At 37.1% G+C, this 113991-nt stretch overlaps 1 protein-coding gene across 8 annotated transcripts; it reads right to left on the bottom strand.

Annotated features, from left to right (window-relative positions):
- Window positions 1–9424: 9424 nt before the first annotated feature.
- Window positions 9425–109331, bottom strand: PUM2 (pumilio RNA binding family member 2). 8 transcript variants are annotated; one of them, XM_042982439.1, is made up of 22 exons: window positions 108952–109040; window positions 102553–102841; window positions 86309–86377; window positions 78552–78660; window positions 73194–73381; window positions 72465–72634; window positions 69102–69372; window positions 68769–68862; window positions 62010–62135; window positions 59072–59214; window positions 57742–57871; window positions 46884–47027; window positions 46477–46767; window positions 42070–42306; window positions 25583–25850; window positions 24389–24518; window positions 22108–22242; window positions 16367–16504; window positions 15447–15572; window positions 15086–15207; window positions 14358–14550; window positions 9425–12674 (listed from the first exon to the last, which is right to left on the bottom strand). In XM_042982439.1, exons 3-22 carry the CDS (start codon window positions 86357–86359, stop codon window positions 12543–12545), a joined length of 3198 nt encoding a protein of 1065 aa, XP_042838373.1. In that variant the 5' UTR covers window positions 86360–86377; window positions 102553–102841; window positions 108952–109040; the 3' UTR covers window positions 9425–12542. The 8 variants fall into 8 exon arrangements, with proteins under 8 accessions (XP_042838373.1, XP_042838374.1, XP_042838372.1 ...); XM_042982440.1 differs by lacking the exons at window positions 102553–102841; window positions 108952–109040 and adding an exon at window positions 109260–109331; XM_042982438.1 differs by lacking the exon at window positions 102553–102841 and having other exon boundaries at window positions 108952–109034.
- Between the last annotated feature and the right edge of the window lie 4660 nt (window positions 109332–113991).

The raw sequence follows: 113991 nt of genomic DNA, 5'->3' as shown, positions 1-113991 counted from the left end.
ACATATAATAAAGAATAATGTTCCTCAAAAAATTAAAAACAATTACCATATGATCTAGCAATTTCACTTCTGGGTCTATACTAAAAGAATTAAAACCAGGGACTCAGACAAATATTTGCACACCTGTATTCACAGCAGCATTATTCACAACAGCTAAAAGGTGGAAGCCACCCTTGTAGCCACTGACAGATGAGTGGATAAACAAAATGTGGTGTAAATATAAAGTGGGAATATCATTCTGCCATAAAAAGGAAGGAAATTCCGATTCATGCTATAACATTGATGAACCTTGAAGACTTTACGCTAAGTGAAATAAACCAGTCAGTCACAAAAGGACAAATACTGTCTGATTCCATTTATGTGAGGTTTCTGAAGTAGTCAAATTTATAGAGACAGAAAATAGAACAGTGGTCTTTGCTTGGGTTTGAAGGGAGGAGGGAATGGGACATTATTGCTTACCAGGTATGGAGTCTTAGTTTGGGAAGATGAAAAAAGGTCTAGAGAGGGAAGGTGGTGATGGTTGCACAACATGAATGCACTTAATGCTACTGAGTTGTACACTTAAAAATTGTTGAAATCATAAATTTTGCATTGTGTATATTTTACGATAAAAAAGAATGCAAAAGAACCCCACCTCAGTTGCAATCCCCCCAAAATAATAATATAATGAAGACCTATGTGACTACCACTCAGTTTAATCTGAACAGGATCTTCTTTCTTCTCTTTTTATTATTTTTGTATGAAATGAAACATTACAGTGGAGTCTTCTCCTTTAGCCATGTTGATACATGTGGCTGCTCTGGGTCACTTATCTTAACTGCTGCATTATCATTTATTGTATGTATATACCACGGTTTATTTATCCATGGACATTTGGTTGTTTCCAGTTTTTCAATATTATACACAACGTTGCAATCAATTCTTGTGCTTTTCTCCTTGAGTGCGTGCAGAGACTTTCTCTAAGAGTAGATAGAGCTGGGTTTAAGGTACAAATATATTGAGCTTTGTTAGGAATTGCTCTAATTTCTCTAAGCAAATTGCTCTCCAAAAGGGTCCATAGCAATTTATACTCTCAGCAGCAGTTATGAGAGTGCCCATTTTTCTACATCCTCTGTATGACCTGGCATTTATTGGGCCTTTTATATTTTGCCACTCTGATTGCAAGTAAAATATCTCGTTGTCATTTGATTTTGAATGGCCCTACCATTATGAAACATGGAGCCTTTTATTGCTGACTGCCTGAGCAGATACCACTCGTTGCTTCCTATATTTGTTTTCTTCTCCTTTTTCAGTAAAAGAACACCTAAATTTCAACTGGCCCTTTGGCCATCCAAAATGAAGATTCTCTTTCCCAGCATCACCACAGCTCTATGTAGCTGCCTGATGATGGGACATGAGCAGAGATGGTCGTATGTACATTCAGGGAACGAGCAGAGACGGTTGTACATACGTTCAGGGAGCGTCAAAGGGAAGAACAGTTCCTTCTTTCCTTTTTTCTTTCCTCCTGGTTGGGATGCAGATATGGCTACAGCTGGAGCAGTCATCTTGGACAGGAAGTGAACTTGAGAACAGAGACCATGCCTGGCAGAGGACCAGGTTAGGAGCGTCGGGTGCCCAGCCAGTGAGGCGGCACACCAGCCTTGCCCTGCCCATGCACACGTGTGGATGATGGACCTCTGCGTTGCTTCAAAAACTGTTATCCTGGATTTTCCACCCCTTGCCAGAGAATCTAACTCTGACAATACTCTGGTCAATTTGGCCTCCTGCATGTAACCCAAGAGAGTGTGGGGAGGACAGTTGTGTGGGGGGAGGAGGGAGTGGGGGATAGTTCCAAAGATGCTGCCCATGATACGACCCCACCAGCTCCCCAGTGCTGGACTGTCTTAAATTTTGGATTTGACTCAAGTCACCTAACAACCTCGGTCCCCAAAAGAAGTCTTGATGAGAAATAGGCTGTTCACGCGATGGGGTGTTTTCAGAATCTGAAGCCCATACAGTCTGTTCTGCTCACACTGCTGGGGACCATGCTCAGCAGGTGGCAGGCATGCAGAGGGGGCTCCACAGGAAGCCCTCACCCCCGTCCTCAGTGGGGCTGTGCTGGAGTCCAAAGTGACACACGAAGAATGAGAGGCCCATGGGAAATTTTTGTTTCTTCCATGAAACTTACATGTTGTTTTCATGGATATTGGGAACTGTGTAACTACATGTACCGTTGGCACCTTTGTGCTCAGGCGGCTCTAAAACACTGGGTGCCTGGGGGATTGTGACCATCTTGGACTCTACGTCCTGCTTCTCTGTCACCATCCCCACGCCCTGCCTCACCATTATGCTACCTGCCCATTTCTGATGTATAGTTTTGCTTGCCGTTGAAGTTGAGTCTGATATTTGCTAGGATGTCAGCAGGAGAAAAAAAGAGAATAAACACATCCTCTGTAAATAGCACTGGAATTTCCACGTCCAAACCAGAGTTCCTTCCCCAAAGCCGTCCCCTTGGGGGACCGTGTTTATCATCTGATGCTACCCACGCCACCACCCTAGGGAGACCTGAGGACTCTTTGTCTATAAAGATAGCTTTTTTTTTGAGGAAGGTGGACGGTAGTTCATTCATTTGATAAACGTGTCCAGAGCTGCAGTGCTGCCCGGCTCCACCTCTGCAGCAGCCTTCATTGGAGGCTTGGACAGGAAGCTCTCAGGCAGGCAGGTATGCCAACCAGTCTCACCCTCCCAGGTGCCGCCAGACTGATTCATCCCGAGCCACTTCCTGGGGCGGGGCTGCTCGGCCCACAGCAGCCTGTCCCCGCCTCCCAACGACCTGGCTTCAGAGAAGCCAAAGGGCTTTCCCTGACTCAGCTCCGTGTCGGCAAGGGGCGCTTGTGCCGAGGTTGTTAGGGGCCGGGAAGCTGAGGGCCACGTCTGTCTCGCTCACCCCCACCATCTCAGGTGGCCACCAGTTGCAATTCCTCCTCCACATTCTTAGACCACCTTAGCTGTGTGGCCTCGAGTAAGTAACTTAGCCTCTCTGTGCTTTGATTTGCTCCCCTATGAATTGGGGACATACTAGTACCTACTCAGAGAGGTGTCAGGAGGGTAAAAGGAGAGAAGCACCGTGAAAGGTTCAGCACGGTGCCCGGCACACGTTAGCGGCACTGGGGCTGTGATGGTGCACCTGGGAAAGGTGTGTAGAAACTCATCTTCACAGCCCCCTCCCCTGCGACCTGGGCCCGGGGCGCGCCTAAGCCTTCTGAACTCAGCTCGTTGTGACAGCACTTAGCACTCCCCCTGGCACCAGGCCTGGTAAATAGCACTGTTGGAGAAGTTAGGCATTCCAAGGCCCCAGGGGAGACGCTGGGGTGGGCTCTGAAGGGGAAGGAGCTCACAGCAGCCGGGCCGTAGAAGGCAGGGTGTGATGTGGGTGCAGGGATGTGCGTGTAGTGCCTGCGTGTGGCAAGTTCTCTCCTCAGATAGAAGGTAAACCCTGTACTCATCACAGGTTGCACACCAAACAGCCCCCAGGGCTGCAAATGGCCTGTAGAAATGTTTTGCCCTTACAGTGTTTTTCTAAAAGAGACATTTCCATAAGGAAATCACACGTACGAATCCAGATTTCGGATTTTGTAAAAGAATCAGAAGAGCTAGTAACACTGGACCCCCCTCCCGTTGTGGCAAGGACCAGCTAAAGCCGCGACTCATGACATGTATGCATTTCTAGGACATTCACCACCTCCTGGGCCCTGCGGGAGTCGACTTCCAAGAGGCTCTGGCATGAGACTGCAGTTGACCTCTGGCCCTGCCTCCCTGGGCAAGTCACACAAGCCCTCTAAGCCTTAGCTTTGTCATCTGTAAAAGGCATCTAAGACTAGTCCCTTCCTCACACCGTCGTGAGGGGGGATGGGATAATATATGTAGAGCACCTGGCGCCTGGCACATAGCAAGTATTTTATACTTTCCAGCTATTGCTGCTGTTGCCTCTGGTACCAGCTCATGATTTCAGGATCAAAACTGACCTCCGTGGAGACTGGAAAGGACCTTCCTTAACTTGGACAGCTTGTTTTCTCCCCAGGTGAAACCGCTGCCAGCTGGAAATGACTACACTGGGGGGAAATTTTAAAAAATCCCCTCTGTTCCATCTACTGATCCCTTCCTCCCCACCCGCCCCATCCCCACAACTCTTGGCAACCTTTTACCTTCTTACGGTCTCCATAGTTTTGCCTTTTCCAGAACATCATATGGTTGGAATCTGGTATGCAGCCTTTTCCGATGGGCTTCTTTTCACTGAGCGATATGCATTTCAGTTTCCTCCATGTCCTTTCACGGTTTGATAGCTCATTTCTTTCTATTGCTGACTAATATTCCATTGTCTGAATGTATCCATTTGTTTATCCACTCACCTACTGAGGGACATCTTGTTTGCTTCAAAATTTGGGCAGTTATGAATAAAGCTGCTGTAAACATGTGTGTCCCATCTTTCGTGTGGGCCTAAGTTTTCAACTCATTTTTGGGTAAATAGCTAGGAGCATAGGTCATATGGTAAGACTTCCTTACACATGACTTAGGAATTCTGCATAAATGAATATAGCTCATGGTTATAGCTTGTGTGCACTATAGTTCTGTTTTGTCTCCAAGGTTGTTTTAGTTTTGTAGAATAACCTGGGAAATTTTCACTGTTGTCCACACTCTGTAAAATTTTATATAAACTAGGAATTATATGTTCCTTAAAGATTTACAGAACTTGCCCTTTAAACAGTCTGGGCTTATGCCTTTATTTTAAGAGTGTATCTTTTTTTTTTTTTTTTAATCTTTATTTTTATTTTTGAGAGAGACGGAGTGTGAGCAGGGAAGGGGCAGAAAGAGGGAGCCACAGAATCCGAAGCAGGCCCCCGATGTGGGGCTCGAACTCAGGAACTGTGAGATCATGACCCGAGCTGAAGTTGGACACCCAACTGACTGAGCCACCCAGGTGCCCCTAAGGTTATATCTTTGACTCTCCTCTTTTTCCTTTGATCCCCCCAACCTTTTTTTTTTTTTCTTTTTTGCCATCTTGATCATCTTTAGGTGTACATTTCAGTAGTAAGTATACTCACTCATTGTTATGCAGCAGATCTCCAGAACTTTTTCATCATGCAAAGCTGAAATTCTACACCCATTAAACAGTAACTCTTTGTTTACTTCTCCCCCAGTCCCTGGAAACCACTGTTCTGTTTTTATAAACTACTTTAAATAACTTCATATGAGGGGAATCAGACAGTATGTCTTTTTGTGGTGTCACATACTATAATGTCAAGTTCAATCATGTTGCAGCCTGTGTCAAAACCTCCTTCCTGGGGCGCCTGGGTGGCTTAGTCAGTTGAGCGTGGGCTCTTGATTTTGGCTCAGGTCATGATCCCAGGGTTGTGGGATCCATGCCCTACATGGGCATGGAGCCTGCTTGAGATTCTCCTTCCCTCTGCTCCTCTCCCTTGCGTGCGCTCCCTCTCTCTCTTTCCTTCTTAAGGCTGAACAATATTCCATTGTATGTATACCACATTTTGTTTATTCATCCGTCCATTGATAGATTGTTTCTACCTTTTGGTCGTTGTGAATAATGCTACTATGAACACAGGCATACAAATATCTCTTCAAAATCCTACTTCAATTTTCTTTTAATGTTTATTTTTGAGAGGGGAGAGGCAGAGAGGGGGCGAGAGGATCTGAAGCGGGTTCTGTGCTGACAGCAGCAACCCCAATGTGGGGCTTGAACTCATGAACTGTGAGATCATGACCTGAGCCAAAGTTGGACGCTTTGAGCCACCCAGGCACCCCCTACTTTCAATTCTTTTAAACATATAGACCCAGAAGAAGGATTGCTGAGTCATATGGTAATTTTTAATATTTTGAGTAATTGCCAAACTGTTTACAATAGCAGCTGCACCCTTTGACATTCCCAACAGGGCACAAGGCTTCCAGTTTATGCACATCCTAAGACTTGCTATTTTCTGTTTGACAGTAGCCATGATCAGTGATATCCCATTGTGGCTTTGATTTGTGGTTACCTAATGATTAGTGATATTCAGCATCTTTTTTCATAAGCTTGTTGGACATTTGTACATCATCTTTGGAGAAATTCACTTCCCTTGCTGAGTTTTTAATCCGGTTGGGTTTTTTTTTCTTCTTGGCTTGTAGTTCTTTGTATGTTCTGGATATTGACCCCTTATCAGATACATGATTTGCAAATGTTTTCCCCCATTCACTGCCTTTCCACTTGGATTATTCCCTTTGCTGCACAGATGATTTTAAGTTTGATGCAGCCTCACTTATCTATTTTTGCTTTGTTGTTTGAACTTTTAGTGTCATATGCAAAAAATGATTGCCAACCCCAAAGCCATGAAGCTTTTCTCATGTTTTCTTCTAGGAGTTTTATAGTTTTAGGTCTTTCATTTGGGGCTTTAATCCATTTTGAGCTTTAATCCAATTTTTGTGTTTGGTGTAAGTAAGGGTCCAACTTCATTCTTTTGCAAGAGGATATCCTATTTTCCCAACACCATTTCCTTTCCCTATTGCATGTTCTTGGCATTCAATGTTGAAGATCATTTGGCCATATATGCAAGGGTTTACTTCTGGGCTCTTTATTCTTTCCTATAGATCTGTATGTTTGTCTTTATCTAGTACCACAAATTTCTGTGAAAAATTGAGGTATAATTGACATATAACAGTATATTAGTTTCAGGTGTATAACATGCAGTTATTTGTATATACTGCAAAATGATCAATCACAATGTGTGGTTAACATCCAAACACTGTTTTGATTACAGTAGGTTTTGATATCAGGCCATGTGAGACCTTCCTTCAACTTTGTGGGTTTTTTTTTTTTTAAAGAGTTTTTCTTTTTAATGTTGATTTTGAGAGAGCGAGCGAGTGAACACACAAGCAGGGGAGGGTCAGAGAGAGAGAATCCCAAGCAGGCTCCGTGTCATCAGTGCAGAGCCCCTTGGCAGGGCTTGAACTCAAACCTTGAGATCACAACCTGAGCTGAGATCAAGAGTCTGACGCTTAACCGACTGTGCCACCCAGACGTCCCAAGCATGTCTCATTTTTAACCAATCAAATCTATTCCTTTTTTGTGAAGTTTATTATTAATCCCTTCTACCATTTTTGGTAATTTTGTTATTTTACTAGCTTCTTAAATTATCTTCAGACTTTCTTAGCTAAATATTTTTTCTCTGGTCTTTGGCCCAAATCTCCCAAGTTTTGATATATAGCACTATTACTCATTTTGAAGTTGGCCCAAATGGTTTATTCCAAATTAGTTTAGTTCTTTAACCTAGGAGTTAAGAAGTGTATTTTAAACGTGTCTAAGATATATGTCTAAATAGATGTATTTCTAAGATACATTTTTGGCCTTTCCGAATTCTCTTCAGTGAAACCTCGTACATTCTATTCAACTGAACGTGTCTTGTAGGTCACAATGGGACTTTCAAAGTCGGGGCAGGGAAGGCTCCCAAACATCCCCCTTCTCCTCCAGGGCGGTCCACATGCTTTCCTCCTAGCCCCTGCTGTACAAGGGACCCACCAGGTGTTGAGACCCATCTTTTCAGGGCTTCTTCCCATAAAAGGCCTCGGGTGAGACTTAGGTGCAGTGGGAGCTGGCCATGTGATGGAACTCTTAACTGGAATTCCTACTGCCGACTTTGGCCTCTCTCCAGTTTCCCACTACTTCCACAGCTTTGCCCAACTTGTGGGCAAGTCCTCTATAGCACTGCACCTGTCACTCCACTGCTCAAGGATGTGACAACTCCTTATTATCATCCTGGAAGCTGGACATGTCAGGGCAAAGCTACTTTTAAATCAATTAGGGCACATGGGTGGCTCAGTTGGTTAAGCGATCAACTCTTGATCTCTGTTGAGGTCGTGATTTCACAGTTCCTGGGATCAAGCCCCGCGACGGGCTCAGCACTGACAGTGCAGACCCTGTTTGGGATTCTATCCCTCTACCTCGTACCTGCTTGCACTCTGAAAATAAACTTAAAAAAATTTTTTTAAATATTCCCCCAGCCCCCAACAGTTTTGTTAACTCACTAGGAGTCACTCACTGCCTCTGCACAGAACCTAGCTCATCCAATTCTCACAATTTTAGGAGGGAGGTCTCACTTCCGTTACCTACACATCAGGAAACTGAGGTTTAAAAGATGGAAGTCATTTGCCTAACTACGTAAAGCTAAAGATTTGGAATCTGGGAAACCTAATTCCAGAGTCCAGACCCTGAACCATTACACTTGGATGCCCAAGAAAACTTGAATTAATCTCAACCTAGCCAATTTCTTCCTTCAACTACCAAATGGAATACAGGGTTTAAGTTCCTGGTAAATATTTAGAGAAAAACAAGTTCTGTGATTGAAACCTAGAAGAAATGAGAAATTGTCTACAGGATATGGAGGAAATGACATTCAATAAAACTTCCACCTAGTTCTGAGCTTCCTGTAGGATCTGTCCTACAGTTCTCGTAGGTTCTTACCATCAAGTACTCCTCAGATTCAAGGTTCTGTGGGCAATCAGGACAGTATTCCTACTTTACAGATGGTAACACAGAAGCCTAAAGGGTTAAGTTTGCCCAAGATTACACAACCTACACTCACCCTAGGGACCGGAAAATGGAGACCCCCTCGTGCCCTGCAGCCTCCTAGAAGTGAGCCTTGGTGACACCATGCTCCCGGCCTTCTCACTTGTGTTCACAGAGGAATTTACCGTCTGGAGCATCCAAATCACATCAGCTAGGCCCTTTAAAGTTAGCTAGATAAGACAGACTGTGAACACTGCTCCTCTGGAGTTCCTCTGCCCTTCTCCCCCGAACCCCAACCTTCCTGAAAAAATCACTGTCAGGAGGGCAAATGGAACGACTACTGCCAAGGTCACTTTAGGACTTTTCTTTGGTCAGTAAGCTAGTGTGGGAGGATGTAATATTTATTTCTTCAAGGGTCTTTTAATTTCAACACTACGATGTGGGATAGGTCAACAATTCCAGAAGGATTGCTTTCAGCTCAGAACAGAACCAGACGAAGATACAATTAAAACTGGCACAATGTATATGATGAAAATTCCTTTTCCCATGTATTTTTATGTAGACCTCCGCTCTGGATTCTATCAAATTATCTGTATGGCTTAAAATAAACAGCTATAGAAGGGAGAGGTGAATGGAAATAGTATTAGCATTAGTTGAGAATTGGGATCTATGTATCTATTTAAGATATTCTCAATTCTTAAAATCAGTGACCTAAGTAGTACTACCCATGGTACAGATGTGGCCTTGAGCCTTAGATCAGTTAACACACACAAGTTCACAAAGTTTATGAATCACCAGGTAAATTCCAAATCCATGCCTGAACGCAAACTGCACTTCTCCTTTAAACAACACTGTTTCTAAAAGTTCATGTGGAAAGGAAACAAACACCTATAGGTAAAGATAAGTGATTTAATTTAATCCTGAAAACAACCTCGAAGAAGTATCATTTTATCAAGTAAACAGCCTAAAAGTTTCATCCTATGAAGTGTGTAATCACTCTATGTAATTAGAGATCCTGAATACTAATCAAAGACACGAATATCATCAGAGTAATCAGTAGCCCCAGATTAGCATCCATGGGATAAAAATATTTTCTTTTCCTTAAATCAGAGTAAACTTGAATGGGCAATCTGAATTATAATTGAGGTACAGAAGGGTATTTTATCTAGAGAAAAACACAAGACCAGGTTTATTTCATACAATGTTATTCACACATTTTTCATTTTCTAATTTATACATAATATACAAAGTGAAGATAACATTATTTCATATGAACCAAGAAGAGCCAGGACTTAGACAAACTGGTCCAGAAACAATCCATTATCAAAAGGAGACACTCAAGAGTAAAGTCTAAGTGGTTCTGCCCAATTAAAGTTTCTTTATTCTGAAATGTCAGAGTTTAGCAAAACTCCATGCCAACTTATTAAATGGTGGAATCAGAGAGGTGGGCACCAAAATGGCAGACTGTAAAATTTCTAGAACAACAGATATTTTTCTAGAATAGGCCCCAAAGTATTGGGAAGATTGGGGTGTCGACACTGGGATACATGGGAACATCAAAACCCCAAGAAGAAGGTTCAGTTTCCCAGCTATCCCCAAGACTTTCTAAGTTTGCAGGACAAAGGAAAGCCAGGAATTCAACTGTGCAAATCCAGGAAAGTCACTATCAATCTCCAACAAGGACGATTTGGATCATGATCAGCTCACGACTGTGAGTGGATACTGGGAGCAAAAGTTCGACACAGGGCCAAGACACTCTGAGGCTGGCAAAACAAAGTAGGACGGGAAAAGAGCAGCTTTGTATGGGTGGGGGGAGCACTGCCACTGTTGACTGGGACATGCTGATGAACCAGTAGGACTATGAGAGGGGACAGTGACAAGTGGTTGGATGTAATGGACTCAACATGGAATGTTGGGTTAGAAAACTAGAATAACTCAAAGTCAAACATGAAAAAGTATGCCTGGCACCCCAAACTTTATGCCATTATTTTTAGGTTCATGATAAGAACAGCTAAGTGATAAAACCTTTATATTCAATATTGTGCTCAGAAGAATGCTTTTCTTCTGCAGACTTCTAATAAAAAAATCCTTTACATGTTCAATCGAAAGAGATAGCATGGTTCATTAGTTGTCAGCACTAAACAGAAGTGGGTCAACATAAATGGTTTTATACAAAATACTGACTTCAACAAAATACAAAGCACTTTCTTTATCTTTCAGAAACTGAATATACAAAGCAAGTTTTTTTTTCCAAAATATTTTCATAGGCAAAGGATTAAAAACGATTTTAATTATACACATATGGTCACAATTTTGCCTTAAAAAGATTGTTGGGAAATGTACATAAGGCCGCTTGTAAATGTACATCATGTTACTGTTATGTCCTATGTCCAGAGAAAAAAATGTTATCATACAGATTTGCTCTTACTTGGGAATAGGCTATTCAAAAATACAGTACTCTTCTGTACAAAGAAAAAAGTCACATCACATTTAATAAGATGGAAAAAGCATTGGCCTCCATGGTAACCAAAAATCTCAGTCCAATACTTTCTATTATGCACAATACCCTGACTTCTTGAAAGTGATCCAAATCCTAGTATGTCCATATTAACAGAGTCAACAAATATGTTATAAAAGAAAATGTTTCCCACAATAATAAAAAGAAAGCTGGTTCATACTTCTGAAACCATATAAAGATAAAAAATTTTTAAAAAATCACTCTCGATTTGGAGAAATAAATTTACATTATACAACACTATATGCCAGGTCAAATAGGGCAGGGACATAAATGTACACTAAAATGCAAATGTTTCCCAAAGAGATAAAACAAATTCCATTTACAGCATGAAGGTTTACAAATGTACACCTGTACAACCAAGGAAAGCATCACTACTAAATTAGCAAGGCTTTTATAATAAACATTGAAACAAGATTTGCTTTTAAAGTGTAAACTTACATCTATTACTACACACACAATGCATATATTTATAGGAAGCAAAAAAAGCTATCTGAATATGTAGTCATGCTTAAATGTTGAGCTATCAAATTCACTTTTCAGTGGCCCCTTTTCACCTCTATCTGGTTCCTACTTTTGCAAAGTCTACTATGAAAAAGCAAAATAAAGCTCAACACTTCCTCAACATGTCCTTGTAATCCTATAAGCAAAACAATATACAAATTTCTACTCTTTCTCAGATTGCAAACCAAACTGAAAAGTTAAAATGGGACTTAACTTTTCATTTAGTGCACTTAACTGAATGGAAGTGTCACCATGATTTTTTTCTTACCTCTTACAACAATTACATATGTAAGTATATACAATACTTCTGTACATTGCCAGAGACATTTTAGGGCAGTATTTGTATTAAAACCATATCCATTGTAAATAATGTAAGTTCTTTCATCTCAGATCATTTAATTCTTATCTTACTTGCGGAGATTTTATTTGCATGATAGTTTGTGAATTACCAAAATACAACTTAACCTTCTTTTTAAAATATTAATAATATTTATGCAGTTGATTGTTAATTGGTTATAAAAGGCTTCACACAAAGGACAAAAAAAAAAATAAGGACTATATTTCTATATACATCTCTATAAACCTGTTGTGCTATGGGGTCCGTAGACCTACCAGACTGCAAGCCAGTTTATTAAAAGAATACTGTACTTTTTCCTTTAAAAACTATTTTTTGTGACTTTACAAGGTAAAAATTTACAAAATATGTGACAGCTTTTTTTTTGATAGTTACATCATATACAGGCATTCTGTGCTTTGCCAGCAATCCAATCTGATAGGTCTCCACTCAGGGCTGAATATAATTTATAATTCACCACCCCCACCCCCCCAAATATACACAAGAACCTTAAAAAATTTACAAATGGATGAATAAAGTCAATAAATAGTTTTGCTTTAAAAAAAAATTTGAAGATTCATAGTTGAGTTGTGTTTTGATAATTCACAAAAGAAACATTCTTTTCACATGGTTACATCATCTTCTTTCTCTTTCCTTTACAGCATTCCATTTGGTGGTCCTCCAATAGGCCCCAGATCTGGGCTATTTTTCAAATAATATTTTTCCAACTTGGCCAGTATATGCTTCCCATATGTGTATTTGCGCAAAGTAGTAATGTGAGGTCGAATCTGAAAAATAAATAATCTGCTTAGTAAATCTAAGTGACTTTGGTTTCTGGTTTCTTAAAAAAGCACTCCTAAATCTGGGTGACTTAGGAAGAATAACTGGAATTTTAATAACAAATCCTTTAAAGAAAAGTTGTTTTCGAAAGTAGTTCATCCTACTCAATCTCTCCAATTATACTCTCAAAACTGTCCAATGAATAAACAAACCACTACTTCTAAACTGTTACATATGCAAATAGTAGACGGGGCTCCAAACATAGCAGGGAAGCATCACGAGTGAATTATTAAGTTCTTTAAAAGTTGATGAAGGCAGAATTTTCTAGCTTAAGTTGGAGACAAAAATTCAATAGGGAAAATAGAGCAAAAGACATAAATGAGCAATCAGATGTGTGATGTGTGATTTTAAATTGTTCAAAATCTCACTAATAGTTTTTAAAATGTAAATGAAACTACTCATTAGAATCATATCATTATCTTCCACACAGACTGGCAAAAAGTTTATAAATAACAACTGGCATTGATGAGATGATGGCAAAACAGGCATTCTTATTATATCTTGGATAGATGTGCAAACATGTACAGATTTTTTTAAAGCAAAACCTGGCTGTGTCTATCAACATGTAAAATGTTTACATACTTGCCCCACAATTCCACATCTAGGAATTTATCCTACAAAACAGTTAATCACGCAAAGACATTCACATATAGCACTGCTTATGACAGTTAAAAACCTGGAAACAATCCAAATGTCATAAAGATGATAGTGGTTAATGTAATTGTTAAAAAGAAGACTGACAATTTTTCTATGTATATACTTTTAAGCAGAAATATTAAATTTTAAAAAGGTAAAAAAAAATTATGATCTACTTCTCTCTATACGACAAGAGGTCCAAAGAAGTTATGTATCTGTCCCTGGTTTCTTAATGAATAAATTTACAAAAACATGGAGTATATAGTATTTCTTCCAGTGGGTTTTCTTTTTCTTTTTCTTTTTTTAAGTTTTTCTTTGGAGTGAGTGAGCGAGCGAGCACATGGACGACCAGGAAAGGGGCAGAGGGAGAGGGATAATCCCAAGCAGGCTCTGTGCTGTTAGCACAGAGCCCAATGCAGGGCTGGATCCCAGGAACTGTGACATCATGACCACAGCCAGAATCAAGTTTCTGAATGAGCCACACAGAACCCCCACATCTAGTGTTCATTTTAACAGTAAGTTTTCCTATGGAAATTTATGAGCTAGATTCTAGAGAGAAGACAGAGATTTAAAAAACAAAACAAACAAAAAAAAAAAAAAACCCAAATTCTCTTTAGAAAAATGCTTAAAAAAAAAACAAACCCAAATTCTCTTTAGAAAAATGCATTACATTAGTGAGAAAACCTAATTAGATTTTAAAATCAATGTTCAACCCATGTATCATGGCAAATCAAATATATCTCAATAAGATGGGGATGGGCAATGCTAAAGGCAGGTTAAATAGATGAAAAATAAATTTGATTTTATTGAGATTACTTTAAGAATTTTAATAAAAGGGTACACCATACCTACATTTGTCAAAGGTTAACCATTGATTTTAGATTTTTTTTCTCCAGTTACATCACATGAGGAAATTAAAACCTAGGAAGTTAAAATTGTATTCTGAAAGTCACACAAATTGAATCATCTATTTTAAGTGCTATAAGCTGTATTACCTTATGCATGATTATCTTTCTCTGGGCAGGTTCAGCCATATCAATCATCTTCTGAACCACGTAATTGGCATACTGGTCCTTCATCATGGTGTATAAGGCACTGTGAGCACCATCATTCTGGCAGCAAACTTCATCAATCAGTAAAGCTCTTTCGGCACGGGAGGCATGGGTAACACACTTTTCTACTACATTGCTAAAAATTCAAGTATATACACAAAAAATTATTTTGTTACTTTTTCCTTTATAGTAAATTTCCCTTGGTTTTAAAAGAACTTGCTTAACACATTGGAAGACAAAAGAGTGAAGATGGTATTCTCTTACCCTTTACTTTCAAAAACAAACAAAAAAAAAGAATTAGTATTATAGAGTAACCCATACTGGATATTCACAAGTGTAATTACATGCCTCTTAAAATTAAAATTACAAAGAGGAAACTAGAGACTAAGTCATTAGTAAGGTCTGAGACTTTCATTAATAAGCACTAAACTAATTTGCATTTATAGGTTTGGGGAGACCAATCATTTTCTGAATACAGACTTCAAAAATGGAATATACATAAGCAGATGGATTTGTCATGAGGAGTCTTCAAGAATAAAAGGAATAGTCTGTATGTGCTTTTTCCCTCTACTAAAAGAAACATATATTTGAATGTCATATTCTACACGCATTTGTTTACTAATAAAAGAGTTGAAAGAACTGACCCTTGGAATTAGAAAATAGTGCAATACCTGGCAAATTTGTGTTGACTCAGGGCTAAGACTTTTCCTCGGATTTCAGAAACAATTTTGCTTTTGTCTTCAGGTCGACCGTGTTCCAAGACATGCTGAATAACGTAATTGCCATACTGATCCTAAGTACAGATGTTTAAAAATTACTTTCCTTAAGTCACCCCTTAAAAATAATGACTATTCTTTAGAAAGATACTATTTTTCTGAAGATCCAGTAGTATACAGTCAGGAGAATACACGAAGCTTTTTTGTCTTACTGTGTGTTTTTACAGTGTGTTAATTTAGGAAAAATTACATTTCCCTATATTCTGAACCACTGTCAGAAACACATAAACATTGACAACTATTACGGAGTTCATACCTGTACCAACTGCTCTGTATGTTGGTGGAGTTCCTCTAAGATAGGTAAAGTCTGCTCTGCAGTGCAATGCTCGAGGATGCGCTGGATCACTCTGCAGCCGTAAGGATGAGTTGAAAGTACAAACACCTTAAGACAAGTGCAAGAAATACATTTACTTTATCTGGCATTTCTGGAAAGTTCTATGAGGCAGACAGGTTTTTGATGACATGCTGAATTAATCTAATATAGAAGGGTGGGGAGTCACCTCTAATATGACTACCATCCTATTGGTAAAGACTGGAAAGTGAGGTGCTCAATTCAGGAGCTAACAGATATTTTGATCAAAAGGAACCTAACCAGATATGTATTAGTTACTAATTGATATTTATTTTCTGTGTTTTACTGTACAGTCTTAAGTCTTCTTCCCTTCTTTACTTCTCCCCGAAAATCTGGAGAACACTGTTGGGTTTCTAATAGCTGTGATCCCAAAGTAATACAATTGATGGGGTGCCTGGGTGGCTCAGTCGGTTAAGGCTCTGACTTCAGTTCAGGTCATGATTTCACGGATAATGAGTTCAAGCCCTGCATTGGCCTCTGTGATGACAGCTCCAAGCCTGAAGCCTGCTTTGAATTCTGTGTCTCCCTCTCTCTGCCCCTCCCTTGCTAACACTCTCTCTCTTGCTCACAAATAAAGATTAAAAAAAAATTAAAAACAAAGTAATACAACTGAACTTTTATTTCCACATTTTTCAGCTTCAAAAAAATGAAGCTATCTATTGACGCACTCTATTAAAGAGGCAGAAATCACTGTACATTCAGTTTTGTCTCCTATTTTTGTCTGTCATTACTGGGTATTATAATCTTGTGACTTAGGAAAAATGTGTTAACACTCCAATGCTAAAAGAATGCCCTGCTAATTAGAAGACAAAAATAAACCTTACTTGTCCTTTGAAAGCATCAATGATGAACTGTAGTGACTGTGGCTGAACACATTCAATACATTTTTGTACAACATGGTTTCCATTCTGATCTTTCACACATTTGAGTACATGCCCATCTAGCTCCTTTACCATTTCACTCTGCAAAGAGAAGATGACATTTAAAAAATTACCTCATCAAGAAACGTTAACAGGATTAGAAAGAGTACAAAAGTATACTCAAAAATGTGTTGGCAATACTGTAGATATCAAAGTTTAAAATCCATACTCCCTGCCCCTCCAAACGGAAATTGAGATGGTTACCAAAACATTTCGTAGGACTGCAATGTAAATGACACTTGTTAAAAAATAACCTAGGGGGGGCGCCTGGGTGGCTCAGTCGGTTAAGCGTCCCGACTTCAGCTCAGGTCATGATCTTGCAGTCCGTGAGTTCGAGCCCCGCGTCGGGCTCTGGGCTGATGGCTCAGAGCCTGGAGCCTGCTTCCCATTCTGTGTCTCCCTCTCTCTCTGCCCCTGCCCCGTTCATGCTCTGTCTCTGTCTCAAAAATAAATAAAAACGTTTAAAAAAAAAAATTAAAAAAAAAAAAAAAAAAAAAAAAAGCCTAGGGATGGATCCTGAACCTGCCATATTTAAATGACTTTCTTCACTTTGTATACCTTCCACACAACTTTCTCAGCTGACTATAATATACATATACAAATAATTCCAAATTCTATACTTTTTCTCTGCTTAGCACTCCCTTTCCTTCAAATTATTTTTAATACCTACATGAGTCTATTAAGTGCATGGGAAAGGGTAAGGAATTGAGCACTTAAGGGCTATGTGACTTTCACATATTATCTCAATGATAGGAAGAAAACAGACATTTTAATTCTTTTTTTAATGAGCTTATATTAAAGAACTCATTTAATATAACTTTTCTTTATTATGTGATACTTTCTTCAGGGACAAATCTTTGGGAAATTTTAGATTTTTGTTCATTTAACCAGGAAAAATGACCCTTTCATGTGTATTTCTTTGCTTACTAGTAAGGTTTTCACATTTACAATCTCTCTCACCCAAAGAACTCCCAGCTACCCACTACTCCCAGTTACCTACTACCTACTGAATAACTGTAGAGAAATTCTGTTAAGCCAAAATACAACACAGATGTTTAACTATAAACTAAATAACAAAATAAAATGTTACTTAGTTTACAATCCAAACAATACCATTATTAACAGGTTTCTCTAAGGCTTATTCCCTGTGCTTTATATTTTCAAGTATTAAAGACATTTAAAGTCTTTATTATTTACTTATTAAGTGTAACCAACAATGTTATATTAGTTTCAGATGTACAACAGTGATTAAACAATCATACACATTACACAATGTGCACCACAATAAGGTATAGTCACCATACAACGTTATTACATTATTGACTATAATCTCTATCGTGCACTTTTCATCTCTGTGACTTAAATTTTATAACCAGAAGTTTATACTTCTTAATCCCTTTCACCTATTGCCTCCCCATCCTGCTATCCACACAAGAACTTGTTCTCTGTAGTTGAGAGTCTGTTGTTTTGTTTATCAGATTCCACATATAACTGGAATCACAGGTACAGTATTTGTCCTTTCTCTGATTTCACTTAGTATAATACCCTCTAGGTTGATCCATGTTACTGCAATTGACAAGATCTCATTCTTTAAAATATCTTCATTAAAAAAAAAATTTTTTTTAACGTTTATTCATTTTTGAGACAGAGAAAGAAAGAGAGACAGAGCATGAGCAAGGGAGGGGGAGAGAAAGGGAGAGGGAGGCACAGAATCCGAAGCAGGCTCCAGGCTCTCACCTGCCATAATAGAGCCCATCACAGGGCAGAGTGAGATCATGACCTGAGCAGAAATTGAAAGCTCAACCAACTGAGCCACCCTGGCATGCCCAAAATATCTTTATCTATACCAGTTTGAGACTTAGGATCAAGCATTTGTGTAAGCATCTACAATAATCAAAATCTGTTCATCTTGTTCCATTGTGACATATCTTCAATTATTCTAAAACTCAGGATTTCCTCCAGAGTAATGCTATTTTCTCACAAATTTTCAATGGTGTGATTAATGCACACATACAAACATATTCATCCATACATGTTATGACTGTTTTTAATTCTGAGATTTATTATACAATAATATATATGGGTGGAGAATCAAAGCTGATCTCTTTCCAAATTTACTAATTACTGATACCTTTAAAGAAATAATTATTTCCTTTACTCTATGTTTCATGGTAATACATAAGCTAGTTATATAGAAAATAGTTATCTATTTAGGGTTATAAATTTCATTCCTAAGGTCTGCTTAATTTCACGTGAAACCCACACTAATTAGTGATGCTTCACAATTTATTTTCAAAAATCTAGCAGATCAGCATTTACTCTCAAACTCTTAATATTCTTGCCTATTTCAAATAATTTTAAAAATTATTTTGATGAATTACCAAAAAATTCCCAGAGTATGATTGGAATTACATCAGTCCTTTTTTGATTTAAAATAAGCCTTCTTCCATCCAAAAATTTGATATATTCCCATTTACAGGTGTTCTCTTTTCTCTTTAAAGAATCGTGAATTGGGGCGCCTGGGTGGCTCAGTTGGTTAAGCGGCCGACTTCAGCTCGGGTCATGATCTCGCGGTCCGTGAGTTCCAGCCCTGCGTCAGGCACTGTGCTGACAGCTCAGAGCCCGGAGCCTGTTTCAGATTCTGTGTCTCCCTCTCTCTGACCCTCCCCCGTTCATGCTCTGTCTCTGTCTCAAAAATAAATAAGCGTTAAAAAAAAAAAAAAAAAAAAAAGAATCGTGAATCTTGTTAACTAACAGAATTTATAGGTTAATTTCCTATTGAATGAAAGTTTTAAGAACTTTATGTGTATAATTTCTAATTGGCATATAGAATGCAACTGGCTTTAAATTTTTTATCCTTTGAAGAAACTGATGTCTGGTTACAGGAAACAGATAAGAAGGAAAAGATTGTTTTGAGGTCACAGAAATAAATTTTTAAATAAAACTGGTTTTGTTTCTGTATTTTCATATTTGCTGCTACAGTAGCTCAATATTTTACAGAGCTAACATATAAATCTGGCTCCATTTAAAAACTGGAGTACTTTCTAGTACAACCAGAATGGAAGGAAACGGTGCACCACAGTTTTCCAGATGGGTGGGTTGACTGCTTTGTTTAGCCGACGCATGCTTAATATTCTCCTATAGGCCAACATCAAAGAAGTCTGGGGAAACTCTTACCTTGCAGCATTATGATTCCTGCTGGGCACTGGCATTTTGTGAAACCTTATGGGGGAGGGTAATGCTGGGGCAGAAATGTGAATTATGTAGATGGGTGGTTTCACGTCTTCAGACCTCTCCTAGAATCAGTACAGTTCTCTTAACTGTGCCAGTCCCAGTTGACAAGCTTTGTATCCACTTGTCCGCTCAATTTAAATATAGCTGTACATGGTTGACAGTGGCCATAGCTAAGTTACTTATTAGCATATGTGACTTTCAACAGTAATGAAAATGGTTTTGGATTTTCTTTTATTTCCTAAAAATGAATACAATGTCAGAACTTCACATTTTATTTTATTTTTTTTTTAATTTTTTTTAATGTTTATTTATTTTTGAGACAGAGAGAGACAGAGCATGGATGGGGGAGGGGCAGAGAGAGACGGAGACACAGAATCTGAAGCGGGCTTCAGGCTCCAAGCTGTCAGCACAGAGCCCGACGCGGGGCTTGAACTCACGGACTATGAGATCATGACCTGAGCTGAAGTTGGATGCTTAACCGACTGAGCCACCCAGGCACCCCAGAACTTCACATTTTATACACTAGTACCTGGCTATTAGTATTTTACAGGAACCATAGATCTTGGGGACTTTATATAGATACATATGTACATATACATATATATTTTGTGTGTGTGTGTGACTTTTTTGTAAACTAAGTCCGATTCAACATTACAATCATTTTACAGTTACTATAACCAATGAGAATAGCATGTTTTTTCAAATCTGTTCTGAGCCTATAGTGTTTCCTTTGTGAACATATCTCTATTTTATACATTTTGTATAGTTACACTGTACTAAAATATTAGCTTGTTTGATATAAGGAAAGTATGTATTGAGTACCTTTTTGCTAGCCTGGTTGTTCAACCTTTAAAAAAAAAAAAAAAGGTTTAAGCTTTAAAAAAAAAAAATCTTTAAACTGGTCTTTCTTGCATGTTATAAATAAAGTTGCAGCTAAAAGGGATGGGCAGAGAGGTGCCTGGGTGGCTCAGTTGGTTAAACGTTCAACTTCGGCTCAGGTCATGATCTCACTGTTCGTGAGTTCAAGCCCCGGGTTGGGCTCTGTGCTGACAGCTCAGAGACTGAAGCCTGCTTTGGATTCTGTGACTCCCTCTCTCCCTGCCCCTCCCCCGCTCATGCTCTGTCCCTCTCTGTCTCTCAAAAAATAAATAAACGTTAAAAAAAAAACGTAAAAAAAAGGATAGGAAGGAAGAGAAAACTAGTTTTGAGTGTCTTAGAATAGAAACATAAGATTAAGATTTTTTTTCTCATTAATATGTCTTATTCATGATTTATGGAAAAAATAAAACAAAATTTTTTTACTTGTGCTTGCTTCAGCAGCATATACAGTAAAAGTGGAATGGTGGGGCACCTGGGTGGCTCAGTCAGTTAAGCATTCAACTTCGGCTCAGGTCATGATCTCACAGCTTCTGAATTTGAGCCCCGTGTCGGGCTCTATGCTCAGAGCCTGGAGCCCAGTTTAGATTCTGTGTCTGCCTCTACCCTGTGCTCACTTTCACACTCTCTCTCTCTCAAATATGAATACACATTAAGAAAAAAAAAAAAAAAGTGGAATGGTACAGGGGCACCTGAGTGGCTCAGTTGGTTAAGCATCCAACTTCAGCTCAGGTCATGATCTCATGATTCATGAGTTCGAACCCCACATCAGGCTCTATGCTGACAGCTCAGAGTTTGGAGCTGGCTTCAGATTCTGTGTCTCCCTTTCTCTCTGCTCCTGCCCCACTCACGCTCTCTCTCAAACATAAACATTAAAAAAAAAAAAAAAAAAAAGTGGAATGGTACAACGACTAGTATAGCCCCTGTGCAAGGATGACACACAAATTGTGAAGCGTTATGTTTTTATGTGAACTGGAATTAAAAAAAAAAAAAAAAAGCACTGTATTGAAAAAAGAAAATTTTATTCTTGTGGTTATAAATGTAGTACAATCTGGGGCGCCTGGGTGGCACAGTTGGTTAAGTGTCCGACTTCAGCTCAGGTCATCATCTCTCAGTTCATAGGTTTGACCCCTGCGACGGGCTCTGACAGCTCAGAGACTGGAGCCTGCTTTGGATTCTGTGTCTGTCTCTGTCTCTCTCTCAAAAATAAACATTTAAAAAAAGTTAAAAAAAAAAAAAAAAAGTGGTACAATCCAAATACATTTTGGAAACAAAGGTATTCCTGATACTACAGGAAATCAAATAAGCAAGTGTAGCATTTTGCTTCCCACACAGCAGGCCCTCAAATTATCTTCATTTAAAGATGAAGAGATGTTGAAGAGAATGAAGAGGACAGATCAAAGATCTATAGTATAATATGTAATTAAAATGTACTGTTTGAGACAGATTTATTTAAAGTATTTTATTCTAATTGGGGAAATATAAAGTAATAATTTAAAAACTGAATAAAATACAAAAAGTTTGTCTTAACTTACAATTACCTGCTGGTCAGATGAAATAGACTCCAGAGCTTTCTGGATAACACGACAGCCATACATCTGCAAGGCTAAAGGCAGAACATGCCCACGAATACGAGTGGCGAGAGCTAATTTTTGATCCAAACTCCCAAACTGATAGAAAAGAAATCAGTATTAATAAAAATAACCATTATATTAATTTTGTTAAACCTGAATAACCCACTGTTTGCGGCCTATTCATTCTATTTTTAAAATATCACAATTTGTAATCATGTAGGGAAGAGGACTTAGGTAAAAGCTAATTAAGATAAATCCAGAACTGCCTGAAATAACTGCATTACTTTTATGGGGGGGTTAAGTCTCATTATCTAAAATTTCCTTTTTACTAATATATTAATCACCTGTAATTCTTTTAAAGTACACAGTATTACATTTCATTTTAAACAAATAAAATCCCCTCATCTTTAACGTAATGAACTTCTGACCATGCATTCAGACCAAATTACATTCAGACAAACTATATTCTGATGTAACTGTGGAGGAAACTTAAGTAAAACTAAAACAGAGATACTTAGTTGTAAACTGAAAATTAGCTAAAATACAAAATACATGACACATCTAACAAATGTAAATAAAGACTATACTATTATCACTAATTTCTTCATCTAAGATTTACTCTCAATGCTTTATATTTTCAAATATTAATCAGATTACTACTAAACTTCTCATTTAAAGTAGGCCCATATTTTAAAAATATTTTTGTGATAAAATATATAGCATAAAATGTCATTTTAACCATTTTAAGTGCATAATTCAATGGCATTAATTCACAATGTTGTGCAATTATCACTACAAACTGTTTCCAAATCATTCCCGTTGCCTCAAACAGAAACACTGCATACATTAAGCAGTAACCCCCCCCACCCCCCCACCCTCCCTCAGCACCTGGTAAACCCTAATCTACTTTATGCCCCTATCAATTTGGCTGTTCTAGCTATCTCATATAAGAAAAACACTATGATGTTTGTCCTTTTACATCTGGCTTATTTTACTTAGCTTCATCCATGATGTAGTATGTAACAGAACTTTATTCCTCGTGGCTGAATAACATTCTTATTGTATGCATATACCACATTTATCCATTCATCTGTTGTACATATAGGTTGTTTCCACCTTTTGGCTACTGTGAATAATGCGGAAACAAACGGTGTTTGAGTCCTTGTTTTCAATTCTTTTGGGTATACAGGAGTGGAATTGCTGGGTTGTAAGATAATTTTTATGTTTAGGTTTTTTTTTTAAGGAACTGCCGAGGTGCCTGGGTGGCTCAGGTGGTTAAGTGTCCAGCTCTTCATTTGGGCTCAAGTCATGATCTCAAGGTCATGAGACTGAGCCTCATGCCACCTCCACTGGGCATGGAGCCTGCATGGGATTCTCTCTCTCCCTCTGTCCCTTTCCCTGCTCACACGTGCTCTCTCTCAAAAAAAGAAAAGTTTGAAGGAACTGCCAAACTTTTTCACAACAGCTGCACCATTTTACATTACTACTGACAACGTATGAGGTTCCAATTTCTCCAAATCTCCACCAACATTTGTTATTCCCCCCGGCCCTCTAAAGCCATCCTAGTAGATGTAGCGTAGAATCTCACTGTGGTTTTGATCTGCATTTCCCTAATGACTAAGGATGTTGAGCTTCTTTTCATGTGCTTCTTGGCTACATGTATATTTTCTGAGGAGAAAGGTCTATTCAGGTCATCTGTCCATTTTTCTTTTTTCTTTTCTTTTTTGTTTTTTTTTTTAAAGTAATCTCTATACATGGGGCTCAAACCCACAACCTTGAGATCAAGAGTCACATGCTCCACCAACTGAGCCAGCCAGGTGCTCCTCGTGTCTGTTACATTATTTTAATGTTTATCTTTGATAGAGTACAAGCTCTCTCTGTACGGGCAGAGGAAGGGGGACAGAGGATCCAAAGCGGGAACGAAGTTAACAGCATGGAGCCCAATGTGGGGCTCACACTCACAAACCGTGAGATCATGACCTGAGCCCAAGTCAGATGCTCAACCAACTGGGCAACCCAGGTACCCCTCTCCTGTCCATTTTTTAATAGGGTTGTCGTTCTCTTGTTGAGTTTTAGTTCTTTATATAGTCTGGATATGAAATCTTTATCAGATACATACTTTGCAAAATATTTTTTCCCAAGTGCATATATTTTTATATGAAAATGACTCTTACCCAACTTTCTGAACTTTTCTACGCATTCAGCAATATAGTTGGATGTACAAATATGTATATGTGCTTACCTCAAAAAATTTCTGTATAACATAGTTTCCAAAAACATCTGTCATTAATTGATAGGCTGCTTGTAGAATTTCATTAAATACCATCTGTCGCTCAGCTGGAGTAGCTCTCTCTAGTTTTTGTTGTATGAATCTATATAGGAAACATTTTATATGTCATCACAGCACATTGAAAATAAGCTCCTGCAAAATCTGTATCTGACTTGAGTATCACACACCCCCACATATATACACATAAAATTACTTCCAGGAATAGTACTAACACATTTAATACTGTGAACAGCAAATTTAAAGCAAAAAAGGCAAAAGCTATGAAGCATTTCTTTATAATGCCTTAATTTAAAGTAACTATTAGGCAGACATTTGGATATATTATAATCTGCATTATAATCAATGAAGAAAACTAGATTTTACTGGTTATTCATACATTTTTCATAATAATATTAAATATTTAAGTTTAGAGCCTAATGAAAGAAACCCTTAGAAGTAAATTTATCAAACACAAATGAATTCCTAGCCATTGTGAATGACACAAGGTTCATGTGCTACTCTTAAGGAATTTTCAACTTTAGGGAGATAAAACTATAAAAGGAAAAAATAATTAAATTTAATAAATGTGTTACAATTCTATTTTCCTTTTTGTGTTCTATCTTGAGAAGAATACTAATTTACATGTACCTTAAGTACTATAAGAGAACATTATGTTTAATGTTCAAAGTCACCAAATTCTTCTAAAAGAAAAGTGAAATGTTTCAACTTAAGACATATCACATCAAATACAAATCTATACAAATACAAACACAAAAGCATTTAACCTTCTTTTAAAAAAATTTTTTTAGACAAGGTCTACATCAGGGACATTTACATCCACAAATATAATTCAGAGCATTCTTTTCAAAGGAAAATTAAAGTTGAGTGTATTCAGAATCAATGTAATAAAAATAACCCAAAAAAAGGGCACTCCTATATTTTCATTATAAAAGTATTCTCATTATAGAAAACTGGGAAACCATAAATAATTTAAAAACCTTTATTTTTATCATATGTCCTAATAGCGAAGAAGAAATCCATTATTGGGCCTTTATTCTGTAAAAAGTTCCTTAAATGATCCCAGTCAAGAAAATTTTAGACTCCTACAAGGCAGTAATTTTCAAAGCAAAAATACAGTGCTGAGTATCCTAAACCACAATCACTTACCTAGAACCGTGCTGGTCTTGAGAAAACTCAACTATGTGCCCAATCAAGTCTCTAAGTTGAAGGTTTGGGAAGCGGTTGTTTCTGAAATCTTCCAATAATCTACTTCGGCCGGAAGGCATAATATCAGACCTATTATACCGAAGCCGGGAAGGAGGAAAGAGCTGGCTGCTGGAGCTGAACAGACTGGAAGTGCTTGAAGCACTCCGGTATTTTGCTTCTGCTCCAGGCGCTGCAGAGATATATCGACCACTACCATTTGTCAGGCCTCCTACAACAAAGCAGCTGTGGTCAGCAAATATTTTTGACAAGGCCATTCCTCAAATAAGAGTTACTTACACTAAAATTCAATCAATAAAGAAATAACCACTCCACTGACCACTAATTCCTGTATGTTTTAACAGGAAATTGAAACTGGAGGGAAAATCTCACACATTTACTTATTGTGTGTGACTACAGGATCTGGGGGATAAAAAAGACTAGAAAAGATGAGAAAAATAAACCTGTATTTGTTCTTGGCAGTTTAGTTTCAATCATAATCATAACACCTAATATCATATATAAAAGTTGTATTTGTTCTTGGAAGCTTAGTTTAAAACATAATTATAGCAAGTAATGTCATACATACTAATATCAATACCAGAATACTAAAACTACCAACAAAATTTCCAGTTTATTAACAAGGTTACAGATAGCTAAGCAAACTCAGATTTGAAGCCACTGAAATACAGTTGGGCTGAAATTTACTTGCAGTGTTTATGGAACACTGAGGGCTAAATTTGTACTTTTTTGGACTGTATTTTTAAAAATGCATTAGGTAATACATATACCTCTATGTAAAGAAAAACGGATTTTTAAAAAAGTAAACTCTACACACAACATGGGGCTCAAACTCATGACCCTGAGATCAAGAGTTGCATGCTCTACTGACTGAGCCCGCCAGAAGCCACAAAAAACCATTTCTTAAAGAAAATAAATCCATTACATCTTAAAGTATTTTAAAAATTTTAAAGGAATACTCTCCATAAAATACTATTATTTTACTGACAAGAACTAGAAATAAACAAAATGTATTTTTCCTAGAGCTTTAATGTTGATCATTTGAGACGCATAAAAAGCCTCTTTAACTTATTATATCCCATTCCAAACAAGAAAATTAAAGGGCAGTCAATAGAAACAAACAAAAAATACAAGCAGGAAATTGTTATTACAAAAGTTATTTAAAAGTACTTGACAGTGTCCTTTTAAAAAAGAAAAATGTATAGAAAACCGTAACGTGCAAATATAGTTGCTCAGATAAACAGAATCTACCATCAGCTTTAAGCTATTATATACCATCTCTAAGTAGAGGAGTGCTATATATACAATCCAGACCACAGGGCAGAGATGATGCCAAGGACACACTGTCAGTGCAAAGTTGTGAAGTTATACAGAGGCACTGAATGGCAAAAAGAGTTACAGGCACAAGGAAAAAAGTAAGACAACTGTAATCCTGGAGAGTGAACTGCTTTAAAACGTTCCTCTTTTACTTTCAGTCCCCAATGCCCGAGCTTTTGTTGTGATTCCCACCACCCAGAGTATTATACATATAATTCATAGGACTCTCCAGTCCCCTTTCCAGTGTAAGTGCCACAACATTATGTTCACCTACAAGCTAGATCCCTGGTACCTAAAAGAATGTCTGACAGATAGTGGGTACACATTAATATTCATGAATATTTTATATAACATTAACTGCCTAAGGTTCAATTCTAGACTATCTTTCTTAAAAGTGTGTAACTTAACAGAACATTTTATACACTAAAACCACTAACATCAAATTCGCATACCAGTGTTCCTGTACAAAGAATCCAAAATGTGAAAGAATTCAGTGTTTTAATACTGTCTTGATTTCCTTGATACTCTTAACCCTCTAGCCCCTATTATTTCTAATTATACAATTCTATCAACTGTTCACTAGCCCATTCAAATCTCTAACAATTCTTTAACCTTTATGTAGGGTAGGGATACTCTGCATATCATTCCAGTCTGTTTTTACAAACAATTATAAAGTCTCATTCAAAGGCCACTTGGAGGTCACTTTACACTAAAGCATCCTGCTAGAGTACATCCTCTCAATTCTTCAGCCTAATATTATATTGAGTCCTTATTCTGAATCTATTACTCACACAAATTTCCTAGAAGAACCCTAATTTAATTGTTCACTTCTCCTCCTCTTGTTCATTATTGTCTCTGCACCACTGCTTACCTTACCTCAAACATAAGGCCCAATCCTACACCTCTTTACCCTTAATGCACTAAAGATTTTCAACACCAAATTCAAAATATATACTTACCCCCAGAAATGACTATGCCAATTTTATTTCATACCTTCTAATACCTAACAGGAATCTCTCCATGTCTAGATATTCTTTGATTATATTCTATCAGCTCCCTAATACCAAACTCCTGATGCACTCATTGCCGACTTAAAATGTCTCATGATGTGTAACTGCCTTTAGTTTTAAAGAAACCTCAAAATTGCAGTTCTGGAAGTCTACTTAGTATTTTCATTTACAAAACAAAAAAATTCACTCAGGGCAGGGTACCTTTCTTTCTTTACAAATTAAATAAGCATTTAAAACCCAATTGTAATATACACTGAACATTTTAAACCTGGTTATCTAAATATTGAAAGCATGCCACCCAAACCTATTTTGGAATTGAGGGACATTTTACAAAACTGGCTTATGCTCTTCACAAATGTTTAAGTCATAAAAGACAAAAACAGTGCAAGATTAAAGAAAATTAAAGAGTCATGACAAATGAGCGTCATGTGAGTCCCCATATCAATCTCTTTCCTAATCCTTTACTCTCTCCAGTCTCTCTCTGGCAAAGTTTGAATAAGTTGGCTAATTTATTTTTTATTGTGGTACGATATCATTGTTTCCTGACTTTGATCATTGTAGTTATATAAAAGAGTATTTCCTTATTTTCAGAAAACATACATGGATATATTTAATGGGTAACGGACAGACAGTATGTCTGCAACTTCCTTTCAAAAGTATCAAGGAAAAAAAAACTGGATGTGAAGGGGAATGAATATGCAGAGAGGGGGAGAGGAAGAGAGGAAATGAACGATAAAGCAAACATGGTAAAATAACATTTTGAAAATGTGGATAAAGGGTGTGCTGTAATTTTTTTTCCTGTATCAGTGTTACAACTTCCCCATTAAGTCTCAAATTATTCCAAAATTAATGAAAAACAACACACATATAGGCTATCTAGGTCATACCATTGCTAATGGTAGTCCATAAGCAGAGGTGTTTCTGCACCAAATGTGTTAAAGGGATAACCGTCTTCAATTCATCATTGACATCCACCCTTAGCATTTACACTTCTTAATCACTACTTGGCTAGGAATGTATTTTGGACAGGGAGATCTGTGCTATAATGTCACAGACGACTGGTCCAAATGCAGTATGCAGCTAGTCAGCCAGGACTCTTGGACAGAGCTCTTCACACAATAGTGTGCTGCCCTTTACATACTATTTGTGTAAGGATTTTTCAAGTTCACTCATGACAACCGAGTGAAGGCAAGCATCTTACAATAATCCTAGTAGAAATAATATGATTTTATAAGTTTTCATTAATTTCCTCGAGAAGTCTATTGTGTTAGAATCCTTCCTATTATTAATCAAAAACAAAAAAGATTATAAAATTACTGGGAAAAACACAGGGCAAGAAAAACAATGGTAACAACTGTAACAATCACAAAATAAATAAACCTGATTAATCTTTTCATTCTTTTCTAAGTCCAGAAAATTTGGAATGGCAGCTGCTTAACTTATCAGACCTGTGTATTCTTTTGAAAATACAGATTCCCGGAGACTTACTCAAAACCTACTGAATTACCCTCAGTGGATAATTTTTACTAAAAAAAAATATTCTGAAGGTTATTCTGAAGAAGAGTTTAGAGGCTAATGAATTAGAATTCAAGATTATTCAAGGATTCATTTTACAGCAGGTTGTTAACTACCAATATCAAATAGAAATGGTAATCCTAGATTTGGGGTCCTGAAAAGGGTACAACTACATATAGGCTACTAGACCGTGCTGGTTTCAGAAGACAAGGCTCTAGAAAACTCAGGAAATGGTAAGATGATAACCGAAGATGGCCAGTTAGTTGCAGCAGGCAAAGAATCAATGATACAGAGTGGTAGAAAAAAAGTCTAAAATGACAATCTAATTCCTCAAAGGATAATATTGGTCAGACCTTTTTGTCCTGAGTTCTGGCACATTTTAAATAGGGTTTATGGTTTCAAAATAATCAGTTTTTTTCACCTACCTGAGAAAGTCCATTTAATTACTTAATATTCATAAATAATACTGTATGTTAGACACTGAGGGTCCTTTAAAAAAGGCAGGAAACATTTATTGGGCATTCTTTTTTTTTTTTTTTTTTAATTTGATTCCTTTTTTTTTAAATTTTGCTTTGAAGAACTTTTTTTTTTTTTAATTTTTTTTTTTTTAACATTTATTTATTTTTGGGACAGAGAGAGACAGAGCATGAACAGGGGAGGGGCAGAGAGAGAGGGAGACACAGAATCGGAAGCAGGCTCCAGGCTCTGAGCCATCAGCCCAGAGCCCCACGCGGGGCTCGAACTCACGAACCGTGAGATCGTGACCTGAGCCGAAGTCGGTTGCTCAACCGACTGAGCCACCCAGGCGCCCCGTGGGCATTCTTTATTAGACACTGAGAAGTGAACTCTGCACAAAATGCTATATACTGTGTTGAATTGTGCCTCCCCCAAATTTGTCATTTTAAGTGACTCAGCTGGGGTAATCTGCCATAGCAACCCTGGGAAACTAACACAGATTTTGGTACTCATAGTGATGTGCTACTATAAAAAATGACTAAAAATGAAGAAATGACTTTGCAGTTGGGTAATGGGTACAGTTTGAAAGAATTTGGAGGTGTTCACAAAAAGCCTAAATTGATTGCCTTGAAGAGAGGGTTGGTAGAAACGTGGATATTAAAGGCAATTCTGATGAGGGCTCAGACAGATAAAAGGCACGTATCAAAAGCGGCTACCGTCTTAGAGAATACGTATGTTGTCATGAACAATGTTTGTAGAAATATGAATGCTATAAAGATGTTCCAAGTGAGGTCTCAGAATAAAATGAGAAACATGTTATTGGAAATGGGGAAACCCAACTGAAATGTGTTAAAAAAACAAAACTGGGTGAAAAGCAAAACTGGTGTGGAGATTTAGCTGAGATTTCCAAACAACGTGCTAAAGGTGTGGTCTGGTGTCTGGGCTGCTTATGGGTGAAATAAGATTAAGATAATTTGAAGAAGGAACTGTTTTTTTTTTTTTTTTTTTTAAGTTTATTTATTTGTTTTGAGAGACAGCATGTGTGCACAAGGGGAGGGACAAAGAGAGAGAATCCCAAGCAGGGTCCATGCTGTCAGCACAGAGCCTGACACGGGGCTTGATGCCACGAACCCGGAGATGCTGACTTGAGCTGTAATCAAGAGCTGGACGCTCAACCAACTGAGCAACCCAGGCACCCCTGAAAATGGAACTGCTAAGCAAAAGAAAACCAGCACTTGATGATCTGGAAAAGTCTTAGCTTATCTAGACAGAATGCTGAGAATGCAGAGTCAATGGGTGTAGATGGACAGCCCCTTGACATTAGTGGGAGACCAACAATGTTTTCAAGAATTTCGTATCTACAGAAACACTGGCAGCCTGGCCTGAAAGCGTTAGAGATGGGATGAATTAAGAACTACTCTGAAAGCAGAGCCACAGATGCAAAGGCTACAGGGGTTGGGCAGCAGTAGATGCAAAGGACAGAGCATCATGCCACAGGTGATTATTCTCAGGCCTTGAAACAAATGGAATTTGCCCTGCTGGCTTTCAGACCTGCTTGGCACTGTAAGTCCTTCATTCCTTCCAATTTCTCCCTTTTGCAGTGGGTATGTCTATCCTATGCCAGTGCTACTACTATATTCTAGAAGCAGATGATTTATTTCCTAAGTTTCATAGGTCTATAGATGCAGAAGAATTTTGTCCCAGGATGGACCACATTAGGCGTCTCACCTGACAGAGAAGATGAGATTTAGACTTGAGTCATTTAGATGAGATTTTAGACATTCAACTGACGACAGGATGGGTTACAATTCTTGGGGATGCTGGCTTGGAATTAATGTATTCTGCACGTGGGCCAAAGAGGAATTTGGGGTAACCAGAAGGCAGCCTATACTGGGTTGAACTGAGTCTCCCAAAAAAGTTTTCAATTCTTAACTCCTCGTACCTGTGAATTTGATTTTATTTGGAAACAGGGTCTTTGCAAATGTAACCAAGTTCAAATTAGGTCATACTGGATTAGGTTGGGCTCCTACCCAATGAGTGGTGTCCTTGTAAGAGAAGGAAAATTAGGACACAGACACACAGAGAGAATGCCATGTAATTATGTAGGCGGCCATGGGAGTGATGCATCTATAGGCAAGGAATGCCAAGGACCGCCAGCAACCACCAGAAGCTAGGAAGGAAGGACTGCCTCTTCGGTCTTCAAAATGACATGGTCCTAAAAACACCTTGATTTTATTTCTAGCCTCAAAGTATGAGACAATAAATTTGTGTTTTAAACCACCTAGTTGTAGTTTGTTACAGGAGCCCTAGAAAACTAATACATATGCTATACTGTTAACAACAGGACAAGGGACAAGGCTATTATCTCCATTTCACATGTGACACAACAGGCTTAGCAAAGCTACCTTATTCAAGATGAATAAATAATAATTAGACTGAGTTTTTTTTTGAAAACAATTATACCTGGATAATTCACTTAAAGCTTTTAATTATACCCCACTATACCTCATGAAGAACAGTATGACATTACATTCTTTTTTTTAAACTTTTAAACAATGTTTTATTTTATATTGAGAGAGTGAGAAAGAGAGAAAGAGAGAGAGAGAAAGAGAGAGAGAAAGAGAGAGAGAAAGAGAGAGAGAAAGAGAGAGAGAAAGAGAGAGAGAAAGAGAGAGAGAAAGAGCGAGCACGTGCGCCCACGCAAGAGAAGGGCAGAGAGACAGAGACAGAGACAGAATCTAAAGGAGGCTCTAGGCTCTGAGCTGTCAGCATAGAGCCTGAAGCGGGGCTTGAACTCACAACAGTGAGATCATGAACTGAGCTGAGGTCAGATGCTTAACCAACTGAGCCACCCAGGTGCCCCTGTCATATGACATTCTGAAATCTGGGATACACTTGACATAAGTGACACGGGGAATAAATCACATAAAATTTTTCTAGTGATTATTAGCTATATATTTGCAATATAAAGACACAAAATTTTACTGGAAAAAGATTGAGGCTTCAATGAGTTTAAAAACTAATGAGATTCTAATTAAGAGTGTATTCTCCCAGGGTGCCTGGGTGGCTCAGTCAGTTAAGCGTCCAACTTTGGCTCAGATCATGGTCTCATGGTTGGTGAGTTCGAGCCCAGTGTTAGGTTCTGTGCTGACAGCTCAGAGCCTGGAGCCTGCTTCGGATTCCGTGTCTCTCTCTCTCTCTTCCCCTCCCTCATTCAAGCTCTCCTTCTCTCAAAAATAAACATTTAAAAAAAAGTGTAGTCTTCCACACCATTTTAATAGGCTAATATAAAAAGCAAACAGCATGAAAATGTCAGGTGTTACCTTAAAGTTGTACATCTTATGACCACACATAAAGCAAACATTAGATGTAAACTATAAACCAAAATAAAAATCTGTTGTTTCCATTTCTATTGCTTGCAATTTTTTCTCTAAATGCAATTAAGTAACCTGACCTTTTAGCCTCTACTTAAGCTTAACTTTCCTAAAAATATAAAGAGGGAGACCATCACAACAGAAGATATTTAATAATCTTCCCTCATTCATCAAAGAGCATTTAAACAGACTGAGGGGCACCTGGGTGGCTCAGTCGTTGAGCATCTTGACTTTGGCTCAGGTCATGATCTCATGGTTCTGGAGTTCAAGCCCTGTATCAGGCTTGCTGCAGTCAGTGCAGAGCCTGCTCCAAATCCTGCCCCCCCCTCTCTCTGTGCTCCCCACCCCCCACTTGTACTCTCTCAAAAATAAATAAGCCTTCAAAAAATAAATAACCAGACTGAGCTCTTAACATATGAACTATAGTCTTCAGACTAGTATTACATCATTTCTATTACTAACTCATCTTGTTGATTCCCATTATTCTAACAAAAAGGCTAGTTTCTGTTTGGTTCTAAAAATTGCCTGAACTTTAATCTTTAGTGAAAACTACTTCTGTAACTGAACATGAGGACTCTTTAAAAACTATGCCCCCAAAATCATAAGTAGTGGGGTGAATTTCACTCATTGCCTCATATGGACATGTGGGTGCTAAGTATCTTCCCCGCACATCTCAAACCACCCTCACAGATATGACCTCATTTCCTCTCTCGTTAATACTTGTGGTGACAGTTAAGAAACCAATGGATTACATCTGCATTTCTTGTAAAATATTCCTGTTGTGATTTCATGACCAGCTGCCCTGAATGGGGTAAATGGAAACTGTAGGACCTGGGGTTTTTCTCTTAAAATCAGGATCACTCAGTGAGTTTATGCAATGTTAAGGTTTGCTTAATAAACTTGAGTATCAGGAAGAATAACTTTGATCCTAGACAAACATTATAGGCACACTGATTTTGTCTCTTGATGGGGCTGTTACTGTGGTGGGAAGAGGGCTGAACTGCAAACGGACTGTGAAAGATTTAACCCAGACAAAAATAAACCTAACCTAATGTCCAAAAACCAAACCAAATGTACACACACAAAAATAAAAACTCTACAACTGTCATAAGCCCTTTCAAAGTGCAGTATTCTAAACAGTATGATCCTATTAACACACTGAACAGAGAACACACTGACTGGAACAGCTAAATAATGCTTTAATGTAGAAATCCAAGTAGAATGTAAAATAATTTTTTAAACAAGTAGCAAGTGTCCCAGAATACATTCACCAATAAAACACAAAGAAACAAAACTCCTCAAATTCAATTACCCAAACATCTATTGAGATTTCAACATTCTTATAGTTGTGGCGAAAGGTCTGGCCTTTCTTGCTTCTAATCCAAAATAGCCCAGAAGTAACCCTAATATAAAGTGTGGTAAATTTGGTACAAAAAAACCCTGAAGGAAAGATGGTAATTCTAATGGAGAGAATCATTATATTTCTATAAAACAGAATTAAAATGCAATAAGGCAACAGAATTACAATCATTACATTGTAACCTCTGGTAGCCAGGTCTACATTCAACAAACACAAAACTACTACCTCCATGATGGTGGGTAGTTTGACTTGATGATGGGTAGTTTGACTTAACAAGTGGTTTTTTTGACTTAATACAATATCTCCAGTCAAGAAGGGTCTGGCATGTAGGTAGTCATTATTGTCTGAATAAATTAATAGGTAAAAATTCTGATCAGACACAAAAATTATAAAATGTAGGTCAATGAGGGGGCGCCTGGGTGGCTCAGTTGATTGGGTGTCAGACTTCGGCTCAGGTCATGATCCTGCAGTCTATGAGTTCAAGCCCCACATCGGGCTCTGTGCCGACAGCTCAGAGTCTGGAGCCTGCTTCAGATTCTGTCTCCATCTCTCTCTGCCCTCCCCCGCTCTCACTGTGTGTGTGTGTGTGTGTGTGTGCGCGCGCGCGCGTGTGTGTGTGTGTGTGTGTGTGTGTGTGTGTGTGTGTGTCTCAAAAATAAAATACACACACACACAATTTTGGGGTGCCTGGGTGGCTCAGTTGGTAAAGTGTCCAACTTTGGCTCAGGTCATGATCTCGCGGTTTGTGAGTTCAAGCCCCGCATCAGGCTCTGTGCTGACAGCTCAAAGCCTGGAGCCTGCCTCGGATTCTGTGTTTCCCCCTCTCTCTGCCCCTCCCATGCTCATGCTCTGTCTCTCTCTTTCTCAGTAAATAAAAGTTAAAAAAAAAAAAAAAAAGTAGGTCAATGAAACTACTCACAAAACAAACATTAAAAAAAAGGATTAATCTCAGCATAAATTAAGTTTATTACTATCCTATTTAAAACATCACATAAAGACTTTTATCTGTTTTAATTTAAAAACCAGTAATAAAATACTTGAAGAGACTACCGAAGTAAAAATTTAATTTGGATTAAAGGCCAATTGTTAGCAAGTAAAAAAGTATAAAGCAACCAATATAGTGACATTCAAACTCAGTTTTCCCATCAACTCACAACAGGCTAAGTTATATTTTACCAAAATTTTATAAATAAAGTTCACAAAAATTCTAAAGTTAGGGAGTAGGAAAAGACCCGTTATTTATTCAGAGAGATATTAGACAGAAATAGAAGCATTCTTTGAGAAGCAGTGCAACATCCTGTAATAAGCCAGAAAAATCTTGGGCTCAAGATTTTTGTTCTTTACTAACTTCATGACTATAAGCCAATTACTTAATTTCTTTGATGATAAAATTTGTATGTGTGTATAGTGTGAAAGAGAAAGAAGTCAAAGTTCACTTTACTCTATTTGGATATTTAATTGCTCCAGTCCCATTTACTGAAAAGACCACCATTCCCCAAATATACCAGAGCGGCCCACTGGTCACAAATCAGGTAAACCTAAAGAAGTAGGTCTATTTCTGGATCCTCTGTTCTATTCCACTGGCTTATTTATCCTTGTGGCAATACCACAATTTTAGTTGCCATAAGTTTATAATATATTTTGACATTAACCTGGATCTGTAAGATTGTCTGGACTACTCTCAGCTCTATCTTCCGTTTACATTATTTAACGTAAAGAAATTGTCAATTTCTTTAAAAAGCCTGAAAAATTATTGAGGCTGTGCTAAATCTAGTCATCAACTAGAAGAAAAGTGGTTTCTTTATAATACTGAGTCTTTCCACCCCCATACAAGGTATATCCATCCATTTATTTGTCTGCTTTAACTTCTCCAGTGTTTTACAGTTTGTAAAGATCTTGACCTTTTCACATTAGATTTGTTCCTAGGCACATTATAAGAAAACAATCACACATGAAAATATTTTCAATAACAGTCAATTTTCAACGTCACCCCATGAGACGTGTGCTTTCATTTTCAAAGATTATTTGGCTAAAGCTATAAATCTCTACTGAAGCACATCTGCATATATCTCAAAGGTTATATTTTTGATCCTATGTTTACTTAATGGACATTGTTTGGTGTATAAACAATGCAATGATGTAAATTCTAGGTGACACCTTGGTAGATTAAAATGTTTAAGGTGCATGAAGACTTATTTGCTACCTCAGTAATAAGAAAACAAGGTAAAAACTAATTGAGTGGGGAGATGAAATGCAAATGTGAAGGCCGACAAAAAGGAAAGCTTTAAAAGGACAGTAAACAATGATACACAATCAGCAAAATTAAAGAAAAGGCTCAATTTGGGAAATATCAAGAGGAAAAGAGTATATAAAAACATATACAAAAAGAAATCTGACTTTTCTACTTTGTCTCTCATCTATAAGCTTTTATCCCCCTCTCCCAAACTTTACACAATAGCAAGCAGAGTTGAGATAAATGGAAGGCAAGAAGGTAGGAAGGAAAAAAGGCATTAGGGAGATGACAGAGGACAAAGTCAAAGGTTCATAGGAAGCCCCCAGGGATCCAGGAACTAAGAGTTAAAAAGGAAGTGTGAACTGGAATAAGGTCATGTGTAAATTATGAATTATTTCTTTTCAAGGTGCCTCTCTCCCTGTGGGTACTATTGGAAATTTCAGTGGGATAAAACTCCCCCCACCTTTTTTTTGTTATGGCAAGACTGGCTTCTGCATATTTAATGTCAACAGAATTCCTACAATCATTGTGGTAAGTAAAAACTGTTGCCACATATTTCCAAATTGTTCACCTCCTCAAACCTGGTACTTTAAAGAAGCACTCCCAAATTACTCTGATGCTGAACCATGGACTCAGATCAAGTATTTGCTAGCTCTAAACCTGAGATTATCTTAACTGAACTAACTGGTGATAATATTCTCACTCATTAGAACCACAAAGTCAAAGATAATGTTATTAAAGGATAATGAATAAAATATAAGGGCAACAATTAATCACTGTGATCCCAAATTAGACCTAAGATCAATAAATTTGTATACAGAAATGAAACAAAATAAATTCTTCCATACAAGTAGTAATTTTGGAATTTCTTCATAGAATAGTTTATACCCATCAATGAATAAAAATGACTTTTAGAAACACCAGAGGGTTTGAAGCAATTTAGTTTACATCGCCATGAGCACCTGTAAATGTTCTGTTGCGAACTGGATATGCTGCTCTAAAGCCAGTTCCTGAGATGCCTGCCTTATGATTAACACATATTCTTATTTCATGAAGTAGATAATATATTTGGACATTCTCAAGAATAACTAATGAGAAAGAAAGGATCTAGAAGTTTAGTAATCTTATTATATACAACTTTAAAAATACATTAACTGACGCCACTGTGAGGTACACAGTTTCAAAGACTGATTAGAATACTGTTTATATACTTTGTGTAAAACTGTTCAGTTTATTTTAGAATAGCGTAACAGAAAAAGCAAGGATAGTATCAGGAGTCAGAATGGTGTTCTAGCCTCAATTCCATCATTCGCTGGTTTGGGCAAGTCTCTTGGGCACATAAGACCTATACTTTTCTTATCTCTAATGAGCATATCGCTCAGCCAGTCTACCTTAACAATTAAGATGAAATGAAATAATGAATATGAAGGTGCTTTAGAAAACTATTCAAATGCTACTGAGTTACAGGCAATTTGTTACTTAAAAGATAATAGTACTTTCAGTAAAAACTTCAAAATAACTTACATTGTTTTCTGCTTTAAGTTTTAAGGACCACATACAAAACTCAGAAAAATTGCACACAGCCTTAAAACCGATTGGGTGACACTTGTTTTAATTTTTATTTAAACATTTCATTCTAAGAGAAGGAGCTGACAAAGTCTACCAAAGTTTGGCAATTTTAAGAGAGGCTGACATCTACTTAATAGGAAAAACGATCCTAACAATTTTATTCTGTTTTTAATATAAAAATCTTCTGTGATCAGAAAATAGGTTATAAAATTTTCTAATCCATAACAAGCTAAAGCACTGAATTTGATTGCTGAATACATGACATTAATGAATTTTCAGAACTGACAGTCCCCTTTCAATAAACTGAATTTCATATAGTTCAAAGCTTGAATTACACTTATTCATACCCTTAAGAAAAACATCAGTCAGCTCAAAAATGAAGAGGTACAAGGAATAAGCCATTATTTTGTCAAGTCGTAAATTAAATAAAAATACAGAATGTTGCTTTATATGCAGGAAATCCCATGTCAATCTAATAATGATGAGCATAAAGACGAGAGTATCAGAAATCAGTAACATGTTTTAGATCAATGTAATATGAGAAAATAATTCACTTAACCTTGAACACTTAACTTGAAGCCCAGAATGACACTACTCTTTCCATTTCAAGATAAAAACCATTAATTTTAAATTTCTTCTTTTTCTTTGCTCTTTCCCACTTGTTTCTGACTCCCTATATTTTAAGTGCTGCTTTTAAAAAGTTGTCCTTAAGAAATAATAATAATAGTAACAAAAAGTTGTAGTCAAATGGAGCCAATCTGAAGGGTGCCAAATGGCCAAATATGGTAAAATTTTTGGATAAAAAAAAAAAGTATAAAATTGATGTCTCCCAGACCGCAATGGACTGAAATCCCAAAAGCTATTAATTTACAGGTAACAATGATGATTAAAAGAACACAAGTAAGCTGTTAGTGTATCAACTCATTCTCAAAGTTAGAAAATAAAGATTCCAAGCATTATCCTGACTCCAAATGAACTATGTATTTTCAGTGTAACCTCACAACTCATGAGGGAAAATTTTTTTAGAGAAAAGTTCCAGCTCGTAAATGCAGAAGGTATGACAGAATTAGAGAATCACCATTTTTGCAAACTCATAAAATAGGCAACTATCCGAAGGCTGCTAAGCCCATCAAGTGGATCAGGCTGACAAGCTCACAACGGAGACAACCAGATACGTGGAGACAACCAGATACGTATCTCCTGATAACGTGCAACACTAAGAATACAGAACACTATCTTGCCCAAACTAGCAAACAACAACCAGACCATGCCTCTAGATTTAATTCTGTTTTCTAGAAACAGACATGCAAATTCATTTCCACAGGCATTTCCTAAATCAGCTGCCTTGATAACTTGATTCATGAAGAAATCCATCTGAAGGATATACAATTTAAGTATTTTCTTAGACCAGAAAGCATGTAAGTCTTGCATTATGATTCAATCAGATGAAAGCAAAGGATAGATTACTTCTGTGAACACTATGTAAAGAGCCAATTTATGAAATCTATTAAATTATTTCACCCTGGCATGGTCTATACAGTCCTTGTTAACAACATTGCCAGTCACACTACAACTAAAACTAAAGGAAACTGGGAGATCACAAAAGAAAATCACCTACAGATAATTCCAATCAGAAGTGTGTTAAAATACCAGATTTCCAGCTGAAGCTAAACCTATGGAGTTTTAACTCTGGGTACAAAAGTATCAGGCTATAATACAGAAATGCTGGCCCAAGTGATGATTATTTCCCATAATTGATGAGAATTTCTTCCCTAAGCATCTACACAGCTGGGTTCTTTATAGTCTAAAGAAAAATATCTTGATTGCTGTTTAATTATAGAGACAGATCTAAAAATTTTATTTTTTTTTAATATATTTTTTTTATTTTTTGGAAGAGCACAAGCAGGGGAGGGGCGGAGAGAGTGGGACAGAAGATCTGAAGCAGGCTCTTCGGTGACAGGCTGACAGCAGCAAGCCCGATGTGGGGCTCCAACTCACGAACCGCAAGATCACGACCTGAGCCAAAGTCGGACACTCAACCAACTGAGCCACCCAAGTGCCCCGAAAAATTATGTTCTAATTTTTAAGCAAGTTATGTAGAATAACTAATGCCATTTTTACAAGCTCTAAAGCACAACATAAGCAGTAACAGTTGACAGGAATCTGATCTGAAACTTACCTATAAAAAAATGACAGGACATGACAAATATAATCTTAACAAATAAAACACAAAACTATTATGAAAGTCCTATTCTTAGGTTTGTTATGTTCCAAATATTTGTGTCCATTTCAAAGTTTCAAAGGCATATCTTACATGGGGGTGGTGGAAGTGAGTGGGTCTGAGTAGAAATAACAGAAATCAGGAACTGATCAGCCTTATGACCAAGAAGAGATGATAAATGAAGGTGTCAGGCTAAAAACTGGTAAATTTACACAAATAGTGTACAGCAGATCTTAGGACACCTCCCAAATAAATTAATCAATTGTATATATTTAATATCCACAAAAGAGCAAAGACCCAGAATTTGGGGCACAGGACCAGTCTTTCAAAATCTAGGCCACGTCACACTGACATATATTTACACGATGATCACTACAAAAGATCCCTTTGTTACATGGACATTTATGTATTAATGAGCTGTAGGAAAAAATAGCTATACCTTTATGATGGGGGAGTCAAATATAATCACTAACTTATATTTGCTAACAACAGCAACATTACTTTTTAAATTGCAAGCTGATTTAAATCTTTCCAAGCACATAAAAATCAAAAAAAGGAATCTCTGTTTTAATTAAGGCAACTAAAATTATAAAAATCCAAAATCTACTTTCAATGAAATACTTTCCTTGAAGAGATAAGGATTCATACACAGCCTGATATTCAAAATCTCTTCAAATATATGCTGCTAACTACATGAATAAATACTTCCTGGAGAGGAAAAGGGGTAACCACCAACTCAATAATCTTGGGGTGGGGGCAATTTTAATATAAAGATATAAACAAAAGTCCTAAATACTCCAAATCAAGGATATAACAAACCTAAAACATTTTTTTCTTAAACTAACGACGTATTCAAAAGTATATGGACGAAACCGATAAGATTCTCTAACTCACAACCATACTAAATTCATATACCCTGATACACCCTTTGGTAAAATGGCCAGGCATTCAAAGGCCAAAGCAAAAACCATTGTAGTAAACTATCTCAAGTTTGAGAACTATGTGACTAATGTTTCCCTTTAGATGTGCAAAAACTTTCGATAGTGAAATTTCTTTTACTAACATGTTTCAACAGTTGACTTTTCAGATGATCTAAAACACACACAAATCAAAAGCACAGACAAGAAAAAACACACCACTGTATTTCATAAAAGGAACATAAGATACAATAGGGGTCTTTACCTTACTGTACATTAGACCCTCACTTTGAATTTTCACGAAAGTAGAACTTTTTCAAAAGGCTAGTATCTAAAAGCAAAAGCAATTTGGCATGTTTTATCCAACATTAAATATTTTACACATATTATAAACACACACACAAACACACTTACATGTATACATACAAATAAAAAGGGTTTTGTTTTTTTTTTTTTACCTAAATGCAAACTGGATGAGGATCCATGTGATGAAAGTGATGGCGGTGGCGTAAGTGAATGTCCTGGAGTTTGGCTTGGCAGAGGCATGCCTATTGGACTTGGAGAGGAGGAAAATCCCAGACTATTGTAAAATGGTTGCCCTATGGGTGCTAGGCTGCTACTAGATCTTTTGTACAAGTCAGAGCTAGTAGATAGAGACTCTCTCCTTGTGGCACTACTACTTGCAGAACTGCCAACTGAAGAAGAAATAAAAAAAACCCTAATTACATACAGTGTTAACTGAATAAAACCTATCCCCAACTCTTGCTGGGAAATAACAGAAGTGATCACAATAATTACTTTTAGAAACATTATGGGGAAGATAATTACTGTGATAACTATATAAACTGACTTTCATTAATCATAAAAGGGTATAAATGCACCCCAATAAAGTAACCAGATACTTAACAGAGCACTCATATGTTTATTATTTCACACGTATTTACCATTGACACATATGATTACTGTGCTTTAATACCCTGGTATGATTTATAAACCCTACAATTGTAAGGTGTCTGCTTTAGGAGACGCTAGAGATTAAATTCCAATAACGTTAAATTTTGGTAGTGTCCTAATCTCTGGAATCAGTTTCTTAGACTTCAACTCAATGCCAAGAAAGTATTACACTGATAAATAGATTATTAATACATTTCCCTCACCATTCACATTTAATTTGGCTTCTACCTTGTGTTCAAACCATAGTCCTTTAAGTCCATATTGGCCCGAATATCAGTCAGTTGTGAAATACAGATGGTAACTAACTTCTCAGCACTTTTCAAATTACACATTCTCCCTATCCATCAGCAACTAAGTTACAAAATATATATGAAAAAGTAAACTTCCTTTTAGACAATTGATGGCTTTCATTACTGTTGTCACAACCAAAGACATGCTTTCACTTACCCCTCAGGATCTCCATCTCCCATTCCAGAGATTCTACTACTGGTCTTATGAGCCTTTTACTCAAGTGAAGACAAATCAGCCTTTTTTCCCCCTCAAATACACAATTATCTCATATCACATACCTTCCTAAACTACATACTGAATTCCTTTTACTTAATCCCAAATTCAACCCTTTAGTCCTTTTTTTCCTTAAGCACTCTACAAAATCATTTTAAAAAAATGGCAGAACCACATTGCCATGTAGCCATGCATACTCAAAAAAGTAATCAACATATCCGGATAATCAGTCTTTACCAAGTGTTTAAAAGGGCTGTCCAAAACTCCCACATCTTAAGTCTCACTTATAGCCCACATTTTCAAGTGCTTCTTTCCTATTTCTAAACACTAGCCTTTTTTTGGTTTGTTTTTTAACTGAGTATCTTTTATAGCGAAGGGAATTTCGTATTAGATTTCTTAACCTGTCAGGTTTTTAAAGAACAAGCTCTATATTCGGACCAATATGGTAACATTTTTAAAGAGAATTTTAAAGTTTCTATTAGGTCTTGGTTTTCTAATCTCAAGTCAATTATAAATAGGTCATTAGAGCACAATGAAAAATTAAGAGAAAAATTAAGCAGAGAACATAATGGGTAGACCAAGTTAAGCTTATAATACAGATAGCAAACAATTACATTGGTTTTCCCAAATTCAAGACTCTTATAAAGGAAAAACACAAGGCTCACACTACTGTATGAGGCAAAATATTAAAACACTAGTAAACCTTTAATACCAGCCAGTGTGGTTTCTGAAAGACTGATATGTTTTATAGAAAACTGCACATTTTAAGGTATCATCTAATAAGAGAACACTATGTAACTATATGCATTTTAGTAGCAAAACCAAACAAACACTCACGTGACAAGCACCTCTTCTAGAGTTGCTTTTGGCAAAACTGTAAATACATGCTACGTTAACTATGCTAATTTAAAAGGACACTGTCAAAGTGATTGTTCTAAATACAGGGCTACACTTAAAATTCCTATTTATTTCAGAAAACAATTTGACTGACAAGGAAAAAAACAACAGCTCTCTAATAAGAGCAGTAGCACTGTCATTTCCCTGGCAAATAACCAAAGAAACCATAGTTTTGACACATGAAATAGTATCTTCCTCCAAAAAGGAAAGGCCAAGCCAAACGTTTAAAAGTAATTCAGAAATAGCTTTATTTTAATCCTAAACAAGCTGGCTCCTTAACTTTTACTATATGCCTAAATTATCTGCAACAGTGCAACTGTGAAATATGAAAACAAAGGATACCTAAAAGATCTAAAAGGCTAGACCAACAGCGGAGTCACTAATCATTTATCAACTATATATAACATGTTAAATTTCAAACTTTCAATTGTAACAACACTTTCTAAGTAATGGGTCATAGAAGGGTTGATTTAATTACCATATTACAATGGCTAAGCTTCCTAACTGTGTTATATAAGGTGGGGTATAACACTGGTAAGTGTTAATAATTGCATCATATAGGTAAGAGAATGACAGTGTACAGGATTCTGTATGTGTATATGTGCACATAACCGTACTATCATTTTAGATTTCATACAGGTATGGGATTGCCATCATATGAAACGGCAATGGGTAGGCTTCTTTTAAGAGTACCCTTGTGTAGCACTTGAATGAACTCTCACAAAATGTCCAAGAGGAAGGGGAAGATGATAAGACTTTTACTGGCATCCAGGGGTGGCAACTGCTAATGTCCTCTGAAGCAAGGTAAAACAGAGGTATATACAGATTGGTAGTCAAAATTAAGTAGCAATGTTTATAAATAAGGGAGGCATGAAGAAGACCAGTTTTGGGGAAGGAGGCATCTGCAGGAAACATTTGTAGGGAACAAAATGCTCATGCCAACCGGTTCCTGAATGCTGGGGGGAATGATCCTAACAACTGAGAGACAAATGAGAATTTGAAAGAAGTGGATAAGGGGGTCTACAAGTCCATCCCAGACCATCAGTGACATATATTATTACAAAAGGGGAAATGAGGTTTATCAAAGCTCTTCTCTATTTTTCCTGGATTATTTAGAGTCTATAATCTCTAGTTTAGAAACTAGTCATTCCTACAAAGTTTATCTTTTAAGTTATATGTTCTTACAATTTTCTTCAGCATGTTGGATATTTGGAGAAAATGCTTGTCAACTGTATTAGGAACAAAAAATGAGTCCGATGGGAGTGCCTGGGTAGAGGTAAAAATACCGAACTCCAAAAGGAATGAAAAATTCAAGTAGGAAAATTAAAAGATTGAAGACTCTCCAAGTTCATTAGATTTTTCCCTCAGAAGTTCTTGTGCCCATTCTTTAGGTAGTTTGGTGTTAGGCAAGTATGATATTTCCCTATTGCATTTCATTGTAGCACAAAAGGATTCTGCTTCTACAAGTTTATAGCAATTTTAGATCATTCCTCTTACAAATATGAATGTTGAAAGTTCAGAAGTCACTTCCTTAGAAAACCAGCAAACATACTTAATAACAACTGGCCCATGTTAGTTTTGCCATTTTCCACACCAGAAAAGAAAATAACTTAATGTGGTGGGAAAACAGACGAGAAGCAGGTATTAAAAGATTCTATGACTTTACTAAAAATAGAAAACCTCTTGCGATCTGAATAAACTGCCCTACCCCTCATGAAGAAAAGGCTGCCAATTAATTGTACCAACAGAACTAGGGTTTCCTGAACACTCTGGAAACTTCAGAGATTGATAACACAGGTATGTCAACAGGAAGTCAATGTGGGCCTCTTCTGATTTCACCTGGTCATTTCTCAGTTACAAAATCAGTTTGTGTGGGTAAATTATTTATTTTGTGAAGCTATTTTAAATTTAAAAATTTTAAGTATTATGTATATAACTAGGCTATGGAAGAAATATTCTTTTAGAAGAATTTTTAATGATAAAGGCTAAATTATTTAGTGTAGAAGATAAGCGTATTGGTAGTTTCTTAGGGGCCTCTGACCAGAATATTTCACTGTATTTTAACTTTATATATTATACCTAATAAAACCATAATGAATGACTAGCATTTAATAAGAATAAAACATCTGATAAAAACAAAAAAGACTATTATTTTAAAACACTAGAAATTTAAGGTGGCAAAATATTTACTTCCTCAAACATTATTTTGTACATAAAAAGGAAGAACTAGTAATCAGCAAACAAATCTTAATAAAAAAAAAATTATAATTCTTAAAGCCAGGGGAAAATGTATTATATCTGAGTAAAAGATGGGCTGCTTGAAGTGAGCTAAACATTCATAAATGCTTAAAGATCTGCAGCCGGTAGTTTTCTTCCTACAAAATTAAATAAACCGGTATTTTATTCCTGTCCTTTCTACACTATAAGCTATTATTTATCTTCATATTGAAAACAAACATATACCTCATGTCCACTTAGCAGAGTACACTCATCTTAAAAAGGCAACTTACCTGACGAACCAAATCCACTGAGGGCTGAGCCTATAGCAGCACCCAGAGAGCTACTGCTTCCAAAGCCAAGCGATGTACTTCCAGGCTGGCCAGGTCCGTGAGAAAATAAAGAACTGCTCTGGGAGCTACTAGTCAAAGAAGTGCTCCCGTAAAATGAATTCGACTGCAGATTCGTGCTCGGCGGCTGCTGCTGCTGCTGCTGCTGCGGTGGCTGAGTGCCAATTGGCCGAAAGAGACCGTTTGTGCTGCCGGTAAGACTATTTGCAGTTCCTCCAGCTGCTGCTGCTGCTGCTGGAAAACAAATTTCAGACACTTCTTGAAACCACCAAAAAGACTACTCTCTGTTTTTAAAATATCTCAAATAACACCAGAAAAATATTATCCCTGAAAACATCAGTTACACTTACCAGCTTGTGCTGCTGCTGAACTAATTAAAACGGGTGTCGGAGCCATTAAACGAACTGGAGCTCCAAGGCCAGTTCTTGCTCCGGGGCCAACCACTAAGGCACCAGTCTGATCATAATAGGCAGTTGGAGCTAGTACTTGATAGCCTAGATAATATTAAAATAAATGTTTACTAATGAAAACATTTGCTATAGAAAACATGCATATTTATTTCCCCCACATTTGTCTTTATCAACCACAAAATATAATTATATACAATATGAAATCCTTAAATAATCATGATATGAGAAGTTAACACATTTGAGAAGGTATTACTTACTAAATGTATGAAACTGTAATAGTGTGTAAGTAAAACTGTTTTCTCTAAATTTTAAGAGATGCCTTCCATTTACAAACCACAAAATAACAAGGTACATTCTTTGATATGTAACTATAGGCCATCAAGCACTGATATTTGAAAAATATTACCTATTAGTTCTGAGAAGAGGATGGAAAGACTAAGGGATGTGAGGTGGTCAGAACACTAGAAGAATGGTTTATTATGCAATTTTAATAAAGTTCTAAACCAAGGGATTCATTAACAGCATTCCCTCAGCTTTTCCTTCGTAAGCATCCATTTAAAAATCATGATATAAAGATACCTTAAAATCATAAGGTTACACTTTTTGTAAAGGTTCTCAAGTGAAAATCTGAATAAAAATCATACAGGAATTAGTTTTATAGCCTTAAGCACAAGGCAGGTGATAATCTGCACTATTCAGAACTACAGAAGCTTTTCTCGGGAGATTCCTTATCTTAACTACAGAACAAAAAGTAACTATTTTGAAGAGAAAAGTGACTATTTTGCCAATTCTTCCAGGGGTAATATATAACAAGTACCACTCTAGATGCACAGGAGAGAATTTAACTACACACAGGAGATACTTTTAAGGCAGAAAAGCTTACTCCTCTCCCAGAAGTCATGTTAAGAAAGTCTATCTTACACAGGACAAGGACTCAGGTTCAACATTCAGACAACCATTCGCAAAAAGGTACTGATAATTTTAAGTTTAAATACCACCTTCACCGCCAAGACTAACAACACTTTCACATGCAAAGGTTGTTTTTAATTAAATATGGTAATTCTGTTTTTGCAATTAGTTTCATTATAAATGGATATAAATTAGAAGAACTAGCCGAACAGACATATAAGGCAAAATCGGGGCGGGGGGGGGGGGGGGGGAATACAGAGCTTCCAAGCTGACTCCTCACGGAATGAATGGGATAAATCTTGAGAAGAGATTATGAATATCCAACTGGAGATGTCAAATAGGATATACAAGTCCTAAGTTTAGGGGAGAGGGTCCAGGCTGGAGTTACAAACAATGAAATCACCAAGAAAAATTAAAAAGGGATCTATGGACAGAGTACTTCACATTAAGAGGCTGGAGACAGAAGGAACCAGGGAAGAGATGAAGAAGGAACAGTCAGGGCGGGCGCCTGGGGTGGCTCAGGTGGTTGAACATCCGACTTTGGTTCAGACCAGAATCTCGCGGTCCGGGAGTTCAAGGCCCATGTTGGTCTAAATGCTGACAGCGTAGAGCCTGGAGCCTACTTCGAATTCTGCGGCTCCCTCTCTTTCTCTCTCTCTCTCTCTCTGCCCCTCCCCTGCTCGCTCTCTCGCTCTCTCAAATGTAAAAATTAAAAAAAAAAAAAAAAAAAAAAAAAAAGAAGGAACAGCTGTAACAATGTGGTCTCTTGCAGGCCAAAGAAAAAATAATTCTAATGAAGACTGAGTGATCAACAATGTTAAATGATGCTAAAAGCTATTAGAAGCTGAGAACTGACAAATGGCTTAGACACATGAAGTCATTATGATGAGGGATGCAAGCCAAACTGTAGTGAGTTCAGTCAAGAATGGGAGAACCACAAGCAAGTACAGACAATGCTTCTGAGGAGTTTAGATGTAAGGAGGGCCAGAGGGGAGCTAAAGAAAAGGGGATGCTGAGACTAATTTTTTCTTAATCAGAAAATGTACTTTATCAGCAAAGCACAATACTTTGTGCTTAAAATTTGTTGCTGTAAAATAAAACACATAAACACACAGAGAATATAAACCCAAAGGTACAGTATAATGACTACAATAACAACAAAAATTTAACCACAATCCAAGTTAAGAAATAGAAAACTGCCCAGCACCTTACCTCTCATACGTCCCTGCTCCACCACAATCTTCTCTTTGTCTTAGAGTTCTACACTACTCTACTACCCATAAATGCCTCCCTAAGACTCATGTGGTTGGAATGATTTAAAAATTTTCATGTAGGATTCACTAGCGGTTGTATGCAGATATACATCCCCATTATTCCATTACTGTATAGCAGCTCGTTGGATGGATACGAAAATGCATTTATGCGTTCTACATTTACACTGCTTCCCCCATTTAGGGACACTATCATCAGTACTGCTTATAAACATTTTGGTACATGTATCCTGGTGTATAACGTGTGGATTTATCTCTCTACTGCAAGGTATGTATCTAAGTAGTTGATGCACTGATTATGTAAATTCACACTCCTTCTACCTTGCTATTAGAGTTCTCACTTGCATGTAACTTTAATAACACTTTATATTCTCAGACTTTTAAATCTGGCTGATCTGGAAGATATGCAGAAATATTTTGTTGTGGTTTTGAGTTTCATTTTCCCATACTAAATAGGCTGAGCATCTCTTCATATGCTACTCTTGGAAGAGGCTTTTTCAAGTCTTTTACTCATTTTCCTACCAGGCTGCCTTTTCTTACTGGCTTATAAATATGTATGTGTATCCAAAGGTTTTCACTGTTTTAATATATTGCAATTATCTTTCTCCATCCCTAGCCTGACAATCTATTCTCTTTATGGTGAATTTTGGGGTAATAATGTCAAATATTATTTCATTTTTATAACAAAATTTCCCTGTATTTTCTAATAGCCTTAAAATTCCACTTTTCACATTTCTGTCTAAAATCCAAACGAAGTTGGTTATTGAACACAAGATAGGGCAGGGGTTCAATTTCATTTTGTTTCCAAAACAACCAATTTTATTTCATCTTATTTGTAAAACAAGTCATTCCTCCCTACTGCTTTGTTCTGTTTCTTTGTAATTAGGTATTCGTTTCTTTGGGGATTTCATCTTTGGGGTCTCTATTGGGTCCCACTGGTTTGTCTCTCCAGGGAAGAATTTAACTGTAGCTTTAGAATTAGTCTTCCTCCGGAGTAAGTCAAAACAGAGCAAGTCTTTTTACTTATTTTTGTCCTTTAAGAGTATTGTGGCTTAATCTTGATGGACCCTTTGCATTTTCACTAAATTTTTTTCTCAGCTATCAAAATATCATAGAAAGAACCTATTAGAAATTTTAGTTGGATATGTACTGAAACTATAGGGAGAACTGATACATTTAAAATGCTGACCTGTCAAGGGGAGCCTGGGTGGTTTAGCTAGTTGAGCATCCGACTTCAGCTGAGGTCATGATGTTGCAGTTTATGAGTTCCAGCCCACATTGGGCTCTGTGCTGAAAACTCAAGAGGCTGGAGCCTGCTTCAGATTCTGTGTCTCCCTCTCTCTCTGCCCCTACTCGCGCGCTGTCTCTCTCTCAAAAATTAAACATTAAAAAACATTAAACATAAAAACATTTTTAAAAAATTTCAATGCTGAGTGGACCAAAGGTAGCTATATCTCTTTAGGTCTCCTTTATACTTTTAAAAAGTTAGATTTAGTCCTAAGTACTTGCTACCTCTACAAGTATCTTTAAAATTTTTCATTTTCAAACAGTATGCTGTTAACAAAAAAGATTTCATATTTTTTTTAATGTTTACTTTTGAAGGAGAGAGAGAGCGAGCGAGTGAGCAGGGAAGGGGCAGGGAGACATAGACACAACCCACAGCCCAGAGCCTGACACGGGGCTCAAACTCACAAACCGCGAGATCATGACCTGAGCTGAAGTCGGACACTTAACCAACTGAGCCACTCAGGTACCCCCCTGAAAAGATTTTTTAAATTGATTTTCATATCCAAAAACTGTTTTAACAAGAACGTTAATTCTAATACTTGATCTAAAGATTCATTGACAGTTTTAGTTCTTCCTTTACAGAATTTTCTCATTTCTCTCTCATGTTATAGTACTGGCTAGGATCTCTAACATGCTAAAGTGTTAATAGGAATCATTGTCTTCTTCCCCATCTTAAAAAAAAAAATCCAATTATTTCCCATAAAGCAGAAGTGTGTTATCCATTTGGGGGTACGGGGGGGTGTCAATTTCCACCTTAGCATATTAAGGAAACTATCTTTGAATCCTAATTTGTTGAAGTGGCTTGTTATTAGAGTCAGTATATAAATTTGTTATGCTTTTCTTGCCTCTCTTGAGAAGTTCTTGTGATTGCTTTCTTTTAATCTTTGAACGTGCCAATGACCTTATATGACTTCCTAAACTTGAATTCCTGGGATAAAACCAACTTGTTCATCATATATTATTATCCTGCTTATTATATACTGCAATATCTGGCTGTTAATATTTTAGAATTTAGTAATTAACCTGTAATTTTCCTTTTCTGTATACTCTTTGACAGGTTTCATTATTTTTTCTTAAATGCTTATTCTTGAGACAGAGAGAACCCTCGAGGGAGGGTCAGAGAGAGGCTGAGCCAGAGGATCCGAAGCAGCCTCTGTGCTGACAGCAGACAGCCCAGACATGGGGCTAGAACTCATAAACCGTGAGATCATGACCTGAGCCACAGGTGGACACTTAACCAACTGACCCACTCAGGCGCCCCAGATATGATTTTTAATATTTAAGTTTCTTTTTTTAATGTTTCAAGCTTTTTTTTTTTTTTTAATTATAGTTAACGTATAGTGTAATACTGGTTTTAGGAGTAAAACTTAGTGATTCATCACTTACATACAACACCCAGTGCTCATCACACGTGTCCTCCTTAATCCCCATCACCCATTTAACCCACCCTCCCACCCACCACCCCCCTCCAGCAAATTTGTTTTCTGTAGTTAAAAATCTTTTATGGTTTGTTCCCTTCTTTTATTTTTCTTTCATCTATGTTCATCTGTTTTGTTTCTTATATCTACATATGCGTAAAATCATATGGCATTTGTCTTTCTCTGACTTATTTCGCTTAGCATAACACACTCTAGCTCCATCTACGTCATTGTAAATGGGAAGACTCCATCCTTTTTGATGGTTGAGTAACATTCCAGTGTGTGTGTGTGTGTGTGTGTGTGTGTGTGTGTGTGTGTGTGTGTACACACACACACACACATCTTCTTTACCCATTTGTCAGTTGGTGGACATTTGGGCTCTTTTCAACATTTGGCTACTGTTAATAATGCTGCTATAAACATTGGGGTGCATGTGCCACTTTGAATCTGTATTTTTTGTATCCTTTGGGTAAATAACCTAGTAGTGCAATTGCTGGATTGTAGGGTAGTTCTATTTTATTATTATTATTACTATATTATTATTATTATTATTATTATTATTTGAGGGGGGGAGGGAGGGAGGGAAGGAGGGAACACGCATGAGCTGGGGAGAGGGGGAAAGGAGGAGAGGTAAAATCTTAAGCAGGCTCCATACTCAGCACAAGCACCATGCAAAGATCAATCCCATGACCCTGGGACCATGATCTGAGCCAAAATCAAGAGTTGGATGCTGGACTGACTGGCACCCCAGGGGAGTTCTATTTTTAATTTTCTGAAGAACCTCCATACTGTTCTCAAGTAGCTGCACCAGTTTGCGTACCCACCAACATGCAAGAGGGTTCCCCTTTCTCTGCATCCTGACATCTGTTGTTTCCTGTGTTGTTAGTTTTAGCCATTCTGACAGGTGTGAGGTGATACCTCATTGTGGTTCCGCTTTGTATTTCCTTGATGATGAGTGATGTTAAGCATCTTTTTGTGTTATCTGATAGACATCTGGATGTCTTCTTTGGGAAAATGTCTATTCATGTCTTCTGCCCATGTCTATTCATGTCTTCTGCCCATTTCTTCACTGGCTTATTTGCTTTTTGGGTGTCAGGTTTGATAAGTTCTTCATAGATTTTGGATACTAACCCTTTATCAGATATATCACTTGCAAATGTCTTCTTCCATTCCAAAGGTTTTTAGTTTTGTTGACAGCTTCCTATGCTGTGCAGAAGCTTTTATCCTGAGGAGGTCCCAATAGTTCATTTTTACTTATGTTTCCCATGCCTTTGGAGACATGTCTAGTAACAAGTTGCTACAGCTGATGTCAAAGAGGTTGCTACCTGTGTTCTCTAGGATTTTAATGGAGTCCTATCTCACATTTAGGTCTCTCATTGATTTTGAATTTCTTTTTGTGATGGTATAACAAAGTGGTCCATTTTCATTCTTCGGCAGGTTTCCCAACACCATTTGTTGAAGAGACTGTCTTTTTTCCACTAAATATTCTTTCCTGCTTTGTTGAGGATTAACTGGCCATATAATTTCAGGGTTTTCTATTGTGTTCCACTGATCTATGTGTCTGTTTTTGCCAGTACTATACTGTCTTCATGACTGCAGCTTTGTAAGATAGCTTAAAGTCTGGAATTCTGATGCCTCCAGCTTTCCTTTTCTTTTTCAAGACTGCTTTGGCTACTTGGGGTCTTTTCTGATTCCATATATATTTTAGGATTCTTTGTCCTAGCTCTGTGAAAATTATTAGTGGTATTTTGATAGGGATAGTATTAAATGTGACAGGTTTTAGTATTTAGATTATACTAGTATCATAAAATGACCTGGGAAGCATACCTTCTTTTCCTATTTTCTAGGATCTTAAAAATTGGAATTATTTCCTCCTTGAATACCTGGTATTCACCACTGAAGTTTTATGTTGGCCTAAAATCTTAAGGGAGAAATTTTGATTACTTAATTCACTTCTTTAATGTTAATGGACCTCAGATGTTTTATATATCCTCAAGTCTGTTTGGTTACATTTTTCTAGTTATTTGTCCATTTTATCTACACTAATTTGTTAATGTGAGATTGTTCCTAATAGCCACCAATGATTATTTAATTTTTCTGTATTGGTATTTCTGCCTTCTTGTTTTAAATCTTTCTTGGATGAGTCTCTCAGGGGTTTATCAATTTTATTAGTATTTTCAAAGAAATAACTTTTGGGATAATTTAAATCTTTGAATTGTATGTTTGCCACCTATTTCATTCACATCAGCTCCCATCTTTATTATTTGGTTTCCTTTTACAAATTCTTTGGGCTTAGTCTCTTCCTTTTATAGTTCCTAGATAGAAACTTACTTTCCAATGTATGCATTTGAGCCTATTATATTCTCCTCCTGTGTTGTTTTAGGTGTAGGTGACAAGCTTAAATTTGTAGCATTTTCATAATCATTTAGTTCAAAAGCTTCTCATTTCTACTGTGTTATCTTTCTTTACGGAGAGTCTGGTAAGACACAGGGGCTTTAAAAAAAAAAAAAAAAAAGACATGGTCCCTACACACAAGGACTATACAATCTAGTAGAGGAGGTAATGTACTACGTCCTTAAATTTAAATGTTTATTTTTGTGAGAGCAAGCATGCAAGCAGGAGAGGGACAAAGTGGGGGGATGGGACATAGGATCCAAAGCGGGCTCTGCTGACAGCAGAGAGCCTGATACAGGGTTTGAACTTCTAAACCATGAGATCACCACCTGAGCCAAAGTCAAACACCTAACTGACAGAGCCACCCAGCACCCCTCCTTAATTCTAAGATGCCACTTTGTTTTGAGACAAGACACTGATCTACTAACTTCCGTTCAAAGAGAAATAGAAAATGTTGTTCTACTTGAAGACATTTTCTAACTTTAACATGGTAAAGCAAGGGCAGAATTGAGAAACCACAAATAACTAAATGAAATGCAAGGCAGACAGAAGAACTAAAGAAAGGTGCAAGAAGAGTAATTACTGATGAAGACATACTGGGAAAGAAAGATCAGGAAGGCTTTATGCAAAGAATACTGAAGGATGAGAAGGAAAGCTAATTACAAAATGTTTATAAACCAGAGTTAAAAAAAAATAATAATGTTAAACTCTATCTATCCCAATTTCCCTTAAAATGTGTAAAAGGGTATTCTAAGCTAAAAACCATTAGCTAGGGCTAGAGGCATAAAAAGTACAAGTTATCTCTGGCTGGTAGTATATGGTCTAGTGTGTTAAAGCATAGGACTATGGAAGGATACTATCAATTAAGTAGTTTGGGACTAGATCATTGAAAATATTAAGGGGCACCTCGGTGGCTCAGTCGGTTGGGTGTCCAACTTGGCTCAAGTCATGATCTCGCTGTTTCTAAGTTTGAGCCCCACAATGGAGCCCTGCCTTAAGACTGTTTTGGATCCTGTGTCTCCCTCTCTCTGCCCCTCCCCATTCGCACTCTCTCAAAAATAAACATTAAAAAAAATTTTTAAGCAAAATATTAAGAACCAGAATGGTATAAAACTAACATATTTTTGAAAGGTTAACTGAAAGAAGAATAACAAGATGAAATGGGGGCGCCTGGGTGGCTCAGTCGGTTAAGTGTTTGACTCTGGATTTCCGCTCAGGTCATGATCTCATGGTTTGTGAGATTCAGCCCCCCTCCCCCCATGTCAGGCTTTGTGCTGACAGTGCAGGGCCTGTTTAGGATTCCCTCTCTCAAGATAATCTCAAGATAAATAAAAAAAGATAAATGAACAGAAGAGATTGGAGGCAGAGTTAGTGGGAGGTTAAGAAAGAGGCTGAACAAGAATAGCACAGATGAAAAAGAAAGGGAACATGAGATAGAATGAACAAGAACTGACAAATTATTGAATGCGAAGCACAGAAGAAAATCAAGAGTTGAAGAGGATTCTGAGACTGAAGCCAAAAGTTTCTAGTTCAAGAGTACAGTGAAATTAACACTAAAATAAACATTAAGATAAGCAAATCTGGGAGAGAGTTCATATTTTTTTTTTTTTGACACTATGAGTTTTGAGGACTGCTGGAACATACACATGGTAATGTCCAATACAAAGGCAGAAATATGTTAGATGTTCAAAAAAGAGTCCAAGATGTAGATGTAAACTCATTAGTTTACTGGAACAGGAATGATAGCTGAAATGATGAAAGCAGACGGTCTCCCCCCACCCCGCCCACCCACCCACCCACACACCCACACACACACACACACACACACACAAAAGAGCATCTATTGTTCCAATACTGAAACTGAAGTTCAAAGAGAAAAGTTGGCCAACATGACTCAACTAGGTTGTACGGAAATATGGCACATCTGATTCCAAAGTATCTAGTCCAAAGTAACTGTCTTCCACGTTTAAGGATTTATACAGAGGAAAGGGAAACTGATCAAAGCAATGAAAAAGATAGGAAATCCAGGAAAACAAATTATCACAGAGGCTAGTGTCACGACAGAGAGACGTTGTAGAGAGTTGGACTTAGTCAATATGGTGAAACACACCAAAGAATTGAGAAAAATAAGGATGGAGAAGAGGAGGTCTTACTTTGCAATTGTTACTGAGTTAATATTAGAGTTACTGAAAGGAATCATGGAGGCAGGCTTAAAAGAAGTGTGAGACAAATAGAAGAACCCAGAGCCGTCTTAGTACTATCTTTCATAAACTTTCAGTTCAGTTCCCTTTTAGCCCTGCCTCCATGTCCTTCCACGTGTCTACAACTTCAGCTTCACGGCTTCAGGTAAGCAGCTTCCCCGAAGCAAGTACATAGCTGGGGTAAAAAAAGAAAATAATGAGAACACTCCCGTTCTATTATCATTTGTACTTCAGAGACTATAATATTAACATGTTCTCTTTAGCCAGTGGGCTAGACAAGATGATGAAATCAGACCTTAGAATCTCAGAGATAACAGAATGAATGTAATCAATATAGAAATTCTCAAAGTAACATACAGAAGCATTCAGCCACATGTAACACATACAAGAAACCCTCAATCACATATATTTTCCGATACATTAAATACGATTCCTAAATGATCTGAAAATTTAACTAAATTACAATTAAGTGGAAACTGAAACTCATTTCATTAATAAGTAATCTATATAGTTACAGGAATAATTACTCATATACTAAGAGTGAAAAAAACGGATACTTAAGAGAGAAAGTGAGTCTTCAGGAGAGAACAGAATAGGAAATGACGCATTATCTACTGATATTCAAATGTAGCTTTAAATTTCACTTTAAAAACATAAGTGCTTTTCTTGGTTTAAGAAAATTATTGTCCTTGCATTATTCTTAAAGTTGTAATTTTGTATCTAGTTTCATGAAAATCTACTTCACAACAAAGATCTATTTTTTTGGCTCCTTCTAAAAGTTGTACTGTGGTAATGGGAATAAAGTTTTATCATTTTCTTTGCATTAGGCTTTCATAGGTGTATTTTAGTATACACTTGCTATCAGGTTATAGATACCAATAGTTCATAATACTATAAATTGGCTAAACACAATGAAACAGTGGAAAATTTTAGCTGCAAACTTCTCATATTAACTAAATGACCTTCTTATTCAGCAGCAACAGCACATAGAGGTTTTGTCTTAACATGACAACTCTAACCAACTGATTTTACTTCTTGAAGCATGCTTCAAGAATTCTGGACTATGTTGAGAAAATGCTATAGTTTATGCCATATACAGAGTAAGAAAAAATGGATGTACGTAGAATTCCAGTACATGTTCGCAATCGCGGTCTCACAAAAAATATAGATTTCAACTATTGGCCCCTGAGTTCTAAATAACTTCTCGCAAGGTAGGCAAGACTTAAAAGATAGTTCTGATTTTTTCACTCTTCAATGTGAGTGATTACATTTAACATTTCAAACCTATGCAAATTTCTAGAATTAACTAACTGTATACCTGGCATGCCGGTAGCAAGACCCTGACCAAAAGCCAAAGTTGGATTTGCTGCTGCAAGTGATTCTGCCTGCTGCCCTTGCTGGCCCTGATTGGGAGTAAGAGGGCGCTGACCTGCTCCAGCTCGGAGAACCTACAAAGGACAAATGATTTCCTTAAAAATGAAATTATAAAATAACAGATAAATAAATTTATCCCAGAGTAAATTGCCTTTGGATATTCTTCGAACATATTTATATGCAATGAAACGATGATTTGGCATGAAAAAATACAAAATACTTAAAATCAAAAACACAATCACTGGCTCATGACAACTAGAACAATCTATTAAGTAACATCTAGAGATTCTTGAAGGCCTAACGAAAAGTAATTTTTAGTATTTGTGCTCTTTTTCTTACCAAAGAAATTTATTGGGGGGGGGGGAGGGGGGGAGGGGAATGGCAAAATTTTAGATCATATTAATTTCACAAAGATAGATGAACAATTCAGGACAAGCGGTATTCACTGTAAATAAGCCTCACACATAGGTGTATTGGTCAAGTAGTATATTTTCATGTTTGCCCAAAGAAGATATAGATTGAAAAATAATTTATTAAATGGTGCCATGGTCTAATCTACAAGGACTGAGCCAAAGGACAGCTTCAACAGAACACCAATACAGTAATAAACCACATAAAGGAAATTTAGAATAAAATTTAACTGCCAAGTAACACTACACTTGTCAGTAAGTTGCTTCTTTGGTATAAATATGAAGAATTTGACAATCAGAAGTCAGAAATCACCAATAGTGTTTCTACATTTATCAAAACAGTTTATCAAAACATAAAAGCAGCAGAAATTTCAAAAACCCAAAACCAACCAAAACCATTGTAATAAACATTTTCTTTTTGAAGAAATTAAATTTAACCAGTAGTGAAAATATTTCCTCTTTTCAATTTTCTCCAGCTTGCTTAAAAATATAAAGTACTCTGTAATCATTTTCTAGTCAGAAATGTATTAAGTTAATATTTAAAATAGTAATTTAAATACCCAGAAGAAAATGAAGTGATAATTACTTTGATAGGAACATGAGCACACCTGAAAAGGTGATGAAAAATTAAAATCTGCTAGAGATTTCAACAGTTTCTATAACAAAAATGTAGAAATGGAATACACCTCAATCTTTAAATTCATGTAATACCAATTAGAAAAAAAAAACCACCATGTAATCAATACTTGTATATAGGTACTACATTACATGCTGAGGAGATGAAAAGACACACATCTTGAAAACAAGGAACTCATTGAATTTCAAGGACTCTTCAGGTATGATTTAATGAAGGCAGGCCTATACCTGTTGCTGTCCAGGCTGAGCTTGTGATGCTGCTTGCTGATTTGCTGTGTTGTTTGCCGCAGCTGCAGCTTGTTGCTGAAATAAATTGGCTGGATACACCCCCCATGGAACACCATAATACTGAGGTGGAACCACTGCTGGACCTAAACCCCACACCCCACCCCGCCCCCCCAAAAAAAAAGTTACTTACATTTTATAGATAAATCAGTTACCATTAGATCATAAAAAGGAACACTGTATATGAGTTAAAGCAAATGTCCTTATAATCCCCAACCCACTTACACCTGCTATATCCTTTCTTTTTTTTCCTGATTCTAGTAGGAAAAAGTCTCATTCAGGTTATGATTACTTCAAGAGAAACAGGAGTGACAGCAGTGGCCTCAATGGAGATGGTAAAGCTAAAGTCAAAAGGACCAATGAACTAACAGGATACTTAACCATCTATGCAACAGTTACTGAATGCCAGTTTATGGGTTTGATACTGGCAAACACAGATAATATACTCAGGGAACATTAGACTTCATAAAACTGCAAGATTTACTATGTTCAATTCAAATTCTCTTAAAAGGCTATTTTCTGAATATTGAAAAAAATTACCAAAATATTACAAAACACTTTTATCTTTTTATTTGCAATCTACAACATAAAACTTTGGAACATTCTTGTACCAAGCTTGCGACAACTGTATTTGAATTGTAAACCTTGAATTTAAAAATATTTTTTAAAGTTTTTATTAAAAATATTCTTCATATTTGAAACAATTAGTCACAATTCTCACAAAGCAACTGAAAATTGCATGAAAACAAATGAAACATCACTGCTTATGTGGTTAGGAAAATGGAACTAGTGAGTAAAGACAAGAAAGAACCAAGTAATATAAAGGCACAGAGGGACACAGACATGTGAAAGCAAACTAGGAAAAATAGAATGAACTGTGCTTGCTCTAGTCTATGTTATTCAAGGTAACATCTGCTTCTATGGGAATAAACAGCATTATGCACAATAATTTCCACGTTAAGTTCATGAGCAAGATGTCATGATTATTAATTGATAAAATAAAGATGGCCTAAAATTCCACGGATACAATTTTAATATATCTAATATTTTAAAAAGTTAAACTCTTGGATTCACTTTGTTTTGGAGGAAAATAAAGCCCAGTACAATTGACTGAATCACTAAAGTGAAAAGCATTAAAAAACTTAAAGTATTATTTCTGAAAACAGTTTAAGCACCATCTACAATGAAAACTGTTAACAGGATTTATGAAGAATACATTATCAAAACAAGAGTCAAATATCTATCTAGAACCTCTTTGCCCAAAACAATAGCCAGAAGCCACCTGTGACTACTGAAGAATTAAAAAGTTAGACAGCCCAAACTGAGATATGGTCTTAAGTATGATATACACAGGATTTTGAAGACTTTGCATGAAAAAAAAAGTAAAATATCTATTAGTAATTTAAAAAATATTAATTATATTAAAATAATATTTGGTTGTGTTGGGATAAATCAAACATTTAAATTAATATCATCTGTTTTTTGCTTTTATAATGTAGATACTAGAAAATTTTAATTGCATTATCTGGCTCACATTATATTTCTATTGGACACCACTGGTCTTAGAAAGCCTGAATCCAAAATGCTAGAATGCTTAATCTGAAAACTAACCATTTCTTAAGGTTTCCTTAAAGTCCATAGATTGTATGATATACCAGAATTTTACATACTAACATCCAGTTAAATGGCACCAAGAAAGCTCATCCCCTCCTTATGGAATTACGTGCAGATCTATACTAATACTAAAATCTACTGAATGTGATAGGTTGGTTTCAGTCTCCTAAATAAGCTATCAAACTAGAATTTGAAATTAACATTTATTTTTTCACTTCTTAAAACAGTCTTGAGTATAAAAAACAAGTCCCCTAACTCCCAGGAAAAGACTGACTGTTCTACAGTCAGGATAATAACTGCCAGAAGTGGAGTTTAAAATTGTCAAATTCATCAGTGACAATTCATATCATTGAACAAAGTTTAAAAATCATGATAGTCTGGAGTTATGAAAGTCAGTCAGTTGGCAGGCTCACTCCAGTGAACACACATTTATGGCTGACATGACCCTGTTCCTGCCTCTGTAACCAACATTAACCCATGCCTAAGACTAATTCATTTGTCTCTATAACCAACTCAACCTAAAACAACCTCTTCTTCAAAACCCTACACAGAAGATCAGCAAATTGTTTGCTTGGCTCAATAGGATGGTGCCTGACCAGCACACAACTGTCCTTACTACTTAAATAAGCAAGAAATACAGCTTTGGGTTTAAAAACATTTTTCCCCAGTATTACTGCCATATTACTGATACATGACATTTGTATAGTTTTGGTTTTCATTTTAGACTTTGAGTGGCAGTTTCTGGTTTTGACAGTTAAGTGCTTTCCAACTCCATGCCACCTTTTTGCCCCTCAGTCGGCTTGCATATTTTAACACTGCTAAATAAACTTTACTTTTTAGATACTCATTCTCTCAAGACTGCTACTGCTGAAGCTCCTTACCTCATACTCTCCCTGACCTGGGTATCTATGGTACCTACCCCAGTTTACTGCATTAGAAGTAACTTTACTTTTGCACTGTTTCTGTGGGTGATGGAATTGGTCAGAAAAAAGATCTGTGGTTGGCAATGTAAGATTTCTGAAACTACAAAACTGAATTGGAAACCAACTATGTACAAAAGGAAAAAGTTCTCAAGCTTCGGCTTTTTCCTACAGCATTAAAACTGGACAAATAGTAAACTAACTCTCTGGAAACGTCACTTGATTCTAGATAAGTGTTTCAGATTTTCTTAGGAACTTCAAATTGCCCACCAAATAGACAGAAACACAACTTGTAAGAAAATTAAAACTAAATCCATAATAAGCAACGAGGATGAACAATAAGTTACCTGCTAATGTTGCTGCTGCAGCCAACCCTGCTGCAGTATATGGATCAGTCCCTGGAGGAGCAGCACTAATAATATACGGATTTGGCACAAATGCAGCTGGAGCAAGGCCTGCTGAGAATACACCAGCTGTATTTTAAAAAGGGGAGAAATAATGAATGAAGATGTAAAGTATTATTTTCTTCATTAGGTAAAATAATTTCTACACTGAATTTGGAGTGGGGAAGCAGAGTGCGTATAGTGGTTCAAACTCTGATTAACTGAGTGACTTTGGGCATGTAACATCACCTGACTCTAAGATTCTTCATTTAGGAAATAGGTGTATCACCACTTATCTTAGAGGATTTTTGTGAGAGTTAAAACATGATACCAAATATGAAAGGACTGTGTAGAACTAGCAAAACAGACACACAATGAATGTTTAGAGTTAGAACTACTATTGTTCAACGGTAGTTTCTCTTTTGTTTTTCTAATGCTTATTACTTATTTTTGAGAAACAGAGCACAAGCAGGGGAGGGGCAGAGAGAGGAGGAGACACAGAATCAGAAGCAGGCTCCAGGCTCAAGCTGTCAGCACAGAGCCTGAAGCCTGGCTCAAACTGATCAACTGCGAGATCATGGCCTGAGACAAAGTCAGATGCCCAACTGACCCACCCAGGCGCCCCAGTATTTTTTAATTTAATCTTTATTAAGCTATACTGTGAGCTAAGAATTCAATAGTGAGGAAGGCATGATCTGCCCTCACAAATCAATCCATCTAATGAGAAAAACAAATTGACAATTAGAATACAGTATAGTAGGAGCTATAGGCACAGAGAGAAGGGGTACCTAGTGAGCTTCAGAAAGTGTGGGTAGGATGATGTGGGGTTGTAGGGCAGGGCAAGGCAAGGCAAGACAAGACAAAATTGGAGTTACAATCAGAATGAAGACCTGTGAACACCTTCCTGGGTCATGTTAAGTTTGGACTTTACCCAGAAAGCAACAGAATAACAATGAAGAGCTTTAGGCAGAACTGTGACTTTAAGGCCACTTCTGCATCTAATGACTGCTAACGTGAATTCGGTAAAAGGCAGGGAAGATTTTTTAAATATTCGTTTGCAGTACTTATTAAAGAAAACTGCTGGTATCAAGAAAGTACTGTGTATACTAGTCACTGTAAAGTATGGACTTGAGTTGTCTCTTCTGGAAAACAAGTGGAAGGTGAGGAAATAATGGGAAAGGAGGTGTTTTAAAAGTTACAAGAGGGGCGCCTGGGTGGCTCAGTCGGTTAAGCGTCCGACTTCGGCTCAGGTCATGATCTCGCGGTCCGTGAGTTCAAGCCCTGCGTCAGGCTCTGTGCTGACTGCTCAGAGCCTGGAGCCTGTTTCAGATTCTGTGTCTCCCTCTCTCTCTGACCCTCCCCCATTCATGCTCTGTCTCTCTCTGTCTCAAAAATAAATAAACGTTAAAAAAAAAATTAAAAAAAAAAAGTTACAAGAGCTCAGAAAAATTCAATTTACAAGATGATTAATAGGGCGCCTGGCTGGTTATGTCAGTAAAGCACATGATTTCTTGATTTCGGGGTTGAGAGTTCAAGCCCCACATGGGTGTAGAGGTTACTTAAAAATATTTAAAAATAAATAAAAACATGATTAAGGGGGAGAATAGAGAATAAAAGCATGTGGGTATAAATGACTTAAAAGAAAGAATTCAAAAGGAACACTTACTCTAAACCTTGAAATCAAGGTTCAGAAACTCCATTCTAACTATATTATAGCAGTTTTTAAATGTTCTGAATGTGACCCATAATATGAAATATATTTCACATCAACCTAGTGACCATATATACATATACATGCCACAAACAAAAATATCAAAAAAAATTTCTTTATAAAGTTCCATGTAACTTAGTATTTTCTACTAAATTTATTAATTTCTATAATCTATTTAATTTCTAAAACTAGTGGCCATACCCCACAACAGTGATTTCATGTACAGGCACAACCATTTGAAAAATGAGTTTTTAAAACTTTTATTTGAGAAAGAAAAGAGAATACACACATGCACACGCACAAGTGGGAGAGGGGCAGAGAGAGGATCTTAAGCAAGCTCCACACTCAGCATGGTCCCCAACATGGGGCTTGATACTAGGATCATGAACCGATCCAAAATCAACAGTCAGACACTCTACAAACTAAGCTCCCCAGGAGCTCCCAAAACTCTGCTTTTAATAAAGGAAGACTAAAAGAGGGTTCAGGGGCACCTGAGTGGCCCATTAGATTAAGCATCTGACTCTTGATTTCAGTTCAGGCTATGAGCTCACGGTTCCTAGGATGAAGCTCTGTCTTGGGCTCTGTGCTGAAAGCGAGGAGTCGGCTTGGGATTCTCTCTCTCCTCCCTACCTCTGTGCCCCTCCCCTGCTTAGGCTCTCTCTCAAAATAAATAAACTGGAAAAAAAAAAAAGAGAGAGAGAGAGTTGAATAATATCCTTGCACTATTTAAAAAATCATTTGCTCAGAGTTGCATTCTTAACTAAGCCCTAGGGGAAAGGTTCCAAGATTTCCATTTCCTCTATCATAAATTGTCTTTGTCACAAAGAAAATGATGGATGTTGTGGTATTCATGTCCTACTCATACCCCTACAAAATCTCAAAGCCAGGATATAATTTTTTTATATTCCATATTTTATGATTTAAAAAGCTTGCTTTTAAGATCTCCAATACTAGTGGAGTTTACAAAACGGAAAGTCAAAGTCCTCATGTAATCTTTACTGACTGTTGGCTTATATTCTACTGAATTATTCAATTTTAGAGAGGATTTTAATATAGTTTTCTCCATATTTGTTATAAAACAAATATGAGATATAAAGCAGATATGAAGTTTCAGGTATGTGGGGGAAAAAGGAATTAGTTTAGCCTAATGGATACATACTGAAACTTATTGAAAAAATGTTTTTCATGTGTTTTTATTAAGTTCATGATTAATTTAGAAATATTTACAACTTACTAGACAGCAAATACACTGTTTACATATATATATGTTTGCACGTGTATACAAATGTGTTTATATATTTATGTTTATACATACACGTAGGTATATACATCATTTTCAATTTTGAAATGAACACACACACAGTCACACATTTTATATACTGTAGGCTATAATGGCACTTTAATATGTATTTTTCACTTTCCAATTAACCATAGGTCCTTTTCTATGTCAACAGGTAACCTATCAAGTCATTCTTTCTAATATACAGAAGGAACATACATGATTTAACCAGTCTATTAAGGATATATAGTCAGATGGTCCACAATCTTTCATTATAATAATCTTATTATTCTTTTAGTACGCAAGGTCTCTGCATTATCATCCTATCTTTATAAAAATTCAGTTAAGGTTCAAGTACCATGTCAGGCTCTAGGCTGGCAGATTAGAGCCTGGAGCCTGCTTTGAATTCTGTGTCTCCCTCTCTCACTGCCCCACCCCCACTCAGTGTGTGTGTGTGTGTCTCTGTCTGTCTGTCTCTCTCTCAAAAGTAAATAAACATTTAAAAATTCACTTAAATGAGGGGCGCCTGGGTGGCTCAGTCGGTTGACTGTCTGACTTCTCTCAGGTCTTGATCTCACAGTTCGTGAGTTCGAGCCCTGCATCAGCCTCTGTGCTGATAGCTCACGGGCTGGAGCCTGCTTCAGATTCTGGGTCTCCCTCTCTCTCTACCCCTTCCCTGCTCAAGCGCGTTCTCTCTCCCTCTCTCTCTCTCTCAAAAATAAATAAAGATTAAAAAAAAATTTTTTTTAATTCACTTAAATGGGAAAATATACATCAATTCTTGGCCAGTATGTCCATATTACTCCCCAGGAAAGTTGTGCCAATTTCCATCAGGAATATATGAATATGCCATTCACACTCCTGTCAAATTTGGACATTACCCAACCATTTAAATTTTTTTTTTTTTAAGTTTATTTATTTTGAGGGGGTGGTGGGCAAGCACAAGTGGGAGAGGGGCAGGGGCATGAGAGAATCCCAAGCAGCTTCCCACTGTCAGCCCGGAGCCCAACATGGGGCTTAAACTCATGAACCATGAGATCATACCCTCAGGTGAAATCAGGAGTTGGATACTTAACAGACTGAACTGCCCAGGTGCCCCTACTAAACTGTTAAAGAGTTGTCAATCTCTTGGTAAATAAAGCATTGGTAAAATAAAGCATTAAAAATATTTTGTTTTAATCTATGGTTCTTTGTCTATCAAAGAGGCAAAATGTCTTGCAAAACTTTTTCTCATTTAAAATTTTGATACATTAGGAATAGGACCCAATTATCTCGGAGCTATTTTCCAAATACATGCTTTTATCGTTAATTTGAAATCCCAATTAAGGTTAGAACCCACTCCGCCACTGCACCACCTGGGTGGCTCAGTCAGTTGGGTGGCTGACTTCGGCTCAGGTCATGATCTCACAGTCTGTGGGTTTGAGCCCCGCGATGGGCTCTGTGCTGGCAGCTCGGAGCCTGGAGCCTGCTTCCGATTCTGTGTCTCCCTGTCTCTCTCTTCCCCTCCCCTGTTTGCTCTGTCTCTCAAATAATAAACATTAAAAAAAATTTTTTTTAAATGTGGCTACAAAAGAATTTAAAACTCTATGTGGCACATATTATATTTCTGTTGTAAAGTGCTGTTCTAAAGTAGGCTATCAGACACCCATGAAATTACTAGTCAAACTTGGATAAAAAGAGTGATGGTCAACAATAAATACATTTAACTGTGGAACAAAGGTTAAAAGGTAGGATTCTTATATCTGGGTGGCTCAGTGCATTAAGCATCTGGCTCTTGGTGTCAGCTCACGTCATGATCTGGTTTGCGAGTGTGAGCCCTGTGTCAGGCTCTGTGCTGTGTTGAGCCTGCTTGGAATTCTCTCCCCCACCCCCACCCTCTCTCTGCCCCTCCCTTGCTCATGTGCCTTCTCTTTCTCAAAATAAATGTTTTTAAAAGATGGGATCAATTTTGGTAAATTACGCTTAGAAATATTTCCATTTTATTCAGGTTTTCAAATTTAATTGCATAGTCTTCCAGATGGCTTCACAAAGAAATTCTGCCTTATGGTCTCTTAAAAGACCATATAAGTCCAATGTTACTTGAAATACTCCAGGGTACTAAAAAGGGAGATATTTCTAAATTCTTTTTATGACAAATCTGACCAAAAAAATGAAAAAACAAACATACATACAAATGTAAACACTAATTTCATATACACATTATTGATGCAAACACCCTAAATAAAACACTAGCCAATTGAAAGAGCTCATTAAGAGAATTATATATACATTTTTATTCCATGAACACAAGAATGATTCAATTATTAGAAAGTATTCATAGAAGTTAGCATTTACAAATCAAGAGCTTTCACAGATACCAATTAAAAGATATATAAAAGCCATTTACAATGATAGTAAAAGATAAAATATCTAAGAATATACTTATTAAGAAATATGCAAACTTATATGATAAAAACTTTAAAGCACTCATAAACAACACATAAGCAGATGTCAACAAAAATAAAAATACACCATGTCCTGATTAGAATACTTAATATCATAAAGATGTCAATTTTCCCAAAGTTAATTTAAAATTTTAACCCAATGTTCTGGTAGTAAATAAATGAAGTCTAAAGTTTATATAAAAAAGCTTATAAGAAGAGAAAACTTCAAAAAGGAAGAGCAATAATGGGCATACTATTAGCCTGTCATATATTAAACCATACCATAAAGAAATAAATAAAAGCGTTACACTAGTCCATTAGTAGACAGGAATCACTATGTTTCTAACAATGAGAAGGAAGGATTAAGTATAGGAATAAAGAAAGTTGGAGGCAAAGAATGCATGGTGCTATTAGAAGTCACCTAGAAATGTGTGGTCATCTTGGATAAAAACCAAAAATAAAATTTGGGACCTAGGTGTCCTTCTTGGATTGACAAAGAACAATACAAATGTAAGGGAAGAGAAACAACTTAATAAATATCTCCCCCTTCCACTGATTATGATGTTGAGAATATTCACAACTTTTCCAACCAAGAAATAAATCAAGGTTAGCTAAAACCAGGCATAAACGTGGTTATATAAATCTACACATGTGATACAATGATGTAATACTATACATATACATTTACCAATATCATATTCCGGATTGTGGTAGTGTACTATGATTATGTAAGATGTAACCATTGAGGGAAAGCTGTGTGGGGAACCTCTCTGTACTCTCTTTGCAACTCCATGTAAATTTAGAATTACTTCAAATTGAAAAGTTAAAAATAAAAAACCCCAACATGGACAACATGTACCAATGCTTTGACTCTAGCAATAACAAAGGTATAATAATAATTCATGTTAAAGGCTAAAGGTCAAAGTCCAAATAACTTAATGAAGTGAAGAAGAAAATATTTTAAGGAATTTTCTTGGATTCCCAAACCATTTTTTTAAATAAGCATTTTTACTTGAAAAAAGACACAAATAACTACATTTGAATTTCCAAGTGTTTGACTCTCTTAACTTTACACTGACCTTATGTGCTGACAGCTTTCATCATATTATACATTTTTATTTAACGATACAAAAATCAGAAACAGTTCTTCCCTAGTTAATCTTTACTCCTGCCATGTAATCTATTACTCTTTTAAGAAGACGTTTTAAAACAAGAACCCCATACAATTATAGAAAAAGAAAACATTCTAATAAATACTAACACAAGAGTTGCTAACAGTCTAATCAAAATGGTAACTTATAAAGACTCACCTATATGTGGCTGCTGAGCTGCAGCTAATGCATATTGCTGCTGTTGAGCTGCAGTTAACTGCTGAACTGTTAGTGCATTAGTCCTCTGAAAGAGCTATCAGGGAAAATATTTAAAACAAAGATTAGTCTCAAAGCATTTAATTTCTATTTAGAAAGCTGAGAATAGATTATTTTAAACACATATTTCAATCACTTTCTCAACTACAAAAACATTTTATTTATAAAACATTAAGTATTTAAGAACACTCCTATTATTCATGTCCATGCCTCACAGCACCAGAGGCTACACCGGTACATAGTTCAGAGAAGCTTCACTGAAGGGGCACGCTTTACCTGCTGCTGGGGATTGTAGTCAAAAAGGCCTACAGTAGCTCCTGAAGAGTCCATGGGTACCTGATTACCAGGATAGTCAAACTGCAAGGAATCCAGACCAACTTGTTCCATGGCATCCAGATTCTGGGTTTCAGGATTTGAAAACTCTTCAACAAGTGGTTTATTAGCTGTAGGATTAGGAAGAGGCCCCAATCCTTCTGAGGGATTAGTATTGGGGCCCAGGCGCTCAACTACTTCAGTTGGAGAGGCTTGACGACTTCCAGGAGTACGACTACATAAAGAAAACAGAAAGGCATTATGAGTAAAAGTACTAAGTCAAATCTGAATGGAAGGTAGGAAAATCATGAAAAACAAATGGCGGCAAAATACAGAAAGCAAATCAGGCACCCCAGGTCACTAATTATTCCACTTTATTACAACCCCCCCCCCCCAGTTTAATGTCTTAAGAACTGACACAGTTTCATTTTTTCATATTACTAATGATTATTTTCTCCACGGTGAATAGCATAAAGATATAACTCAATTTTACAGATAAGAAATTGCCCAATATCACAATTCAGGCTCAGACTACCTGAAACTTTTGTCTCAAATCACAGACAAAATGAGTAAGTACGAATAGCAGCCTATCAAGTGACAAACATGGGAAGTCTCAAAACCAAAATCCACCTACCATATTCCTGTCTTGCCCAAGAGTACAGAATTTTCCCGTAAAATCTTGCTTGCTATTTGGGGGAGGGTGGGAGGAGGGGACTGGCCAGAAAGGATGGCCTTCATGACTTCAGAGTGTAAAATGTGGGATATAACAAAAAAGGACATGAACCAAGACAAAGGCTGACTCTGGACTCCGACTTTAAATATGATTTTGAGCAAATCACTTCATCTTCCAGGCCTCAATTCCTTAAGGGAGGAGACCAAAGACATAATCTTCTTATACTTATTTTTCCAAATGAGGACAAAAAAGGAATTATGAAAAGCCTCTATGACCGCTCTCAAAAACCCATCTTGATCACACTAAATTGCTTCAGTTTAAGTCATCAGAAAGAAATGGAAACATGTAACATATTTACCAAAAACTAAATATGCCCTTCAATGAAAAGTAAACTTCCACATACAAAAAAGCAACTTCCTCTACTAACTAGCGTCTTTAATTTTCCCAAAAAATGTATTAAGATTAAATATTAAGGATCGACTCTTTTATCAACATCTTTCATGGTCTAAACTTTATTTCTATATATAATCTATTCTCATTTACCAATGTCTTTTCTTCTACAGAATTATTTTATGCAAGATCCTTTCCCACACAAGAAGTAAGTTTGTTCTTAGGAAGCTTGAGTTCATAGTATATTCAACCCTAAGTACATTAAATAAATGGTAATAACTATTTTACCTGGCTTTCATTGCCAATTGTTAACATCTATGTAACTCTGCCCCCAACTTCAGGAGCTTCACATTGAGATAAATTTGCTAACATATACAGAGCATTTTACAAGTAATTAATTATAAGAATTTGTTTCCAGATACTTAGGTGAACTTGCATTTTATTTAAATGCAACTCCTTTAACCATACATAATTTTTCATGTGAATATTCCACAAAGGTTTGCTTTTCTTTCAGACTATATGGGAAGAAAAAAAATAAAACTGAAAGGGTCTTCTTTAAAATCAGCTAGAAAGGGGCGGTTGGGTGGCTCAGTCAGTTGAGCGCGGTTTGTGGGTTCAAGCCCTGCATCGGTCTCTCTGCCGATAGCTCAGAGCCTGGAGCCTGCTTCGGATTCTGCACCTCCCTCTCTCTCTGCCCCGCCCCTCTCGCTCTGTCTCTCTCAAAAATGAATAAACTTAAAAAAAATTTTTTTTTTCTTTAAAGAATATTTTTTTAAAAAATCAGCTGGAAAAAAAATAAAGCCTGGTATAGTTCTCTCCTTCCTTTCAGTTCTACACTCTAGTGGTTATATACTGATGATGTATCAATTAATGTACATATTAATGATGTGTGAGCATAGTGACTGTATGGCCACAGCCATATGTCTGACACATTTTTATACTATCAAATACAATACTGTATCTAAAATATTTTGTAAGCGATTTTAAATACATACCCCAACCTTAACGGAATAAAATTATAATTTTAATAAATGTACAAGTCCGTATTAATATGGAGAAGCATAGCCTTTCATACACACAACTCTAATATAGTGATAGATAGAGGATATAATAGAAAAGGGAATTACGCTATCAAGTGGTGCTATTTTCTTGCTATAGTTAATGGTGTATTAACACTTCAATTATAAATGCATACTCTGAAGGGCTCATAATCAACTCAGTTTTAAATATACACCCTTGCTAAATCGCAGATTAGGTAATTGCAGAAAAGCACAATCAGGATAAGGCTCTAAAATAAACTGAAAAGCATGAAATGTACTTCTCGTCAAAGAGGTTTACTGGTTTTGGATGCTTTTTTGCACTTAGAACAGATACAAATGGCACTGTTTTTAGGAAACATTGTTACTCTGCTTTTGACAATTAAAGGCAATAATAAATGTAAATGCATACCACCCACATATATGATTACACTCAGTTAAGGGAGATTCTGTGGCTCACAAGACCTCAAAGAAAACAGCTCATTTTCAGCATCTCATTAGTGAAATATAAAGTTATAGGAATTCAGTATGAAAAAACAACTCTCTAATATCTAGGTAAAGGTACACTGGCTAATTTGAGACAGGCTAGAAGAAAGTATTTAATTGCCATCAAGAAAGAACTAAGTTACAACTTAAAGACTTCTAAGCTTAAAACTAACTTTTTGAGATCTCTAATATGTTCCCTACTTCCTAATTTCGGGAATATTAAGTATTAGCACAAATTCGTATTTATGAACAAGAAAGGTCACAGCTCCTAAGCTAATTATGTTTTCTCATTTCCAAGATTAAGAGTTAAGTAGGGGGTGGGGGATACAATACAGGGATAGAAGAAAGAGAAAACTCCACAAAAAAGGTGCTCAAGAGCAACCCCAAGAGGAGTATGCCAAGAAAAATCACAGATTAAACCTAAAATTCACTAAATTTTAGCAGGCAGGAAAAAGTTAAAATTTAGACTACCATATTAGCAGAAAGGTAACAGCAATGTCTAACATCACTCCTTTAATGGAAGGCACGGTTTTAGAGACTATTCTATTGAATTACTTTTTAAAAAATGGTTCATAATCAATATTCCTTATAAAAAAATTAAATCTTTTTCTGGATTAACGCAAGGTACAAAGGGAAATAAAGTAAACCAAAATTGGAAAAGTGTCTAAATCAACCACATCAGCTAACAGTAATCATCCCTAAAGAGATATGCTTTTCTTCTTGAGAAAGTTAAAGTCTTACTTAAAATCTTTGCAATCGGCATCCATTCCATTTGGCAAACCTCTGCCATTTATTTTAGAATCATCATCATCTCCTTGTTTAAGATCTCTGTTTTGGTCCTCCTCAAATGGAGAAGCCTTGCCTTTTTGATCTCCTTTCTCAGGTCCATCTGTTTCAGCATCTCTAGTGCCCTGAAGAAAAAGAATCTGTTTGATTCTGAATATGTAATAAAACACAAAAAAAGGCACCATAAGGTGACCTAAAACTACACTATAGTGCACATAAACAATAAAAACATTGAACCTTATTTTACTTTCATAATCAACTAATTTATCAAAGGCCAAAAAACTGAGCACAAAGCAGTGATTTATAACAGAAGAGCTAAGGCAACCTTAACTATAGCGGGGCTGGAAGAGCAGTAACACCACAGAAGAGATAATATTTTACTTAATGCATAATTTTGTTCGGTTACATTCACATCAAGCACTACCATAAGTAAGCAATTTTAATCTTGCAAATTATGTTTTTTAATTCATATAATTTGATTTTTGTAACATGGCTAAGATTATATTCCCAGTGGTTCTACTATTTCATCTATTTCAAGAAGTGGCCAAAAAAAGAAAACAAGAGCTCCAATAAGTTATAAAATTTCCTTTAGCTCTTGGGAAAAAACAGAAAAATAAACTGACTTAAAGATAACCAAAAAACCACTGAGTAATTATTAAATATTTCTTTATTCAAAATACTTACAAAAGTTCCCTTCCTAAATCGAGAATCCAATTTATCAGCAGGAGAAGAACTTAATACATATTCTACCATGCTCACACCAAGGCCTCCACTTTCTGATCGCGGAGACAGTATTGCATTTACTTCACTGTTTCCATGAAAACCCTGTCCAGATCTTCTCTGTACCATAATAGGCTGGGACATTGAATGGTCTGTTTGGAAGAAAGAACACAATTACACGTTTGTACTTTTAAGCTAACCAAAATTTATTTACATTAATATATTGAAGTACAAAAACTCAGCATAGAATTTGCAACTATGTGGATGGAACTGGAGGGTTATTATGCTAAGTGAAGTTAGTCAAAGACAAAAATCATATGACTTCACTCATATGGGGACTTTAACAACAAAACAGATGAACATAAGGGAAGGGAAACAAAAATAATATAAAAACAGGGAGGGGGACAAAGCATAAGAGACTCATAAATATGGAGAACAAACAGAAGGTTACTGGAAGGGGTGCGGGAGGCGGGATGGGCTAAATGTGTAAGGGGCATTAAGGAATCTATTCCTGAAATCATTGTTGCACTGTATGTTAACTAATTTGGATGTAAATTTAAAAAATTAAATTAAATTAAAAAATAACCCAGGAAAAATAAATAAATAAAAGGTTATTGGCTCTACCTTAAAAAAACAAAACAAAGGGCGCCTGGGTGGCTCGGTCGGTTAAGCGTCCCACTTCGGCTCAGGTCACGATCTCACAGTCCGTGAGTTCGAGCCCCGCGTCGGGCTCTGTGCTGACAGCTTGGAGCCTGGAGCCTGTTTCAGATTCTGTGTCTCCCTCTCTCTCTCTGCCCCTCCCCTGTACATGCTCTGCCTCTCTCTGTCTCAAAAATAAATAAACGTTAAAAAAAAAAATTAAAAAACAAAACAAAACCCCTCAGCATATTGTTTTTATAATCTTTACAAAAAGCTCTTCAGGGGTGCCTAGGTGCCTCAGGTCATGATCTCTAGTTTTTGAGTTCGAGCCCCTAGTTGGGCTCTGTGCTGACAGCTCAGAGCCTGGGGCCTGCTTCAGATTCTATGTCTCCCTCTCATGGTCTCTCTCTGCCCCTCCTCACTCCCACTCACACTCTGTCTCGCTCCCCTAAAATTAAACAAACATTTAAAAAAAAATTTTTTTTAAAGGCTCTTCATATTCACTGGCCTAGGCACATTTCTTGCGAATACACATAGAGCCATTTGGTAAAAAATAAAAATAAAAATAAAAATAAAATAAGTAAAAGCTGATGTGAAGCCAGTCAAACCAGAAAGGTCAAGGGAGACAGAAACATTGACCTGAAGGCTCAGCTGCCTGTAAGCATCTCACTAAAATGTTACAGCTCTCTTTGTGATTCATACTAATTCAAAACAAAAACCTTTAAAAGTAAAACCTAGAAGAATAAAAATAACTCCTAAATTGGCAGAGGCACTCCTCAAGCTCAGTTATGTACTGGACAGATTTCAGAACACAAGGCTGTACCACTATAAACACAAACAAATAAGTTTGAAAAAATCAGTCAGGGGCCCCTGGGTGGCTCAGTCGGTCTCTCGGTTTCAGCTCAGGTCATGATCTCATGGTTTCATGGGTTTGAGCCCTGTATCCAACTCTGCCCTGACAGTGCAGAGTCTCCTTGGGATTCTCTCTCTTCCTCTCTAACCCTCTCCTGCTCACGCTGTCTCTCTCTCTCAAATAAATAAAACTTAAAAAAAAGAAAAAAAATCAGTTAATATCACAGAATTTTCTCTTGGTGTAAAACCTGTCACCTGAAGATTATTTTTAAAAATCCCTTCTAGTTTAAAACTTTCCCATTTATTTTTAACAAAAAAATATTCACCTGATATGAGTGCCCTTTCTACATTGTTTTTAGGACAAAAAGGAAAAGCAGTATTTAAGATTAGAGAACAAATGGGATACAACTATAATTAAACAGTTGAGGCAACTTTTTAGATCTGCCAAAAAAAAATTGTAGAAGGAACCAATGAGCTGCCTCTGGTTCATTTGTGATCATATACAATATTCAGTATGAGGTCTAGTCCTTAAAGGGCTGAACTGTAATGGAGGAACTCAGTCATCACTTCATTAACTGTAGGTTTGATTGCTACTTTTGTTAAAGCATATAAAAACACTTCCATTACAGTATCTTTATCCACAAGAGATTAGTCATTATATTTTTTTCATTCAATCATTCACCCATTCATTCACTAGTTCTAATGTTGATTTACGGCCTCTTGCATATTAGGCATTGTGCTTAGAACAAACATGGCAGTACCTGCCCTCAAAGAGATTATAGGTTTAATAGAAGGTAATCATAATAGAGTAAAAGAGCAGCAGTAAAAATAATCAAGGATACTATGCAAAAATAAAGAAAGGGCATCAATCCTTCTCAATCTTAGAGTGAATCCCAGAAGAAGTGATATGAAGAGTAAAGAGTTAAAGTGAGCAAAAAAATAGGGAAACATGAAGGTGGAAAAGACAGTTTCAGTTAGAGAAACCAAGCATATGGTAAAGTCTCCTACAGTCATGGAAAGAATCTTTAGATTGACAATTCCTTTAGGACATTATTCCTGCAATTCCTTTATTCATATTTGTACATACTTGGCATTCAATAAATGTTTTTTTATTTTTTTTTCAATGTTTGTTTATTTTTGAGAGACAGAAACAGAACGTGAGCGAGGGGAGGGGCAGAGAGAGAGGGAGACACAGAATCTGAAGCAGGCTCCAGGCTCTGAGCTGTCAGCACAGAGCCAGAAGCAGACTCAAACTCAGGAACCATGAGATCATAACCTGAGCTGAAGTTGGATGCTTAACCTGCTGAGCCACCTGAGCGCCCCCCAATAAATGTTCTATAAACAAAATAATTTCTAAATTTTTCATTCATTTCTAATTTTCACATGTCTCCAGGTAAAGACTAACATTCATCTTCAGAATTTTATCCATACAGCGTAAAAAAAAAAAATTTCAAGAGGAAATGATATAAGAAATTCAAAATATAAATCTGACACTAAAAGAAATATATAAATTTGTGGCTTAAATGTTTTACTTCTGGTAGAAGCTATCCTCCAAATATAACATACCAAAAATATTTCCCAACCACCCATCTTGAAAATAATCTTTCATTACCATGTTGTGCTCAAGATGTTTTCCTTTGGAATGCTTTAAAAAAATATTTGGTTCTGGTAACTAAAGTAATTAACCACTCAACCTTTAAAACAAAAATCAAAACATGTCTACCATTCAACTTTTCAAGCACATGTAATTTTAGCAAGGAAAGTGTCTTTTGTGGGAAAAATGTGTCCCAGTCTAAATAATGGAATACTTTAAATTATGAGACCCATGTAATATGGGTTAATTCAAATCCAGAAAAAAAAAAATTCTTTGAGGGCAATATCTTATTTACCTTCATATTCTCCAAACCTGGCATATTATATTACATACCGACAGACTTCAAAGAAAATTCCCAGTATTTTAAGAAAATTTCACTATAAATTAATAGCTAAAGTTTTCAAACTTTCTCAATTTTTACTATAAGAGTATTTATTAATCACTAAAATTATCTAGTACTACCTAACTTTTCAGCAATTATTTTAGTTGAATAAACAAATTTAAATATGAAAGATTTTTTTCAACTAATAATTTTTTTTTAATTTACATCCAAATTAGTTAGCATACAGTGCAACAATGATTTCAAGGGTAGATTCCTTAATGCCCCTTACCCATTTAGCCCATCCCCCATCCTACACCCCCTCCAGTAACCCTCTGTTTGTTCTCCATATTTATGAGTCTCTTCTGTTTTGTCCCCCTCCCTGTTTTTATATTATTTTTGTTTCCTTTCCCTTGGGTTCATCTGTTTTGTCTCTTAAAGTCCTCATACGAGTGAAGTCATATGATTTTTGTCTTTCTCTAATTTCACTTAGCATAATACCCTCCAGTTCCATCCATGTAGCTGCAAATGGCAAGATTTCATTCTTTTTGACTGCCGAGTAATACTCCACTGTGTGTGTGTGTGTGTGTGTATAAAATATACGTAATATGTTATTTATATATATATATATGTGTGTGTATGTGTATACACACACACACACACACACACACACACACACACATATATACACACAAATACACATATATACCACATCGTTTTTATCCATTCATCCATCAATGGACATTTGGGCCCTTCCATACTTTGGTTATTGTTGATAGTGCTGCTATAAACACTGGGGTGCATGTGTCCCTTCGAAACAGCTAGCCTTTATCCCTTGGATAAATACCTAGTAGTGCAATTGCTACGGTAGTTCTATTTTTAATTTTTTGAGGAACCTCCATAGTGTTTTCCAGAGTGGCTGCACCAGCTTGCATTCCCAATATAAAAGACTTTAAACCTTTTAATGTATTTTAATGATTTGTAGAATAAAGAAACACCTGGTAATTTACACTCAAAATTTAAGGTTAATTTGATAATTATCCAGAAATTTGTTCAGAAATTTGTTTTGATCTTAATTTGGTAATTTTGTGTAGCTTTCACAAGCTGCAATGAATTGTTATAAAAAGAGAAAACTTACTTGTAAAATACACGTTGACAGTTGCATGTGTATATATCTCAAATTTTACTAATGAGAAACATTTCAAAATATAATCAGTACTACTTTAAGAATAAGGCCATGCTCTGTAATTTACCTATCAATACAGTTACTTCCGTGAACTGTACTCCTTCATACCAGTTCCTTCTCCCTTAACAGTTTCTTGGTTTCTAAGTCTCTCTCCATTACTTGTGGATATCAAAAACATTCAAAGTCTGCTTCCTTTCTGTGGATTTACCTTACTCAGGGAGTTTACTTCCTTTCTGGGTATGGCAAATGTCTAATAAAGCTAGACTGAGCTGCAATTAGATAAATCAGTCGCTGTCCTCTAATACAATTTAAGATTGAAAATCCCTATTGTTAATGTGCCCTCTTTTAATGGAAACTCAGAATTTTATAATCAGAGTTAACTTCATTGTTTTTAAAGATCTCATCTTTAAGCGATCTCTATACCCAACAAACTCACAACCCTGAGATCATGAGTTGCACATTCCACAGACCAAGCCAACCAGGCACCCCAGAGTTAACTTCAAATAAAAACTTTGTAACATACTTCACCGTGACAAACACTTCTAATTGTTAAGTAGATCATTAGATAAGGGCTAATAAAAAATGCGCATTAACAAAAAATGTGCATTACAATGACTTACAAAATCTTCAACAAAGACTTCACAAATTTGCTCCAAATATTGTCTGGGGGTTAACAGGGTTTTGAAAATTTCAAGTAAACTCATAATTCTTACACATACACCAATAACTTACGAGAAGTTCCCCATGCAGTCTCTCTCCATTCATCATCCCCAAGAAATATGCCTTTTTGTCCATCTTTTGTTGAATCATCAGGTTCCCAAAACTTTTTGGTAGGCAAAAGCTATTTGGGAGGGAAAAAATGATTAATTTAAGTATCATTCTGATTACAAATTTATTCTAATTCTACATAGGTGAAAGCAAACTTACCACTGGTATGTACAAGTTAGTTTTCAATGCTAAGGAAAATTCAGGGTGAACTATTTTCTAATTTGTATTGTTAATGATAAAATAACTCCTCACTTATGTTTGGGTACTGGCTCTAATAATTCTAGACCTGAACACTAATCAAAATCCACTTTGGACTTTTCTATACTTTTTTAAAAGGTTTTACCATCATGTGATTTTCTTTATAAATTTTTTCAAAAAACTTACTAAATTTCTTATTCAATATAGATAATACAATAAAAACATCTATACAAAAAAGGAAAACTTTTCCTTTACTTCCAAATACTGCCCTTGGATCACCTCTTATCCCACAGCTTCCATGGCAGAAAATATATTTTCACTTTTACTTCACTTATTCAATGGAAGTATGTGACATATATAGCACATAAAAACTGTGTTGACACAATGATTCACAAATTATTCAATATGTACATTTTGGCTAATTCCTAATGATACTTTATTACTCATCCAAGCCTCTCCTCACTACTTTCCCTGACACTCAGAGAAGATGGACTGGGGAGATGTTTGAAAAGTACAGACTGTTTTGTTTTTCTGAGACATGTACGTGGCATTTTAAGTTAAGTACTCCTAAGATCTCCTCCCTCTCAGCCCATAATTAGGTACCCAGTGTTCCAGGGCTCATAATTAAACCTGTATATACTTCTATCACTAAGCTTTTACCTGTGTTTGTCTCCTTAAGGCATAGTAACCTTATTTTTAGAGAGTTCACAAACATACAAACTAAATGTAATAAAATGAACGTAGTAAAACCCGAATTGAGTCTGAGAAATAAAATAAAACGGGGGGGGGGGGGGAGGGTTGAAAGTGTGAGTAGTAGAAGGGGAGGAAGATACAGTAAATCATGAACAAAGGCACAACCTGATAAACTGCACTGTGTGTACAACAAGGTATGAGATGGATGAACAGATGTGGGAATGTCAAAGCTAATGCTGGTAAAACTTTCTAGGTCAGATTCTCAGAAGCCTTAAAGATAAGCTAAGAAATTGCACATTTCACCAACGTAAAGGGAATTCAGAGAGGTTAAGAGTGACATTATGTTTTAGAAAACAACTCAAGTTATAAGCTTTAAGAATAATGGATAGTCTAAACGACAGGCAAGGAAATCAGTTTAGCAGAATTACAGCAGGGCCAAGATGGTAGAAGTAAAACAGGTGGTACTAACCCAAAGAACTGAAAAAACAACATGGTTTGAGAGACATTTAGCACAGTCAGTATGAGTATGATTACAAATGGGGAAGGGATTAATAAAAAGGATACAATTTTTAAATTTGGATAATAAGCTAAATGGTAGCACTATTAACTAAAACAAAAAGCCAGAAGCAGCTCTGAAGGCAGGGGGAAAAGTCCAATTTGGGCATGTTCCCAATCTACAGATTTTTTTTTGCTAAATTAAATATATTTAATTTTAAAGGAAACCAGCTTCTACTAATTTTAAAAAGAAAAGTTTTTCCATGTTAGGATCACCCTGGGCTGCAAATGATTTTTATTTAAAGCACATTTTAAACAATAATCTGCTCTAACAAAGATCCCAGCAAAATGCAACCTCTGTTCCTTCATAAGCTTTTTTTAAAAATCACTATAAAAGGTTCATGTAAATATTCAAACAAAATGTAAAGTTGATAATACTAAAACACTGCACTTGATATATTTAAATAATTGAACATGTATGCATAGCAAAACCCAAGTTAATACTTTAAAATGTCATTAAAAATTGGTTTCTGAGAGAATAAAGAAATGTTTTATCCATACATCATGAAAAAAAATTTCAATATCAAAATAACAGTAACAAAGAAACTGAGGGTAAAGTTTTAGAAACTTAATAGAAACAGTCACAGAAATGGCTGAAACTAACCTAAAGTAACAGAAATAACAATCCCTTTGAGGAAGTCTTTGTGATAAAGTTCTGTGTAGTGCTTTAGTAGAGAAGCTCATAAATTACTGCTTTAAAACACAACTAGAGGGGGTGCCCGGGTGGCTCAGTCGGTTGGGCATCCGACTTCAGCTCAGGTCATGATATCACAGCTCCTGAGTTCGAGCCCCACGTCAGATTCTGTGCCAACACTTGGGAGGCTGGAGCCTGCTTCAGATTTGGGTCTCCCCCTCTCTCTCTGCCCCTCCCCTGCTCGTGCTTTGTCTCTCTCAAATATAAACATTTAAAAAAAATTAAAAACAAAAACTGTATTAAGCACTTATCCAATGTGCCTACTTTTTGCTAAACACTGTGCTATGAATATCCTCATTTTGCAAACGTTTATTAAGTTATCATGCACAGGAGTTAGTAAAATTAATACCTCTCCTAACAAAGGCCTATACCAACATTCTACAAACAACGTTCTGTGACAGTTTAGACACTGATTTGAAATACTTTCAGAGAAACTACTAGCTTGTGACCAAGAAAAGTTAAAATGAACTGAATACAGGGGAAGGCAACAATTCAAGATAGACCATTTAGGGGGGAAAAAAATGTAGGCAGTACACTGGCTGCAATAGCAATAAAATTAGAGATTTGCCCCTGGAGACTCTTTTACAGTAGTAGAAAGGGGGAAGCATATTATAGAAAACAAGGGTTAAGAGATCTTAAAGATCTGCAAGATATATTATCCAGTACTACTTCATATTCGTTCCCAATTTCACAAAAACTTTAAACCAAGGTCAAGCAACTCAGTATATCTTGTTAACCTACACCTCTGTCTTTCCAACTCAGAAATGATTGGGTGAACATACAAATTCATCCCCCCAACTGTCCACCATTTTACTAGTTCTTTCCTTCAAGAAGCATTTATGGCTTGCCCTCTCCATCTTCAAAAATAGCAGTACGGGGAGCCTGGGTGGCTCAGTCGGGTGAGCGTCCGACTTCGGCCCAGGTCACAATCTTGCGGTTTGTCAGTTGGAGCCCCGCGTCAGGCTCTGTGCTTGGAGCCTGGAGCCTGCTTCTGATTCTGTGTCTCCCTGTCTCTCTGTTCCTCCCCTGTCTGTCCCTGTCTCTCTCAAAAATAAACATTAAAAATAAATAAATAAATAAATAAATAAAGCAGTCAACACTTTCACATACTGCCTCAAAATAAGTAATAAATTCCTACAAGAATCTATACTATGAGGTACACTTACATTTCAGATTAATACCAATTACTACATAAAAATCACAAAACCAACCAAATTAACATAATCCCAAGAATTAATAGGATGTAAAGGCTTTATGTCTACAATATGGTGTTTTAAATTAAGATGTTCATGTAATATCCAAACTGGGACACTTCTGAAGAAGGGGGTGCTATTAATAATTATGCCATGACACCAGATATGTATCTGGACTATCTGGTCAAATTACGATGTTAACGTGACTCTCTTCATAATGGAAGTTCACAAAAGACAGGCATAGATGCTAATAACTAAATGTGTATGTAGAAAACAAAAGACAAGGTAATTCCCTTGAACCCCACAATGGCGCTTTTCCAGACTTTAATTTTTTTCTATTAATAAAAGATATCAATACTTCTTCATTTTTTCAAATCATACCACTTCCCCAGATCTTCTCCATTTCTAATACTTTAATCACCACAACCATTAGATGTCATCACTTCCAATAGGAAGCAGTACTATAAATAGTCAAGGCGCTCATCAGTTTATGCTATTCAATCACTACTATATACCATCTTGGGCCAGTTAACCATTCTGAGCTTCAATCTCCTCATCTGTAAGGATAATAATAACGATACTTTTATAGTATATTTCATATTTCATAGAAATGAGGCTAAAATGAAATAGCATAAGTAAACTGCTTAGAATAGTACCAAGCATATAGCAGACACAAATTAGATCTCTTTGCTACAAAAATAGGAAACTTTTAATATTTATTATAAAACATAACAAACTGGCCAGCAACATTTAACTGGCTGATTATTTTAAAGGACTATGATATTACTATTCAATACAAAAGTCTTATCTATAGTTATTTGCCTTCTTTTTCCAATTCATTTGAGTATCATAGGAGGGACATGAAACAAAGAATAGATGCCTAATACCGTCCCATCCTGCACAAGGAATCAGAACCAAGGTTACACACATGGCTAATAAATGGCATCAATAGGATTTGAACACATCGCCTGTATAATTCTAAAGCCCATTCTCTTTACACCTGCCATGGAAGATGGTTCTTTTCAATCATAGTCTAATTCATCAATATTTCTGAAAATTACCAGCATTAGACCACCACTAGATATAATAAAAAAGCTTAGGGGTGCCTGGGTGGCTCATTGGTTAACTGCCCGAATCCTGATATCAGCTCAGGTCATGATCTCACAGTTCACGGGATCGAGCCCGCATTGGGCTCTGCACTAACACTGCAGAGCCTACTTGGGATTCTCTCTCTCCCTCTCTCTGCCCCTCCCCCGCAGGCACACGCATGGCATGCTTTCTCTCAAAAATAAGTAAACATTTTAAAAAGTTTATATTATCATGATATTCACCCCATATAACGTGGGCATTCATTATGGTGGATAAAGTTTAAGAATTAAGGTAAAGATTTCTGTAGATAAAACTATGATCGTTATTTAAACACTATTTCAAATAGCTGGCTTCTATTCCAGTTATCCCTAAGAGCTCAGATCAGAGCTAGAACATTTGAGAGATATATGTAACTCATACAAAGGTTATTCCTAATACTGTCTTCAAAGAAGTCAATCTTACTCAGAGGCATAGTGATAGTGATAGTGATAGATTGGAGAGAAAACAGAAGTCTCCTCCCGTATCCAGCATTCCACTTCACCATACCACTTGGGATCTTAGTGCATAACATTCTTTAAATATTATTGTGTCAGAAAAGAAAGGAGGAGGCATTATTTATCATACTAAGCTTTGACTATTCCCTAAATAATACACATTAACGCAGGGATTTAAAATTAAATTCTAGGTTCCCTAAAGAATTTCAGGCAGGGGTATCTTTCCCCCTATTTAAAAAATAAACAGGAACATACTGTGTGTGTATATAATAGATTTGTGCCTTTGCACTGTAGTTTTAAAACACTATATTAATGAAGCTGAGTCCAACCGCCTATGAATTAGCTTTGTTCTTTTTAAAGCCATATGACACAATACAAATCAGTAAGTCTTTTGACAAAAACATGCTATGGAAAAATATGGAAAGAATGAGTTTATGAATGGATGAATACAGATCTGTTCCCATTTCTGGATGACCAAGTAGAAAAGACTGCCCTTCTGATGGTGGGTCAGTAAAGACATCATGACCTACAAAACCCAGTACATTTGAAAATAGTCCTATATGTAATGCAATATTTGTACATGAGAAATTTACAACAACTTAAGACATAATAAAGAAAATTTGATTTTTGAAGAAAAAGTCAAGAATAGGGCAATCCATTAAAAAAGGATGTCACATTAAAAAATAAACAAGCAATTTTAGAAAACTCAAGAGCCAAAAACTCAGGGCTACTTTTAATTTATTAAAATGAATTCTGGGATAAAACAAAAACAAAAAACCTCACCTGTCAGGAAAGGAGGAGAAGACTGGTGAGAGAGAGACAGGCAAAGAAGGAAATCCCAGAAGGTTCCCTGCTGCCTGTGAGATGAGGAAAGATAGAAAGGCTTGTGGGAGAGAGAACCCAGAGGCAGAAACCTGAGTAGGTTTCTTAGCTATCTCTTAGAGGTAACAGAATTAGTTGGTAAACTGTTAAGAAAAAAAACTTAATTAGTGAATAACAGCTTATTTAAAAATACATTTCTACTGAATGAAGGTCATAGAAGCACTGACCTACTGTTATCTGCCCAAAAGAGCAGGCAGTCTAAACCCTAGCCACTTTCATTCTGCGTTATCTAAAATTTCCATTAAGAAGGCCTAGATTTAAGTTTAGATTAACATACTGTTCAACCCAGCTTGTCTCTTTTCCAAAAACCTCAAATATACCTCCTCCACCCTCAAATAACTAACCAAACTCTTCCAACTACTGTTTCTGATCATGACATTTTTGTTTAACTGCAAAGATGTCTTTGCATTTATCAAGTGTTATTTAGAAGGGGAGTGGGGAAATGAGCCAATCTGTAAACATATATACAATGTAGATCTAGGAAGTAAAGTGCTCGGGGTCTAAAGAGAATTAAGTTAATGGTGTGGCTTTACTTGCCCTTAAAGAAATCACTGAGTTCAAGTTTGTCACAGATCAGGCTGAAACACTGTTCAAACCTGGATTATTTTGCTTTCTAAAGACCAAAGAAAACAAGTAGCAGGGAACAAAACAGAAGCCTTTTTCAACTATTTCTTTTTATTCACCCACAGTGTAAATAATGCCTAAGTAGCCACTGCAGTGAAGGTGTAGGTGTTTTTTTGTTGTTGTTTAACTAAAAAATTATTCCTTCTTTCAAACCTTTCTTAGGGACCAGAATTTTACCTTATACACTAGACTAACAAGTGTACTTTGGCAATACTTATGCTTAAGCACCTTAACTCACCCTTAAATCAGTCCTCTGAAAATGACAAACTCTTTGGAAAACGCTGTTCTGGAGAAGGGAAGGGTTAGCTAGCTGCAGGGTGCCCTCTTGTGGCCCAGAGGAGTGACTGGACTCTTTTTCTGCATCTGAAGAGCACAGCATTGGATGGAGTGAGTCTCATGAAGGTCGCTAATCTACCAAAGTAAAATAATCTCCGGGAGCAAGCAGTTAATTACACATCTCATGTCTGTTCACTGTTATGTTCTATTACCAAAGTCCACACTATGTTAGTACTACAGAACACGACAAAATAAAGATGTGACCACAAGGGTTTTCATAATCAATTAGTTTTCTAAATATTCTTTAGATATATGGAAAACTCAAGCATTTTTTATTCCTTAATTTATGTGATGGTGTAGTTAAATGGGATGCCCCAACAAAAATCATATATTAACAGGACTGATAAAATCTATTAAATTCAGAGTGCTGTGTGCCACTTATTCAAAGCTAACAATCTACAGAAAAGATTAATATAAAACAAACTGTAACAAGTAATAAAGTATGTATAAAGATCTAGGAGAAGTCAGAAGAGGAAGTAATTAATTTTACTGCAGATAGCAATGGGACAACAGATAAGAATCTTTCTCAGTACAGTCTTGTAGAGGATTAGAAGTTTATTAAGCAGTGAACAAGGAGAGATTTTTGGAAGAGAGAATAGTGAACAATCAAGTGTGGCTAAAGCAAACGTCATACATATATAAAACAGCAGGACAAGGATCAAGAAAGGCTCTTTTCTGAGCAAAGTAATTATGGTTCATTATCAAAATATAAAACATTATCTAAACCAAGTCAATCAAATCAATTAGATACAATCTCACTAAAAATTACTACTAGAGGTTTAAAAAAAAAAAAAAAGGTGAAAATCACCACAACTACAGAATTGTATCATCTGAGATTTTAAAAACCCACATCATGTGGAAGACATAAACACTATTTTCAAGAATATCTATGGTTTAAAAAAAAAGTGTTAAGGGCTCAAATAAAGTGAGGTATATACATTCTTAGTATTCGTAAGTATTTACCTCTCCCATTCCCCGAGATTCTAATGCAAGAGCTTGAAAATCATGATTCATTTCATCCACAGATCAAACCTGTTGAACAAAAACAAAAATCAGTAGAAAGAAAAATTTAAATAGACTGTATCAAGTATTTTTATATTATATTGCTGCTATTACTGCAATTAGCATGAGCAGAGATAGACAAAAACCGATTTCTCTATGAAGATAGATTTCCCTAAATAGAGCACGTAACAGCAATCTACATTAAAATTAAAACCCTGAGGTCAAAGGTTCGTGGGTTATTCTGTGTGCCAAGAAAAACCACTAATGGCTGAGCAAAATAGAAGGTAACAAAGGAAGCAAGCTCAAATACTAAAGTATAGTTAGCCTGTTTTTTATGTTGTTCCAATTATAACATTACTATTTTACATTACTTTAGTTAATATTTTTCAAAATTTCTCAACACTTCCTTATTTGTAGGTCTTCTACCACTGATTTAAAACTTTCCCTCAAAATATGTAAGTGATGATCCAGTTCAATCTCAAAGAAACACATAAATTAATCAGCTGTGGGAGCGATTAAATATTGAAATTTCCTTAAGAGTAACTCCTTTCACTTCACCTTCTACTAAAACTAAAGTGTATGTTTCTTATCTTTTCATTTCTAACAGTTTAAATTATCATTCATGGGACAATGTGTTGAGTAAGAAGGTCCTTTGCCTTCGAATGTTAAGTACTGCTGGAGAACACCATTCAACACTGAAGCCACTACAAATTCACAGCCTTCAGCTCTTAGGCCTTGCAATACAATCCTATTAAGTTCCCCAATAGGTTCTCTCTAAGACTCCATAGTATTGGACATTACAAAGCACCCCTCCCTTGCTGTAATAATGTTCTCCGTTGCCACTTTCTCTCTCATCATTTTTCCTTCTACTTTCCAACGTGTCCAGTTGCTTTTTCTCAGCCTTCACAGATCCCCTTGTCTCTTCAACTCTAGTGTTCCTTTAGTCCTCTATCCAAGGTAGTATCCTCTCTACCCCTTATCCTGAGCAATCTCATCCACTCTCATCGCTTTGAAAACTATATATATGCTTAGGACTCTCACTCAAACATTTGTATTTATAAGCCAAATTTCTCTCTTAAAAATTTCCAAATATCTCCTTCCCATTCCCTGGGCAAAATTCCAACTTTATTCTTCTTCCCCATTTACAGCTTAATTCTTTCCTTTCTTACACCAATATCCAATCACTAATGTCGACCTCCTACCTCACTTAAATCTAACCATTTTCCAGCTGTTTGGTTGTTTACACTACCACCATCTCTTACCTAAAATGACTGTAATTCTGTCTTCCCATCATACACTCTAATCTCCAAATGTAATCAGTCATCTTTCTGAACTGTACTTTGTCCATGTGATTCCTACATCTTAATCCTTGACTTAAAGATAAAGCTCAAACTCCTTAAGGTGGTTTACAAGGAAATAGAATTAGATTCAAATTATAGTCTGGCAGCTTAGTAAGTAGCTCTATAACTCTGAACAAGTACCCTAAACTGTTTTCTCTCAATTTCTTCACGGGATGGTAACTGGAACATCTGCCACATGGCTTACTGTGAATTAGAGAACAGGGTACGTTAAGTATTCAAAACTTAGCTAATAAAAGGGCACCTGGCTGGTTCAGTTGGTAAAGTATGCAATCTTTTTTTAAATATTTTTCTTTATTTTGAGAGAGCACAAGTGGGGGAGGGGCAGAGAGAGGGGGATAATCTGAAGTGGGCTCTACTCTGACAGCAGCTACCCCAACGTGGGACTTGAACTCATGAATCACAAGATCATGATCTGAGGTGAAGTCAGATGCTCAACCGACTGAGTTACCCAGGTGCCCTGAGCATGCAACTCTTGATCTCAGGGTTGTAAGTTTGAGCCCCACACTGAGTGTAGACCTTACTTAAAAATAAAATCTTTTAAAAAGTCAGCTATTAAAAAAAGCTCTTCAATCTTTTCATCAAATGATACTTGAAAAATAAGATATCCATATGCAAAAAAGTGAACTTCAACACATACCTTACACTTTAATAAAAAAAAAAAAACTAATGGATCATACAGCTAAATGTAGTATTATAAGACTTCTAGAAAAACAGAACAGCTATGTGACCTAGTGTTTATGAGGTAAGATCAACATCAAAAGCAGAGTCCATAAAAGAAAAACCAATGTGTAAAAAAATCTGACTTCGTCAATAAAACAGGCTGAACAAAAGACACTGATGATAATGAAAAAACCACAGACTAGGAGAAAAATATTTGGAAATCACAGATCCAATACAGGACTTGTATCCAAATATATTAAAAAAACTCTAACAAAAGAACAAACAACCCAATCTAAAAATGAGCAACAAATCTGAACAGATACTATTATCAGAAAACTATATAGATAGCAAATAGGCTATTTCTCTTAACCTGTTAGAAAAGCTGGATTCATTAACAGTTCTCACAAAGTGAACAGGTCATTTCATCCTTTCATTAACTTAGGAACCTTTTACTAGATATCTTCAATGTGTTGGATTTTGTTGAGGAAAAAACGAGTTAAAATACAGTCACTGTTCTCAAAGAGTTTAAATGAGTCACAGGCACTTTCTGGTAATTAGAGGTATAGCTCTTATTAACCTAAACACTCCGGCAGATAACTACAAATTCTGGGCAAATACAAAACAATTTGAAGGCAATGGAAACCAAAAACCCAAACTGGAAGATCATCTACACTTAAAAGAAAAGACTGGCAAAGAGTGAGTTTTTTAAATGGCTTTTTCTCCTGAGAACAGGCCTGGGGTTGGAGGTGGGCACCAAAATTCCTACAGAGAATCTAGTCTTAAAAGCTTGAAGAACCAAAGGACAGTTTGGAGCAACCAGAGATGCTGGAAACTGAAGATGGAAGTCTCAGGAAAGAGACAACCAAATTCCGTATATAAATTCTACTCAGATTTTTAGACAATCCCTGAACTATATATCTGTGGAGCAGACTTTGAGCAGCCTAATTAAGGCTACAGACTTATGTCTGTAATGTCTGCTACAGACTACCACAGAAGTCACAGGAATTTGGAGTTTGAGCCCCATTAAACAAAAACAAAAAACTTTCTCAATAGGAACATAACAGAACCTAGAGTACTTTCAATGTATCAATCATAAAGTCTGGAACACAATCTAAAAGTACTAGACATGTACAAACAGGAAAATGAGACCTAGACTAAAGGGAAAAATCAATTAATAAAGACCAAGCCGAAGCTGACCCAACGGTTAGAATTAGCAAGGATCTTAAAACAACTATTGTAACTGTACACAAACATGAAAGAAAAAATATGCTAACAAATTAAAAAATACAAAATTACAACAAAGAAAGCAAACTATAAAAATAACCAAATGGAAATTCTATAACTAAAAAATATCTTTAGGGGTTCCTGGGTGGCTCAGTTGGTTAAGCATCTGACTTCAGCTCAGGTCGTGACCTCATGGTTCAGGAGTTTGAGCCCTTCAGGAGTTTGAGCCCCGCCGTCAGGCTCTGTGCTGACAGATCAGAGCCTGGACCCTGCTTCAGATTCTGTGTCTCACTCTCTGCCCCTCCCCCACTCATGCTCTGTCTGTTTCTCTTTCTCAAAAAATGAACATTTAAAAATATATATATTTAAAAATTTTTCACTGGATGCATCTAGTAACAGATTGGAGATAAAAGGTCAGTGAATTTAAAGATAGATCAACCGAGATTTCCAATCTAGAGAGAGGGGAAAAAAAAATAATAAAGGAGAAAATGAGGTGGGAAAATTACTTGCAGAAACAACGGCCAGAAAGAAATTCTTTCAAGTTTGATGAAAGCAAAATTCATAGATTTAAGATATTCAGTGAACCCAAGGCAAAATGGGAAAAAAGAAAATAAAACCCATACCCATAATAAAAATCAAAGAGAAAATCCTGAAAACAGCTAGAAGAAAAAGGTTACGTAAAGGGGAAAAGATAATGTGAGTGCCCACAGATTTTGCACTTCAAACAATGGGGACCAGAATACAAAGGAAGAGACTGTAAAGTGCTGAAACAAGAAATAAAAATGCCAACTTAGAAGTTTTTACCTGGTAGAAATATGCTTTGGCTTAAAAAAAAAAAAAAGATATTTTTAGATAAAAACATTTGTTAGAACAGACTTCCACCTCAAGAAATACTTAAAAAAATTTTTTCAAGCTAAAGGGAAATAACAGATGGAAATTCAGATCTTCAAGGAATGAAGGGCACCAGAAATGCTAAGTATGTGCTTAAGTATAAAGGACTGTTTTTTCCTTTTAATTTCTCTCAAATTCATATGCCCATTTAAAGTAAAAATTTCAACATTATAGGTTTTATTACATATGTAGATGAACCAATTTACCTGCACATCCATTACTTACTATAAGAACTCTAGCCCTATCATCAAGACACTGATTTTTTTTTTTTTTAAGTTTATTTATTTTGAGAGAGTGAATGAGTGGGGGATGGACATAGAGAGGAGGAGAGAGAATCCCAAGCAGGCTCTGCACTGGTGCAGTGATGCAGGGCTCGAACCCACAAACTGCAAGATAATGACCTGAGCCAAAACCGACTGAGCCACCCCATGGCTCTTGGTTTTAAAACAAACTCACTGAGATCAAAATATTGTTTTACACACAATATATATACATAGACATATAAAATTCTGTAGCCATATATATAATACGGATGTTACATATACTTATATACATTTTGCACATGTATATAATTATCAAGACAAATAAAGGAATCTTGGTCCAAATGTGTTCCACACTTCTCATTCACACAAAGTTCTCCATCTTAACACAAAACAATTTGTTCTAATGTCTAGTCTGCTTAAATCATCTTTGATTTCTAAATGTTTCTTTAAAATTCCCTAAATTTAGATAGTCAATTTCATTATTCTATAAATATTTCATAGGATTTCGCATATTGCTCTAAATACGTCCTTTATATTCTTTTTCTTAGATTCACATGTGATCCTTCTCTTAAACCTTGTATTTTATATTGTATCTTCTAGATCTCTCATTCCATTACAGCTTCAACGTCTTCCAAGCATTAACTGTTTCCCAAGTCTAATGGCCAATCATCTGGAAGCTACAGAATATTGCCAACGTGTTATTAGGAATCATATTTTCAATCATCTAAAGTGGCTTCCTAATATTATGCAGCTAAGTTTTTAAGTATGCTTCAAATTTAAATCAATATATGCTTTACAAGCTTAACAATATGTGCCTTTTAAATCAACTTATACATTAAATGCATTAAATGATATTAAGCACTGAAGGGCTCAACGTACAAAGATCATACCAACTGCAGTCATTAAAACACTTCCAGGGTGCCTGGGTGGCTCAGTTGGTTAAGCACCTGACTTCGGCTCAGGTCATGATCTCACAGTTTGAGTTTGAGCCCCACGTTGGGCTCTGTGCTGGCAGCTCAGAACCTGGAGCCTGCTTTGGATTCCGTGTCTCCCTCTCTCTCTGCCCCTCCCCCACTGCGCACGCGCTCTCTCTCCCAAAAAAAAAAAAAATGTAAAAAAAAATTTTTTTTTTAAAACACTCTTCCATGGAACATCTTATTTATCTGTATCCTCTGAGAACACACTGTCCTTATTAAAGTAATTATTCCATTAGGGCCAAAACCTTAAAATTCTTATTATTTAGGATATGGAAATGGCCTTAAAGTTGATTCTTTCTTATTCTGCTTTCCTAAAGAAAGCACAATGGACACATTTTATATCGGACAATGTGGTACAATAGAAATAGCATGTGATTAGGTACAGAATGTGAGTTCACATTTTGACTTCTGCAAGTTGTCTAACCTCTAAACCTTAGCTTAATCTATTGTGAAGATCAAATGAGATAATGTATCCAAAAATGTTTTGTAAACTATTAATAAAAAGTACTCAACAAATATCCATTACCAGCACCACAACAGACTACTCTAGAAAGAAACAATACTTTCTGAGGCTCTTGTGCAACTCAGTGTTTAGGTCTCTTGTGGCTGCTTTTGTTAGCATTTCCTGCCTTGCTGTCAGTTTAAGTATTACTTGACTTGAGGGGCACCTGGGTGGCCTCAGTTGGTTAAGCATCTGAGTTAGGCTCAGGTCATGATCCGCATCAGGCCCTGTGCCGACAGCTCGACAACACGGGAGTCTGGAGCCTGCTTCGGATTCTGTATCTCCCTCTCTCTCTGACTCTCCCCTGCTCATGCTCTGTCGCTCAGTCTTTCAAAAATAAATAACCTTTAAAAAAATTAAAATAACTAAATAAATATCACTTGACTTGAACATAGTGGTGCTATTTCCGACCTTTTTAATTAGGTTGCTTTTAATTTGCAGTGATCCGTTAGCCTCAGATATCCAGGTATGGTAGACTAACAACAGTAAAAACATGCTTTAAGAAGGAAACTACCTGTAACACACACACACAAAAACGCATTCTAAAAAGTTTCAATGACCTCCTGGGTGGCTCAGTCTGTTAAGCATCCGACTTCAATTCAGGTCATGATGTCACAGTTTGTGAGTTGAAGTCACATATGGGGCTCTGTACTGACAGCTCGGAACCTGGAGCCTGCTTCAGATTCTGTGTCACCCTCTCCCTTTGCCCTTCCCTACTCGCACTGTCTCTGTGTCAAAAATGAATAAACATAAAAAATTTTTTAATTAAAAAAAGTTACAATCCTTTCTTAGGAAAGCAATTTAAAATTTAACATCATACACACAGATTCATATCTTTTTAAAAAATTTTTTTAAATTTATTTTTGAGAGACAGAGCACAAGCAGGGGAGGGGCAGAGAGAGCAGAAGACACAGAATCCAAAGCAGGCTCCAGGTTCTGAGCTGTCAGCAAAGAGCCCAATGTTGGGCTCTAACCCATGAGTCGTGAGATCATGACCTGAGCTGAAGTTGATCCGCTCAACTGAGCCACCCAGGTGTCGGGAGAGTCATATCTCTTGAACCAGTTTCCCCAACTTTGGGAATCAATCCTAAGAATAAATATAAATATATAAAAGCTATGTATAAACATGCTTGCAGTATTTTTGCTTGCAGATTACTGACTTCCAAAATTATAAACTGCATAATTGCCCTATAATAGTTAAGTGACACATCTATAAAATGAAATAACATGTAACTATTAAAAATATTTGAGTTTGCAATTAAGAAAATGCTTAGACAGGGGCGCCTGGGTGGCTCAGTCAGTTGAGCGTCTGTCTGACTTTGGCTCAAGTCATGATCTCATGGTCTGTGAGTTCGGGCCCCACGACGGGCTCTGTGCTGACAGCTCAGAGCCTGGAGAGTACTTCAGATTCTGTGTCTCCTTCTCTCTGCCCCTCCTCCGCTCATCTGTCTCTCTCTCTCTCTCTCTCTCAAAAATAAACATTAAAAATTGGGGTGGGGGGGCGCCTGGGTGGCTCAGTTGGTTAAGCGTCCGACTTTGGCTCAGGTCATGATCTCACAGTCAGTGAGCTCTAGGCCCACGTCAGGCTGTATGCTGACAGCTCTGAGCCTTGAGCCTGGAGCCTGCTTCGGATTCTGTGTTTCCCCCTCTCTCTGCCCCTCTCTTTCAAAAATAAACATTAAAAAAAAACTTTTTTAATGAAAAAAGACTGAAAGGAAATCACCCAAAATTCATACCATCCTTAAGTGATCAGAATACACCATTTTCCCCATCTATTTATCTATTTAATTACCTTTCTACAATATATCTGTATAATCTATGAATAAAAAGGGAGATTTTTATTAAGAAAAATAAAAGGAACATAGAAGCAATGTTCTCAAGACTAAAGCACTGAAGCTTTACTGAAGCCCTTCTTTGCTTACTTCCAGGCTTTATTTGTCGTCCAAATAGATGAGGTCATAAGTTAAAGAACCTCCAGATAAATGTGAGAAGTCTCTTGGATCCATTCTTACTTTTGTGGTGAATTATGCCCTAGTGCAGAGGTCAATAAATTTTTTTAGTAAAAAGCCAGATGGTAAACATTTTACACTTTGCAGGTCATATGGTCTCTGTTCTCAAATATGCCTTTGTAGCACAAAAAGCAGCCATAGATGATATCAAAGTAAATAAGCATGAATGTGTCCTAATAAAACTTTATTTATGAACAGTGAAACCTGAATTTCAAGTATTTGTGTTATATTATTCTTTTAATTTTTCTCCAACCATTTACAAATCTAAATACCAATCCTGGAGAGTGAGCCAAACAAACATAGGTAGTGGGCTAGATCTGGAGTGTAGGCCATAGTTTGCCGACCTCTGCTCTAGTGGATTTACTTTCTTGACTGCTCCACAAAAAAATCAAATGCAGATAATTCACTCTAAAATATGAGCAAGCCAAAAGTTAAGCATCAGAGCTTTGCCTTCAACCTTTTCATTCATACTATTCCCCAGGCATATTTTGTTCTTAAAATGAATGGTATTTCAGGTTACATTTAAATGAAGGGGATTAGATAGGGGAAGAGGAAAAGCCTTTAAAAAAAAAAAACAAACAAAATCAAACTCAGCTTTTCAGTTTAGGGTGTTACCATTTATCTCAATCACGAAGAGAGGAGAAAGTGGGCAAAACAACAGAACAGAACAGAAACACTGTTAAATTCTCAAACCAATAATCTCCATTTTAATAATAATAAAGTTGAGGGGGCAGGGGTCACATGAATACCAGTAAGTGGGACTCCAAAATTTTTGCAAAATGCCAAACTACTATGTCCTACACAGTTACAAATGCTGATACCATCTGGTGGCAAGGGAAAAGAATCTGGACATAAATTTAACAATTTTATCCAGAATGGTTAGATCATAGGAGAAAAAAACAGTATTTTCTTCTAACAAGCAACAGAGTATCTAGCATGCATTTACAGAATATTGAATTGACTATGTTAACTTGAAGAAAGTGCATCCAAGAGTTATGGTACACAGTACTGCTTGGGGTTCTTCAAATTTTGTTTGCATTATTAAGCCATGAAACTCTCCCAAAACTGTTTCCTTTAATAAACAACTGGAATCGGCTCAGATAGAAGATACATAATAGAAACTTCTCTATGGCCAAGACCTTGCGAAATACTGAGGTAAGTGTGAACTAAAGTTTTTGAGGTTCTTTTGTTTCCTAACAAAAGGAAACAACAGTGTCATCAAATTCTAAAATTTAACAGCATTAGGAGGACCTGAGTGGCTCAGGTGGTTAAGGGTCTGACTCTTGATTTTGGTTCAGCTCATGATCTCATGGCTCCGGAGCCCCGCAATGGGCTGGCACTGTCAGTGAGGAACCTGGGATTCTCACATTCTCCCTCTCTCTCTGTCCCTCCCCCAATGCGTGCACACGCATGCGCGCTCTCAAAATAAACTTAAAAAAAAAAAAACTAACAGCATTACCAACTTTTTGTAGGCAACATTATTGCTAATTACATGAGAAAAACAGATAAAGAACCTCAAACGATATACTGGTTAAGTTCTAAGTTTTTATATTTACTAACACATAACCCAAAAGTTTAACAAGTTTGTGTAAAGAACCAAGAATATGCATTGATAAGTACATTTATGTCATTAAGAATATTAATTTTTCAGGGTGCCTGGGTGGCTCAGTCAGTTAAGTGTCTGACTTCAGCTCAGGCCATGATCTCACGGTTCATGGGATCGAGCCCTACATTGGGCTCTGTGCTGACAGTTCAGAGCCTGGAGCCTGCTTTGGATTCTGTGTGTGTGTGTCTCTCTCTCTCTGCCCCTTCCCCACTTGTGCTCTCTCTCAAAAATAAACATTAAAAAAATATATACTAATTTTTCTCAGACATCTGATCCAATTCCTCACCATATGCCTACTATAAAAAACAAGTTGGAGGGAAAACCATTTAGAGCCACAATAAATGGTACTAAAGCACTTTCTACTATGATATGACACTAATTCATAGTATCATAATTAGTTCTATTTAAAGGCCATAGTAGAAATTAAGCTCTGGGGTCTAAGGGACCAGGAACTGTGTCTTAGCTATCTGAATGCTCAATATATATTGAATGAAAAACATTTTGTATTGTATGAAATATAAATTCAAATCACGAAATCAACTAATATCTGGATAGTAACTGTATATAAATGCCTTCATACATATTAATACATAATGCTAATTTTAATGGAGAGACAGAGAACAAGAACTTCCTCAGACTTTCTATACCACTGAAGACATTCAACATAAAATAACTGATAGCAACTTCCCACTGGTACTACTTTTCCATATTAGTCCTATAATACCTGATGGCTATTGTGATCTTGTGCATCAATTACAAAAAAACAAACAAACAAAACCCTGAAAACCAAATTAAATATAAGCCAATATAAAAAGTAACTTAGGCTGTTGATGAAATATTCTTGGTAGTGATCCTCCTTGGATAGTTGTTTGTTTGGTTTTTTTTTTTTCCTCCTTGGATAGTTTTTAATGAACATAATCACTGAACATTAGTGGTATCTACTGCAAACACACAGGAGCTAAAGTCCTTAAGAATATCTTCATTTTGGGGCACCTGTGTGGTTGAGTGTCTGACTTCAGTTCAGGTCATGCATGATCTTGCAGTTCCTGAGTTCCAGCTCCATATTGGGCTTGCTGCTGTCAGCTCAGAGCCCACTTTCCAATCCTCTCTTCCCCCACTCTATACCCTTCCCATGCTTAGGCAGGCAGAGTCCAATGCTATATCATGACCTGAGCCGAAATCAAGAGTTGGATGTTTAACCAACTGAGCCACCCAAGCACTCCAGCAATGCCTTTTCTTATCCATGACAAAGGTAAACCTAAATCCAGGCTTAAGTATTTGTAGTAGACCATTAGTCTTCAAAGATTGAACATTACAAATTTCTACTAATCACTGTCAACACCTAGTAATTTATTTTTCCTGGGGGCATAAATTTAATCATATACTTTTCTAGTGATGTTGGACAAGTCACTTAGCTAGCAGTTGAGCCAAGAACCACAAGAACCTTTTTGGATATTTAATACTTATTTGTCCACATACTTCACGGGATAACTATAGGTGCTTGTTTTACCAGCATCAAGAACAGTATTTCTCGGGGCGCCTGGGTGGCTCAGTCGGTTGAGCGGCTGACTTCGGCTCAGGTCATGATCTCGCGGTCCATGAGTTCGAGCCCCGCGTCAGGCTCTGTGCTGACAGTTCAGAGCCTGGAGCCCGTTTCAGATTCTGTGTCTCCCTCTTTCTCTGACCCTCCCCCGTTCATGCTCTGTCTCTTTCTGTCTCAAAAATAAATAAACGTTAAAAAAAAAAATTAAAAAAAAAAAAAAAAGAACAGTATTTCTCACTCAACTATACTAAGGAAAAGTCAAGTTTTAGTTTTGCATGAAACTTGGCCAAAAAAAAAAAATCAATATAGATTCCCAGAAACCAGAAATCTTCAAAGACCCTACCTCGAATCTTCTAATAAGTTTAGAAATTAAATTACAGCATTTAGACATTAAATACATATTTACCAAATATTTCTGTGCAAGACTGCTTTAGCTCTTTGAGGATAAATCTCACAAAGGGGCAAAACAGGATAAATATTTAACTTACAAATATGCAAATATGAGGCAAGATATTTTTTCCTTAAAATTCTCTCACAGGAGAATCACCATATATTTGAGTCCTTATGAAGTTTTCTCAATTCACTTGGGAAATAAAATACTGCTTAAGGAAATTCTTTTATTTTGAAAAACAAAATATTGCCTACAGAAGATCTTCACAATCAACCTCAATCAATCCTAGTTTCTGATACTTTTACATAACACTTGAGAGGTCAAATAACAGATGGAAATGAAAATGACATACTTGAATAAAAACAGACAATGCAAAATGACTAATGAATCTGAGACATGTGAAATATCAAAGATACATTATGGAATGAGCCCCCTCCAAAAGGAGTATTTATAAATTAACATTAATTTGTGATTTAATATGCTATCATCTTAAAAGTAGAACAAGCAAACATTATATGCCCCATAATAAAATGAAATATGAAAAAGCACCACCCTATGAAATTTTATTGCCTCAAAAACAAAAACCATTAAACTTCAGTTTAATAAATGTGCTAGATCCAAATACTAGTTTATCAGAAATATGCACAACATAAAAGAAGAGTCAATAGATAACACAAGAAAGTAATTGTCTAATCGAGAATATGGAAAAAAGGAAAAACCACCTGGTTTCACTAACATTATCTATGACGTGAAATTTTAAAGGGGAGGACAAAAGGAAGAATATTATTCAGAAGCTTAAAGGTCAAATATATTGTGTAAACCCTGTCTGAATCATGATTTTAACAAACCAACTATAAAAAAGACTTTTTTGAGAAAATCAGGGAAATCTAAATATGGAATGAGTATTATATGATACACAGGAATTTTGTTAGTGATAATACAAGAGGACTGTGTGTGTGTGTACTTAAATGTTTACTATTTTTATATTTTTAAATGTTAACTTATTTTGGGGGAGAGAGAGAGAGAGAGAGAGAGAGAGAGAGAGAGAGAGACAGACAGACAGACAGACAGACAGACAAAGGGTGACCGGGGGAAGGGCAGAGAGAGGGAGACAGAATCTGAAGCAGGCTCCAGGCTCTGAGCTGTCAGCACAGAGCCCTAAGCAGGCAGAACTCACTAACTGTGAGATCATGACCCTGAGCCAAAGTCATATGCTTCACTGACTGAGCCACCCAGGCACCCCGAGAGGATTGTATATTTTAATAAGTCCTCATCAGTAAGAGAATTTATGCTTAAACTGGTCTGCTGTCTGGGATTTGCTTTGAAATATTCGTTTAAAAGTTAAATTTCAGGGGCACCTGGGGGACTCAGTTGGTTAAGCATCCACTTCAGCTCAGGTCATGATCTCATGGTCCGTGAGTTCGAGCCCCGCGTCGGGCTCTGTGCTGACAGCTCAGAGCCTGGAGCCTGCTTCAGATTCTGTGTCTCCCTCTCTCTCTGCCCCTCCCCTGCTCATGCTCTGTCTCTGTCTCAAAACTAAATAAAAATATTTTTAAAAATTAATGAAAGTTAAATTTCACCCAAGGTTGAATATGGATGACAGATACCTGAGGATACAATGCATTATTCTACTTCTGTGTTTGAAAATCTCCATAATAAAGTTTAATATACATAACAACACGACAGAAGGCCATGGGAAGCAGGTAGTATTCAAGCTGGGCCTGAAGGATTGGTACAATTTGAATCCATCCCCCTTTAAAAAAAAAAAAAAAGTTTATAAACTGCAGCTTGTAAAGGGAGTTACCCTACACAAGGCTAACTGACTCAGGGTCCAAGCTACTGTATAAACTTAGTATAACTTATTACTTCCTCAACCATATTTTTGACAAAGGACACATAAAAATTTTCTCCCAAAAAATGGATTTCCAAATAAGCATAAATGTCTTTGGCCTTATTTTTATCAGACACCACCCCCTAAAGAGAACAAAATTTACTTAACACTCAATGTCATGCCACAGATCATACTAGGCACATTGTATCTAATTCTTACTACAATCCAGAAAAGCAGGATTCTTTACAATAAGGAAACTGTACCAATTTCCATATCCTAATAGACAAAAAACTACTAAAATGGCAGAGGATTTGATACTGTCAAGACTCCAAAGGCTCCATGCTGCTCTTTTCCATACCAACCAAGCATAAACCGTCAGTCAGCTTGTATGTAAATTATACAACTAAAAGCTTTCCCCAATCATCCTTTTGCTTATACTATTCCAGTCCCCTGGACAGCTCTTTGCCATCTAACTCTTCACATGCAAATTCTACAAACTCAAAATTTGGCTCAAATGCCACTTTCTTCATCAAAACCTATCCCCAAGCAATCTTTTTCTTAATTTCCATTGCATTTAATTGGTATTTTCAGTGTATTAATATCACATTAACTGTTAGACTTGAAAACTTCTCTAAATCATAATTAGGATAGAAAAAACACAACACAATCATGCAAGCTATTCTGGTTACACCAGTGTTCCATGAAATGTTAACAGTTATGAGGGAGAGGATCAGGATAATGTAATAAGGAGAGAGGGAAACTCATAACGTTATCAAGTATGAATCCATTCAAAAGCATGAGATAAATGCATTTATGCATATATAGAAAAAAATCCAAGGGGTACTTGGGTGGCTCTGTCAGTTAAGCATCTGACTTTGGCTCAGGTCATGATCTCACGGTTCGTGGGTGGGAGCCCCACATCAGGCTCTGTACTGACAGCTTGGAGCCTGGAGCCTGCTTCAGATTCTGTCTGTCTGTCTGTCTCTCTCTCTCTCTGCCCTTCCCCTGCTCATGCTCCATCTGTCTGTTTCTCTCTCAGTTCCCACTTATCTAAACCTTAAATTAGTCTGGGCAGAGAAACAGGGATAGATTGTTATTAGTATTTTTGCAAGTTCTCCAGATGACGTTTCCCTGTGCAGATACAACTGAGACCCTTACACGTCACCATATCACCTATAGCTAAGGAATACACCTACAAACACCCTAATGGTTTTCCAAATAAAAAATAAATAAAAAATTTGGATCATTCATCATGATGTAACAGATAAATATGAATTAAAAGATCTAGAATATAGTTCCACGTTTGTCCCGAACTAGGTGAATGAACTCAGAACACTTGAATACTCTAGTCCTGTTTCCCCATTTGCAAATGAGAATATGCCCCCCTCACAGGATTATTGTGAAGAATAAATTAGATAATATATAAAATTAAAATATAAGTGTTTTCTAGAGTATTAATGACCTAGTATGAGTGGATGATTTTCTTACTTAAAAAAATCAATATAAAATCCTCTAATACAAGAATTTTTCTGGGAATTTACCTTACATAAACAGCACCAACAAGAAAAAAATAAACTGCATAACATTTACTGCAGCACCACTTCTAGTGGTTCAAAAATAAGAATTAAACAACATAAACTCAACAACAGAAAAATGGTATAGCAAATTAAAAATCTATGCACTGAATGTTACAAGTTGATAAGTAATATAGTCAAATGTCCATATTAAATAAAAATACCAAGTTGGCTAAGGTGTATCACACAATCCCATTTTTGTTTAAAATAGAGGAGCAATATATATATGACCATATATTTGTGTGCAGTATGACCAAATAAACACCTAACTCTGGTAGGAGAGGAGGTACTACTACTGGCTTTATCTTTGCTTTTTTGGTTTGTGTTGTAAGGCTCACTGAAGCTAGCAAAATTGTTTTTTCTTTAAAGGTGTGTGTGTGTGTGCTCATATACATGCACGTATAGATATATATATGTATACGTGCATGTATACACACACATATATTTATACGTGCACGTATATACATATATATACACACATATATACATATATATGCTTCACACACTGTGCAGAGCCCTATACGGGGCTTGAACTTATGACTGTAAGATCAAGACCTGAGATGACATCATTAGTTGGATGCTTAATCAAATGAGCCACCCAGGCACCCTAAAAGGTCCTATGTTAACATAGTTTAAATGCATTAGTTTAGAGACTTTATCACAGAATATAGTACAAGTGATCCTGTGCTATTTTCAGTTCATTTTAGTACTAGGTTGAATGCCCAACAACTGAAGACTTGTCTCAAATGATTATCTAGTAATTTTCAATTGTTACACATAATCAATTGGAATCAATATAGCACCAAGGAGAAATAACTTAAATGTTAGGTTGTAACAGAACTAAAGGAAGTCATTTCAATGCATGGTCTGAGACAACTGAGGAAAAATAAAAACCATTTTAAGCAGCAAACTCTAATGCAATTTTAAAAGGATTTTTTTTCCTTAGACTAGAATTTTCCAAAGTGTTTTCCTTAACCACCAACTCACAGTGTTATTTGAAATAAGAGGTTCCCTGTCCATTACATTTGGGATATGCTGCTCCCTGGTACTCATTTGTTCTTTTGCAAGCTGAGCATACAGTCAATCCAGAATTCATTGTCACATATTAAGTCCTACAGTTAAAACTGCTTAGTTTTACGCCAGTATTATCATAACTTTTTTCTGGAAATATGTTAACACAAAATAAGTTATTTTAAGCAGTATTTCTAGTAATTTCCAAGAAAAGAAAGCTTAGCCAATTATACAACATATTTCAACTTTTTAAACTTTTGTCTAGGAAAAGCCACAACTTATGACAGTTAAGTTTTAAAACACATTTGGTTTACTATGACTACTCTGAATAGTAAAAGAAAAAATATATGAGCTGTACAAACCTTTCAAATAAATAGGAATCTCTTAGGTGATTAAGTATGAATTGTGATTTTTTAAATTCCTCAAATATTCAAGAACAAGCTTTGAATGGATGATCACTTGTATCTCAGTAACTTTAAGTGAAATGACCCAACCCATTTCTTAAAGATGTTGTAAAAAACCTTCTGTAAGTTGCTTAGAAAAAAACAACAAAAAAACAACTGCCTATGGTGCCCCTGGGCGGCTCCGAACAGCATGGGACTCTTCATCTCTGGGTTGGGAGTTCGAGCCCCACATTAGGTGTAGAGATTACTAAAAAAAAAAAAATAATTAAAAACTTAAAACACACACACACACACACACCCACACACACACACACACACCCACCACCACAAATGCCTACGCTGCAGTGGCTGAAAAGAGAAACAAAATCTGTTAGTTTCCAGGACTATTAAGTTACATACCAAAAAAGGGTCTGTATAGAAATATTCTTGAGCATAATTTAAATGAAATTTGCTCTGTAGCTAGGTAAATAAAAATGTGTTGAAAGCTGCATGAAGTATCTCATAGGAAGAAATATAGACAATAAAGCAAAAACTAATCTTAGGAAAATAACAAAGTAAATATTAGTAGCGAATTAGTAAGTAAAATGTAACTTCTGAAGATACAAAGATAAAAGGGGAGAAAACACAATAAATTACATATGATTCTCATTATCCATGAAAAAAAAATCATACCAATTCCTCATAGACAACCTTATTTCTAGCACTAAGTTTTCAAAGAAATTTCTTATATGGAACATTATGTCAAGGACACAGAAGTGTAACAGAAAATCTCAACAACATTCTCTTAACAGATGCAGGTTTCATAATCTCATTTTTTATAGTCAGCTTTCCTCCAGGAAAACCATGTACCTAACTTGTAACACAATCCAGGGAATGCAATTCCACAGCAATACTTTAAAGGTTCCAAACAATATGGTCTAAATCTTCCCAGTTTACAATCTTGGACTTCCAAAGTCTTTCAGGAATGACCAAATTTAAAAAAGCCTTTAAATCTGATGAGCCCCTACTTATCTCTCCAGGTCCTATCTTTTCAATGTTCCCTACCTCCACTTTAAGTTCTGCTATTCTCCCCTATCAGGGCCACTACCCATACTAATCCCTCTGGCTGAATGCCATTTACCCATCTCTTGACTAATTTCTCCAGGTCTTTTTTTCATTTTTAAATTTTAAGTAGGCTCCAAGCCCAACATGGGGCTTGAACTCATGACCCTGAGATCCAGAATTGCATGCTCTACTGACTGACTGACTCAGCCAGGTGCCCCTCTCCAATTTTTTTTTAAACTCAACTTAACCTCGCATAGAAAGCTATTCCTGACCCCTGTGTCAGCTATTCCTGACCTATGTAAGCCCATTACACTTTTGTGACATCACTTGCGTGTTACTCAGTACACTTAGTATACTGCACTGTAATCACAAGTTTAATCAACTTCCTCTTCACTTTATTTTTAAAATTTATTTACTTAGAGTGAGAGTGAGAGTGAGAGTGAGAGTGAGAGTGAGAGTGAGAGAGAGAGAGAGAGAGAGAGAGAGAGAGAAGGGAAGGAGGAGGGCACGCAAGCGAAAGCACACATGCGGGTAGGAGCAGAGTGAGGGAGAGAGAATCCCAAGCAGGCCCCATTCTGTCAGCAGGGAGCCTGAGGCAGTGTTCAAACCCATGAACCTTGAGATGACGTCAGCCAAAATCAAGAGTCAGACACTTTAACCGACTGAGTCACGCAGGCGCCCCCCTCTTCACTGTATTATAAACTCCCTAATAACAAGGATCTGATACCACCAATGTCTAAATAAAGCCTGGCATTATCAAAGGCCTGCAAGTCTCAAAATGTATTCAGGTTTCTGGTAGTCTAGCTTGATGACAGGATACAACCTAGAATATTCAGAGTAACAAATGGGATTGAATGTTCCTCAAATAATACTCCATGAGTATCTTCTCAAGCAGACTCAAAATAAAAATTAGCAAACAATTTATCTTTGGCAAGTTCCTAGAGTACTCCCATTCCTACTAGTATAGGAACCACATAATTTAGAGATTAAATGAAGGTACCAAAGACATTCCCTTTGATCGCTTTTCAGCAATTACACTTCAACCGTAGGGAGGTCCAAGAAAACATCTACAGACAAAACTGACAGTTATCATCTTCTCAAAACTTCAAATCTTAATGTTGCTTATGTTAAATCAATCTTAAAGACTTAGATATTACTACAGAAAACTTATTACATTTAGTCAAGCTAAAAGTGTTGATAAAATACTGCATAGATGTTAATAAATGACCTGGTCACCAAAATGGAAGACATAAATAGCTCCTATGTGTATATAATTCTTGGTATTTGACAAAACCAGACAATACTATCCATATTTTTCTCTACCTACAATTTGCCTTATTTGACTACCTAGCAAAGACCTATACTTAGGGTCAGCTTGACTCTACCACTCATTTACCCTAATGTCTGAATGCATACAACCAGTTGCATCTTACACAATCAAAACAATATTCCACTGATCCATAAGTCTTTCAGCAATAGTGCTTAAAACCACAGATCACCACTTTGAGATCTAAAACTGGCACTCTTAGTATGAGATGTCCACTCTAATAGAAATCATAAAGATCTATCCTCAAATTACGTTCTCTATATTTATAGGTATTTTTTTTTAACGACTACAAAAAAGTGTGAAAAAAAAAATGCCTTCTCTCCCCCCTTCCCCTGCCACACACCATTTTTTATGTACTCTGGCAGTCAGTTGCAGGTTTTATTCTCCTAAGCAGGTATTGAATAGGTGGTTTTGCAGTGTCATTTTATAGTCAATTTCACCAAATCCCTTCCAGGAAGCAGATTTTTGGAGGCTTTGTGGTTCAAATACTTGCCTCAGGTAGCTGATAATGGCTGCCTTTTTTTTTTTTTTTCTGTCCCATTTATAGTCAAAAGTATCCTTACATTCCAACTACCCATTCTCCCTTCACACTTTCCCTTTAGTGAAATGCTGGGATATGTACGTAAGGTGTACACACTTGTATGTTTTCTAGTACTCTACTCCAACGTCTTTTCTCTACAAAGAGTAAGTGAATAAGTGAAAATCTGTGAACTAAAAATGGATGGGATCACGGCAGCTAAATTTGCAGAGGTGAAATACACTAAACTATGATTTTGCCAACATGCTTGAATAACCAATACTTTTTCAATTCTTTAAAGCACTTTAGAATTCTAAAGTACAGAAAGAAGCCAGGCAAAGGTCAAATAAAATTTTTCTTTTAAGAAAAAGGTTAACAAAAGACAAAAATTCCAACAATTTTATTAAGAATTAAAATGACTCTCTGGAAGGTGATACTGTGTTTAATTAGGCAAGTCTTAATTTTTTCATTTATAAAGTTGGATCTTTTGAGTTGTTGGACGAAAAAGTCACCAAGACAAAAATACATTAACCTTACGTATATAAACATACTGCTACCTGAAACTAAAAAGAAGAACCTACCTATATGATAGTTTCATTGGAAAGGCTCGAAAATAACAGCTCTGAAAATTCACTTTTCCCACTACAAAAGTAATACATTTTAAGTGATAAATGTCTTCTATCTATATTGCTAAATATAAAAATTATTATTAAAATATTAGCTTCTAAATGAAGGTTTAGGTTTTTGAAGGAAAGGTTTTTGAAGGAAACCTTTTTCCACCACATCAGAATTCAGAAGTGAGACACAGGAACTAGACTGATAGCAATCCAATATCTGATCAAGCTACAATGGAAAGCATAATTTAGACCTAAGCCAGTGGGGCTTCTACCACCACACCCCTTAATTATCCTGACCCAGTTACAGGCAGCACTGGACAACTGATGGTCCTCCAAAAAGATGCAGAGTCTATCTATCATGGTCACCTCAAGAAGCAGCAGAATAATGAGCTTTCTGCAGGGGGCAGACTTCCAGAAAGAAAGAGAGGAAGGAGGCTACAAGCCATACTTGATCAGTTCCTTCTTATAAGTTCATCAAAAGCAACAGTGAAGAATTAGGACAGCAGAAGCAAGTCAGACTGTTTTTATGCCTTCGTAAAAACAGCAAATCTAATACATCACCAACCAATTTACCCAGTTACAAGAACAATTTTTATACTAATCACACACCTATCAGTACAACAGCCACAACCTGAATGCAAGTCAAAGGCATATGAGATACATTCAAATATTTAAAATAGTCATAAACTTAAGAACATGAAAAAAATAGAGTATTTCCCTTATGTTAGAAACCGACAAGTTTAAAGGTCATTGAATTATGAAATAATTCAGGAGACAGGAACCAACTTCCACTTAAAATTATGAAGATCTTGGGGGCGCATGGGTGGCTCAATTGGTTAAGTGTCTGACTCTTGATTTCGACTCCAGTCATGATCTCAAAAGGTTCATGAGCTGGAGGCCTGCACTGGGCTCTGCTCTGAGAGCGAGGAGCCTGCCTGGGGATTTTCTCTCTCTCTGCCCCTCCCTCACTTGTGCCTGCGAGCTTGCTGTCTCTCAAAAATAAACTTAAAAAAATTATGAAGATCTTGTCAATGTCTATAAAAAGCAGACAGAGTCTGGTCACTGACCAAACTGGCTTTGGAGGTCACACCTGGCCCAAAGCTCCGATCATAGTTACTTCTGTTAACTAGGATAAGTACCTACACAGGAAGATTTATAAACAAGTATGGAAGGTTTAGGAGAAACAAAATCATAATATTACCTTTAGGACTGCATAGTTTGGTTTGTATACTTGTAACACTTAAGATTATTGGCCTATTAAAGCAGACAGCCTTGCATGACCAAATTAAATATGGTAGTAATTTAGACTTTTAAGTTGAAATTTTACTAAATATGGAAACATCTAAAAGAACCTTGCACTCAAATTTTTTCAAATGTATAAAAATTAAGGTTTAAATTCTCTTGAAGATGTTTAATAGCAAATCTAACCTGAAGATTAAATAGCCAGACTTGTACAAACAAGAAAAAAGAACTTAAAAGCTGAAGACCCAAGATTCTGAAATACTAACTTTTTAAAATCCGTGTGAACCTTTAGTGGGTACAAAAACTGTCCTTGGGACACCAAAAGACAATCCTAAATAACTTATTTCACCAAAAATTTGACTTGAAACGACATTCATGCAAAAAGGAAATCACTATGATGCCTATGCAGATGAAGCAAATTATCTTTAAAATGCAGGATATTAAAAGACTAAGGACAGAAACTTAAGCCAATTAAAAATATCTGTCCTTGTGTTTTAAACAGGATTCCTAGCCAGAATTCCTTAAATCATCCTCTGATACTCCCAGTCACATGGTGAAGAGTCACCTATTAGACATGAAATCTAAGCAGTAAACAAGCCTTTAAAATCCTTAGGTAACTTCCTTTATTATAATTGTTTCGATATACCTTTACAGATATTACATTTCTCTTAAGCTTTTAAAACATTCATCTAATAAAGCTTTCCCTAAAAAACTTTACCAAAAAAACCGTGTCACCAGTTTTAAGTTAAAAATCTCACAAAGTCCTAAGACCTGACTTTAACATGCTTGTCCTATTACACCTAATGTGTCCGTAATACTAACCCACAAAATGTTTAAATATGTGTCTTAATAAAAGACTAAGTTAAGGAAATTGGGTTTTCCCTAGGTATGTTTTCGGAAGTAGCATAACTTTTACACGCGTTTGGGAACAATTCATTTTCCCAAAATCTGGCCCAATTCAGACACAAAACTATTGCTAAAACGTCTGAAGCATCTAATCTTTCCTTTCGTTTTAATGTATGTATCTTTTTGAGTGTCGAAATCTGTTTCAGTAACAAAAACACAACATTCCTTAATAATGGCACCTAACCAGCCTAACCCAAGTCGCTCTTTCATACCCACACCTGTCTGCTGCAAGCTTTTCCTGGATACACTCGGGCCCACGAGAATTCCCACACTTGTTTTTATAAACCCACTCCTTCCTCTTCGCCCACTTCCCACTCGCACACTTCTCTGGATCCACCGGCCTCTGCCCTCTTTCCGAATCCAGGGGCTGAGAGGACAGCTCGGTCCCTAACCCCAAACGCCGAGAAACCGAGAACACCAGCACCCCAGCGCCGCGAGGCTGCGGCGTGGGGAAGGAAAGGAAGCAGGAGAGCCGAGCCCCCCCACCCCCCCCCCGCCGCCGCCGGGCGCACACCCCCTTCCGGCACCCCTCCCCCCGCATTGTGCGAGCGGGCCTCAGGCCGCTGCCGTCCCGGGCTGCCCGCAGGCCCCGTCCGCCCTCCCGCCTGCGGGCTGCCCCAGCCGAGGCCGCCACACAAAGCCCGGGGAGCCAGCCCCTGCGGTGCCAGAGCACGGGGAGAAGAAGCAAGCGCGGGCTGACTTACGGAGCTGCTGCGGCCGCGCTGCCTCAGCCGGGGACACCGACCGTTGGGCACACGGCGGTGTCGCTCTTGGCCGTCCTTCCCTCCTCCGCCTTCGGTGGCGGCAATATCTTCTTTCTCCACCTACCTCCCTCCCCCCCACCCCACCTCCTCCTTCTCCTCCCCCTCCTCCTCCGAACCACCGAAGTACCGAGGGTGAGACACAGAGACTCACAACAACATGGCTGCCACCGCCGCCTCCCCTCCCCTCCCCCCCCGCCCACCGGGCGAGCGCAAGGCACTCCGGGAGAAAGGGGAGGGGGAGCACTCACCGAGGTGCGCCTCCTTTCTGTGGCTTCCGTCGCTTCTCCCGCGCTCTGGGCGCCGGCCGGCGGGAGCTCTGCGCGTGCGCACGCTCTCAGCGCTCGCGCGTTTCGGCCGTCCCTCAGGCGTGCACTCCCCCGCCCTCACCTTGGGAGCTCGCAGCTGGTTCTGGACTCCGAGGTGGCACCAGGCGGGGACGCGCTCCCAAGCTCGGGCGGCGCAGGCGTGTTGCCCAGCGCCGCGTTCGCGTCTGTCTTCCCGCGTGGGGCCTCGACTTCCGAATTCGCTTACCCTCCGCTTCCTCCCCGGTAGCTCATTGTTCTCCGCCAACCGCCTGTGCGGGTGTTAGAGCTTCCGACCGCGCGGTACTCCCCGCACTTAGCTTCTGGGGTGCTGACACCCACAGGAGCTGGACAGTAACCCAGGCCCTTGGGTTCCATCCTCACCCACTCCCCGCAGCAAGACGACGGAGACGCAGTTTGGATGGAAAAGTGAACCCCTTACATGGACTGTCATTCTAGTCGTTTCCTCCTGGGCAAGTGGAACCAGCTCAGCACATTGCCGGCCTGCAACGCTTGGCCGGAGAAAACACAAAAGAGACTCAGGTCGTTCTGCTTGGGCAGTGATTCTCACTTATCGCCAGTTTTCATCAACCGCGCTCTCCAAGCGCACCTCCCTCCCTCTCGCAGTTAGAGACCAAACCCGTGCCATCATCCTGGCTCCTGGCTTTGGTAGTGGTGATCCCAGGCTTGAAACCCGCCCGGAGTCTGCCCCTGGCACACAGCTGTAATGTGGTAGAGGCACAGGCACTGTGTCCAATTTGTTCTCCATTGTTTGCACAACCCTCTGACGTTCTGTACTTCGGAAACGGAGCGCCTTGTAAGAACTTTATCTTCCTGGACGACTGTAAGCTACACGAGAGGCTGCAAGGACCATGGGTATCTTGTCCATGCATGTGTGTTGTGTCCCCCAGCGTCTGGGCCATGAGAGACGGTTTAACAGTTGTGTACTGAATGCATGAGCTTTTCAGTTTTTTAATTACCAACAAGGTGTGAGATTTAAATCCGTCTCAAGCCTTCACCTGTGGCCCAAATTTCAGGCTTCTAGATATTTCCACCTGAATATTCTTCCTGGTACCAAACGTATCAAAAACAATTCACACCCACCCGCCACCCCCAATTCGTATATTATCTCCATAGATGGCGGTGCCACGACCTATTCAGTATCCCTAAGTTCATTCTTTGAACCATTCTTGTCTCTCATACACCTCCCCCTATATAGGTAACTTGCCAATCCTTTCAGATTTTCACTGCCCAAATATTTCTGGAGACAGTTTTTCCCCGTTTCCCCATTAATACTAGCCTTGCTTCCCAGGTCTGAATTTCTGTAGCAGGGTCTTAATTAGCCTTCTTGTGTTCAGTCTTGTTCGCTCCAGTCAGTTCTGCTCCCTGCCATCTGCAATGAAAATCTGATTCCTGGCTCTCATGCCTCTCCTTTGGCCATTTCATTGCTTCATGTTACCCACAACTGCATTTCTCAAGTATGTTCTGTCACTACTAACGCGTTCCTTCAAGAAATGTCTCATGATCAATTAAGTATGGGAGACACTGGGATGGACATATGTTGTCTTCTTCCCCTCCTCCATTGAGCCAATACTAGTTGAAGAGCTGTTATATATAGTTGCTTAATCCAGGCAAAACTAGATGGACTCATCAGAAGCCCTTCCTCGGAATGTGGAATTGGGACTAAGAGACCCCAAACTCCCTCTGGGAAGTCTCTTGAACCTGTAAATCTGGGCTGATTTGTCCCATGGTGTGGACAGGGAACCCACAGAGAAGATGAGTTGAGAGAGAAAAAAAGAGTCCTGATAATGCTTCTCTTCCCCTTTGTTCCTGTACCTTGCTGGCTGCTTCTCCCCTTGGATTCTGAAACACCTGCCTGGGTCCTTACAATAAATTCTGCTTTTTTTTTGCTTAAGTTAGATAAAGTGAGTTTCTGTTACAACCAAGGGTTTTAACTAAAAGCTGTGTGTTCACCATAGTTATTATTTATTTAGTGCATACAGGATGCAAGCATTAAACCACTTTTCATTCCTTGTTTCATTTAATGCTCCCAATATCTCCATGAGTAGGGCAACTTCATGGGCATGTGAACTTCATAGTCCCAAAAGGTCTGAAGATTTCCACAATTGGTTTAATGCTCTGTCACTGCCATCTAGAAAATCTTAACAGTTCTTGGAAAAGACAAATTTTCATTTCGCACTGGGCTCCACAAATTATATAACCAGTACTGCCTATGAGGTATTATCTCTATTTGACAAAGGCTTCTTAGCATCTTTAAAATCAAATTATGCATTGTAAATAACAAAGTGAGGGGCATAGAGTGCAATACTTCCCCAAAATGATTGACTCTAGAAGACTTTTTTTTTTCCCCATGGAAAATCTTGTAGAGGCTTTGTGCTCAGCAGAACACAGATCAAAGCCCAGCCCTTTAGTGATCTGACTCCGCCCACCTCCAGCTTCTGATTCACCATGCACGTGAGCAGTTTCTTGCTTCTGTGCCTTCACATATGCTTTGCAATCTGGCTTTGCTCATTAAGCACCTTCTGATTATAATTGGCTTCTCCTGTATATTCACCTACAAGGAAAGAATGCACTCCTCAGCTACTGTAAATATCAGGTGTGTTTGATAGTTAAGGTGGACGATGTAATTGATGCCTGACAGCCATTCTAATCACCTGGAATCTTGTTAGAGATGCAGAATCTTGGCCCCACTCCAGACCTACTGAATCAGAATCTGCATTTTAACATGGTTCCGGGGCAATTCCTCTATATAATAAAGTTTAAAAAGCATTGGTAAACCAATCACAATAATTCCATCTCACTTGTTAGGAACTGGTTCTATAGTGGGTGTGTCATTCATTTAAAACCTGTGAGACACCAAGAGGTGCCAACTCAGCATGGGGGGGGGGGGGGGAATCCAGGTTCTCTCTCCTGGAGGTAAACAAGAAAGCATCTTGCCCCCTGTTCCTGCCAACAGGCTTCCTATGCCACTAGTAGCCTACCCAGAGTATTCATTCTTCCTGTCTTCTTCAGTAGCAGATCCTCTGAATGTACCTATGGTTCTGGAAGAGGCATAGGGTGGAATGAGTGGCCGGACTTTTCAGCAACATGCATTACATTTTAGGAATGTGCTGTCTGGCCTGTTGAAACCAGTGGTTCTCAGCCAGAGTTGCACATCAGAATCACCTGGGGGAACATTTGAACCATATCATTCTCAGTCCCCATCCCAGAGATTTTAACTGAATGGCTCTGGTCTGGCTGAAGCCTAGATATTGAAATTTTTAAAAATGTTCCTCGGCGGTTATAGTGTGTAGCCATTGAGAACCACCAGTTTAGATACACCACATCTAGAGCATAATGCCATTTTAACATTCCCTATGAAAATGCCCCTTTCCACTGGGACTGCTAACGAAACTTCTTATAAAGTCTTTCTACAACTTTGTTGTTTTTATAAAAATATAAACCCTTTATAAAAAGTCCAAGAAATAAAGAAAAGTTCAAACCATCCCAATTTTAATATCACAGAATACTAACATCCATATGTGAATACTGTTATTACAAGCATGAATACATATAGAAGGATGGATAGAGAGCTACATAGAGTAATGGACAGGAATAGACTCAATCTGGACATGCTATTTTTCTTAAAATACAGTGTTGAACCTGGTCTTCCTTGAATTTAACAAAAGAACTGAAGGAACTGCTCAGATGCATGTTTCCTCATTGTAAGAGAGATTGATTCATAAAAGGTTTCTCAAAGGGTAAACAAAATGATAAAAAATCATAATAGGACAGAGCAACTTTTTAAAACTATGTGCTTCATTATTGGCCATACTGAGTTCCCTGCTATGAGAGACAGATTAACACTCTTTCACTTCCTCCTATCTCTTCCCCATACTTCCTAATTTTTGGTGCACATTATTTTTCACTTTGTCAGGGTTTATAATATTTATATTCTATTTTTATCCATCATTTCCTATCGATTTTTCTTAACCAGTATTTAAATGTATTTATCGTGCACTGCTTCATTTCCAGCTTCATTTTGGTTTGGTTGTGTAGATTTCATCATGTCTCAGTTAGCCTTTGTTTATGTGGATTACAAACCACCCGCAGGGATCATTTCCTAGCTCCCAGTTCTGGGGGTGGTCAGTTGGGCTGGGTTTAACTGGGAGGTTCAGCTGATCTCTCCTGGACTTACCTGTGCAAATTGGCCATCCGGTATTGAGCCTAGGGCTGCATCTGTCAGTTCTGGTGGTCAGCCTAGGCACTAGAAGCCCCTCCAGCAGGTTTGCTTTGTTTTGTTCACAGGTGGCAGCGTGAGAATGGAAGCTGCAGGCTTGGAATTCAAGTAATGTCCCTTCTGCTGCAAGTCATTGGCCAAAGCGAGTCAGAAGGCCAGCCCATATTTAAAAGATGAAGAAACAGACTTTATCTTTTGATGGCAGAAGGTACGAAGAATCTGTGTGTATTCTCAGTCTTTCAACAGCCTCATATTCCTTAAGTTTTGAAAATGTCTTCCTATTTTATTTAAACTTAAACAAGTGTTCTTAAGTCTTGCCGTCCTGCACCCCTGCCATGTCCCAGGATTTTGTGGATACTGCTCATAGGAAAGAGTCTGGAAAAGTCTGAGGCTGATTTGATTTTAACCTACTTAAGAATTTTTTCTTGCCTTTTGAAG

This window comes from Panthera tigris, chromosome A3, assembly GCF_018350195.1.
Source record: "Panthera tigris isolate Pti1 chromosome A3, P.tigris_Pti1_mat1.1, whole genome shotgun sequence".
Taxonomy (NCBI): Eukaryota; Metazoa; Chordata; class Mammalia; order Carnivora; family Felidae; genus Panthera; species Panthera tigris.
The sequence above is the reverse complement of the archived record's forward strand: the minus strand, read 5'-3'. Positions and strand labels throughout refer to the sequence as shown.

Bases quoted from the DNA above. Each gene is read 5' to 3' on its own strand.
- PUM2 (XM_042982440.1), bottom strand. From the start codon at position 86,359: ATGAATCATGATTTTCAAGCTCTTGCATTAGAATCTCGGGGAATGGGA. The intron at 42,307-46,476 runs GTAAGTTGCCTT...TTTCTTCTTCAG, and splicing joins CAGTGGATTTGGTTCGTCAG to TTGGCAGTTCTGCAAGTAGT. The intron at 15,208-15,446 runs GTATGAACTCCG...ATCTGTACTTAG, and splicing joins ATACAGAGCAGTTGGTACAG to GATCAGTATGGCAATTACGT.